The sequence below is a fragment of the Amblyomma mixtum genome, chromosome 7 (genome assembly GCF_055824585.1).
Source record: "Amblyomma mixtum isolate Tamu chromosome 7, ASM5582458v1, whole genome shotgun sequence".
Classification (NCBI taxonomy): Eukaryota; Metazoa; Arthropoda; class Arachnida; order Ixodida; family Ixodidae; genus Amblyomma; species Amblyomma mixtum.
The window spans coordinates 31,037,359-31,146,771 of NC_143018.1; the positions used below are offsets into that span (position 1 = coordinate 31,037,359).

The following is a 109,413-nucleotide window of genomic DNA, read 5'->3' on the forward strand; positions in this document are numbered from 1 at the left end:
CGTTGGGGTCGACACCGCTGCGACGCTAAATTGTGCCGTGTGGTGTGTACTAAAAGTAATCATGTATTTGCAGATTAGCGTGCCATATCTGGTGGCGGCCACGTTGCGGAGGATGTGCTCGTGCCAGGCGTTGTCGAAGGCGTTGTGCACAATAATGGCAATGTGTCTCGGGTATTGCACATGAATTCGCGCGTTTGCGAACAGTTTCTTTCAACTCCAGCAAGATGTCCTGCTCGAAAGGTTCGGCCAAAGCCATATTGGGTCGGGGCAAAGAACCCCGCAGTTTCGATGTGCGGTTGCAGGCCGTGGAGCAAAACGTTTCCAAGAAATTTACCCACGCAGCTCCTATTCGAGGTGGGCGTGAGGTTAATGAGTTTCGGTGCTTTGCCCATCTTTGGGGTTAAGTCGATTTGCGCGTGTTTCCAAGCAGCGGGAAGCGTAACTGCCCCCCAGACTTCGTTGAAAAGGACTGTCAGCTCTGCGAGCGGTATATCATCCAGGTTTGAAAGCATATCATGCAGGTTTGAAAGCATCTTCAAACCAATCTGTTCGGCTCCCGGCGCCGTGTCTCCCCGTAGGTGAGAAAGGGCCTGTCGAAATAGCACGGGCGTTATGTCCGCGTCTTCCGCGTTTGAAGCCCGGGGCCTCGGGCACGGTTTGCTAGGATCTAGAAAAACGGGAGCTGGTACGTATCGCTGTTTAAGGTTGGACGAGATTTTTGTACCCACAAGCGTCCGGATGTGAATAAGCTAGAGGATGTGTGTTTCCTTGTAAGTGCGTTTTACGGGCGGCGCGGTCCAGCAGGGTCCTGAGATGGTTCCAAATGCGCTTGGTCCCGAACGTTCCGCGCAAACAGTTCCACATGCTTGACGTGTTGGACTTGGTCAACTGCGCGGCTTAGTCAGTCGCTCTTAGAGACATTGCAGAAATGAGTAGGTGAAGTTTACGCTTCAAACCCTGGCGTTTCCAGCGCCGTTTCACGGCACGCCTCACTTCCCACATTTGCAAAAGGTGCCGATCAACCAGCAGCGCATACGAGGTGTTTTGCACGTGTGTCTTCATCTCGTGTACCTCATTACGGAGGTGTTCCGTTCTTGTATATGACTGCTACTCTAGCAACCTGCATTTTCGAATTGAAAGGAGCGGCTTCCATACTTCATAAGGCATATATGTGCTCTAAATGTTGGCAGTAACGTAGCTGACGTGCTTACCTGGACGTGTCTATATAATATCGGCATCATAAGAAGTACTGTTGTTTATGTTTCTAAACGTCGACAAAATTTCATTCCTGAAGACTGGTTATAGGAACAAGGACGACGGGCATCTATCAATTTCTGGGTGAGATGAATGGCCCGAGTAATTCTATGAGTAGGTATAAGCTCTTTAAATTCTTTTGCGAAACGATTTCCAGAATATTATATGCCACTGTTAATTATCTCGCTGGGGCTTCTAACCTGCGAGGCGCCAGAGTCGAGGGAAGGAAGCACACGCCATAGTTTATCAGGGCGATTCGATGAAGTTTTAAAGTAAGCTTCATAATATATCTCCTTCACCTCTCGCATGTCGGAATTCAGTTTATTCCTATAACCCTTGGAGCTCTGAAAAGCGAGAACATCTCTGGTGGAAATAAATAGCTTATCTAATTTGAGGTTTTCTTTAATATGCAAGCAAAATTCAAGCGATATCTACGGCTTGCTTTCGGTGTCTGATACCTTCTTTAGTTTGGAGCAAAGCGCATGTTATATATATGATTGAACTTGCCAGGAAATAACTGATAAGCGCTCTGAACCAACTTTCCCTACACATTTCTGTCCAGTCAACATCTACAACATTTGAAAGAAATATTTTTAGAAAATTTTCTGTTAAATATTAGAATATAACATACTCACGAAGGTGACGCTCTGGAACATACTGCTTGCCAAATAAACACCAATATGATCACTGATGTCGCAGCAAGCAACTCCTGAGTGAACGAGTGAAGGGTCAATGTTAGTAAAGAAGAGATTAGTGCAGTTTTGAGAGGCAGTGGTTACATGCGTTGCATTGCAAATCATATTTGTAACACAAAAACATCACAGTATAAAATAAAAACTGCACTGCTTATCCTTGCACATATCTATATTCAACTCCCCATCAGCGAATACATCATTGCAAAACTTTAAACAATTACATTGGTTCAAAAAATGAGCTCACATTACCAGACGGTGGCCTGTAAACAAGAGAATTAAAGCGTTTCCTGATGTAACTTAAAGAAGTTGAACACCATCCAGCATATAACACAGTTCAGTAAAAATTTCGCACGAATAACGTGCACCAGTATGCATGCATGCCACACCTCCACGAGAGGTTGTCCTATTTAAAGAAAATGCTGAAAACGAGGGCCATCCATAGTTACCGCTGTCAGTCTTCCGAAATCATAACTGCATCAAAGTTCTGACATTATTCGGTCCTGAGGGGTGCCATAAAGGCTCCGTTATACGGTCGAGAAGCAAAAACCTGCTGCTCGGTTACTTTTGATAAAGGGAGTACGTAAAGGAAGTAGCACCGGCGCGCCCGGCAGTAAGGTCAAACGTGGAGTTCGCGTGCCAGGCCATGACGTCAGAGTGTGCAGCAGCTGCGCGACTATGCACGAAGTCCACATGTGGTGTCTATGTGCCAGGCCGTGACGTCAGGCACTCAGAAGAGAGCAAAAAAAATTGACGGTGTGTTAGCTTTGGATAAACCAATAGAGAAGCAGTAGCTTCACGATGGTTTAATCTGGAAAATACCAAAGCAACGGTCAACAAACAGCATACCAAGACTACCAGGCTAAACCATCGTGAAGCTACAGCTTCTCACTGGGTTTAACCAACGATAAAGCACTGTTAATTTGAAGTTTGAAGTTTGAAGATTGAAGTTTATTTTACCACAAAGGAAAAATTGATACATGAGATGTGGAAGGAACTTTTATTCTACTAGCCCAATCTTTATTTTGCAGAAGTGAGGAGTTTCTTTGTTCTGGCAAGGTTTTCACCCCATTACACACGTTTGCCCTTCTCTCCCGAAGATCTCTCGCTTTGAAGCTATTGGTTTCTTTGAGCTTGTAAATAAGGCTTATATTATTTGCTTTTGCAGGAAGTCGGTAGCAGGCGACAGTGTCACTCTAATACCTGCGACATTATTTTGTATAGCCACTTCGTAAACTTGCGCTGCGGTAATCTCAAGCTGACTTCAAGAAACACCATGAATTTCTATCATCTGTTTCCGTCCTCAGAATTCCAGCTTGTCGAAATCAGGGTACGGCTGGGAGAGTTGTTCTTCGCAGCGCGTATTTTCTACCTGTGCCATTCTTTTCTGCAGGTGCACTATCTCTTTGTCTTCATTATCCAGACGTTTCATGATTTCATCAAAGTTGTTAGAGATTGTTGGGGTTGCGTAAAAAATATGGCACATATTCCCGAAGGGGGAGAGGGGGGTGTATTAAGGCGAAAGCCTTTAATGTCTCATCGTTGTAAGCAGCAGTTGTCGATAGAGAATGTCACGCTTTTCAGTTGGTCGAAACCGTCGTGACGTCACAGTGTGCCAGTTTCAAACGGGGCCAATTGTACTTTGGCTAGTAACCGTGCAACCAATTGAAGGGACCATATAGTGATGCTCCAAGCAAGTGGGACCGAGCTTAGTTAATTGCTTAATTACCCAATTAGCCTAATTAACTTCTCTACTCAGGCCATATAAATAAATAAAAGCTAGTAAGAAATTGGTTGAGCTCGGGAATCGAACCCCGGTCTTCGGAGTGCGAGACGAGCATGCTATCCACTCCGCCATGCCAGCTCGATGGTTTGGAATGAACAAAGGCACGTCTATAGCGAATACGGTGTCTTCGCTCACTCCCATCCTCCTCCCTTCCCTTCCGGCGAGGTTTAGGTGTCCACCGAGATATGAGAGAGAAATAAATTTCCTTTCCTCAAAAACCATTTTACCGACGAGCGAGGCGTAGAACCGAATGGGCGATGGCGTTCTATGGACTCCCTGGCAGCGTTGCAAGACGCTCTCGCGTTCCACTCTTAGAGGCGAAGCTTAACATCTTAACCACACATCAGTGACCACACTTTAGGTCAAAAAAGTTCACCCCCCCCCCCCCCTGAATTTTGGCGGGTGTCCACCGAGATATGTGAGACAGTTACTGCGTAATTTTCTTTCCTCAAATACAATTTTAATTTTCTTCATTACGGGCCATCTTCGTCTTTCTTCTTTCACTCCCACTTCCTCCGTTCCTCTACGGTGCGGTTCAGGTGTCCACCGAGATGACAGAGATTTACTGCGCCATTTCCTTTCCTCAAAAACCGTTGCGTTGAAACGGCAAGGCATCGCGCCGAACAGGTGGTGGCGTTAGGTGGACTCCCTGGCAGCGCTACAACACGCTGTCGCGTTCCACTCCTAAAGGCGAAGCTTAAGCTTAAGCTTAATTAGCAGTTAATTATTATTCAGGCATTAATCAGTAATTAACCAATAATTGGTGATTTGTCATCACTTAGTAATTAGTACTCAATTACATGTGACGCCACCAGTGCCACAGAAGCACTGAAAGTGGTGCGGAAAACACTTTCGCCTCTACGCACTTAGACAGTCAAAGTGCCCCCTGAATTTTTAGCCAGAGTTTGGTGCAGATCGAAACAGTAAAGAGCTCATCGTGGTTTATCTCAGTCGGATGATAAATATAAAGAGAAGAATCTGTTAAAAGAAAATCACGAATTTTGAAAGATCTTCAGGACATCGGAACGAAAATCGAGGAAACGAAGCGGTGCCGGTTGAATAACTAATGTTTAAAGCAATAATCAGAAATAAAATAATTTTAGAGAAAGGTAAAGGCATCCAGAAGTTAACACAAAAATATCCCTGTTGAAATAATGTAGTTGTGAGGAAGCTGACACACCAGCATACGGGCATGCCCTTTGACGATATCGGCGAAGGCAAGGAAGACGGGAAGAGTAAACGGCAGCCCTAATTGAGCGAGAGGATGTGGCAGAAACGTGGAGGCTAACAAAGAGGGTTCAGCATAAGTTAAGGATAATCCAGCGAGCCATGGAAAGAAAAATCATAGGTGTAACGTGAAGACATCGGAAGCGCGCAGATTGGGTGAGGATACAAACCCGATTTAACGACATCCTAGTCGAAATCAAGAGGAAGAAGTGGGTTTGGGCAGAGCATGTAATGCGAAGGCAAGATAACCTCTGGTCCTTAAGGGTAACGAAGTGGTTTCCAAGAGAGGGCAAGTGTAGGAGGTGGCGGAAGAAGGTTAGGTGGGCGGATTAGATTAAGAAATTTGCGGGAATACGGTGGCCGCAACTGCCGAAGGACAGGGTTAATTGGAGAGACATGGGAGAGGTCTTTGCCCTGCAGTGGGCGTAATCAGGTTGTCGATCATAATGATGATGAATTCAATGCCGCGCAAGCTGCCGGAAGTAGAGGATGAAATGGTCTACCATTTCAACGTCCCCGCATGGCGTATATGGATTCGAGGGCGTGGACCCAGAACGCCATAAATATAGATTAAGGCGAGGCATCCTACAGCGGAACAGCGTCATAGAAACCTCACATTGCCCTGATGCGCAAGAACGCGTGTTCCGTAGGAAATTTAAGCGTTCGAAACGCGCGTTATCAAGGATGGCCTCATGGCTCCGTTACTGGTGTATTTCGTAACATACATAACGGGTCGTGGTCAGCAGGTGAGGTTGGGAACGACATGGGCAACAGGTTGATTGATGGCTAATTTCGCTAAGAAAACGGCAATAGAATTAGAAGTGATGCCACAGTGCCCTGGGATCCACTAAAAATGCACCTCTTGCACATCAAGTTCCACAAAGTACACTAGGGATTGGCACAAGAGACCACTTCCCGAACTTTGTAACACGACCAAAACTGTGACACAGTCCGATAGAGTGACTACTTGAGAAACACTTCAGCGAACATTTTGAAGGGCCAAACTAACAGCGGGAAATTCAGAACCGATAATTGGTCGTATTCAGGGACCCGGATAGAAAAACACCAGTGTAGTGTGTGGGAATAAACACCTCCTGCTGCTTTCTCGCCTTCTTGACAGGCATCTGTGAAAATAACAGCATGGCTCGGATACTGGAGGAGATATTCCTCTAGGTGACCGTTCAGCACGGGGGCATATAAGTGCTTTGCATATAGCGGTAGCGTATGGTCGAAGCAAACAGCTACTGCAGCCTGCACTTTCCTAAAGCATTGCATGGACCTAAGCGAGACTGCAATTCTAGACAACAGGTGCTCTGTAAACTCATATTGAGGCAGTTTGTAGAGCGGCCAATGTTTATCTAGAAACAAAGCTGCGTTAGTAAAAAAAGTCGAATCAGTCACCCCAGGCAGAGGCTCAAGTCCCCGTATGAAGGTGCGCACTTTGAGAAGCCGGAAGCGAGAGTTCAAGTGCAGTAAGCGACCTTCCACAAAGCGGACACAATTTGCCAATGATTTGAAAAACCCAGGCAAAGCCTTAGGGTGCGAATCTCCAAAAGAACTAATGGCTTAATATTGAAGAACCGTAGCTTGCTGGGTCAGTTGGTGCATGATAAGAGGAAAACCAGCGAAAAGGACGCGTTCACAAGCACGAGAAGTACAGAAGACAACGCTGCGCAACCTATCCCGGACAACCGGCGAACAGAACACAACCGAACTCCGAAATTGGTCTCACGTAAGTCTTACAGAGAAATCAGTCTTTCTGTGCGCATACTGAATTAATTAATGCTGATTCGCGTCTAGGGACTGAGAACTCGCTCACCTTTCAGTACTTCTGATATGAGGTTGCCAGTCTAGATGAGGGTCGTATATTACACATAGCTACCTTAGGGACTCAACTTGCGGGATTTGGGCACAACGATACAGTGGCCACATACAGAGAGGTGGTGGTGGTGAAAACATTTATTTCGAATGAACTGGAGGTATGTTTGGATCAGCCCGTAAGGGACCGATCCTTACAAACACTAGGTGGAGGTCCCTAGTATGGGACCCCAGTGGCGGTTGCCGCCGCCCGGGCGCGCCCGACTAAGGCTTGTTGGGCCTGTAAGTCGTGGCAGCCGAGCAGGGTCGCCTCCCAGTCCTCCCGGGTTGGGTTGGGGATGGGGGGAATAGCGGGATTGGAGGGGCAGGCCCACACCATGTGATAGGTGTCAGAAGACACTGCACTACAGTGTGGGCAGCTGCCGCTAAAGGAGGGGTCAAAATGTTTTAGCGCTGCCGGGCACAGCAAAGTATTGGTGAGAAGGCGGAGAAGGAGCCGCTCATCCGCCTTCTTCAGGCCTTTACATGGGCTAGGGTAAAGGCGATGACAATTTTGATAATATGTTGTAATATCTTTGAATGTATAGACCGGATTAAACTCGGGTTCCTGATCGGATGGGGAGGAGAAAACAGCCCGGTGAGAGAGCGCGCGGGCGGCTGCGTCTGCTGCCTCGTTTCCTGCCAACCCCTGATGAGCAGGGGCCCATATGAGGTAACGGTGTGCGGGGTCCGTATCCCGTATGCAATTTTGATATATTCGATAGGCTAGGAAGGGAGTGCAGCCTTGTTCGACGTTCCGACAGGCCCCTCGCGAGTCGGTGATTATGTATTTTGAATTGGAATGTGAGGCCGCGAGAGCAATCGCGACCTCTTCTGCTTGTGTTGCACTGCGAGCTCTAAAAGTTAGGCCGTTAACTGTGTTGCTGTTGTGAACTACCGCGGCCGTGTACCATCCCCCATGGTGAGGGCCGGAGGCGTCCACGTAGTATACACCTGTTTTGTTGCCATAATATCGGGCTAGCGCTTCCGCTCGTGCCAGGCGCCGACCATTATGGTCTTCATGTGACATGTTTGCTGGAAGAGGCCGCACGTGGAGGGCACGTCTCCACAGTTCCGGGATGCGAAACCTGTCTTCCATTGGAGGGGTGTGTTGGATATGGAGTCGAGCAAGAAGGCGGCGACCCGACTCCGTTAGCGACAGGCGCGTGTACTGGTTTGTAAGGTGCGCCTCCCGGAGCTCCCGGAAAGTATTCACCACCCCAAGAGCCATAAGCCGGCTGTTTGAAGTAGTGATAGGGAGGTCAAGGGCACGTTTAACAATTTTGCGAAGGATGACCTCAAGGGCGTCCTCCTCTTGTTTCCGTAGGTGGAGATAAGGAGTCGAATAGAGAATTCGACTAGTTACGAAGGCGTTTGCCAGCCGCAAGGCATCCTTACTTCGTAACCCACCGCGTTTGTTGGAACAGAGAGGGGACGCTGTGGAAAAAAAGAGAAAGAAAGATTTGTTCATGTTGAGAATTATATGTAACTTAGCCAGGTAGGCCTGCAATAGCTGGTGAAGTGAATTAAAGTCTCCAGCAAAAGCAAAACAGGTTATGTGGTCCGCATACACACAACTTTCATGTCAGCTTCAATAGGAAACACGGAATCACGCAGGAAACATGGACAACAAGGGAGAATAGACAAAACAAGCGCAGACTTAAACAGAAATGTATTACCGAAAGTAAAGTGTATATATATATATATATATATATATATATATATATATATATATATATATATATATATATATATATATATATATATATATATATATATCTTCTATAGAAGGCGTGAACTAACGCGCAACTGTTGAACAAAAAAAAAGACAAAACCAACAAAAAACACTCTGCCCATAGAAACATAACACTGGACGCGACGTAAATCGCGCTATCAATCTAGATGGGCACCATTCAGGAAATCAAGTCCATTTACTGACAGCACTACAGAAATCCGTCTGACGCAAGTGTTTCCAGAATTATGCATCTGATAGGCATTCATTATTTCTCTAGTCAGTTCTGCAATTTCCCTAGCCAATTTCTCCAGCAATTATCTCACTCATCAGGTCGAGAACCCACAAGGAAACCCCATCTGAGGAGCACTGCTTGAAATGTAATAACGGGATCTGTAAGACGGCTGTTAACAATGCATTTAATAAGTGTTATTAAATAAGACAAGAGTGAAATCGCCTGAAAGTTATCGATTACGAAATCCCTCCTAGGGTGTTTGCGAAGTAAGATTATTTTCGCTATTTTTCATTCAGGTGGGAGCCAAGCTGTATAAAGCGACACATAAACAATATGCAATACATCACAGGTAAAGGCTTCCACAAGGAACTACCACATATCGATAGAGACACCATCGCATCTAGGAGCTGCAGGTTTGAGGCCAGTAGCTATGGAAAATGTTTCACAGGGTGCAACCGCAATGAAGTCTGCGCGTGGAGGGTGGAAGACGAATGGAACCACCAACCGCTCTTGCAAGCGCAAAGCAAGGCCTTGTGGTATCTGGTCGAATTGTTCTTTTGCACCCTGAGGTGCCAACCCCACTGACTCTAGCGGCGAATTATGGTTGTGTTGTATGAATCGGTACAAAGCTTTGCGGATATTAATCCTCCTTCCCTGTACCAATGGTCCTTTTAAAAGAAGCCGCGAGAAATTCATAATTTAACCAATTCCGTGGGCAGTCGTTATGAGAGAGGCTTTTCCAGGCAGATTTTCTATGTGGATGAGCTGTCTCACACCCATCATTACACCACAAGCAGGGCACTGCCAGGGAGGTCTGCCCGCTCATCGTCGTCTGCTTCGGAGCACATATCTGAAATACAGCGGGCTCCTGCCAGTCTGCCTTGGCCGCCAGGTGGAGGGAAGATGCAGAAGAAGTGAGCTCAACCGTTGCCAATCCCCCGCCGTGGGTATGTGCCATTCAGCCCGAGGACATCATCATCATCATCATCAACCGTTGCCAGTCTCCCTGTGGTTGGAATGCGTGGTGACTGAAACTTCTCAGCGACATCGGCGCCTCGTGGGTTGCCGCTAAGTACCAGGTGTGCTGCGCTATCTATTCATTTTGTGCTTTGTTTCTTGCCTTTTTGCTTTGCGGGGTGGCTGAAAGCATCTCTCCCCTGATGAGTTGCTACTTGACTGCTTCTTCCGTGGTGGAGTAAAAGGCATCACAGTTGCTTTCCTCCCCGAGGATGGGAGCTTCATCGCGCTAGATTACCACGTGGCAGTGCAGGCTGCTCTGAAATTCCCCACGCCGCAGTACAAGAGGAACACAAGACGACCGGAATTTCGGCAGTGGCGGAAATGTTTGCAGACCGCCTGACTAGGCATGTGTGGCAGGCTTACACACGTGCACCTCCTTCGCGAATTACCCGGTGAGCGCGTTTATATCTCCTCGTCTGGCGCGTTCAAAAGGGTGAGTCCGCGTCGTACATCCACAACTGAGGGCATCTCAGGCGCTAGAAAAACTTACTTCGAATCGTCATGCTCCGATATAGCCGCGTAGCGGTGAGAACCAAGATACCCACCGAGAATTAGATATTGCTACGTTGGCGGGGCCCACATTCCCATCTGAGGCCAAGATGTTGGCATTGATCTTTCGCGTTGATCAGTTCACACCTCGGCCCCTACAGTGCCGTACTTACTATGTGTTTAGCCATAGCGCCAATGCCTGTACATCAAGACCTGGATGCTGTGCGTGCGGAGAGGGCCACAAACCCGCAGGTTGTTCTTCCTATTAGGCGAAGTGGGCTGAAGATCTTCAAGTGGAGTATTTAATTACCAAGCGCAGGTGTTCAAGACGGGGGGCATTTGCAGCTGTAAAGAGTAGGGAACTGGCTATTCGAGTTTGCCAGCGCGGCATGAAACTGTTTTGCATTCCACCTTGCCGCAAGCGATGGTTGCGCTGGTGGAAAACAATGGCGAGTTCCATGAATCACCATCTATCCGCGTTCATCTCGCTGGGGATGGCGAATCAGACGTCCAATTCGTTGCACGCATCCACTGCTCTTCTGTGTGCCGCATTCACATCAGCTCTGGCTGCACCTCCCTAATCCGCTATCCACACGGCTACCAATCCATTATGTCAAGCGCAAACAGTGCCACTGCCTGCTCCTCCAAACAGGTCTCAAAATCACAGTGTGGCAGTAGTATCATGTGTTGAGTGCGTTAACTTGAATGCCGATATGCGAGCTCGAAAGCGCAGTGGATACCGATTAGGTGTTGCTCGTCTCTCTCTGATGAAGACAAAAAGAATCACCCCAACTCTATACCTAAAGGCAGTATTTCGGAAAAGGCTGTGTTCGCGCCGGCAAAATGGGGTCGCTGACAGTGCCAGAGCGGAACTGCCTGTCAAGGCTTTCCGAACAAAAAGATTTATTTTCCCATGAAGCACAAAGTGGGTTATGTTGTGAAGCGCCCCGTCTTGACTTTTTTTCCAACCTACGCATATATTAGAGGGGCCAGGTTATGTAGGTATCTGCTATTGAAAGAAATTTTCAGCCTCAGCGCTTGCCTCCTGTCTCGAATTCCCGCATCTTCTCGACCTGTGGTGCAGTAAAGATTGCACCACAGGTAGAGAAGACGCGTTCAGTCGGGATGCGGGATGCGGGAAGTGAAAGGGCACTTACTGGAACACCCGTTACGACAGCTTAGAGTAAATTTCTCCGCGAAGCATGTTCTCCCTCTTGGTGCTTCTATCCTTGGGACCAGCAAAAGGATATATCTCTGCGCCATACAAAGTTTCCTTTCCGACACGAAATGGGTGACATGCTTGAAGCTTTCTCAAATATCTCTTATGGCGACTTCTGTTCAAAAATTTATCAGTAACCATAACCTTTTAAACACTGCAAGTATTGCCCAATTACGATTCTCAGTCACCAATCTTACAGTTTTCGATTTCTCTTTATTGTAAATAACCAAACCTGCATTATAGCACTGCACGGGCCCCAACCTGAGGCCCAAGCCCGGCCCGGGCCCGAGACGTGAAGCCCGAGCCCGGCCCGGGCCCGAGACCTGAAGCGCGAGCCCGGCCCACGCCCGCTAAATTATCGCTCTAGCGAGCCCGGCCCGGCTCGTAAAGCCCAGCCCGGGCCCGGCTTGGCCTGGCCCGTTTCACAGTAACGCTTCAGGTATACTGCTCACTCTGAGCAAGCGGACTGCTACTAGACCGATAAGAAACTGGCCGACAGAGGTTCTGAAACCAGTTTGGCTTGAAGACAGTTGGTTTTTTAATTTAGAAGGAAGTCATTAAGAGTAGTGCTCGCCAGGCCCGTCTTTTGGACAGTGATCTCGTGTAGGTGCGCAAAAATAAACTCGGAAGTTCCAAGAGCCAAATAAGAAGGGCTGCATACGCGCGTACCAGAAGACTTTGCATTGCCCCATGATTTTAATCAGTTATGTTTTGCCGCTCGCAAAGTATAAACTTTAAAGCTGACTAGCAAGCAGTGGGATGACATTTTTTTTAGTGAACCCGATCTCAGAGGTTGAACTAGTAGCCGAACTGGTCGCCATTCCGCAGAAACAAAAAGCTAAAAGGCCTGAGTATTTCACGGTGTGTGTGTTTGAAGACTACATGGGTCCTAAACTAATATGTTCTTCCCGAATGCATTTCTAATAGTAGATAGGTATGTTTTTGGATGGCGAACAATCAATGGCAAATTAAGACCGGTTGAATTTTACTATTACTGGTGGAGCAGAACATAACGCGCTAACCACGCAATAACTTACAGGGCAAAACAGTTGTCTTCACAACCAGGCTGAAGAAGCGAGGAGGGATAGATGTGGTTATGAGATGAGATTTACAAACTCCCTCTAGGGTTTGCGGCTATTTTATTTACGAGACGTTCCGCTCAGGTGATCAAAAAGAAAACCAAACGTGCTTTAGTTTGTGAATTCTCTCACATGAGAAAAATATAGCTATAAAATAAAAGCTACGTTTTGAGGGTGTAAGGGCACAAGGGGAGTCAGGCTGTGAGAGACACCGAAGGTGAGGGAGCCGGATCATTTCAACCACCTGGATTTCTTCATCGGGCAATGATACCACAAAATACATGGCTGTCATGCTTGCCGCCTAAATAGAAATGTGGCCGCCGAGGCTAGGAGCAAACCCTGGTCCCCGGGTCAGTAATCGAGCGCCTTGACCTCAAAGCCACCGTGGCGTGGAAATAAGGAAATAAATTAGTCAATGAAGAAAGCATAGTTTTTTTTCTCAGCGCGTACTATAACCCATAGTTCATCTGCATCGCTGCTTAAAGGCCGCAGTTCTGTATTTCACTCTGCAATAGTGAATGAATAGTCGGACCCAAGCCCGGCTCGGGTCCGCAGCTTTAAGCCCAAGTCCGGCCCCAGCCCGCAACTTCAGACCCGAGCCCGGCCCAGGCCCAGCAAAACAAATCATATCCCGGCCTGGGCTTTCGGGCCAGACTGAGCCCGTGCAGTGCACTAACCTGCATTACCTTTTTTTAACATCTTCTGAGCGTCTTTCAGTCCCCGTTTGTGCTTCTCGCCAATCCACCGCCATGAGTATGCTCTATTATCCTCTTGAGGACCACAACAACAGAATCCGTGCTTTCACACCGATTTGAATCTAAGAAATATTTTCTGTTAGACAGTCTTTTATCTAAACGGCGGGAGCCTATAACTTAAAGTCTGTTCATCCGACGGCTTCTGTTGCGAAAGCAATTTGCCTTCTCTTCTGCAAAGTAAGGCACCGGTAAAGAAATTTTGTGGCCCAGTCACTCACACTTAGTTCGTACAGAAAGAGCAGTTCTACGAAGGTAATCCTCAGTGATCGATAAACGCGTGAAATGTGAGAGTGGAAAGAATACACACCGCCCGGGGCCTTCAGACTTTACTCAGTGAAGAGTTTCATTCTTAGCTTTGTTGCAAGTTTTGTCCAGGAAGCGGTGAGCAGCACCAGAGGAAAGGCAGCTTTAGCAAAGCAGACATTTGGGCTAGTTGGTGTGAATTCATGCTGGAAAAAACAGCGCAAACTTAGACAGAAAACACAGAAAGGAGGGGAGACACTACAAGCGCTGACTCGCAACTAAGGTTTATTAGAAAGAACAGAACACAATATATACAAAAAAACCACCCACGACTGCGTACGTCATAAACAGCTTCTGTTCTTGCTTACAGTGCACCAGTGGTGGTACCGAGCGCATAAAGGTCATCATTTTGCCCACTTGTCTAGAATAAAAGCTAAACTTCAGGACACTCTCTGTCTCTCTCCATTCTCAAATCATTGCTACACAGTTTCAATAGAAGAGCTGTGGTTGTTACGCCTTTAAATATATCCTTTTAATACTTCCCAGGTGCACTGAGGGCGACGTGAAAGTGGGCGGGATGTTCGTTTTTACGCACGTTCTGCTGCTTCTGTTAACCACAGCGGCGTCAGTCGACATCGACAACGCAGATGGAGGCTACAAGGAACTGTGGGTATCCATCAGCGACAATGTTCCTCCGGACGAGTCCATCATTGACAACATCAAGGTAAGCAGCTCTTGCTCCCCCTTTCCCCCCGCGGCACTTGGGAGCGTTTTTTCACGACACATTGTTTCTGGCATGGGTTTAAAAACCGATTAGAATAAGTGCCATGATAATCAAGGCACTTCCGGCATGTGTTTAAGCCTTTCGTTCTGAAGGATTTCCAGTGCCGGAAGTGCATAAAAATTGGACACGAGAGTAGTGTATGAAATTTCTCCATCATGTGCCCTTGCTGATCTCATCCACACAGCGCCTGTAAAGAGTCCTAAAGTTTGCCAGTTGCAGCGAGGCTTATGAAGTGGCCTCAAAAGATTGTCCTTGCCTGATAAAGGAACGGGAGATGAACGAATGAGACGAGACGGTTACACACACAGAGGTGCCGCCGCTAAGGTGCGACGACGTTGTCACCCTCGTCCGAGGTCTTTTAGGAGAGCTGTGGCTGTGGGGAAGGATGGTCCATGATTTCTGCAACTTGTCCTCGCCCTCAGCATACCAGTGTAAAAAACGGGACCCATATGACTGGCAATGCAAGGACGGTGGTCGTAGACGGGCCTTCGCCATCTGTGCTCAAGCTACACAGACCAGCAGTGACCAAACAGGAATTGCGCCCCCCCCCCCCCCCAAAATCCGGAGCCAATCGCTAAGAAGCACAAGGACAAACTCCTGCCCAAGCGCGGAAACGGGAAGTCACTTGGCTATCGCTCCCGAAATGGTGCACACCCTCTGTGATGGAACAGTGGGCCTCTTCAATTTACCCCGCTCCGGCAGCCCGCTGGCTGCAACAAAGTTCGCCTCTCACAGGAAATCGCATCATGGTCACATGGGCTGGCGGCCACCGGAACCAGCCAGCCGACAATCACGGCGCCAAGCAAGACGCAGATCACGGAGGGCACATGCTCTTCAGCCCCGTAGCTTTGCGTTCGGCTGTCTCTCATTGCTGCGCACGCGTACGGCAGAAATAGGCGGCTTGAAATCAAAAACAACGACCTGAAGTTATTAAGGGCGGCCGCAGACTGCAGGACAAGCAGCTAATCATGCTCGCACCAGTATACAACGGGGGCTGCAATGCCATCGTGTGCCTTCGGTGCACAGTGTGGTGTGTAAGCTTCGAGCAATACTCAAAAGCATGCGATGAGGAATCGAAATCTAACATGTTTGAGTCGACACCTCATCGGAGGGAAAACTGCCCGTGCGTTGCTAATCAAACAACCCGCCGTACTCTCGGATTATCGCGCGTTTGTTTACTACGCAGTATGTATGACTCGTAGACCGCAGACGATCGACCCTGCATGACTCTGCTGTGGTCGCTGCGATTTCTACGCTCGAGAACTGTTTCCTGTGAGCTGTAATCAGAAAAGAATTGGGATACGTTCCGTTCAACTGCAATCTAGCCCGCAGGCTTTTGCTGCGGGCAAGGAATGCGTGCATAATCTCGACAAAAGTGCATATCAGCTTGTTGAACTTCATCTACAACAAGCAGGTGTACTCTGCAAATCTGGCTGCGTATCGTATTGGTAATGCCACAACTTTACCGCAGTCAACTGGCACTGGAATGAAAGGCGCCACAATCAAGCCCTGCGTGTCGGCGCCTCACGTACGGCGTGTGCTTGCATAATCAGCGCTGGGAAATTCTTTTTATCTATTAAATTAGCCAAACGGAAGGAGATGCATGGCTAAGGTACCTCTCAGATGTTTTAAGCATATGTAGATCAAGCGAGGATCAAGCTGTACAACGATTGGCGTCGACAGAATCGGCGCTCGCCTCGATCGGCTGCCGTAAGTAACCGTGTGGACATATATATGCCCGCAGAGATGCGCCGAGTAGTGTGCTCGTGAATGCTTTTAATAAAAGACATGTTTCAGTGAAGCGTTTCCCAAAGCATATCCGCCTCTGCACTGCGCCGAACGCAGTGCAGACCATACCGCGCTCAAATAACACCTCGCAATATAACACCTCGCAAAACACGTTAAGCGCATGCCTCTATGCGTGCGTCTGAGCGCGTACTCGGTCCTGGAATCTGCGGCTTCTCTCGTGAAGGGCCTCAAACACCATCGCAATATCAGCCGGGCGCATGAAATTAAAAGGCGACATACTATTTGAATGAAATCTATGCGATCGTAATATGAAGCAAGCATTTGTGCTTGCGAGGTGGTCGATCGATGTACGATCGCGCATCCGCACGCGAAACATATCAATAAACAGCGATAACTACCCAAAAAGGTGCCATTGCAGGCGACACAGACGGTATGCGCCATGACCTTGTCGAAACTATTAAGCATCTGCATCCCGCAAAACATCGCATGAAGATCCGCCGTCCTTCTAGATTCCCGCTACGATGCCACCTCTCTGTAGTCCGCTAGTTGACCGAGCGCTGCCATTCAAAATCGTCCTGGCGAGTCTGGCTGCCGGCTGGCAGCCCGCGGGCAGCCAGAAGCGGATAATCGAGGCCCAGTCAAAGCTCAGCCAGTGTGCTAAGCCTTCTATTGGTCGGACACTAGCCGAGGTACCCGTGCAAGTTGTACACGAGCAAGTAATTGCAAAGGTGGAGACTCTTGTGAACGCCATCCGTGTGCTGCTTTCCAGCTTTGGCACACCAGCTGCACAAAATGCTTTCAAGTGCTTGATATGTTAGTCCAGTCCATGGCACCTCCAGCCTCATTGTTCCGAGGAGTACGGATACATCTCTCTGTCATCTACATTATCAACCGCAACGGCGAGCAGCCTTTCTGCACGGAGGAATATCTGCGCTGCGTGTTAAACGAAGAAGTACGGTCGATGTGCCCTGCTCAGGTCACAGCGCTCGGCAGCCATCATGGTTGGTGCGCAGGCTACAGCTGTGGCGGCCTCTGATTTTAAGCGCGCTTATCACTGCTTGATGTGCTTGCTACGGACTCTTTTCTCTAGTTCCTGTTATCCTTCTACGCCGCCCTCATGCCTTTCCCTCTTTGCAGGGTAGCCAACCGTAACACCCTTCTAGTTAATATCCCTGCCCTTCCTTTATCACTTCTCTCTCTCTCTCTGTCTTAGAGATGAGTTCTATCGCTAATCCCGTGTAGAATTTAAAGCGCGCTTTTTTATACACTAAGCGCTGCATAATTTAAATGATTTCTTTGGGCACGTTTCACTTGATTTTGGTATGCTGTTTTTAAGCGAAAAGCTTCACTACGCTAGTCAACACCGAGCTTCGCGTGAGCCGGCGTATGCCGGAGCACGAGTGACGTCACGCAAGGAGCAGGCTGCTGCGCATGTGGGCCGCCGCTTCTCCTCCTCGCCACCGTATGACCTCTCGCCGCAGCCGTGCGCACTTGAAAGGAGGGGTACATAAGGCGCGCTTGCCCATAGAACAGGGGCACGCTGCCGCGCGCTATGCGTCATCGTTTGAAGTTCGCCGCAAGCGCGTGTTTATCTCGGAGGCCTGCTTGCCAGAGAATAGCCCTGCGCATTCAATATGGAAGGAGAAGAGCGTGATAGTACCGATACAGAAGTTATCATAAAGCATAACCATAAGCTAAATCATAAGGATCACCGCAACTTTTCGCTTCGAGATATCCAGGTTTAACCTTAGATAAGTACACAGCCAACTTTTTGCAACCTGCCGCAATGCATTTCTTTTCTTTTTTAAAAATAATAATAATGCTATAGCATTGGGGGTCCCGTTCACGAGAACAGCAAGCGTCCGTTCATCTATATGATGCGAGCAGATGGGCGACCCTGTCAGCTTGTGCTCAGTCCACCTGTTTTCATCCTCCCGAAGACAATCTGCCCAGCATGTTGTCGCGCCACTCAAGAATATTGTTCTAAGTAATGTGCATTCTAAACCAGGCAACTAAGGAGCAACAAAAGCGACAGATGGATAAAAAAAGGAGCAAAATAAAGATAAGGAATATTTAGAGGTAAGGTGCATGCCACGCGACTATAAAGGGAAACACTCTAGGTGCGTGACCGATTAGCAACCACGTGCAGTTTCAGATTTAATATATTGCGACGCTATGAGAACATATTGTGAGCATGATTAAAATGCACAGGGGCTGTTCCGCTCCTCAACCGAGTTCCTCCACAAGGCCACCAGTGGGCGTGTGTACTTCAAACACGTCACCATCGAGGTTCCCAAGACATGGCAGAAGAGAAATGGCACCCGAGCACTTTCGTCGAGTGCCTTCTACAGGAGCGACGTGCGCGTCGACATGCCCACGGAGGAGAACGACGACAAGCCATTCACACATCAGGTGAAGCCGTGCGGCCATCCGGGAGACTTCATTCAGCTCACTCCCGGATTCCTGGCCACAATCAACAACTCCGCGGCCAAGAGATGGCTTAACCCAGGTATTTAAAGTAGTTTTCTACACAATATTTGCGCTTTTAGTTGTTTTACGACGATGGCCGTTGTTTCCGAGGAAGATGAGCGGAAGCGCATATGTTCGCGTAGCAACATACAGTTCTTGTGAAGAGGAGAAGCGTAAAGAAGGAAGGGTGAAAACGATGCTGCCACGGTGGTAGGGAGAAGGGGTGCAGAGACAAAGGAGTAAAAACAAAAAGTAAGAGCACTTTAAGCTGCTGTGGATGTGCCGAGGAGACATTAAGTTTAGGTGGGTAGGATGGCTGCACCAGGGCGCTTAAGAATAGGGGAACCCCTGCTTAAAGGGGATAGAGAAAGCGGAGTGCCAGTATGCGCGCATAGAACACAATCCCCCAGAGCACTAACTAACCCAGAGTCATTGTATTCCCTCTGTTGACAGGTGGCATGGTCGCCGGTGCGTTCCTCCTACCACGCTCATGTTTGTGTGCAGTCAGGAAAGGGTGGGAAGCCACAGTCGGGATGCAGCCGTTGTTCCGCCGAAATGAGTGTTACACTGTTACGAGGAATTCACTCGCAAACGCGCGGGAATTATTCGTCTGTGCTGTGCTGAGCATACAGTGTAGCAGAAACCAGAGAATCGAGACGGGCAGCAAAGTGACGAAAGGTTTATGGTGCATGTTTTAAGGGGATTCAACGTCCTAAAGCGACTCAGGCTGTAAGGGACGCCGTAGTGAAATGCTCCGAAAATTGGGACCACCAGTAGTTTTTTTATCCTGCGCTCACATCGCACAGTGTATGGGCCTCTAGAATATTGCCTCCATCGAAAATCGACCACCGCGGCCGGGATCGATCCCACCTCTTTCGGGTCAGCGGCCTAGCGCCATAACCGGTGAGCCACCGCGGTGGCTCAAAGTGACGAAAGGAAGAGTGAAGCAGCCGAGAGGATGAGATGGCGACGCGTCACTCAAACTGAGGCACATCGGAAAGTAGCTAGCTGTACAGCACAAGGGTCCTGCAGTGCGCGGAGCGACCCAAGGTAAAATATTTGCAATAATGCTAGTGCATGTGTGCTGTCAGTGTGGGCAGCACAGCCTTGCAACCATAAGATTTCTTCGTTGTTCCGTCGAAAATTCCGGCAAGGAAGCGAGAATTTTCTTCATGAGGCGAAAATTCGCGCTGGAGTGATAGATAGTTACAAAAATTGGCAGAGGCTTAGCTTGGTTAAGCCCAGTAGGTTGCGAAAGCAAACGAGGCCTTGGTCGAAACACTTTATATATACACCTCCACACGTAATCTTCTCTCAGAGAGAGGAAGGGAACGAGAGAGAGAGTGAGAGCAGCAGTGGCGTGGTTACCCTGGGACCGCGCCGACGAGCCGAGCTGGTCTCCTGTTTTCTCTCCGCTTGGTGTGACGTCACCACAGCGAGAGCCTCCGCGCGGCTGAGGCGCGCAGCAGGTGTGCGGCACGCCGTGGTTACCCTGGGACCCCGCCGACGAGCCAAGCTGGCGGCCCTTTTTTTCGCAGCTGCTATGACGTCACCACAGTGAGCGCCTCCTCGAGGCTGCGGCGCGCAGCAGATGCGCAGCGCATCTGCTGCGCCCTGGGACCGCGCCGATGAGCCGAGCTGGTATCCAGTTTTTCCTCCACTCGATGTGACGTCACTATGGGGGTCGCCTAAAGGTCAAACGTGGTTACCGCCGGGACCATGCTTACAGCTCAGAACCTAGCGTAGTATTGCTTTCGGAATAAAAATTAGTCTTTATATGGCGGCGTGCCTAACCAGAGCTGATAGCTGGCCGTGGTAATGGACGGCGCCACGGATGCCCGCGTAGGCAGCATGCCCATTACGTAATGACGGCAATTCTCGTGGGCATGCGCAGGGATGCCCGCCCGCTCACGGCGCTTGCCTCGTTCATCAAGTGCCATCAGATTTGCGAGAGCGCCTCTCGGCCTACACGGCAGAACTTCCTTTGCGCAGCCGCTGGCTTTTACCACCACGAGAACACGACGAAGCTACGTTGACACGTGAGCAATTCCTGTGGCAGAGCAGCACGTAGGCACCAGGCAGAGAGGGTGAACTGGAAGTTTCAGAAGTGTTAGCTTAGGTTCGGGTCTGTTTTCTCCTCCGTTCTGGTGCCATGTTCACAAAGCATTTTATGCTTAAAAGTATGATTAAGAAAGACACTCACACATTCGCAGCATACGTGTTCGTGCACGAGTGGGCCCACTTCAGGTACGGCGTGTTCGACGAGTACGGCAGCCGCAACGACAGCAGGCACCCCCTCACTTACTGCCACAGGGGAACGGTGAGCCAAACGGGAAATATTGCATGGGGTAAACAACGAAGGAAGGGGTTCACGGTTTCAGGCAGACAGTTGTAAAAAAAAAGCTGATTACAAACAGATATTTAGCGTAGCTAGAAAGACAACTATACATAGGAGGCGGCTCTGTCGTGAACCAAGGTTTGAAATATAATTACCAAGGCTCCGTGACCAACTTGGTCATTTACTTCCTGAAATGGGGCTAAAATTCAGAGCACCTAGCGGACAGGAGATCTCGAATTTTCTCCGTGGCGTCGCGTGGGATGCTAACAAAGGGCACAGATCCCGAGCATATGTCCGTGTTCTCTTTTGCGGAGGACCGAGCAAATCCCTAAAGATTGGATCTTGTTTTCTGTGTTTGATATGCGCCAGAGACTCCTTGAATAATACAAACCCAACGAGACATGCTTTCGTTAAAAATGATCGCGTTTAAAACAACTATAGTCAATTTGAGGCTCCACCTAAACGTTTTCTAGCGAAGGCTTAAACCTTGATAACATAAGCTGCATGTAACAGGTCGCGAAGCGACTCTCGGTTGCACGCTTTATGCGATTGTTGATGTGGGCCTGCCGATCTTTTCGGCAGTCATAACCGTAGTTCCGTGTTTTAGGTCGCGAGCCAGAGACAAATTTAAGCGGCATAAATAAAGCGCAAATATGGACGCAGACATGCTCGGTAATAAGGACATTAGAGCTCGGTAGTGTTTCTGCAACTTATACAAAAGCAGCAGTCCTTTATGAGCGGAAGAGCCCAGCGGGACGTCCAAGAGCTCCGGCACGTCATCGCTCGAGGCTGGCACGCAAGGAGCGAGTATTTGTGCGTCAACAGCGCCCCTGTATGACTTAGTTTGAGCGCTTCCAATATCTTTTAAGGCGAAAGCTTTTAATGTCTCATCGTTGTAAGCAGCAGTTATCGACAGAAATTTCACGCTTTTCAGTTGGTCCAAACGGTCATGACGTCACAGTGCGCGAATTTCAAACGGGGCCAATTGTAAGTAAGTGGTACTGAGCTTAGTTAATTGCTTAATTGCTCAATTATCCTAATTAACTTTTCTAGTCAGGCCATATAAATAAATAAAACCGAGTAAGAAATTGGTCGAGCTCGGGAATCGAACCCCGGAGTTGGATTCCCTCTTGATCTCGTAGAGGGAAATTTAGTTAATGATGATTGCTGTAGGATTCTTGACGTCTTGCAGATTCGTTTTGCTTAATCACATTGCAAGAGGACACTTCAGGAGAGGTTAACTTTTTATAACAATTAAAAGCACAAAGGAGGATACAAGCAAGGAGAAAACATATTTACACTTGACTGGCTCGCAGTTCTAGGTGACGAAACCAGCCCTCGGTCCTGCCGAAGCAGCGGGTTTTAAATCCCATGTCCCCGCCCTCGGTGGGAGAATAACCAATCAAGTACTATACAAACATCCACCCAATAACTTATTGGGGAAAGGAAAATACCACCAATCAGCAATTGGGGAAAGAATAACACAACCAATGAATGATTGGGGAAAGAAGGTAACTCATCGCGACACTGTACACATATGCACACTTTCCACCATCACGATTTCGGATAATTATGCTTTCCCGCTGCGAGCTTCGCGAACACTCGCTTTCCCAACGTCCGGTTGCCGCCAAGTTCGAGGAACGCCATTTCAACTCATCTGTTTCTCGTCGTCGCTCCTCATGCCTGCAGCTAGCGTGACAATATGTCAAAGCATGCCGCTGCAGACATGGTACAAAGAGCCACGCACTGTGGCGCGGGTCAGCCTCGCCGTACACACGTGCACACAGGATGCCGCCTAACGACTCAGTCCATGAGGGGAGTTTCAAGTCTCCTGTAATCCCCCGCCATTCGGCGCCTCCCTTCTCCCGCTGGGTTCACTGACCCCTTTCTGTGCGGTTGTGCGGAGGGCCCAAGAAAAGCACATAATGGGCATTCCACTACGCGACCTGATGCGGTAAACAAACTACAGCACCGCGAACTTCACTCCTCCCAACCAAGAATGTCACACGGACACTTGTTGTCAGTGGGACATTAAAGTTAAGCCACGGTGTCCAACAACAAAAGTACACACACACGCACGCACGCACGCACGCACACGCACGCCGGCTGTCCAGTCAGTCCACAAACAAGCGCACAGCGGATATTTCAACCTACACACACAAGGACGGAAACCAATCTGCACATTCCAGAATCCACCATGTCAGATCGGTGCCCAAAACTGGCAGAAATTACTTCTAGCCACCTACATCACGAAACAGCAAATGTTTCTCTAGAGCTTTGTCCAGAGGATTGGACAAAAATTCCGGATTATCTGGCAAAACACCGGTTCCAAAGGCTGCAGCCGCCGTCGGATCAATAGAGCTCACCTGCTCCCCGCGGGCTACGAAGATTGCTGCTGCCCTCGCGTCTGCATTCTCCCCTTCTTTGAGTTTCACAGTAGGGTCAGGCCTCTCATCGGCTACTTCGCATGCAGTTTTGCATCGAGATTCAAGTAGCGCTAGCTCTTCGTTCAACTGCCCACCGACGTTCGCTTCAAAGAAAATTGTGCCTTCGAGTTTTCTTTTCTCACTACTGCCTTTACCAGCTTGCTTACGAACTTCTGATAATGAAGCATGTTTCTCCATGTTGAAGCCTACAGGAATGGGCGCATTATCCCAATCCTGCAGTTCCCTATCAGCTTCGAAAACCATTGCAGCGAACAAACGCGCATTTCTTCCTTTCTCGGCATCAAATGCAGCCTCATCGCTCGTTGTTAGCTCACAATCTGCTGCAGAAACTTTTGCAGCTACCGAATTGGCCTCAAGCTCTACCGGCGTCTCAGGTTTGTCTCGAATTTTAAAATGTTCTTCAAAATCAGCTCTCTCATTTTCATCATGTAGCCGCTCTCTTTCTGTCTGCTCTAACAGCGAGTGCGTCTCAAGTGTTAACAACTTCGCTACACCATCAGCTACATCTGCTGTCACTGCGCAGAGTGTCAGCTCCGGCTGGCTAACCGATTCATCTTTGGCAGCCAGCTTACCTTCGCCTGCAAAGAGTGTTCCCGCTATTCGCGCCGGCTCTACCTCTTCGCCGATCGTTACAGCTGCCCCAGAGTTTGCGCCAACCTGTTCTGGCTCAATGCTGAACTCCTGTTCACCAACAAAACACTCATGTGCCTCCTGGGTCTCCTCTATTTCAGCTTGCTCCGACAAGCAGCGCTTCAAAGCCGTGACTAACGCCCCTATGCCCTCAGCCATCTCTGCTGGCCCGGCACACATGGTTGGGCCCTGCTGCCTAAATGCTGCAGCTCTCACACCTATAGCCATTGGCCCACAGGTCATTCTCAATACGGGAACATGCTGTTCTCGCTTCGATTTCGGACAGTCAATCATTAGATGCCCAAATTCCATGCAGTCAAAACATTGAACTGCTGCAAATAACATCCCTCTATCAGATTTCGTTCCCTGGTTGAATTTAGATTGCATCTGTGCAAGTTTTATCTTTTCTCGTTCAATTTCGAGTTTCAACTTGCCAATTTCAAGCAGCTGTTCTGCCTTCTGCTCAGTCTCCAAACATCGCATCATGCCCTCCCGATCGTACCGCACGGCAGCCATCTCCCTTTTCCGTGCTATCATCTATAGCACGAAAACACTACACCGACATGGTGAATTCGGAGGAAGCAGAAAGGTCTCCTACCTCGCAGGTTGCTTTCCTCTGCCACGGTAGTCACGTCGCCCTGAGTGACGACAGCGGGCTCCTTGATGCGGATGAGTTGAGTTGAGCCCCGGCTCTCACAGCAGCTCGCTGACTTGTCCTGCCTCGTTTGACTTGCTGGTCTCCTGGTTCTTCTCTTGAACCTCAACGGGGACGCCTGGTTCCTTCCGCAGCTCACGGACTAGGCACCTCCACGACACGTCGGTCGCCTGGCTCCTTCAGCTCCTCGCCGACTTGAGCCTCCTACGTCCCGTTGACAATGACCAGCAGTCTCATGAAGCTTTCAACGTCGCTCTATGACGCTGACGTTCCTCCTTTAGGACGTACCGCTCTGCAGCTTGTCCACCGACTTGATCCTCCGCCCCTCCGTCAGATACCTCGAGCAGGAAGACGTAGCAAATCCTGTCGGCTGCGCCAGTTGGATTCCCTCTTGATCTCGTAGAGGGAAATTTAGTTAATGATGATTGCTGTAGGATTCTTGACGTCTTGGAGATTCGTTTTGCTTAATCACATTGCAAGAGGACACTTCAGGAGAGGTTAACTTTTTATAACAATTAAAAGCACAAAGGAGGATACAAGCAAGGAGAAAACATATTTACACTTGACTGGCTCGCAGTTCTAGGTGACGAAACCAACCCTCGGTCCTGCCGAAGCAGCGGGTTTTAAATCCCATGTCCCCGCCCTCGGTGGGAGAATAACCAATCAAGTACTATACAAACATCCACCCAATAACTTATTGGGGAAAGGAAAATACCACCAATCAGCAATTGGGGAAAGAATAACACAACCAATGAATGATTGGGGAAAGAAGGTAACTCATCGCGACACTGTACACATATGCACACTTTCCACCATCACGATTTCGGATAATTATGCTTTCCCGCTGCGAGCTTCGCGAACACTCGCTTTCCCAACGTCCGGTTGCCGCCAAGTTCGAGGAACGCCATTTCAACTCATCTGTTTCTCGTCGTCGCTCCTCATGCCTGCAGCTAGCGTGACAATATGTCAAAGCATGCCGCTGCAGACATGGTACAAAGAGCCACGCACTGTGGCGCGGGTCAGCCTCGCCGTACACACGTGCACACAGGATGCCGCCTAACGACTCAGTCCATGAGGGGAGTTTGAAGTCTCCTGTAATCCCCCGCCATTCGGCGCCTCCCTTCTCCCGCTGGGTTCACTGACCCCTTTCTGTGCGGTTGTGCGGAGGGCCCAAGAAAAGCACATAATGGGCATTCCACTACGCGACCTGATGCGGTAAACAAACTACAGCACCGCGAACTTCACTCCCGGTCATCGGAGTGTGAGACGAGCATGCTATCCACTCCGCCCTGCCAGCTCGATGGTTTGGGAAGAACAAAGGTACGTCAAGTGAATACGGTGTCTTCGCTCACTACCATCCTCCTCCCTTCCCTTCCGGCAGGTTTAGGTGTCCACCGAGATATGAGAGACAGATACATTTCCTTTCCTCAAAAACCAATTTACCGACGAGCGATGCATAGAACCGAATGGGCGATGGCGTTCTATGGACTCCCTGGAAGCGTTGCAAGACGCTGTCGCGTTCCACTCTTAGAGGCGAAGCATAACATCTTAACCACGCATCAGTGACCGCACTTTAGGTAAAAAAAGTTCCGCCCTGAATTTTGACGGTTGTCCACAGAGATATGCCAGACAGTTACCGCGTAATTTCCTTTCCTGAAATGCAATTTTCATTTTCTTTATTACGGGCCGTCTTTCTCTTTTTGCTTTCACTCCCACTTCCTCCCTTCCTCTACGGTGCGGTTCGGGTGTCCACCGAGATGACAGAGAATTACTGCGCCCTTTCCTTTCCTCAAAAGCGTTCAAAGGGCAAGGCATCGCGCCGAACGGGTGGTGGCGTTCTGTGGACTCCCTGGCAGCGCTACAACACGCTGTCGCGTTCCACTCCTAAAGGCGAAGCTTAAGCGTCATTAATTAACAGTTAATTAGCATTCAGGCACAAATCAGTAATTAACCATTAGTTAGTGATTTGTCGTCACTTAGCAATTAGTACTCAATTACATGTGACGCCACCAGTGCCACAGAAGCAGTCAAAATGGTGCGGAAAATGCTTTCGCCTCTACGCACTCTAGACAGTCAAAGTGCCCCCTGATTTTTTAGCAGCACCGGGGAACCAAAAGTGCATTTGGCCAGTTTGCTGCTAGCTTTTATGAACAGGGGAACCATGGAAAAAAGCCTTGCGACATGAAGCAGCGCATATTTACGGTCACTTGGAATCTGTTCATTTCTTTTTCCCCAATCAGCATGGCTTTAGGAAAGGCTTTTCCTGTGAATCACAGTTATTCGAACTCACTATTGACCTTCATTCCAACATGAACAACAACTTACAGTCTGATTGAGCATTCCTCGACTTCGCAAAAGCATTTGATCGTGTAGCTCACTGTCGCCTAATATCTTAGCTTTCGGCGCTTAAAGTAGATGCTCTAACTTTTTTATGGCTCCGTAATTTTCTTTCGAATCGGCAACAGTTCACAGTCATTAATAATCACTTGTCTCCACATTCTGTTGATACGTCAGGTGTCTCACTAGGGAGCGTCCTTGGTCCGTTACTCTTCTTAATTTACATAAATGACCTGCCATGCAACATTTCATATCGCATACGAATATTTCCTGACGATTGTTTTGTATACCGTTCCATAAAGAGTACTGACGACCCCATTTCACTTCAAAATGACCTGGATTTAATTCATGATTGGTGTAGAACATGGCTAATGACCCTTAAAGTTTGCAAGTGTAAAATAATCTTGTTTTCTCGAAAATCAGCAAACTCTTACTTCCCTTACCACATTCATAACAGCATATTGGGTAGGTCTACTCAATACAAACACTTAGGTGTTCACTTCTCACCAAACCTTTCGTGGACTGCTCGCATAACCACCGTTGCTGTCAATGCTTCACGGTCAACAGCTTTCCTGCGCCGCAACTTACAAAGCACTACTGCTGATGTGCGTAAACAAGCCTATATATCTTTTGTTAGATCTCAGCTGGAGTATGCGTCTTGTGTTTTGTCTCCTCACCAGAAGTATTTAATTGATATGCTAGAGGCAATCCAAAATAGGGCTAGTTGATTTATTTCACGAAATTATAGTTTTCAATCAAGCGTTACCCGAATGAAGCTGGAACTTTCTCTGCTTCCATTAAGAACTCTTCGAGATATAGCCCTTTTATCTCTGTTTCACAAATTAATCCATGCCACTCGTTCACCTTTATCGTACCTGCAACGACCCTCTTATTCATCAACCAGATCGCACAATAACCTCATCTACACACGCATTTATAGCAGTGCTCATGCCTTTAACTTTTCTCCGCTACCACGTGCTATATGTCTATGGAATGATCTTCCAAACTCCACTGCATCGCAGCGCAACCACGGCACGTTTCTTAATCATCTGGTCAAACATTATATCGATAACACCTAGCACGTTTTCTTCTTTGACCGAGCCATGCTTTTTTTTTTGTAACACCCTGTTGATCAGCCAATTTGTCTTACTGTGTATTTGCTCATGTTCTTTTTCCCCCTTACTATTATGTGTTATTTATATTCTAATTTTTTTTTTATCCAATGTTTTTATGCATGTATTTTGTACAGTCGTGATAGTTTGTAATCAGCTTTTAGAACATAACAGTGTTTGTTTCTACACATTTTTGTTTTTTTTCTAGCTACTGTTGTGCATATTTATTGCTCCCCCTTACACAATGCCTCCCTGGAGGCCTGTAAGGTATCTGTAAATAAATAAATAAATAAATAAATAGCGCCTTGAAAAAGAACGTTCAAATCTTTCCTCTGGAATACAACTCTATTCTTTAGATATGAAAAATAGCATTTCTAATTCCTCCTGGCTTTAACTCCAGCAGAAGCACTTGGCGTGTTCAGGCTGGTGCAGATGATAATGGGGTTTGTAGAGAAGCTGGGTAACGCAAAGTTTGGTCCATGAGAACGACCAGAATACAGTTCACAAATGCTTTGTCGCGGCCACGAACAAGATCAGTCTTTTCTGGAAGACAATCACCCCAGTAAAAGTTATCTGGTTTAATTACCAAACAAAACACATCAGCTGTTAGGGATCCCTACTGAAAAAAATTTCAATGATGCAATAACCTCATAGAGGCTTCATCATAGAATATCATACAATCTGAATGATATATCATACAAGTTGTATGATATTCTATGACATCTCTATGATGACTGTATGATTTTATAGAAATGTATGACATTTGTATAATAATGTTCTATGATTTGTATGATAAGTCTATTATATTTGTATGATGAACTGTATGAGTTTATTGCATCATACAAATTTTTTTAGGAGGTATGATTAGCATTAAAGAGAGATAAACACATCTAAAAGTAAAACCAGTTTTGCTCTTTCTTTGGGCAGGGACCCCTTTTAACAAAATAAGTAACTGCTGAGCTGCACACTATTTGGCGATCGCTAAAAAGCAGAAATGGAAAAAAAGCAGAACAATTTTTTATTTGTGTTGCGTTGATGACCTATCAGATGCGCTCACCACTTCGTAAGTGTGCGGGCGAATTGTTTTCTCAGACACGGCTGAACGCCTGCTCGGGCAGAATCGTCTTCATCCCGACAACGACCGACGGAGAAAGGTGCTCGATCGACAAAAAGTGCCGCTTTCTCGACGACTGCGTGGTGACCATCGCCCAGCCCGAATATGACCCCGTAGAATCGTCCATCATGTTCATGCCCAACGTCGCCAATGTAAGAAGTGGTCGCTTACTGTGGAGGGGAAGTGCGGCATCACCCGCTCAGTTTGAAGGGGCCTAGAGTTTACAAAAGCTTGTCAGTTTCTGAAGCAGAACAAGCAAGGGGGCGGCGGCTAAGAGGCCTGCCAGGTGATCACGATATCAACATGTAAGGATAGCAGCGGGCGATAGGTCTGCCCTCTTTCTTGCACCTTGTCGTGATTGAACTGCAGTTTCTGCCAGAGAAGCTATATTTATGATAGTTGGCAGACATGTCGCCCTGAATTCATATATTATTGATTAAGCCCGTGGGGTCAAAATCCATCATCAGTCATAAAGTTCGCCTATTGTGTGGACTGAAGGGGCTTCACCGCTCTGCAGCATTCCCACTGGCAGCAATGAAGAGATTTCACCATAAAAAACAATTGCGCTGCAGATGAGGACAAAAAATATCGATGTCACCAGACGGGAACTGACGTAAGCCGAACGAAATGACTTCAACATTCGGTAAATGAACCTAGATCTGCTAATGCTATCTATCTGATTGCCAACGCCTAATGGGTTAGATGTCCTAGTTAATTTTTGTATCCATTGCGTGCCAGTGATAGAAAAACTGTTTCTATTTTTGAGGGAGTCAAACTTTCTCGACAGATTGTGACTTTGCTGCACGCACCTCCTTGCCTGATGCCATGGCTGCTCACCCCACATTCCTTTTCCTTCTTGCGCTTTTACATGCCGTTCTCTCTCTATCCGACAGTGCAGGTTAGCCAATGAGAGCACCCTCCTTCATAACCTCCCTACTTTCCTGCAACGCTTTCACCCTATCTCAGTGATTATCGCTCCCAGCTGTGAGATATGAGCTTTGCTTCCATTGCCTGAGACCTCGGGCTCATAACAGCTTTACCTCCGCGTCGTCGTCTTCTTTGAAACATCGCCCTGTACCCTGATGTGCATAGACCAACTTTCCCCCGTTACAGGTCAGCTATTTCTGTGACAGCATCGACGGGCCCCGCCCCCACTACCCGTTCGCCCCGAACAAGCAGAACTACCTCTGCAATCAGCGGTCCACTTGGGATGTCATCAGCAAACACAAGGACTTCAAGAAGTGAGTGGGGTGCCCCTAGCCGCTGCCGGTCAGAAGTAATATCACTGGGGCTTGTAACAGTAGTTAACCGCCAGATCAGCAGTAATTATATTCACGACCATTTTCAAGATTCCCTCAGTGATTCTGAAAAAGCCATGATGGGTATGCAGAAGCCTTGTTCACTTTTGTGCAGCTATTGCAGAAGCTGACGAGGCTAGTTTCACAACATAGAAACGTGGTCACATTTGCACAAACCTCAGTACTAATGGTCACGCAGCGTTTCCTTCGAGTGCTGTTAGACCCATGGAAAGAGAGAACTTATATATCATGAATATACATTTTTTTACAGCAAGAAACCTGATCCACTTATAAAACGTTTTCAAACACATGATGCAGAGCTATAAATTTCAACACGTTTCAGTTATCTTAAAGAATCAGTTATGCTTAAATCACAACAATAACTAAACGAGAAAAAAACTAGTTTCGACATAAAATCTTCCACTATACTACCGCATGCCTTCCTTAGAGACCGACTGTGCTGACTATGCCGGTTATTAGTTATATTATCTAAGAATGTTCTGCAGTTTCTAACTGTCTTCGACGCATAACTGGAATATTTTCTGTCAGTGGCACTGACTAATTTCCGGTTGAGAAATGCGCACATGCTGTGGTCTACAAAAAGAAACAACTGGGGCGAGAGACAAAGCAACCTGAAATCCTTGTAGGTAAAGTACCGTTATTTCTAAAGCACTGCGTGCGTCCTTCATGGTGATTCGGGAAAGAAAAAAGTGAGGGAAGACATATACGGACGCATGTCTGAAACAGCGCAAGATCACATCGTGTTGAGAATCGGCAAGTATGCTTATTCACGAAATGAAACTGCAGAATAAAAGTCTCAAGGGATGACAAGATTGTTATATTGCACTCCTAGTGTGTAACTAACTAGAACAATTAAAAGATATGAGCACTTACTTAAAGAACCCTGGAAGCGACTTACGCTAATAATTTTGTGCCTATACTAGAGGTTCTCGTCTGGAGATGTTTAGTGGAAGCCAACAACGTCCCGGCAAAATTTAACACTCTCATCTGGGACCTTAAAAGGCACGAAATTCTACTTAGGGCCCTTATCCAGATTTATGTTTAGTAAAACGAGCTTATAATGCCTGTTTTCTGCCACTCTGATATTTGTCTGGTTGAGAAAATGGATTTCATATTGATGAGAAATGTCCTCAAAATTTCCCCGCTATGACGTCTGCGTCGCAAAGAACTCAAGGAGCACCGTTTTGAGGTGATTTTGAAGTAAATAATTGAATCACGGTATAGCTTAGTCCAGTCGTACCCGGACCCATATGACGCTTGTGGACCAACCGCCGTTTTCTTGCGAATCTGGCCGGTGGTAGTAGAGCAGAAGTGCGTACTAGAGTATTAGAGTACTATAGTACTAGAGTAGTGGAGTAGTAGAGTACATGAGTAGTACAGTAGTAGAATAGTAGGGTAGTAGAGTAGTAGAGTACATGAGTAGTAGAGTAGTACGGTAGTAAGTAGAGTAGTAAAGTAGATTTGGGAAATATGTTTAGCCTGCTTGGTTCGTGGTTTTGCTTTGCAAGGTCGTCGGCTAGTCTGACGACGATATAAGATTCAGGTTAATCTCAGATGATTCAGGTTAAGCTGATCTGATCTGCTCTTACCGCAGAAGGATGTTGGCGAAGAAGGATGTGAAATGCACAGCGCGAGTGAGTGTTCCAGTTTAACACGAAGGGCGACCTTCGGCGGGTATAGCACAGTGCTCTCGCGCAGTTGCTGGCGGAGCTGTTCAGTTCGCGCCTACGCGGGGTCGAAACCCGGTCACGCCATAAATTTTTTGTTATTTCTGCATGGGCTGTTCTTACGCTAGGTTTGGCCAAGGTCGCCTTCAGGGTCAAGGTTCACACAAACTCGGTGTTCTCTTTTATTTCGCTAGAGAAGCCCGAAACTGTCCTTGACTTGTGGTGGGCACGCTGGTTGAAGGAACATGGCGAAGCAACACAAAAATGTTGCAGAAACCACAACGCCGGTTTTCTATGAAGCGTGAGAGCTTTCTTAATGACCCCATGACACAGGTCACTATGAAGGCGGTATAATTCGTGTGTCTATTGGCGCCGTTCGTGAACACACGTGAGGACCGACATAAACGACAGTATTCTGCACGCGCTGCATTTAACCGCGGACTCGTTTTGCATAAAGTGCTGCACCAAGCAAGCGTCTACCACGCAGTAGTGATTGTTCTGGCACACGCCGGCGCCTAACCTCATGCCTCTTTTCGAGCCCTTCTCCGTGTTATCGCTGGTTTCGCTGGCGCGCCATTATTGCGGGTCTTCCCGCTTCTGCTCTAAGCGCACTACTTACTCAGCCTTCGCTGCACTTGAGTGCTAGCAACTCTGTAAACCTGCTGGGGGCGCTGTTATTCGCATCGACCTGCTTCGCTAAGTATCGGCGGCACTTGGCGCCTGTGGGTCGATTTTTAAGGCGAAAGACTTTAATAGCTCAGTTTCCCGTCCGTTCGACGTTACATCCTGCGCCTGGGGTGACTCAGCGATGAGCATGGCTGCCAAAAGGCGACGTCATCAAACGGTGCGAGAGAGTTACTGCGTAATTTCCTTTCCTCAAATACAATTTTCCTTTCTTTGTTACAGCCGCTCTTTCTCTTTCTCCTTTCAATCGTACTCCCTCCCTCACTCTACGGTGTGGTTTAGGTGTCCACTGAGACGACAGAGAATTACTGCACCATTTCCTTTCCTCAAAACCGTTGCGTTCAAAGGGCAAGTCATCGTGCCGAACGGGTGTTGGTGTTCTGTGGAATCTCTGGCAGCGCTGCAGCACGCTATCTCCGTTCCACTCCTAAAAGCGAAGCTTAAGCGTCATTAATCAGCACTTAATTAGTATATTGTTATTATTCAGTAATTTTTCATTAGTTAGTAATTAGTCATTAATTATGTGTGATGTCATCCAGTGGTGACGTCACCAGTGCCACAGAGACAGTAAAAGTGATGCGGAAAACAAACGCTTTCACCTCTACACACTCTATACTGTCAACGTGTTCCCTGAATTTTGTTGAGAAAGCAACACTCCGATAGCGAAAGCGAGACGTCAGGTGGCCGCCGTAGCTACGTTGACCTTGTTTCAATTGGTCTGAATGGTCGTGACGTCACATTGCGCGAAAATCAAACAGGTCCAATTGTACTTTGGCTAGTAACCATGCAACCAATAAAGGGATCTTATAGGGATGCATCAGGTAAGTGGAAGTGAGTTTAGTTAATTGCTTAACTAACCAATTAGCCTAATTAACATTTCTAGTGAGTGCGCATAAATAAATAAATCCGAGAAGGAAATTGGTCGAGTGCGGGAATCGAACCAGGGTCTCTGGAGTGCGAGACGAGCATGCTAACCACTCCGCCGTGCCAGCTTTTCTTTTTCTTTTTTGCCTCGCTTTGACACATAACATTCAAGAAAGCAGACAGTCAACAAACCACACTAAACGCTATGTACAGTCTTTGCCAAAAGTAACCCGGCACAGGTGGTTTGTTTCTTAGCCGCGTACCTAAGCCCTCATGACAGCCCTTAAGCTCTGATTCTGTGCAAAGAAAGGTGAGACCTTGTCCTTACATTATGGCACCGTTCGGTCTTTGGGGCTGCTGCAAATGCTCCGTTATACGTTTGAGAAGCGAAAACCTGTTGCTCGGTTACTTTTGGCAAAGGGAGTACATACACACGGCACTGTCGTGGTCAGCCAGCACGAATCTGGCTTCGTCAGATTAAAATTCACGCTAATTGCACAGCGGCTCTAGTCTCGAGAGCCACTCCGGAGGCTCCGCAGCGGCTCTCTGGATGGCTAGAAACCCGTCCTTGCTTTCTCGAAAGCAAGTTCAGGCAGGTCTTGCGTCTTCGTCACAATGGTAGCCTGCCATTCTGGGGCGCCATATACAGTGGAGGCCATATACAAGGACCCATTCGGGCCAAGTGTTAATTCTTTCTTTCGGGTTCACTGCAATACAGCCCAAAAATATACCTCTTCCCAACAGTTTAAAAGCACGTGGTCAATTGTTTCCGGCTTTCTGCAAGTTAAACAGTGAGATACAGGGCAGAACAACCGCAATCTCAAAAGAAGATTGGCGCGGCATAATAAAGAAATAGAGGATTACGCGTTTAAACTGTGCCAACAAAATTGGAATAGCAAATGCAACGAAATGGAGAGGAGCATGAATCTCCCCCAGACGTGGAACATTCTTAGGCATCTCATAGACCCCAAAAAATCCAAGACCCAAGCAAAAGTTACAATGACCAAAGTTAGACACGCGTGTGGGGAATACGATGACGAAAGCTTCATACGTAAACTAGCTGAAACCTACATAGGAGATACAAATAAAAGCCGGCTTCCCGATTATGAAGGAGCCCCGAACGAGGCCCTGGACGCGCCCATTACGGTAGCCGAGGTAAGGGCTGAAATAGTCAGACTCAAAACCAGATCGGTTCCTGGTCCAGACGGGATTACGAACACAATGTTAAGGAACCTCGACGACAACTCCATAAAGGCCCTCACAGGTTACATGCAGGAGTGCTGGGAGAAGGGCGAGATTCCCCCGCAATGGAAAACGGCCACCGTGGTCCTAATACCTAAGCCTGGGAAGCAGCCGCAGATAGGGAACCTCCGACCTATATCCCTGACATCGTGCGTAGGAAAACTAATGGAGCATGTCGTCCAAACCAGAATATCGAATTACATGGAAAAGAATAGGAGGTGGCCAGATGAGATGTATGGATTCCGACCACATCTCAGCACACAAGATGTCATGCTGCGATTAAAACATGATATCATTGACTCCAGAACCAAGGATGCAAAGGTTATCCTAGGTCTCGATCTAAAAAAGGCATTTGATAACGTCAAACATGAGGCAATATTGAAAGGACTCAGCCACGCCGGAGTAGGCCACAAAACCTATCGCTACATAAGTGACTTCCTCACAGATAGAACTGCGAGCATAAGCTTCCAGGAGATTAAATCCGGGGAAATAAAGCTGGGAAGCAAGGGAACCCCTCAAGGGTCGGTGCTATCACCCATTCTCTTTAACATGGCCATGAGAGAACTCCCGGGCGAACTTGAGAAAATTGGCAACCCAAACTTAGAATATAGCCTGTATGCGGACGACATTAATCTATGGATCAACCGAGGAAGTGATGCAGAGATTAACCAAACCCTACAGGCAGCTGCCAATATTATTTCGATGTATGCAGAAGAAAGGGGCTTAGAATGTTCGCCCGAAAAATCTGAAATATTCATATATAACGATAAGGCTCTGAGGAACAAACCACCCTCGGAAATTCAGATTTCTGTAGGAGGAAAGGAGGTGCCCAAAGTGGACACAATCAGAATCCTAGGCCTTTATATGCAATCAAATGGAAAAAACATGACAACCATCAAAAAGCTTGAGAGCCACGTGATGCAGACCCTCAATCTCATCAAACGTGTCTCAAGCAAAAGAGGCGGTCTTAAAGAAAAAAACCTACTTAGGCTCATACAAGCTTTCATAATAAGTAGAGTCAGCTACGCTACGCCGTACCTAAATCTCAAAGCAGCAGAGAGGAACAAGATCGACGCTCTCATAAGGAAGTGCGTCAAGAAAGCTCTAGGCCTGCCCATGTGCACATCCTCGGAAAAACTCCTATCACTGGGCATACATAACACGCTTACAGAGCTTGCAGAAGCAGTCTATACATCACAGCTAGAGAGACTCAGCATAACACATGCCGGAAGAGCCACACTAGCCAAAGTCGGACTCAAAACAGATAGGGGAGCTAGACAGAGGGAGGATATCGACATGGAGATTAGGAGCAATCTCAGGATTCCCCCCTTACCCAAGAACATGCACCCAGAAATAAACAAGGAAAGAAGACAAAAACGGGCACAGGTGATAGACCGCATCTACGGTGACAAGCCTGACGAGGAGGTCGCCTACGTAGACGCAGCGGGTGATATACATAGTCAGTACACGACCGTCGCGGTAGTGAACGGAGCGGGTAGCCTCATTACGGCCGCAACCGTCTTAGGGACAAACACTGAGACGGCGGAGGAGGTCGCAATAGCACTAGCTTGCATCGGTTCCAAAGCTAAATACGTCATAAGCGACAGCAAAGCTGCAGTCCAAAATTTTAGTAGAGGGAGAGTCTCTCCCCTCGCTGCCAAAATTTTAAGACAAGCTACATTGAATAGAACAATCAATATAATCTGGACCCCCGCGCACGAATCTGTCCGTGGCAACGAGGCGGCCCACGAGGTGGCTCGAGATCTCTACCACCGAGCTGCACACGACGGTCCACCGCTCGTAGATCACGGGAGAGAAGGGCGACTAATTTCCTGTCAGGAAGTTACAGAATATTATAGACAACATCGCAGGCACTTTCCCCCGCCTAGCATAACACTCAACAATCAACAGGCTGTGGCGTGGAGGCGTCTACAAACAGATGTCTACCCACACCCAATTCTATGCAAACATTTAATTCCTGAAATAGAAGACGATAAATGCAAGAAGTGCGGAGCGAGAGGGTCCCTCGACCACATAATATGGGAGTGTAGCCAATCCCCAGGCAGGGCGAAGAACATTAATAGTAGAGACGCCTGGGAGACCTTGCTCCGGAGCTCGGACCCTGAGCTCCAGCTCACCGCCGTCCGACTGGCTGAAGAGGCCGCCGGGATACAAGATCCCGGCCAGCATCTGACGCGACTACCCCATGCGGCCGGATCTCTCCTGATCCTCCTCCCTCAACTGAGGGTATGGGACAGGGGAGGTCTGGGTGAGGTAGTCTCATTCTGTTGGACAATAAATGTTTTTCACTCACTCACTCCAGGGCGAAAAAAAATCCCTTTCCTTCTAAAAATTTTTTAACCGGTAAGGTGCCAGTGTGCAGCTTAAAAAAGAAGGTTTTTGTTCCTGGCGGCACCTGCCTTAATTTCAATTCTCTTTAAAACATCTCTGCTGGGCCTCCACTGTACAAGACCCTGTACAAGGGCACTGGTAAAACTATATCGCACAAAGCACGGTACAGCTTCTTCCGTTTCACATTCGACAGAAAATCATTTGAAAACCGCGCGGAAAGGAATCTCACACTCGCTACAATTTCCCGGTAAAAGCCGTTGATCCTAAAGTAATCCTCAGTAGTAGAGACTAAATACTCCGGCAGCATGCGCCGCAGCCCGACTTTGCATACGGTGCGCAAAAACGGGTCTGTTGTGTCCCGAAAAAACAAAAAACCATTGACCAGCTGCCGCAAACACAAATGGCCCAGTCCCAGGCCTCCGTCTTGTACCCTTCTGAATAAGCTGGTCCGGCTGCAGCGCACCCATTCAGACGACCAGATGAAGAAGGCGAAAATCCTGTGTAGCTTTTGAGCGTTAAACCTTAAACAGTGCAATACCTGCATTACGTACCAGAGCCTGCTGATAAAGGACAAGTTGCAAACAGTGACCCTGGCAAAAATAGATAAGGTTGTGCCTTTCCACTTATCCGCTCTCTCCCGTACCTCTTTGACCTGACCCTTCCAATACTGTTCAGCATAGAGCGGTAAGCATAGAGCGGAAGCCCCAAGTACTTATCTGGTGTTGTCGTCCAAGGCACAATGGCGAACCGTTCAGGCCTAGATGGCCACCTTCCATGCCAAAGCCCCACACACTTCGACCAATTAACCCCGCTGCCGGTAGCTTGGCTGAATTCGCATACACATTTAAGAGACTCTCTTATGCCTCCCTCGTCAACCGCAAACACAGCAATGTCATCTGCGTACGCCAAGAGCTTTACTTCGGCTGCTTATAAACTGAATCCATTGATACTCCCGTTTTTCAGTGTTTTCAAGAAAGGCTCTCGACATAAATACAAAATAACAGGGGTATGAGGGGAGAGCCCTGGCGCACCGAACGCTGCGTGCAAATGGCGGCTCCTAAACCCTTGTTAACAATCAATCTCGTCGTGCAGTTCATTTCATTTTATTACCTTAAAGACCCCTCGCGGGGTATTACATAAGGGGTGGGATTAGCAGAAAAGGTACAAGACAAATGCTATTTGTGTTCCGGTATGCCACGACCACGCCCTCACGGATAACCGAACCTGCATTAACGTGGCCTAATACAGCAAACAAAAGTTCATGCGCGAAGCAGTCAAATGACTTTTCTAGATCAATTTGCAGAACAGCCACCCGACCATCAGTCCCATCACAGCATTCTAAGGCACTCCGCGCTACGTGAACATTGGTAAAAATGGACCAGCCTTTAATACCGCAGGTCTGATGGGGACCAACTAAAGAATAAATGGCATTCTGCGACCTTCGCGTCAAAACCTTCATGAAAAGTTTCTACTCGAAGTTAGTGAGTGCTATTGGTCGGTATGCTGTAACCTGTCGTGATCTATCAATGTCTTCCGTTTTGGGAACCAGAACAGTATGGGACGACCCGTGTGACGGAGGCCGTGCTTTTACTTTAAAGGCTTCATTAAAGATTACGTTCAAGACCAGGGAAAGAACATGTTTGGATTCTTTACAGAAAGCCGCACTGAACCCGTCCGGTCCAGGCGACTTACCAGGGTTTAAACTGTCTATTGCTTGCTCCACTTCCCCTTGCGTTATTTCCCGCTCTAATCTGTCTTTTGTTTCGTCGTCAAGACGCGGTACGTGGGCTAGAAACACCTCCTTAAATTTGCTAACATCAACCGGATGCGATGCGAAGAGCGCCTGATAATGCTCGAAAAAGAGTGCTTTGATGTGATCGATGTCCGTTTGACACACTATTCTTTATTCTATTTCGTTCATGTGGTTTCTTTTGTCAGGAGCTTTTTCTAAACCAAGAGCTCGTTTCGTTGGCGCTTCCCCTGCAGCTGTGTCTTCTGCCCTCGCCCTCACCAGCGCTCCCCGATAACGTTTTTCTTCGATTAGCTCTAGCTTTTGTTTGGTTTTTCTTATGTCTTCTATCCATTTACCAGGCGCTCGGCAATCCTGTTTTAGCATCTTCTGAAGCAGTGCCTTTAGCTACGTTTCCTGTTGTTTCGCCTCATGATGTATACAGGTAGCTCTTTCTATTGCTTTTAAGTTTGGTTCAGTTTTATTGGCTTATTGGGGTTTAATGTCCCAAAGCAACTCGGGCTATGAGGGACACCGTAGTGAAGGGCTGCGGAAATTTCGACCAACTGGGGTTCTTTACGTGCACTGACATCGCACAGTACACGTTCCTCTAGAGTTTCGCCTCCATCGAAATTCGGCCGCCGCGCCCGTGATCGAACCCGCGTCTTTCGGGCCAGTAACCGAGCGCCCTAGCTACTGAGCCACCGCGGCTGGGCCTCTTAATTTTAAAGTTGCTTTAGTGAGCTCCCGCTGCTGCCATATCCTCATGTTTCTACTGGGTTCTATTTTTGATATTTCTTTTACAGTTCGGCTATAAAACTCGTCCAGAAGTAAATTGTCATTTAATTTCCACATTTCCCACGAAAAACTATTCCCCTTCTTAACGATCCCTATGCTGCATTGAACCAAACGATTGTCAGAAAATGATGCCGGCATAACTCTAAAACTATTGCATTTAGGTACGGTAGCCACAGATGCATAAATGCGATCTAGCCGTGCGTGACTTGAGCCCTGGAATCGTGTGTACTTTGCAGCGCGCGCTCCTTGAGGCACTCTGCCACATTCTCTAGGTTGCATTTCTCGATCATTCGCAACAACACTTCAGTGCTTTTATCTCGAAAACCGCGTACGCTTGTCTAATCGCACCCTCTAAGGACTCAGTTGTAATCGCCCATAACAATGAGCTTTCTGTCCGTGCGAAGCCGGTTTCGACATTTTCAGAAAACGTGGCTCGGCCATAAACCGCATTAGGCGCGTACAAGCAAACAATACTCCAGTCAGTGTTGCTCAGTGAAAAAGCGAGTGACACGTATCGACCCGACATGCACGAATGATGACCGCGTACCTCTAGCTCCGGCAACTTCTGAACAAAAAGAACACAACCAGCCCATGTGCCCACAGCATGGCTAACGACGGCAAAATACCTAGACGTGAAGCGTCGCACCATGCTGCCGGTCTCTTCTTCGCCGTCAAATTTAGTCTCCTGAACAGCCAGTACATCAATATCCTGCTCCGTCATAAGTCGGTACAGCTGCCTTTGTTTTCTTTTACCTGCAAAACCTCTAACGTTTAGGATGGCGACATTGAACTGCGATGCTGAAGCCATTTTTACATAGGAAGAAGAGACCGAAAGCACAGTGCTTACCTCCTGCCGTCTAGCATGTCGCTAGACGTTGCCGTCGCCGCCGGTGTCGTCCGGCGCGAGCACTTGCCCATGGTTAGGAGGCGCCTTGTCGCCGCCACGTTTGTCCTAGGGAACCTTTGGACGCGGCCGCAGACTGGTCCGTCGTGCTTGATACGCTTTTGCCGGTGGTTCCTCCACGCTGGTTTCTGCTGACTTGTCTCCGTTTGGCTTGGTCTCGGCCTGCGGACGCTTCACCGGGGTAGTGGCACCGGTAGTCATGCGGGCGTCGGCCTTATGGTCCTGGTCCTCGCTGGCCGGCTTTGATTCCACGAGCACGGGTACTGGCGGGCTGGCTCCATCTTTTGGCGCCGTCAAACATGGGTCACTGGTTGGCGACCCGCTCTCCTGTGCGACCGTCGTGCCAGCGTTGCTCCTCGCAACAGCTGGCTCAACCACCACCCCCTCGATTTTGCCCGCGTCGTCAGCACCGCTCGCTCCTTCCTCCGCTTCGACGACGTCCATGAGTTCTGCCGAGTCGCTCGCCGCTACGCATCCGGTATTTGACGCGTAGGTGCGAACGCACTCAACCTCCGAGTGTAAATAGCGTCGACACTTCGAGCACTTGGGCACCTTGCAATCGCGGCGAACGTGCCCCGTGCCTCCGCAACGTAGACACTGCATCGGCCGCCCGGGTACCACCACGAGAACCAACTCACCAGCGACTCTAACCTGGTGGGACAGGTCGTCCACCTCCATGCCTGGCTTCATCTTTAGTTGCACGGTCTCGTGGTGGACCCCTTCTCCTTCATACCGGCGACGCGCCAACGCTCCTGGCTGGCCTCGGTGACGTTGCAGAACGCCGCGAATGCCGTGCGCATGTCCTCGTGGGCGACGCCGTGTGGCATCCAGTGCAGGCGCAACATTACCTGGTGGTCTTCCGGGTCGAAGGCAATGGAGCGGCGTCCCTTTGCTTCGAGATCCTTCAATGCGGCCAGTCTCTTTGCGGCATCCGCGGTAGTGAACGTAACTTCCCGCACGTGGTTTATCTGGTATGCCCCCAACGCCACAACATTGGTGAGCGTACCAACGTTGGCGAGGGTGTCTCGGAAGTCCTCGACCCTGTAGGGCCTCACACACACGTTACTGTGCAGGAACACCGTGTTTAAAATGACAGGACCAGTGGGCAGGATAGGCAGAACAATCTCGTACTCCTTATCTTCGTCGCTGGTAAACCTGTTTCCGCTACTAGCAACGGCAGCTATCGCCGCTCCGTGGGAGCCCGTGATCCTGCAACCGTCCGCTATCGTGTCAGGAAGTAGAGTACTCCGCCATGCCAGCTCGATGTTTCGGAACGAACAAAGGCGCGTCTAGTGAATACCGTGTCTTCGATCACAATCATCTTCCTCCCTACCAGTTATGGCAAGGTTCAGTTGTCCACCGAGATATGCGAGATAGATTCATTTCCTTTCCTCAGAAACCAATTTACCGACGATCAAGGCGTAGAGCCGAACGGGCGGTGATGGTGGTGGTGAAAACTTTTTTTTTTGGTAGAATAGAGTTTGGGAGCCACAGAGTGGCCCCGCTACATGGTCAGCGCCCGTAGTCCGGGACACCGCATGATGAGGCCCCGTCTCGTGTCCATTTCACCAGAGCCCATTGGGACTCAAGCCAGGAGCAGTTGAGGAGGGTAGGCTCCCATGCCTCTCAGGAAGGGGTAGGAGAAGGGAGAGGTGTGGTTTTGAGCACATGCCCACACCATGTGGAAGATATCACAGCTCTCCCCACAGTGGGGGCATCGCCCATCCATGCTAGGATCGTAATGTTTGATGAATGCAGGACAGAGTAGAGTACCTTTTTGCAGGCACCTTAAAGTTCGCTCCTTCGTCTTAGTCAGCACCTTTGCAGGGGCCCGGAAACGGCGGTGGTTGTCGCTATGACGCTTTATTGTTTCCCTGAACCGCAGCAGCGGCTGGTTACTCCCCGAGCCGGAAGAGCTGGGATGAGGAGCCCGGTGAGTAAGCGCTCGGGCATCCGCGCCAGCGGCCTCATTACCTCGGAAGCCCTGGTGGCCAGAAGCCCAAATAATTCGTTTCGGTGTTGGATCAGTGGCAGTCCGTCTTAGAATACAAGACGCTAAGGGGGGGGGGGGGGGGGGGCTGTCGGGGTCTCCCCTGCCAAGTAAGGATTACATGATTTTCGGGAGTCGGTGATGCTCATTCTCGAATGGGCGTGAACGGCAGCAAGCACTATCGCTACTTCCTCGGCTAGCATTGAATTCGGGGCTCGAAAGGAGAGTCCCTCAACGCGAATTTCCTAGTGAACGACAGCGGCCGTGTAAAATCCCGTGGGCGATGGCCCTGCTACCTCTACATAGCAAACACCGGATGGCGGTGGTGAACACATTAAGAAGGGAAAGGAGGTAGGTAAGTTTGGATCAGCCCGTAAGGGACCGACCCTTACAAGTGGCGCTGGCCGCCGCACGGGCGCGCCCGACTAAGGCTTGTTGGGCCTCTAGGTCGTGGCAGCCAAGCAGGGTCGCCTCCCAGTCCTCGCGGGTTGGGGTGGGGATGGGGGAACATCCGGGTTGCAAGGGCAGGCCCACACCATGTGATAGGTGTCAGAAGATACCGCACTACAGTGCGCGCAGCTGCCGTTACAGGGGGGGTCAAAATGTTTTAGTGCTCCTGGGCAAAGTAATCTATTTTTGAGAAAGCGGAGAAGGAGCCGCTCATCCGCCTTTACATGGGCGACGGTAAAGACGAACACTGTCTTGAAAATAGGTTGTAACATCTTTGAAGGTAAAGATCGGATTATGATCGGGTTCCTCATCGTGTGGGGAGGAGAAAACAGCCCGGTTAGAGAGCTCGCAGGCGGCGGCGTCTGCTGCCTCGATTCCTGCCAACCCCTGATGAGCGGGGGCCCATATAAGGTAACACAGTGTGTGGGGTCCGTATCCGGTATGCAATTTTGGTAGATTCGATAGGATAGGAAGGGAGCTCAGCCTTGTTCCACGTTCCGACAGGCTCCTCGCGAGTCGGTGATTATGTATTTTGAATCGGAATGTGAGGCCGCGAGAGCAAACGCGACCTCTTCTACTTGCGTTGCACTGCGGGCCCTGAAGGTGAGGCCGTTAACTCTCTTGCTTTTGGGAACTACCGCGACCGTGTACCATGCCCCGTGGTGAGGGCCGGAGGCATCCACGTAGTACACACCTGTTTTGTTGCCCTAATGTCGGGCTAGGGCTTCCGCTCGTGCCAGGCGCCGACCATTATGGTCTGCATGTGATATGTTGGCTGGAAGAGGCCGCACGTGGAGGGCACGTCTCGACAGTTCTGGGATGCGAAACCTGTCTTCCATGGGAGGGGTGTGTTGGATATGGAATCGAGCAAGTAAGCGGCGACCCGACTCCATTAGCGACAAGCGCATGTACTGGCTTGTAAGGTGCGCCTCCCGGAAGTCCCGGAATGTATGCACCACCCCAAGGGCCATAAGCTGGCTGTTTGAAGTAGTGATGGGGAGGTCAAGGGCACGCTTAAATATTTTGCGAAGGATCACCTCGAGCGCATCCTCGCCTTGCTTTCGTAGGTGGAGATAAGGAGTCGAATAGAGAAGTCGACTGGTTACGAAGGCGTTTGCCAGACGCAAGGCATCTTTACTTCGTAACCCCCCGTGTTTGTTTGAAACCCGGCGGACCATGCGGCCCACCTGGACCCCACCTTTCGGAGTTTGGCCAGTGTAGTGTCTGGCCGTCTGTGTTTGTGGATGTAGAGTACGAGTACCCGTATCTCGTCAGTTTGCATATGGGACCACTCTCAAGGCAGAGATATTTTAGTCGTGCACATTTGGGAGGTGCGGAGGTGCACAAATACCATTTTTTGAGGGGAACATTGAAGACCGCAACGGCTGTTGTAGTGGTCTACTATCGTCGCCGCTGTTTGAAGGCTGGTTTCAAAGTCCCCGCTGCTGCCCTGCGTGGCCTATAGGGGTATGTCATCGGCGCACAGGGCGTTCTGTACGCCGGCGACACCACCCAGCTGGGTCGGGAGGTGCATCATAGCCAGATTGAAGGGCAGCGTGGAAACTACTGCCCCTTGTGGGGTTCCCGCGTGCCGAGTAGGTAAGGACCATGCTCTCTATCTTGGATGCGGATAAAGGGCTGACATCATAATTGGCATATTTATCGTAATGTGCTGAGGCCACAGTCGGTCTGGCTTAGGTTACTGAGCATGATCTCGTGTGTTACATTGTCAAATGCCCCTTTAAGATCTAAGGCGAGTACTACCCGATCATTATGGGGGCATTCGAGGGGGTCAAGGACTTCCCGATTGAGTTGCACGAGGACATCGTATGCGGACCTGTGTAGGCGGAATCCGAACATGGTGCTCGCAAAGACATGTTTGTGTTCAAGATATGCAGATAACCGATCCCGCATCATCGTCTCCATTAGTTTGCCCACACAAGAGGTGAGAGAGAAGGGGCGAGGATTATCTGTGTCACCTGGTTCGGTTGCTTTAGGAATAAAACTGGCCAGAGCCGTTTTCCACTCGATTGGAAGGGGGGGTGTCTCCGCGCCAAGTTGCATTGATGTAGTCGAGAAGGAACTGGTATGCCAAGTCGGGCAGGTTCCATTTCATTTTGGCGAGAGCCGCCCGCTGATCATGGAGATGGAAAGCTTAATCCAGCTCCATGTTCTCTTTACCTGCATAAGAGTACGCAGATCTACGGGGGTCTGGGGCTGTGCACAAATACCGGTCCCGAAGTTGCTGTGCCAGTTGAGTGAGCTGCCAGGGAAAGCGTGCATGGCTCGCTGCAAATGTTTTTGTGTTCCGGTTCTTGTTTGGGTTGGGTCGATTAGGCCTCGAAAGAGACGCTAAGTGTTGCGGCTGGACATTTGTCGCGCTGCCGTGTTGCATCTATCCATCCAGTTGGATTCGGCGAGTTGGGCGGCGTACTTTGCCCATTTCTGGGTAAGCTCCGCAACTAGAGCTTTAAGCTTTCTATTGTGTTTCTGGCGTCGCCAGCAGCGGACAAGGCTTCGACGGGCTTCCCACAGGTACAGATGGTAGTTATCCACGTCCGTGACCGCCTCTGAGAGCTGGATCTGAGTTTCGTGCGAGCAAAGGTGTGCCAGCCGCTGTTGGAACCATGCTGGGTAGCCTTGCTCGGAAATGGGTGTATTATCAGGTGAGTGAAAATTTTGCCTGAATTTCGTCCAATCTGGGATACGGACTTGTGTTCTGGGGCGCTTGAGGGGGCGTGTGCATAGTGTAATGTTAAGGATGCAGTGGTCGCTACCGAGGGTCTCCTCGGTGTTGAGCCAGTCTGCGTGTTGTATGTTGCGAGTGAAGGTTAAGTCCGGACACGTATCCAGTGTCACGGTGTTTCCTAGCCGTGTTGCGTGCATCGAGTCCGTGTGGAGGGTGAGGACCAATGTGGACGCAAGTTCCGCCAGCCTACGTCCGCGCGACTCCTCTTTGTGTTACACCCACAGCTGACTGGAGCGTTAAAGTCGCCCACAATCAGGAGGGGATCCCGACCCGCTACTCTTAGCGCGCGGCTAAATAGCTCCGGAAAAGTCGCTCGTTTGAGTTTGGGAGAGCAGTACACGTTGAGTATAAGCAACGGCGGGTCCATACGGTGGAGTGGTTGGATAGTCATCATTACATAGGAATACTCGAGCTGAAGGTCGAACTCCACTAAGTTGGCAGTGTAGGCTTTGTGAAGAAGAAGACAATACGACGGATCCTGTTGGAACGTCGTGTAATTTGAAAGTGTGGCACCCAGGCCTGGATCCTGGAGGGCAACCACGGCTGGTAGGTACTCGAAGTTTCAAGGTAGAGGCGGAAATTGGCCCGCTTAGCGCGATCTTTAAAGCCTCTACAGTTCTATTGTGTTATTCAAGTTGACATGGCCGAATATGGAGATGGCGGAACTCCTTTCATTAAGGTGTCTCGCCATGTTATAAACATTTTAGTGGAGAGGAGGAGGGATTGGCTGCCCCAGAGCGAGCTACTTGCGACATCAAGGGGGTGATGACGGAAGGAGCGGGGCAGCAGTCCTCACTGTCCGAATCAATAATCAGACGATTGAATTTTGAAGGACGGGATATGTCCTTAATGGGCCCCGTCCGACGGAGGAGGCTTGGCATTCCGAGATGTGTTTTGGGCAGGGTGTCGAACCACCATTTTTTCGGTTTCGGTTCGGGTTCGGGTTCACGCCTTTCGGGTTCAGTTCCGGGTTCGGCTCCAGAGGGCCATTCCGTTCCGGTTCGAACCGGTTCGGACTGTCCCGAACCGGTTCAAACGGGTTCAAACGGGTTCAGGACAAAAAAAAATTAGAACGCAGATGAGTTTCAGTCAACTTTGCTATGCATTTTCTTTTTTCTGGCACAACGGTATACAAAAAAATGCAAAGATTTGTTTACGAGAACATAAAACTATGCTAGTTTGTAAGGGTTCATGCTTAAGAAGCGCAGTAAACAGGTCAAAAGGAAGACTAGAGACGACGCAGACGCTGACTAACAACTGCTTATTACATTCTCGGAAAACTATATGAAGGCGCAGAACACAGTGAACAATCCAAAAAAAAACAGAAGAACAAAGATTAAAAATTAAAAAAAAAACATACTGCGCATGCACATCATAGTCGAGTTAGGACATCTGTTTCAACGAAATTCTAAGAGTACATTCTATAGTAGACGGCACTCCGCTATCTCCTTGACCTTACACTGTTGTCCAGAAAGCCTGTCTCCTTATCTACGAAATTGATGGATGGCGAACAAACACGCTCATCTGCTTCCTTCCTGATTCTAAAGGCCTCCAACATCCCCATAAAAATTCGATCAGGGTGAATAAGCAGGAGACCTGTCTTTCTAAGTGGGGAAGCAATAAGCATTTGTTCGAGCATCACAGTGTGGTGAAAAAAAGTCGCGATGTCGTACAACTTGGCTTTGCATTGCCGCGAGTGGAACGATTGCTCCCTCAGTAGATAAGACAAGTGTCCTGTTTAATAACCCTGTTTGCATATGTAGGGAGTTGGTCGAGGCCTATGTGATCAAGAAGGAAGCAGATGAGTGTGTTACTTCACCATCTATCAGTTTGGTAGATAATGAGTCAGGCTTTCTTAGTGAGGTCCAGGAGACAGAGGAGTGCCCACTACTATGAAAAATAGTCTTCGAATTTCGTTGAAAAAGAGTCATGACTCGACTGTGATGCGCATGCGCAGTATGGTTTATAAGTTTTAACCTTTGTTCTTCTGTTCTTGGGGTTGTTCCCTGAGTCCTGCGCCTTTATATACTTTTCCCAGAATAGAATAACCAGCTATTAGTCAGCGCTCGTGTCGTCTCCCGTCTTCCTTTTGTCGTGTTTACTGCGTTACTTAAGCATGAAAAATTGTTTACTGGAAAATTGCAGCGCAGCAGTAACAAGGACGAGACGAGAAGGACGCAAACACAAGCGCTGACTAACAACTGTGTTTTATTGCTCTGAGCCAGCCTATATAATATTTTCCAGTATGCAGAACCAACTAGCCAGTCACTATGTTTTAAGCAAAAATTGTTTAACGCGCGATGTTCTCACTTTACCCATTTTATTTATTGTCCGCAGCAAAAAGACGAATTTACGGCAAGAGCCGCAAAATGAAATGGACTCTAAATTAATGAAAATCGGCTATGTATACGTTATAATACACCTTATGAGGTGTAAGGCGAATAGCCGGTGGATTTTACATCTACCAGACCCTCCTGCTTGAGCAGTTTGAGAGATCCCGTCACGCGAGTAATAGGTCTCCCTTGAAGCTTGAGTCAGTTGGGACTTTACGCATTGTACTTACGGGGCCCCAAGATTGCCGCCGCATGCGCCCTCTACTTTCCCGCGCACTACTGCGAAACGAAACTGTCGTGTATCGGCACCTACATACAGACAGACACCTTTCCATCCCCCTGAAACCGACTTGCCAGTCCACCTCTCCTTTACTACATGGTAAGAAAATGTGCAAGAATCCCTCCACCACCCATCCGCCGCCCAGCAAGAGCCTCGTGGGAGCACCCGCTCTCCCTAACATCCAGAACTTACCGAGCATATTTTATTTAAATCACCTATACGATATCGCCTTTGTGACTCACGTTATATATCCCGAGCCCCTACAGCTCAGTATCTTCAAAAACACAGCTAATCATGGCTTAGAAATTATGACATTGACTTATTAAGATGACGTCAACATCCTTTCCCCTGATAAAAATATAATAAAAAAACACTCTCTTGGATGGGTTGAGAACGTTTCCTTTTCGCACCGACACAAATTGTCAACAGCCCCGCGGCGGTGGCTCAGTGGTTACGGCGCTCGGCTGCGGACGCGAAAGACGCGGATTCGATCCCGGCCGCGGCGGGCGAATTTCGATGAAGGCGAAATTCTAGAGGCTTGTGTACTTTGCGATGTCAGTGCACGTTAAAGAACCCCAGGTGGTCGAAATTTCCGCAGCCCTTCACAACGGCGTCTCTCATAACCTGAGTCGCTTTGGGACGTTAAAATCCAATAAACCAAACCAAACAAACTGGCAACATGTTTTTTTGAGACACTGAGCTGCAGCATTCTTGCAAGTGCAGCACTGTGCGAGGAAGAAGATATTACATTGAATGTTTGCGACTTTTATGGGGCGCTATGAAAGGCAACCTTTGCGTCAACCGAATTTTTTGCGCCCTTGATATAGTGAAAAGGAGTAGTTAATCTGGCATGAAGCATTTGTGCACCAATTTGTTTCAGGTATTTATTTTCAAAACTACAAACAACCCTGCAGCTATGCTTAATAGGCTACTAAGTGATCGCCTGTTTTCTCTGGACATGCTCGCGAGAAAACTTTGTTTCGATTCATTCGGTTTTCTCACGCTTCCCTTTCACTTACCTCTACGGCCTCTCCACAAGGCAGATGACAAATGTTGCGATCGGCCATTACTTCCTCTGCCCATATATCTACAGCCTTACCTAGACTTTCTTGATACTAGTGTATTAAAATGAAGTCAGCGGATGTACAGTGGAGCCCACTTTAATGGCCGCGGATATAACGAACGCTCGCTTATTACGAGCGGGTGTGGTGCTACCGTGAAAATATGCATAAGGGCGACGGAAATTCGTCGCAGATACAGCGAACAACTCTGGCCGCACCACTCGGTTATAGCGAACGAGGGGGCGCGGTGAACTACCCCGAGGTTGTAGAGGTCTATCTCCCGCTAAGCACGCAGATGAAATAGCGCCTCTCAACTTTCACGACATCGCCCCGGAAAGAACATGTGAACCCAGAAATGGAATTAAAAGGCGGCACTGCGGTGCACAGCGCTAACCGTAAAGTCCGCGTCCGGTAACACTGTAAATGGTAAAGTAAACACGGTAACGATATGCTATAACTCTCTATTGAAATAGTAAGTAACCGCCGGCCAAACCCGCGTCGATGGCCTACGAGGGCAATCATTGCCTACTCGTTCGCCGGCTCGGCAAAGCATCCCGAATGGAAGAAGCGCGGTGCACGTGAGACGGGGACATCGTCGAAAGCGAAGCAACTGACCATGGTCGTGGATCAACTAAAAGCAGTGATTTGATAATTCTGAAATCCTTGCTGGCCATGCCGGTCACGTAGTATACATAGCCTGCCCAGTCGTCTCCATCTTTTGCGCCGCTACCATGTGCAGGCATTGTCACACCGCGGACAGTGCAACGGATACATTCTGCGTCACAAGCGCTGTGCTAATTCGTCGCTGCATCTTCCCAGGAACGAGAGAAGAAGCTCGAAAACACGCGTGTCCAGATGCATGCAGATTTCTGGCAACGCTGCGTTGATCCATAGCCGAAAAGAGGTTTTCTCGGATAACTACGTCCCTGCGGACCACAAAAACGCAGAAGCGCCTGCTTTGACGGAGACGTTGATCACAAAGTGCGAGCTCTTCCTACTGCCAGGAATCTCATTTATGTGGCCGACCTGCCACCAGCTGCCATGCAAACTTCATCCATGATTAGTTATACCCCGTCCCTAAACTTGATAGTTGGCAGCAAGGTCTCGACGAGGATTAAATGACCACCCTAGATAGCCTGGAAGGAGCCGCGACAGGCTCTGCTTTGCACAAGCAGGCACGCATAACGCAGTTTCTTAAGAAATAGACGCCATTTTTAGTGGCCTTAGTGTTTTTGGCTGTTGTACGAAGAATCCACTCGCTACGAAGATCAGATATAACGAACGGAAGCCGCGTGACCGTCAGGTTCGTTATAAGTGGGCTCGAATGTAATTTCAATCAGCCACAAAAACCTTTTTCACACTTAAGACGTGGACCTGACATGTTAGAACGTACAGTCTTTGTCAAAATTTTAGAACCCAGGGGGTTCACTTCTAAGCTTAGTATTGGAACTCAAGGAGCATTCATGGAAGTCTTACCTATTGCAGGAGGCAGTACCAGAAATCTTCTCATGTCCAGGAAATTTGGAGCGCTAGAGATGCATTAAGAACGACACAGTGAGGCTCAAAAGAAAACCTCCTGGGCTCCAAACTTTTGACAAAGGCTGTACCTTCGTACCAAAGGGACGTTTGTGCCATGGTCAGTGCATTTCTCCCTGTGCGAGCAACGAGAGCCAATTTGAGCATTAAAATGATATTTTTGTCGTGAAGCTGTGGCCTTTTGGGACATGATTAAGCAGTCTCTTAAAAAACTTATTGACATCATACATTTCTTTATATCATTTATGTCTTCGATGAACAACTCCGGAATTCTGTGCGATCTCTTCGTGTTCATAGGGCCGTTTAGCGTGTGGAAAAACCGCATGATGGATGCACACGCAGAACCGCCGCGTTCAACGAGGTCGCTGTTCAGACAACAGTGCACTTTAACGCAGAAGGAACATGCTGCGCAAGTTCAACCTCCCGACTGGTTCCCCTTTCTTGGCGTGTGCACCGTCCGGAATTTTCATGTGCGTGCGGAGAAAGGGAGCTATGGTGGCGTGAGGCCTTATGCCGAGATCGCTGAATTCGACGCGGTCAAGTAAGGCATGAGGAGGGTCAGAGATGTTCCAGATATTCCATGCAACAACCATAAAGAAGCCTAGAAGATAGCCGACTAGCTTAAAGCATCGGTAAATAGAGTTTTCTGTTGCGCCGCCATTGGTACGAATCCTACTCGGAGTCAGAGGATATAGAGTATGCATACCCTGTTAGTTGTTCTTTTTACTGCGTTAGCGGTATAGCCTGCTATCCCAAAAATAACCGCGCTTTGTGTGTGTGTGTGTGTGTGTGTGTGTGTGTGTGTGTGTGCGTGCGTGCGTGCGTGCGTGCGTGTGTGTGTGTGTGTGTGTGTGTGTGTGTGTGTGTGTGTGTGTGTGCGCGTGCGCGTGCGTGCGCGTGCGTGCGCGTGCGTGTGTGTGTGCATGCGTGTGCGTGCGGGTGTGGGTGTGCGCGTGCGTGTGCGTGCGCATGCGCGTGCGCGTGTGTCTTAGAAGAAACACGCACACTTAGAATTCTTAGAAGCAGAACGTGGACGTGGAAATTAGAAGCAGAACGATTTCAGCGGATCTGCATAACGAAATCACTTCATCGCAGTTACATTTCACAGCAGTAGCATCTTTCTGGGCGTAATCACTGTCGCATGCCAGCGAGCTCATATATTTCCGCATTGCCCTTTTAAGTATTCGGTATTTAATTTTTTCTTTATTAGTACATCTCCACCGTTGCCAAGAAGCCGCCTTTCGTTGCTTATTTCCGTCGCGTGCAAACAAGAATATGCGGATTCTAAAAAAAAATAAAGAAGCTGTACCAATTTATACATCCTTCTTTTGGTAATACTAGTAGTAATATCTCGGGTTTAACGTGTCGAGTAGACATTGGGGCTATAGGATAGATGGTGTAGTGGAAGGCTCCAGATTAACGGGGACCAGCTGGGGATTTTCGGCGTGTGACAGAGCACGCTGGTTTTTGTATTTTTGGAATCAGCAGCCGAGCTCCAGAGCCATTGAGCCATTTTTTTTCTTCGTTGCGCTACATCGTGAGGGGTTTTATTTAGAACCTCCTGTCTGAGACAATAGACAGTTTTAGTATAGCGTTTGCGTTTTTTGCGTACGCAACACGCAAGATGTTTGCGTACGCTAAATTCAAAGCGCGAACAACACTTTTAGGTGAGCGTTTGCGGACCGTTCCGCAATAGCCACTAAGTAGACATACAACATCCAAGTTCAGCCCCGTTTGGGTAAGTACCTAGCGCCACCACACGTCGAAAAAAAAATTGAGGTCGTTTTGATACAAGTGCTAAAAATGGCCGTTGCCATGACGACAGTGTACACAACCTGTCGTTAGGCTTACGGGCTTGAAAACAGACTGCTATCTCAAAAGTACCGGCAAGTTATCGCACATAGCATTGCGTCCCAGTGAAACGACAGAAAGCGGAAGCGAATACCACCATTTATTGCCAGTTGAGCGCCGAATAACTCAATGACGAGGTATTTTAGAACCGAAGCGGGCAAACAGGGCGCCGCCATGTTGTCTCCGCAAGCCCCGCAAAGACGCTACGCTATTTCCAGAAAATTGCGTGCGTACGCTAAACGCTAAGCTTCTTTTAGCGTTCTGCGCATGCGCATTCTACATGCGCTATTTTATTGCGTACGCAAAGGTTTTGCGTACGCTATACTAAAACTGTCTAATGAGCGCCTACAAAAGTAAATGTTGCACTACCCACTGCGGTGGCTCAGTGGACAGGGCGCTCGGTTACTTATTCGGTGTACCCCTACTGCGCCTGTTTCACTTTTTTCTTACACTCCCACCTTCCTTCCTTCCTTACGGCGCGGTTCAGGTGTCTATCAAGAAGTGAGACAGTTACTGCGCCATTTCCTTTTCTCAAAAACGACCATCGCAACGTAGTTGGATTCTCGCGTTAATATTTCATCTATTTGTGGGAAATGACGCAAAGAAAAAGAAGGCATTCTCAATCGGTGCTTAAATGACGATAGACACCCAGTTTTATTGCGTGTTTCCTCATTTCAAATGACGCCATAGATATTAGAATATATGGACCACCGTGTGGTATTCGCCTACTGCCACTAAATAATTTAGAAAATAATTTCTTCTCCCATGCTATTCCGGTTTCATCAACCAAATGATGGTTGTGACCTGAGTTCAACATTAGGTCACGTGAGGCACGGGAAAACTAATAGAAATGCTGATACGTTGTTTTGACTCACTATAGCACTTAGATCAGCCGGCTTCTAGACCTATAGTTACAACCAACGATGTATCAGCAGTTATACTGCCGTTTTATTGCACCTCACGCGACCTAATTTCCTCTAAACGTCACAGCCATCGTTATGTTGGTGAAACCGAAACAGGGTCATGAAGAAATTCAAATACAAATTATTTATTATGTGTTGGTGAAATACCACGCCATGCTCCGTGTACAACAATGTCTAACGCATCGTTTGAAAGAAGAAAGCCCGCAAGCAAAAATTTGGTCTCTATAGTACTTTATTGAGTTAGAGTAGTCCTAAAATTTTGATTAATGATTTACACAAATATATAAAAGGGGAGGAGCAATAACTCAAGATTTCACATAAACCTGACGTACAAAGAATTGGCGGTAGTACATTACAGAAGCGTCAATTAGGCTTTTTCCCAGGCACCAGACTTCCTGTAAATTTGCTGTCGCATATACTGGGTACCATTTTCGCAGTTCCCAGGACAGACAGCTACGGGAGGGTAAATCTATGCGCTAGATCATATCATTTTGTCCGAAAACAAGAAGTATGCCGAGATGAAAAAAAGTCGGGCTGAACCGGGTCCCGAACCGGTTCGGAACGGTTCCTTTGAATCGTTCCGGTTCGGGTTCAGTTCCAAGATGGCGAAAAAATTATGGGTTCGGTTCGGTTCCGGTTCCGGGCGAAAATTCGGGTTCGGTTCCGGTTTAGGGTTCGGGTTCGGTTTCGGTTCGACACCCTGGTTTTGAGACCACCGCGCGTACTGCAGATTTGACCTTGATCAAGGTCTGGTCTATGGCGGTCTTGATTATAGATCGCAATTTAGAGGTTAAGCGCTCCTCGGGAGCTATGTTGTCTCTCAAGAGCCCCAGCCCGCGCTTTTCGTTTGTTTTCATGCATGTCGGTGTCCATGTTACGCGGGAGCGGGGAGAGTCAGAACATATGGCTCCACAGTCCTGGGATACGCTGCCTCCTCTAGAGTGCAATCGTGTTGGATGTGTAAGCGGTTTAGCAGGCGGCGTCCGGGGGCCGTCTCCATGTGCCGCGTGTATTGGTTTCCGAGGTGGGCCTCCCGCAGCTCCTGGTAGGAGTTTAGCACCCTCGATGCCTTGAGTTTGGCCTCAGATGCAGCCACCCAGAGATCCAGGGCTCACTTAGTTGCCTTGCGGATGATCGCGTCTATCCGCGCGTCCTCTTTCTTAGTAATGCGAAGGTACGGCACGGCGTAGAGGATCCGTATAGTCAGGAAGGCATCGACGAGCTGAAGCGCGTCCTTTCCCCGCATACCGCCCCGTTTGTTGGAAACGCGGCGGATCATGCGCACTACCTGTTCGTCTACGCTCTTGAGTATCGCAATAGTGGAGTCAGGTCCAAGTCTGCGGGGAATGAACCCCCTCCCCTCGGTAGTGCAGATCGTAATTTGGAAGTTTAACATCTTAACCACACATCAGTGACGCAAGCATGAACACCGCGCTTAAGGCTTTCCCCTCTCCACCCTTTAGGTAAAGAAAGTGCCACCTGAATTTTTTTTGTAAAGAAGCTCCTCTTCTGTGGTTTATGGTGGCCTGCGAGAGCACATCTCTTGTGACTCGATGTTTTATTCAACTTCGATATAGCGGCGCTGCCCAAAGGACTCTCGCTCGCCGAGCGAGCTTGTCAGTGATATTCACTTGACAGTGATAATCGAGGAAATTTTATAAAAAGGCTCCTGTGCAAAGTAGCAATCCAGTCAAGAGTTCAATGGCTATGACAAACTATATTTCTTAAAGTTGCCTGCCCTAATGTTGCGGCTATTATTATTACTTGGAATCGTCACAAATGATTCTACGCGCTACTGAGCACGCTGAGCAAGGAGAGAATGAATTGGAATTCTTTTCTTATTCCAGCCTCCCAAGGCCGGACATCTCCAAGCGAATCAAGGTGACCTTCGATGAAGCACAGCCGGACGACAACTTCACCGAGCCCGTTGCGCTGGCGCTGGACGTTTCAAAAAACATGAAGGTGACCACTGACTTTCGCAGTCATTTCCTTGTGTGTGATGAGTAGAGGCCGCATTTTTAGGCACTAGAAAGCACGTTTTAGGCGCCATAAATAGGCGGCTAAAATTGCATTTTAGGCACCTAACGGGGAAAAATAGGCACTATAAACTTTATCAAAAGCCCACACAGTTCCGAGCTTCAGCGCGCAATATCTGCCGTAAAAGAAAACAAAACACAGCAGGAAAGATTTGGTACCTTAAGCAAGGTGCGAACATTAGAAGCCGTTTTTCTTTTAAGGCTGTCGCGCAACTTTTCGTACAATACACATGCTTCAGCAGAGCAAAAGGGACGGTTACCAACCCTTTTAAAACACTAAGGTGTACCTCGAAACAAACAATTCGCTTGTCGTGTACAAAACTAGAAACAATGAACACCTTAACAGGAGACTGTATTTAGAAATTGATAGAAACACTGTCAATTCAAAGCATCTAACAAATGAGTTCAGTCTTCGCTCACACAAGAATTGAACTTACTTATTGCAGGCGTACACGATGCTTCAACATTATTAAATATGTTGTCATTTGTGTAAACAGTGTTTTATAGTTTGTGGCTGGACGTTTCTGGAGCCGGGCGGCTATCAAACGGTGCTTGCCATTAGAAGGGCCTGGAAACCATAAATACGACATGCTAGAAAATGGTACACACAGTGCGGCTTGATGCGGAATATGCCGAAAAGAATCATAGTTCTGCACGGGCCTACGTACATACACGAGGATACATGGTAAAATAAACATCATCCAATTAGAAATCACTGTTAAAGCTATATGGAAGCAGTAGCAGACAAGCGCTATCTCCAGGTTGATGGACTCAAATTTATGCCTCTGATGCCGGAAGAGTGGCCTGCATGCAAGCATTAAATAAACATTGTTTGAGTCATTTACTCTATAGTTTGAGTGCACGAATGCGTTTTCGTATGCATGCACGACTGCCAGCTGTCTACTGTGGCCTGCTCCAACAAGATTACCGCCAAATGCCATTTGATGAAGATGGCATGCGGCTGGGGCACAAGGAACTAAAATAAGGCAGGTTACCCAGGTGGAAATTTTAATCAGTTAAATTGTTTCCAGCAGGTTTATGGAACAATTTACAGTTCGTTTCAATTGGAACCAACTGGGAATTATTTGGACGAACCTACAACTTACTCCGTATACTTTCCGAAATGTAGTGCCATCTGGTCAACTACCACTTTAAAAGCGAAATTCATCAACAAGCTGCCACGATAAAATGCCAGAAATTATTAAAAAGGTTGCTTCTATATTTTCGGCTGACGTGGTTGGTAGTGTGTCCGCAGCCAGCGTAGGTGCAGTGTTCACCCCAGCCAACTGACGAGGTCATCTAATGTTGCCACGTGTGTGTTGTACTCAAAACCGAAATGGATTCGAAAGCAAAAAGAATCTGAAAGCAAAACCATAGCGTATTTCAGGCCCTTTTTCTGTAAAATAGGGCATTTTTAGGCACCAACGTCGGAAACAGGCATTTATAGGCACAGACACCCAAAATAGGCATTTATAGGCACTATAAAAACAGTATTAAACATATTGTCAACACGTAATTCGTGCTCATATGTAAAAATGGAGCGCCTACGAAGCGTTGAAAAAAATAGGCATTTGCCTAAAATCCGGTCTCTAGTGATGAGATACATGGCGCCCTGTAAGGATAATACACGCGCAAAGCCTGTTTGTGCGTGTGTGATACATGGCGCTCTGTAAGGATAATACACGCGCAAAGCCTATTTGTGCGTGTGTAAAAAACTCTCTAATTCAATTTCAATCCGGCTGCTGGGACAGGATGGCGATTATATGGAGGAGCTCTTGTACGCATCACTTAACGTCAGCTCGACTTGTGACATCATAGTCACAGCTCAGCTGCTCACACCGGCAGCTGAATTCCGCATGCTGGCCGACGTTTGGCAATGTCTTAAGCATATTCTGACAGACAGTGAGCAACGAAGAGCAGAGGGCGCCACCGCTGCTCCGTACTGTCAGTCTCCAGTGCGCATGCGCGGTCACCCTGCGCTATCGATGCGTGGGCCCTGGTACTGACGTCATGCGGTAGCAGTGGCAGCGCTCTCTATACTATAATTAGGATCATCTAGTTACTGTAGCAAAGCCGCTGTACGCCTCCAAGGGCCGTAGAGGTGTAGCCAGAACGGTCGTAGACTGACGCGCTGAAATTTATTAGTACTTTTGACGCCACGAACTAGACTAGACGAAGGGTGCATGACAACAACTGGAATATTTCCCCTTTTAAGAAGAAAGCCTTTAATGCCTCCTCATTGTTGACAGAAGGCTGACAGCAGACGCTTGTCTGACTTCACGTCACCAGTGAAGAGCGGTAACCCTAACGGCCAAGGGTTTGGGGTGCCTTCCCGCCGCGGAGACGCCGGTGCGCCCGCGGACGCGCGGCATAGCGTTCGCGCAACGCGGGTCTAACGACGCTCGCCAGTGAGTGTTTACGCTTCATTCATGACTACCACGAGCATGATGAATTCTCTGAGAGGCTACGACCCGACGGAGAAAGACTTCAGTCATGTACCAACATCCCAGCAGCAGCTGATGCCCCCGCAAGGTTGCCGATAGAAGACAACAGCCACGGCTGGAACATATGGTCCCGGCGCAACAACGACAGAGCGGCGCAAGCTGAATCCACACCTCCCAAGCAAGAGCCGGAGAAGAAAGAACGCCGAGAGCCTCCTGCACCGAGACTTCCGCGTCTACCGAGTCTTAGGAATTTTCCATACAACCTCATTATCCTACCTAAAACCACGGTGGATCAGCAATCTCTGCCTCCACGCTCCTACGATCTCGAATTAGGGATCCAAGCAGCCCTCAACACCCCTCTACAAGAAAAGCCAACGCCGCGCGTTGTTAGGGAGCAGAACATTATAATGGTGTGTACTCACTGCGAGGAAGACGCGTTCCGCCTCGTCAAGCTTAATTGTCTGCATCTCGACGGCAAGAGTATAATGGTCGCCGCCTACGTTGCCTTGCCAGAGGATGTTGTAATACATAATAATAATACATAATTGTAATACATACAGGGGTGTAATACATAATATAGAGCCTGAAGTGAGTGACGACTCTATCTTCCAAGACGTCTGCTCACCCAGCCATACAATCCTGGGAGCGCGCCGACTGCGCAAGACTACGCCGGCAGTCATCGTCTTCGCCAGGCAGAAGGTTCCCTTCACGGTCAACTACGGGTGGCCAGAGCGCCGCTGCTACATCTACCGGAAAACGAAGGCGGCTTGTATCAACTGTGGAACGCCAGGTCACCGAGCAGTCGTCTGCCCGAAACCAAAGGGGGCTGCTTGCCAAACCTGTGGAACGCTGAGTCCAGATGAGACGCACGTGTGCGCACCCGTTTGCGCGCTGTGCAAGGGCCCGCACAAGACTTATGCAAGAGACTGCAAGGAGAAATTCCAGGAACCGCTGAACGAGAACGCTAGTACCGCGTCATCAAACGCGGCATCAACAACGAAACTTGAAGATTTATAGAAGGCAGGAGCAGGCCGAGGCAGAAGAGGCAGCCTGCACAGCGACGGCGAGGAGCATCGTACATCAGATTCCCACTCTCCTTCCGCCTCTCGCGGCCGTTCGAGCTCAAGACGCCGGGCAACAGGCTCCAACCAGAACGCCAGTCACGTGGAGGCGGGTAAAGAACAAGGCAAGGAGAACCTCATCAAGACCACCGGGGCCCTGAAGAAGACTTCCTCGGGTCAGCTTTCAGATTCGAAGGTGAGCTTTGCAGAGTGGCCTCCACAGCCCTCGTCCTCCCCTCAGAGTAACACGTAGTTGGCAGCACTCAGAAAAGAGATAGAAAGTCTGAAAAAACAAGTCAGCGCTTTAACAATCCAAAACCAAGAGCTTAAGCGAGCAGCTACTAACGCAATAACGCCGGTAACTCAGCCGACTCCTCAAAATCAAAAACAGCAGGAAGTACCTAGCTCCCAGCCTGCTTTAGGCGAGGTCTACCAACAAATTATTCAAGAACTGAGGTGCTTCAAGGAGGAGTTTCAAGCTTTTCCAATTTACGTGAACGCCCAATTCCAAGACATTTGAGAGCAGATTGCAAACAACCGACGATACACGGAGACGGCAATTTCTGCACTTCGGAAGGAACACGGGTATAAAAAACATAAGTCCAAATTCGCTCGTACAATGCACGTGGACGAGCCATCCGATACGGATTCAACATGCCAGCCAAACCTAGAGTAAAGGTCTGGCAGTTGAACGGCCGGGAACACAGGAGAAAGCAGGCTGCTCTTAATCTCCATCTATCTCAGGAATCTTACCCACCGGCAGCTATCCTAATTCAAGAACTCCACCTAATACCTATTAAACTCCAAGATTATGTGACTTATCAGCACGACCTGTTAACTGCCACGTTAGTGCACAAATTATACACTGCCATATTGCACGACCCTTTCGAGCCGGATATTGCGCACTGCTATATAACTATTCTTCCTCTCCAAAGAGGAGCGGCAAGCACGCACGCATTGAATGTCTACAGCCTTCCTAAAGACAGGCACGCAAAATCGGGTTCCCTCATAAAGAAATTTCTAACCTTAGCGGGCCATGCCCCCTGCGTGATTGGGGGCGACCTCAACGCACCACACCCTTCATAGGGCTACCCGGCAGCAACACCAAAAGGCAGAAAACTGGACGACGTAGTGACGCAAGAAGGGTTATCGATTCCCACCGATCCCACTTGCCCTACGAGGCTGGGAAACAGTGTCAGTAGAGATACATGTCCTGATCTGACTTTCACCAAGAACATTCAAAGCACCATTTGGAAGAATGCCGAACGGCACCTGGGAAGCGATCACTTCATACTTTCTCTGGAGATAAGCACAAACGCATGCAAGCGCAAAATAGGTATCGCAAGAGTTACGAACTGGGACAGGTGGAGAAAGGCCCAGGCATCTACTGCAAACCCTGTTGCCGACCTAGAGGAATGGGTTAAAGATGAGGTGCACACTTTGAAAACCTTTACGAAAGAGGTCTGCACGACAGAAGATTGCCCAGCGGTCGATCCGCACCTTCTACATTTATGGGAGGCGAGGCACTCATTGACAAAGAGATGGCGCAGACAACGGCTTAACCGCAAACTCAGAAGAAAAATGGAGGAGATAAACGAAAAGGCAGAATCCTGTGCCATATCCATAACCAGACAGAACTGGAATTCGCTCTGTGATGATATTCAGGGGAAGCTAGGTGTGTGAAAGACTTGGAAGCTCCTACGTTTCCTAATCGACCCCAGCAGCAGCAAGTCGGCCACTAAAGAGAGGCTCACGAGGATCGTACACACCACCCCGGGTACGGACACAGAGTTGATGGAAAAGCTCAAGACCAGGTATCTGTGCACGGAACAAGTCGTGGAGCAGCCGGAGTATTCTGGGCTGCCGAATTCCAAGCTGGACATCGCACTCACGAAAGAAGAAATCAAAGCAGAAATCGCGGCCGTGAGACAAAATGCAGCTCCAGGTCCAGATCAAATAACAGCGAAGCTATTATTTAATCTCAGCGATGACACCATCACCTCGCTGGTGGAATGCTTCAACGAGCAGCATTGGGCTACAGGAACGTTACCAATATCCTGGAAGACAGCCGAGGTTCGGTTCATTCTGAAGCCGAACAAACCCCTTAAACTGGATAATCTAAGACCGATATCACTGACCTGGTGTTTGAAGAAGCTCATAGAGAGGGTCATCAACACGAGACTGAGGAGACACTTAGAAGATACAGCCTCCTACCTAACACTCAATTCGGCTTTCGCCCTCACCTACCGACACAGGACGCCCTCTTGTACTTGTACAAAGACCTCCTTGAGGCACCTCTCAAGTCGCAGACAAGGGCCATGCTGACACTTGACTTGAAAGCAGCGTTCGATAACGTTCTGCATAAAAATATCCTGCAAAGTCTCGCCGATACCAACTGTGGCGCAAGAACCTACAACTATATCAAAAACTTCTTATCAGCCAGGCAAGCCGCTATAAACTTCGGTGGAATAAAATCAGATCCCATCACTCAAGGCCGGAGAGGAACTACGCAAGGGGCGGTACTGTCACCCCTCTTGTTCAATTTGGTTATGAAAGATCTACCAGGCCTTCTTTCCTAAATCCCCGACATCAAACACACATTGTATGCGGATGATGTCACTGTCTGTTGCAACTCGGGGAGTGACGTCGAGATCGAGGAGCGTCTTCAAGCAGCAGCGGACACGGTGGACCGGTACGCCAGGGAGAGAGGCCTCCAGTGTGCGCCGGAAAAGTCCGACTTGCTAATCCTGAAGAACCAGAGGACACCCCTAGCGCAGAAAATCTCGCTGTATATAGAGAACCACCCAGTACAGAAACCCACGGAGATCAAGACCCTATGGCAGTATATCCCGCAGGGGCGACAGAACACCACCGCTATGAAGAAGCTTACAACATCCACCGAGCAAATCCTCCGGATGATACATCGTATCCGAAATAAACACTATGGCATGAAGGAAAGGGCGCAGCTGTAAGGCGCAGCTTTTCAATTTCTCAAGTTGGCGCAGTGCCACTGAGCTCACGTTAGAGCGAACTCGTTTAAACCTCATCGAACTCTCCAAACTCCGTTGAACCTGTAAAGTCTGAATCACGAACCACCTTTGCAGGCTGATGGTGCTCGAAACTGGTTTTGCCCCCGAAAGGACACAGCGGGGTTTGCGGAGCCTCTTCCAAGCGCACACCCCTGAAGAAGCCGGGCGCCGGGCCGGGGGTGGCTTGTACCCATTTTTACCGGTGGGTGTCCGGCGGTGGGTTTCGAACCAACCACCTCCCGCAGCCGAGGCGGACGATATCCGCTTAGTACAAGCTTTCATGATCTCGCGGATAATGTACGGGACGGCATTCCTTAACCTCTCCAGGTCGGATATTGAAAAGTTGGAGACACTCATCAGGAAAGCCTACAAGACGGCACTGGGAAGCACAATGGCTCTCACAACTCAATAGGCTCGCACTTGCAAAACCCGGCAGTGAACTGCTCGAGAAGATCCATGTTAATCAGCCCTATGCAGTTGACCAAAGGGAAGAGGTCCCACGCGATGTGAGAAGACGCATCAACGTGCACCCCATACCGCGGATTATGCATCCCTCATATATCATCGAGAGGACGAAAGCAAGAGGGGAAGCCCTGCAGAAGAAATGGGACAAGCAAACACCCTTTACGTGGACGCAGCAGGACCAAAGAATGGAGTCATGACTATTGTAGTCTGAACGCCTTCAGGGTCGATGGTGAACTGCGCCTCGGTGAAAACATCTAACCCCACTCACGCAGAGGAGGCAGCTATTGCATTAGCTGTAGCATCTAACCTCAACGCCATTGTGCTTACTGATTCCCTGAACGCCGGTCGCAACTTCAATTACGGATTAATTCACAGGTCAGGGTTGGCATTGCTGACTAAGCATCCACCCAGCCAAGCCTCAGTCATCTGGTTTCCCGGTCACCTGGAACTACCAGGAGGAAACGAAGTCGCTCACAGGCATGCCCGAGCTCTTCTATACCGGGCATCTTCCCCTGATGACCATGAAGGGTGTCGCGACCTGATAGGTTTAGCAGTGTATGCTGACTGGTGTATGCTTTTAGCAGTGTATGCTTTTCACTGGTGTTCACCGAAAAAACCGAAATTTGCACAGACTCCCAGGCCGCGTACCGCCACTACCTAAAGGGCGTGGCGACGCCGGCAACACAACGTATTCTTGCCACAGTCACCTCTCTCGACCGAACGGTTACTCTGTGGTGGGTCCCTGGGCATGCCTCGATCCCCGGTAATGAGCGCGTTCATGCGCTGGCCAGAGAACTCTCCTCCCGGACCCCGGATGATCAGGCACCCAACCCTGCGCAAGAATCCCCATCGGTCCTCTCTACATATCACCAAATCACCACATTTTACAAACTGACTGTTCACTCTCGCGGGCGCTAACTGACGACTGCATCGTGCGAGTTTTCAGATACGTAGACGACTTTTTAATACTCTTAAAAATGAATCCCAATGACAACCCACAAGAGGTCACTAATGAAGTTTTAACGTCTTTTAAATCCAAGGCTTCCAGTTTGAATCTTACCGTAGAATTGCCTGAGAACTCTTGCTTACAGTTCTTGGATTTGAGATTGTTTTTAGTGAACCGGACCACTTGTGTTGGATGTACATGCCTAGAACAAAAAAGGCCTTTTTACCCTACGACTACTGTCACTCTAAGCTTATGAAGAGAGAAATTGCTTCATCCTGCTTGAGGTCATCATTATTTATGTCCTGTTTTCACAAGGTTTCACTCAGATTTTCCGCTCAAGTCGCACGCCTTTGTTCTGCTGGGTTTCCATCGTCGCTTCTGCAGGCCGCTGCCGGGTCTGTGTTGCAAACCCTCCACCCAACTTCTAGTGCTCGAGAATCTGGCATTCGTGAGAGGCTGAAGTTTGAAGTACTGCTCTATGTACATAAGACCTCACTAGGCCTGAAGAGGGTGGAAAGAAAATTCCGTGTGGAAATCTTCTTTTCGGCGCCTTGTAAGCTGTCCTGTTTGTGCGCGCAAACTAACAATGAATCAAGAACAAAAGCAGGCTGTGGTGCAAACCACAAAATCAAGTTTGTGTCCTGTAGAATGGGAGTCGTGTATGAAATCCCGCTTAGTTGCGGCTCAGTTTACGTGGGACAAACGGGACGCTGCATTAATAAGCGCCTCCAAGAACATAAAAATTTGTTGGGCTCTCAAAGCGGCATGCATTTGCCAAAACACTGTCTTTCGTGTGACAAAAAATGCACGCCAGTCTTTGAGCGTACAAATATAATCGGAAGGGCCAAAGACCAGAAAGCAGTTTAGGTCATCGAAGCCTGGAAGATTGATAGATATGGGCCCGAAAAGTGTGTAAGCGAGGCTTCGGTCCATCTGCACAAGAAGGAACTGAAGTTCCTGAACTCGATTAGATAGAGATTGCTTGTAGCGCATGCGTAGGGTTGTCGATGGAAGGAAGATGTGTTTCAATAAACAATTGCAAGTCCGCCCTCGTCCTGTCTACTTCTTCCCTGTGTATCGTCCTTTGCGTGGTTTTTGTTCTAAGTTCATCGTAAAGTATTACTACGATCGTACATTATCTTATTCAGATGCATTAGTTTTGTCTGTTCATGTTAATCCCCCAAAAAATATGGTACAGTACATTGTATAAACACGAATTCTTTTTTTTTGTTTTCCCGCATCAAAATTACCTCTCACATAATTTTCTATATTTGTAAACGCTCTCGAAATCAAGAGTTTCATGGTAAAGGCCTCTACAGCCCTCACTCCTTAGGAGACGCCAGTTCCATGTTATTTAACATATGTCTGTTGCAGATATACACGTCTAAGACCTTTAACAAAATGGCCGGTTAGAAAGTAAGAGAGATCCAGGCTGCTGATAAAGATGAAGCCGAGCGTTTGAAAGTTCTTCGTTCTATCGATGGGCGCCGCGAACTAATTTGCGGTCGGCTTCTAACAGATGGTGTTCTCGTGTCCACCTGTACAGAATACACGCCAACCATCGCTGCACCTTCTTTTGCTTCCTCCTTTTTTCTTCATTAATGCGTGACGTCTACTTTCACTTCCAAGACTGACTGCATTGAGTTAATTCCTCCTGATGGTCTCTCCCCCCAATAGCTGGTGGATGCCGACGAAGAGTTCAAGAGTTCGCTTGAGAGGAGGTTCCAAGTGGACGCCGCTGTCGGAGACTCGACGGTGGTGTACGTGAAGCGAAAAAGCTCTGGCAACATACGAATCCACGCCAGCCTCATTGACCCCAGCGGAAAGCCGTGCCAACGTTGCCATGAAACGGCGAACAGAGACGAAGTAGCCATCGCCATACCGAGTCCGGCAATGGTAAGTGGCCCCTTAAATCTGTACGCTCTTGACCAGTTTGACATTTCGTAGAAGACTCCCTAAATTGGAGCAAGTTACCCATCAGTGCTGCGTATACGTGCCACATCGGTGCCACATCGGTATACGGTGGCCACATCGCGAGCTGAGATGCTGCCTAGCAACTGCCGCAGCTGGCAGCTGCGCTCGCCAGATGGCGCCCGCTGCGTCATCTGGCATGTCGTCAGAGTAGGAGCCGGTGAAATCGTGTGGCAACAGCAGAGGATGAGCCAGCGTTGCAACGTATATATAGAAGGGGCGGCTTGGTAGTATTCGTCGGTAGATATGAAGATTCGGCGAGACTGAAAGAAGCAAGCTTCTTCGTCGGTACGAAACCAAGAGCAAGAAGCGAGCCAGGAGACGGAGGATGAACGAGCCGCACGCCTCGAAAAGCGTCGTAAGTACGACCCGGCCAGGCGAGTGGGTTCAGATAAAGAACACCGGAGTCTGCGTCTCCCTTAAGGAAATAATCGCCGCCAATCCTTTGCCTATACCGTAGGAGTTCCCAACGGTGAATCGTGTGCCGTCCGGCCGGTAGAAAGCGGTCTGGCCGTTGAACCGGTGTACGTGTGACCAAGCAACTCTATCCGGGAAACCATTGAAGTAGTGCCAACCTGTATCCCCAAGCTTCGAATTGCCGAGGAACTGCGTGTCGTGGCAGGAGACATTAACAGGGCGCCGGACTCGATTAACGTTCCATTTAAAAATAAGCCCAACCTGGATCTGGCCAGTGACCCCAACATGCAGACTACACTTTTGGGAACCGCGATCGCCCTGGTTTACCAGAGACAAACATTGGCCTCAAAGTACTCTGTCGGAGCCATTGAGACGGCTGCTTGCTACTCTACCGACCAGCTTGCTACTTCACCGACCGTCTTTGTGGCAATTGACAAACGACAATCTGAAGAATTTGAAAACAAATGTGCTACACTTTACAAATGTCTAGTGTTTAATATAACCATGACTTAACGATAGGTAACAACAAAACCTAAACATTGAGACATATCAAGCTCAATGATAAAGATGTAACCTCTTTGATAGCCAAGCTAAACGATAAGATGAACCGTACCTCTCGCTACGCACACCCAGGCATAACTGAGCTGAGCTACGGTCATTTCTTTTTCTTTTGTTGTGTTGCTTTAATTTTTGAGAGTAAAATAAATATTTTATATACCAGATAAATCAGAAGAACCTAGAAGAAAGACAATCACATGTTGCCGGGTGGATTCGCTCCCCATTACCTCTGCATGTCGCGTACAGTGCTCTACCGACAAATCCAAATACTATGGGGTGACTATGGTCGAATACTGTGCTGTGTATAATGAACGTAAATGATTTTTTTTGCTGGGATGGCTTAGCTAATGAAAATTACCAGATGCAATAAGCATGATGAGAACGCCGGACATGGGTATGTTCGCTACTGGTGGGCGGGTGTGGGAGAATTTCAAGAAGATGGAGGGAAAATGGTAGCTTAGAATCTGCTCTTGCGGCATTTCGGGATATATGACTGAAGGTTGATTTGAAAAGGTAAATTAAAAAAAAACATTAAGACCCCCCCCCCCCCTACTGTTTCACGATGGGTGCTATAAATGCTGTATTGGCTGGGAATTGTGTGGCTGTAATCATTTTTGCGTCACATATTATCTATACGAATCCTCGTAGTTTTGTGAATGGTTTGAAGCTATGCTTACTATATAGTACGTTTATCCCAAGGTGGTGAAGAGTTTGGACGTGGTTTCTGCTGGTAAATGTGGTAATTGTCTAGTGTTGTGTGTGTTTTGAGCAGGGTGTTGAACCGGAACCGAACCCGAACCCGAAACCGGAACCGAACCCGAATTTTCGCCCGGAACCGGAACCGAACCGAACCCATAATTTTTTCGCCATCTTGGAACTGAACCCGAACCGGAACGATTCAAAGGAACCGCTCCGAACCGGTTCGGGAGCCGGTTCAGCCCCACTTTTTTTTTGCGTTTCGGCATACTTCTTGTTTCCGGACAAAATGAGATGATCTAGCGCATAGACTTAGTGCAACATTTACTTTTGTAGGCGCTCATTGCCTCAGACAGCAGGTTCTAAATAAAACCCCTCACGATGTAGGGCAACAAAGAAAAAAATGGCTGAATGGTTGTGAAGCTCTGCTGCTGATTTCAAAAATACAAAAACCAGTGTGCTCTGTCGCATGCCGCAAATCCTCAGCTGATCTCAGTTAATCTCGAGCCCTCCACTACACCGTATATCCTATAGCCTCAATGTCTACTCGACACGTTAAACCCGCGATATTACTACTAGTATTACCAAAGGAAGGATGTATACATTGGTGCAGGTTCTTTTTTTTTTAGAACAATCTTGTTTGCACGTGACGGAAATAAGGAACGAAAGGCGGGTTTTTGGCAATGGTGTAGATGATCTAATAAGCAAAAAATTAAATACCGGATAATCAAAAGGGTAATGAGGAAATATATGCGCTCGCTGGCATGCGATAGTGATTACGCCCAGAAAGATGCTACTGCGATTAAATGTAACGGCGATGAAGTGATTTCATTACGCCCATTCGCTGAAATCGTTCTGCTTCTGAGAAAAAATTGCTGCCAGTCGCCAGCGCGCGGCTCCATCCGCTGTTATCGCAGTGCTCGACCTTGAGTTCTCTGTCTGGAGACTCATATCTACTTCTTGCTGTCGTACTTCCGGTTCTTAGTGTCTGACATTACAGGCTTATGATTCTTGGCGTTTTTTTTCGCGTACAACGCTTGGGCGACTCAATACTTTGAGCCTTGACAACAATCTGCCTCGGCTATACCGCGTACAGGTGGGTGATGGGGGGGTGGGGAGATGGGTGAAAGTTTTTTAAGGTGCATTTTTACCAGTGAATGCCCGGATGTGCGCCCACCGGAGTGTGCATCAAGGATGGAGGCTGCACGCACGCACTCCCCCCCCCCCCCGCACACACACACATAGTGCGGTTATTTTTGGGAAAGCAAGATACACTATTAACGCAGTAAAAAGAACAACTATAAGAGTACTCATACTCTATCCTCTGACTCCGAGTGCGATTTGTACCCATGGCGGCGCAACAGAAAACTCTCTTTACAGATGCCTTAGGCTACTCGGCTGTCTTCGGGGCTTCTTTTTATGGTTGTTGCATGGAATATTTACAACCTCTCTGATCCTCCTCATGCGTTACTTGGCAGCGTCGAATTCAGCGATCTCGGCATAAGGCCTCATGCCACTATAACTCCCTTTCTCCGCCCGCACATGAAAATTCCAGACGGTGCACACGTCAAGAAAGGGGAACCAGTCAGGAGGTCGAACTTGCGCAGCGTATTCCTCCTGCGCTAAAGTGCACTGTTGTCTGAACAGGAACCTCGTTGAACGCGGCGGTTCTGCGTGTTCATCCATCATGCCTGTTTTCCACACGCTAAGCGGTCCTATCAACACGAAGAGTTCGCATGGAGTTCATTTCATTTCATTTCATTTATTTGTCCCTTAAAGGCCCGAAGGCATTACATAAGGAGTTCCGGAGTTTCTCATCGCAGATGTAAATGTTTTAAAGAAATGTATGATGTCAATGGGTTTTTTAAGAGACTGCTTAAGTATGTCCCAAAACAACACAGCATTGCGACAAAAATATCTTTTTATTTCTCAAATTATCTCTCGTTGCTCGCACAGGAAGAAATGCACTGACCACGGCACAAACTTCCCTTTGGCGCGAAGGTTCATCCTAACATTCAGGGTCCATGTATGAAGCTTAGAAAAGGTTTTTGTGACCGATTGAAACTACAGTCGAGCCGACTTATAACGAACCTGACGGTCACGCGGCTTCCGTTCGTTATATCTGATGTTCGTAGCAAGTGGATTCTTCGTACAACAGCCAAAAATACTAAGGCCGCTAAAAGTGTTGTTTATTATAAAACTGCGTTATGCGTGCCTACTAGTGCAAAGCAGAGCCTGTCGCTGCTCTTTCCAGGCTATCTAGGGCGGTCATTTAATCGTCGTCGAGACCTTGGTGCCAACTATCAAATTTAGGGACGGGTATAACTAATCATGGATGAAGTGTGCATAGCAACTGGTGGCAGGTCGGCCACATAAATGATTCCTGGCAGTAGGGAGAGCTCGCACTTGGTGTTCAACGTCTCCGTCAGAGCAGGCGCTTCTGCGATTTTGTGGTCCGCAGGAATGTAGTTATCCGAGGAAACATCTGGTCGGCTATGGATCAATGAAGCGTTGCCAGAAATCTGCATACGTGTGTTTCTAGCTTCTTCGGTCGTTCCTGGGCTGATGCAGCGACGAAGTAGCGCAGCGCTTGTGGCGCAGAATGCATCCGTTGCACTGTCCGCTGTATGACAATGCGTGCATATGGTAGCGGCGCAAAAGATGGAGACGACTGGGCAGGCTATGCATAACACGTGACCGCCATGGCCAGCAAGGATTTCAAAATTATCAAATCGCTGCTGTTAGTTGATCTTCGACCATGGTCAGTAGCTTCGCTCTCGACGATGCCCCCGTCTCACGCGCACCGCGCTTCTTCCATTCGGGATGCCTTGCCGAGCCGGCGAACGCGTAGGCAATGATTGCTCTCGTAGGCCATCGACGCGGTTTTCCTCGCGAGCATGTCCAGAAAAGACAGGCGAGCACTTAGCCGCCTATTAAGCATAGATGCCAGAAAGAGGCCGCTTGTAGTTTTGAAAATAAATGCCTGAAACAAGTTGGTGGACAAATCGCGCACGCCAGATTCACCACACTTTACCACTCTATCAAGGGCGCAAAAAATTTTGTTAACTCAAAGGTTCCCTTTGATAGCGCCCCAGGAAAAGTCGCATTTGCCAATTTGGTTTGTTTGTTTTGGTTTATTGGATTTTAACGTCCCAAAGCGGCTCAGGCGATGAGAGACGCCGTAGTGAAGGGCTGCGGAATTTTCGACCACGTGGGGTCCTTTAACGAGCACTGACATCGCACAGTACACAAGCCTCTAGAATTTCGCCTTCATCGAAATTCGTTCGCCGCGGCAAGGATCGAACCCACGTCTTTCGGGTCAGCAGCCGAGCGCCGTAACCACTGAGCCACCGCGTCGGGGCTGTTGACAATTCGTGTCCGTGCAAAAACGAAGCGTTCTCAACCCATCCAAGCGTGTATCTTTTATGATACTATTTTTATCAGAAGAGAGGAGGTTGACGTCATCATAATAAGACAATATCGTAATTTCTTACTGTACTGTAGTCAGAAGCCACGATTAGCTGTGTTTTTGAAGATACTGAGCTATAGGGGTCCGGGATACATAACGGGAGTCACAAAGGCGATGTCGAATACATTGTCGAATACAGGCGAATGTCGAATACATTGGCTTTCCTGTAAATGCACCCCTTTTTTCAAACGTACTAAAATAGTGTATAAACATAAGGACCAACGTACGCGGGAAATAGTTGAAGCTCTTTTAATTCGCCGGGGTCTTGACAATTGCGTCAGCAAGCCTTCCGTCACGCTAACACAAAAAGAAATTGACTATATCAGCAGTTAAGTACGCTAGTGTAGGTTGCGATTGTGTGCTTTTGTTTGCTGTGTTTCTTGGCAATCATCACTGATGCTGTATCTGTTGATTGTGCTCCCTTTTCGCCTATTTATTGCGTGCGAGCAATAAAGCATTTTAGTCGCAAGTTAGCGCTGTGTTTGTCCCTACCTTAGTCCTGTCTTTCGTGCGCTGTGCCTTCAGTTTTAACAATGTACCGACTAGCCCAAACAAATACCTTAGTCGAATAGGTGATTTAAATATAATATGTTTCGTAAGTTCTGGATGTTAGGGAGAACCTGTGCCCCCACGAGGCTCTCGTTGGGCGGCAGATGGGCGGTGGAGGGATTCTCGCACATTTTCTTACCATTTAGTAAAGGAGGGGGGACTGGCAAGTCGGTTTTGAGGCTACGGAAAGGTGTCCGTCTGTAGGTAGGTACCGATACATGGCAGTTTCGTTTCTCAGTGGTGCGCGGGAACGTAGAGGGCGCGTGCGGCGGCAGTCTTGGGGCCCCGTAAGTACACTGTGTACGAGAAAGTCCGAACTGATCCCAGCTTCAAGGGAGGCCTATTAATCGCGCGACGGGGTCTCCCGAACTGCTCAATCAGGAGGGTCTTGTAGATGCAAAATCCACCGGATTTTCGCCTTACACCCCATAAGGTGGATTACAGCGTACACATAGCTGATTTTCATTAATTTCGAGTTCATTTCATTTTGCGGCTCTTGCCGCAAATTCGTCTTTGCTGCGGACATTAAGTAAAATGGGTAAAGTGAGAACACCTCGCTTTAAACAATTTTTTCATGCTTAAGTCACGCAGTAAACACGACAAAAGGAAGACGGCAGATGACAGGAGCGCTGACTAATAGCTGGTTATTTTATTCTAGGAAAAGTATATAAAGGCGCTGGACTCAGGGAACAACCCCAAAAACAGAAGAACAAAGGTTAAAATTTAAAAACCATACTACGCATGCACATCACAGTCGAGTCATGACGTCTTTTTCAACGAAATTCGAAGACTACCTTCCATAGTAGACGGCACTCCCCTATCTCCTGGACCTCACACAACTGCCAAGAAAGCCTTACTCCTTGTCTGCCAAATTGATAGATGGTAAAGCAACACACTCATCTGCTTCCTTCCTGATCACATAGGCCTCGACCAACTCCCTACATATGCAAAAATGGTTATTAAACACGACACTTGTCTTATCTACTGGGGGAAGCAATCGTTGCACTCGCTGCAATGCTAAGCCAAGTTGTACGACACCGCTACTTTTTTCACCCATCAGTGATGTTCGAACAAATGCTCATTGCTTCCCCACTTAGAAAGACAAGTCTCCTGTTTATTCACTCAGATAGAATTTGTAGAGAGATGGTGGAGGCCTTTATGATCAGGAAGAAAGCAGATGGGCGTGCTGCTTCACCATCCATCAATTTGGTAGAGAAGGAGTCAGGCTTTCCTGGCAACTGCGTGAGGTCCAGGAGATAGCGGAGTGCTGTCTACTATGGAATATAGTCTTCATATTTCGTTGAAAAAGATGTCATGACTCGACTATGATGTGCATGCGCAGTACGGTTTTTTAGTTTTAATCTTTATTCTTCTGTTTTCAGGATTGTTCACTGTGTCCTGCGCCTTCATATACTTTTCCGAGAATGTAATAACCAGTTGTTAGTCAGCGTCTGTGTCGCCTCCACTCTTCCTTTTGTCCTGTTTACTGCGCTGCTTAAGCATGAACTCTTACCAACTATCACAGTTTTATGTTCTCGTAAACAAATCTGCATTTTTTATTTTGTATACCGATATGCCAGAAAAATGAAAACGCAAGCAGGGTTGACTGAAACTCATCTGCGTTCTATTTTTTTTGTCCTGAACCCGTTTGAACCCGTTTGAACCGGTTCGGAACTGTCCGAACCGGTTCGAACCGGAACGGAATGGCCCTTTGGAGCCAAACCCGGAACTGAACCCGAAAGGCGTGAACCCGAACCCGAACCGAACCCGAAAAAATGCCGGTTCGACACCCTGGTTTTGAGGCGGTTGGGGTTTGTGGGGTTTAACGTCCAAAATCGACTCAGGCTATGAGAGACGCCGCAGTAAAGGGCTCCGGATTTTCGACCACCTGCGGTTATTTAACGTGCACTGACATCGCACAGTGCACGAGCCTCTAGAATTTCGCCTCCATCGAAATTCGTCCGCCGCGGCCCCGATCGAACCCGCGTCTTTCGGTTCAGCAGCCGAGCACCACAACCACTGAGCCACCGCGGCCGCATGAGTGTGTGTGTTTTATCGCTTCTCGGCATTTTGGCTATGATCAAAGAATGTGTGTTTTGAAAAGGAGTGTATTTCTTTTTTATTGTGAATTACAGTGTTCGGTATTTGTGCTCACGGTCACTCATTAGACGGTTTCAGATATATGGCATTTAATTTAGGAATGGAAGTGAAGTAGCATGAAAGTGCAATTACCTTTGGTATTCGAATGAACTAGATAGCTAAGGATAGTACTTAAAGCAGTGCGCTCGGGAATTTTTATAGTTATTATAGTCTAAGTTGGCTACTGATTAAGGGGGCTTTATTAATGTTTAGGCTGTTTAACACGCACGCAAACAGGCACAAACAAACACGGTTATTGATTGTTAAGTATATACGGGGTGTTTGACTTAAAGGGAAGCTGAAGAGATTTTCGAATTCATTAAGATGCTCACGTATGGATGTGGGAACCTTAAAAATCATGCGGGTGAAATTTTTTTGCACATTAATCACTTAGGAGCGACGTAATCGCCGTTTAAAATTGCGCGGTAGCTCCGCCCCCCGCTGTCCGCCGAGCGCTGCTGATGACCCTGACGATGCGAGCCGAAACCGGAAACCGTGGGGTGGTGAAGTAAACATTGGTGTTCCGTCGCCACGCAGCCTCCGCGACCGTGCTTGTTTCTGCGTGCGTGCCATCGTAAGCTGCTTCGATCTGCCGTGTGTTACTGTATTTGTGCTTTTTTATGTTTGTGGTGACGTACAGAAACGTGGGCAGCATCGAGTGAAGCGGTGGACCATCATGCCGGCGTTCTGCACAGCCTTCGGCTGCACTAACACCAGCGGCCGCGACGATGTGGTCTTTCATTATTTCCCGCAAAATAAGAAGCTTTCCGCGAGGTGGGTCGCTGCTGTGAAGCGAAGGGATTTCAAGCCCTCAAAGACTACAGTGCTATGCTCTGACCACTTTCGTGATGAAGACTATAACCATAGCCTGTCGATAATGCGTTCATTGGGCCTGTCAACAAAGTCAGCTGGACTGAAACCCGGCGCAATACCGTCTGTCTTCGCGCACAGGAGCTCGTCACCGCCACCGAGGCCAGCTTTCGCGAAAAGGAGGAAGCTCGAGGTAAGAATTTGTGTATTAACTCTATGAAAATTTGACTGCGCGAACCGGTGTTCTGTGTAGTGTATGGCGCGTAATTTCGTGGATGCAAGACTTTCGGTAGTAGTGAGATGAACGGCGCTGGAATGAGAATGTCAGGACGGCAGCAAACTGCAGCTTACAAAATAAGTGCTTAGCTGTTATGCTTGCAGGCATGCATCATACATCTCGTACAGCATTACTCATATCAGAGCTCGGCCCTAAAATTTTTGGCTGAATAAAAATCGTTAAACTGCTATTAATACTGCAAGAGGTGGAGCGACGCGAAGTGCGCCTCACAACCGGAGACTGCGCGCCGCGCGTGAGCAGAGAACTTCGTTCGGTAAGCGAGCACGTGAAAAGACGTTATATGCAGACTCTTTACTCAATTATATTGGAGCTCACATAGTCTAGGATTCATGCGTAGCCCTCAGTGGCGAGAACATAGGGAGTAGTACGCGGCACATTTTTCTTCGTGGTCGGAGCGCCGAGAAAACTGTTTGCACATGTTTCTGGTATACGGGCGCGCGGTGTTTCGTTTTCAATTTGGTTTCGCCTGGGGCCTGGCTGATAGCAGCCTCGTCAGCGCCCAATGTGCGCAGTCATGGCGCTTGCAGTCCGGCCCCAAAGCGCACACTTTTTTTTTTTTGGCGATCTACGTCGGACGCGGCCGCTGGCGCTGTGTTAGCGCTTGAAGTTGCCTGTCAGGGTTTTTAAAGAGCTCTTTTTTGCTTGGCTATGGCATTTGCAGGAGGTGCTCAAAATCTGCAAATACACCATAATATGAAAATAAAAATTTAATTAAGGTATGCAGTTTAGTGAGCTAATGGAAGCCTTCTGCCTATTACTGGTGTCTGCCGTATCCCCCAATGTAGCCCCAGGTATAAAATTAATACAAGGTTAGTTACCCATTTTTTAAAATAAATTTTGGACCTTCTAAAGGAACATCTGGTATATAATAAATGATCTCACTTCGCACGGAGCTCGCCAATCAACAAAATGGTTTATGAAATAAACCAGCAGATTTTACTCATACTGAAGCACACTTTTGTTATGTTTGGAACAATAACATCATGTGGCTTATGCCTTTCAGTTTCTTGCCGAACTGCTGCAAGATCAACACTGCGCACCAGACGAGAGTGCAAATGAAGAGTGCATGGAAAATGACATCACACCTGGAGGCTGCACACCACCAGGCAGTCAAGAATCCACACCAAACGGCAATACAAATCAGGACTGTGCAACAAGTCGAATGCCACTGGCAGATGCTGCTGAGGACCCTGCTTCGAACTTTTCTAAAAGTGATGACAAGGCTGACAAGTCTGTTCTTTTCTCAGCTCATGCCTCATGGCAAACTTCTCGAATAAAAAGTTCTAATGCAGCCAATACCAGTAAAGTGTTCTGCCAGGAATACGTTTATAATAACACATGTAGTCGTAAAAAATTGCCGAGTGCAGCATGGCTTCATACATTAATAATAATATTATATAATTGTGCGCCGCGTGTGCTACAGCCAGCCTTGCGATTCGGCCTGCTTGGTTGCAGCACGAGGCCATCGAGTTAGTGAAAAAAATCACTGAGAACAGCGCGGTAAAGGCGGCCGCAAACGGATGGAGATATTCCTACAAGAGTTTGCAGTATGAAGCAACTCGCCTAAACAAGGATTTCAATTTGCTGCCAGATCCCATCTTGGCACGCAGAACGGAAGGCGCACGTTTGTCACCTCGACGAGTTCTGCCGCAAAGCGCCGCGAACTTCTGTCTTTTGCGTGTGTTATGAACCGAGCCGGCACGCAGCGACCATGAAGCGATGCCAGCATAAAATTTGCGTGCAAAAAGAGCCTGATAACTTCTTGCGCTTGTTAATGGTCTGTGTGGATTACAAGCAGATTTGCGGCAGCACCGACAAGCGGCAAGACAACAATGCCGACGATCGCATCCCGCTTACATTGCATTAGGAAAATTTCGTGGAGCAGTGCTATACTACATTTGCTCGCCTCAAAATTCATCCATTGTATCTCTGAATGAAGTTTGGCTAGAAAAGTATGCTTACCAATGGACATTTCCAACACGTGGAGATGCTGACACTTCGCTTTCGTTCAAGCCAAAAGCACCGCTTGCGCCAGCATCGTTGCTTCCTTGGAGCGGTTTGCTCTTTGCGATTGGTTCGTACATGTAGGGGATGACGCCAAGATCCTCCTGGTAATCTTCGATGTGTTCCATCGTGATATAAGCATCAAACCAACAACCGGAACACCGCGCGCCGCGCTTCATGTACTGCATCGGCGGCGACCGAGCCGGGCTCACCGAGCCAACGCCAGTGTTTACGTCACGAGGCGCCCAGCCAATCACAGGCGGCAACGAGGCGCGCGAGCTGGCCCGAGGCTGCTGCGGCACTTTTCGCCAAAATAAAATAGGTTTGCGCTTTCCTTTGCCTAATTTCGATGAGAAATTCGAATTCCGAGGGTAGAAAACTGTAAAGTGTATCTCTTCACTCAATTTTTTTGGGAAACCTTTCAGCATCCCTTTAAGACGACGCAAATTTAAAAAAAAAAATGGGTTTTAAGTTAGAGGAGCGTTTTTTTCGGCATGGCTTTGTCAGTCATGTAGTACAACAGAATACATCTAAAACGTGCTAGTGAGATGGGTAGGTGACTGATATTGATACAGCTCAGAAGTGGACGAAGAAGAAGTGCTTCGCCATCTCGCTGGTGACGAGGAAGAAGAAGTGGTTCGTCTTCTGTCATGTTGGGATCCGCGCGCTTAAAAAGGCGAGTCATGTCCTCGTAGTACATGCGTACACTCTCGTTGTGGCGCTGGTTGCGCGAGTGTAACGCAGCTTCTGCTCGCTCTCGACGGTCTGCATTCGGAAAAGTGGCTTTAAGATTGCGGCAGAAAGCTTCCCAGGACGTAAACGAAGCTTCATGGTTTTCGAACCATGTCCGAGCCGACTCTTCAAGTGCAAAATAGACATTGTGGAGCTTACGGTTGTCACTCCAGCCGTTGTAACGGGCAACCCGTTCGAATATCTCGAGCCAATCCTCGGCGTCCTCGAACACGTCGCCATGAAACGACGGGGGTGTTCGTGGCTGATGACAGAGGATGTGCGCCGGGAGCGTGGTCTCAGTTGCCATGGCAGCTGGTGCCTCCGAAGGCCGGCGTTGCGTCGCCCTGGTTGCAGCCGGAAGGAGTCCAAATTCAGGGGACGCTCCACGGAGGCGGCGGCCGCGGCGCTGGTGAACTGGGGTGAGATCCGTATTGGTCGGTAGCCTACGCGGGTCTGGAAGCGTACCCCGCACCTCCACCAGATTTGTCACGAATATTACACAGCACACAGAGACACAAGAACTGCTCCAGTCTGCCGAGCGGTCACCAGCAAGAAGACGAACCACTTCTTCTTCCTCGTCACCAGCGAGATGGCGAAGCACTTCTTCTTCGTCCACTTCTGAGCTGTGGCGCGCGTGATAAACAATCCGCATCTTGGTGCTTCCGCCCCGACTTGTACACGACAGTTACGTCGTACTCCTGCAAACGGAGGCTCCACCTCGCCAACCGCCCAGATGGATCTTTGAGGCTGGCCAGCCAGCATAACGAGTGGTGATCACTGACAACGCGAGCTGGTCCGATCCGTCGTCAGAGAGGAACTGCAGGCCTTCCGTACGCCGTCCGAGACGCCATCTTTCACGCCACTGAGCGAAGTGATCCGGGACGAGGTGCGCCTGGCAGCACAACAGCACCAGATTTCCGAGGTTCCTCGCCAGCCTGATGCAAGGCCCACGTATGCGTCCGTCCTGCGCCAGGCCCCTGGGTACGACGTCACTGCCGCGACTCCAGCAGTGCTCTCGTCGAGCTCCCCTCGTGGTGACGCTCCGCCAGCCTATCAGCGGCCGCGAAAGAGTGAAGTGTGGCGTGCCCCGGATCGTCGGCCCCTCTGCTATCACTGTGGCGAGGCGGGTCACCTCTACAGGGCGTGCCCATACCGCCGCGTGGGCCTGCGTGGTTTCGCACCGGACGACCCGTGCCCTCAGAACGGGGAACGACCGCAGGAGATAGCATTCCATCTGTCGTCGCGCCAGAACCGCATCACGTCAGGCCACCAGGATGCTCGATCACCGTCGCCGCGACGCTACCGTTCTCCAAGCCCCCGTCAAGCCGCAGGCTACTCCGGACGCCGTTCTCCCAGTCCACGCCGGGAAAACTGATTCCAGCGGCCTCTGGAGGCAAGGCCGCTGATGCCGGGACTTGTGAAGATCCTCCTGCGCCACTACCACGCGACGATGTTTCTCCGGGAGCGAGTAGCGACAGCATCCGACGCGCTACCTCCGATTTGTGCGTCAAAATTGACGGAATCGACGTGACCGCTTTGCTGGATACTGGTGCCGACTATTCTGTCATGTGCCTGGCCCTTGCCGTACAACTGAAGAAAGTATTGACGGGGTGGTCGGGGCCTAGCATTCGCACTGCTGGGGGTCACCTGATTATCCCTGCCGGCAGGTGCACAGCCCGTGTCGATATCCGTGGTTTTGTGTACGTCGGCGAGTTTGTAGTCCTCCGTGAGTGTTCGAGGGACTTGATCCTCGGTCTTGACTTTCTCCACACGAACGGTGCTGTCATTGACCTCCACGAATCACGGGTCACGTTCTCGACGAAACGGGCCGTGGCACGCACTGACACAGACGATTCACGGTTCACTGCTCTGCGACTTGTTGACGACGACGTAATGGTGCCACCCCGGTCCAGTGTGCTAGTTCTCGTGAGGAATGATTTATTCCACGACTACGAAGGTGTCGCTGATAGCCACGTACCCCTGCTGCTCGAGAAAGGAGTAGCCATCGCTCGCGGGCTCTTCCAACTACAAGACGGTTGTGCTAGTGTGCTCCTTACAAATTTTGCCAACGAGTTGCAGCACCTCGCCAAGGGCACGGCTGTCGCCTTCCTGCATGACTTCGCTGTGGTGCCTCAAGTGTGCGCCCTGGAGACAAGCCCTGAAGACCAGGCCCCACCATGCCCTGTCCTTCCGTCCGTCAGAATCAATCCCGATTTGGCGCCTGAGCAGAAGGCTCTTCTCTCGGCGCTTCTAACCGACTTCGCGGGTTGTTTTGCCACAAGCTCCAGGGTCGGTCGTACGCCTGTCCCAAAGCATCGCATTATCACCGACGAGACTACACCATCCGTATGCCAGCGCCCATACCGCGTTTCTTCGACGGAACGCGAAGCCATTAAAAGGCAAGTGGACGAAATGCTCGCCGACGATGTCATTCAACCGTCGACAAGTCCATGGGCGTCACCGGTAGTCCTCGTGAAAAAGAAAGACAACACCCTGAGATTTTGTGTCGATTACCGCAAACTGAACAACGTGACGAAAAAGGACGTTTACCCGCTCCCCAGGATTGATGATGCACTCGACAGACTACGTGATGCCAGGTTCTTTTCCTCCTTGGATCTCAAAAGCGGCTACTGGCAGATAGAGGTGGACGAGCGAGACCGCCAGAAAACTGCTTTTGTGACGCCTGATGGTCTATACGAATTTAAGGTGCTCCCGTTTGGACTATGCTCAGCGCCGGCCACTTTCCAACGCATGATGGACACTGTCTTGTCTGGGCTCAAGTGGCAGACGTGCCTCGTATACCTGGACGATGTCGTCATTTTCTCGCCCACCTTCGAGCAACACTTGGAGCGGCTGCGCACAGTGCTCCGGGCGCTCCAATGTGCGCAACTTACGATCAAGCCCGAGAAATGCTATTTCGGTTTTGAGGAGCTTCGTTTCCTCGGCCATGTTGTCAGCGCGCGCGGTGTTCTCCCAGATCCCGACAAGACCGCTGCTGTCTCCAGTTTCCCGCGTCCCACTGACAAAAAGACCCTTCGCCGTTTTTTGGGACTGTGCTCTTACTATCGACGATTCGTCCAAGATTTTTCCAAAATAGCTGAACCCTTAACAGCACTTCTTCTTCGTCCACTTCTGAGCTGTATCAATATTCAATAGACAACCTTAAAATTAATTCTGTTAGACTCCTTAATTTTTTAAAGCGGTGTATCCCACCGTAAGTAATATCCATATTACTTTTAAGAAATAAGAAAACGCAGCTACCCTTGGCTCGGCGGCACATCAAATTTTGGCTCTTTCCACCAGTTACGTCAACTGCAGAGGTCGCTTTGCCTGCAAACCTCTCATAACCGCATCTTTTTGATCCGATGCAGCCGAAATTTGTTGGGCCACAGCGCCAATGGTAACCGCTTTTTCGGAAATCAAAAAAATTGTATGGATATTACTTGGGGTGGGCTACGCGCCTCTCAAAATTAATAAGCCTAACAATAATATTTAAAGAAATAATTACTCAACATTATTTTACCAGCCTTCTAGTTAGTAATACGGGAGTAATTACTCATTGACATCCACACGAGCGCAGCCTTACGGCTACAAAGGAAAGCTATACAGCTTTCTCAGAAACTTCGTAGTTAAAGAAAAATTCGTCCTGGTCCGGGGTTCGAACCCGGGACCACCGCTTCACCGGAGCAGTCGCTCTACCAATTGAGCTAACCGGGACGGCAAGCTTATGGTAGGGCGAGGGCGAATTGATCAATAACTCGAAGTGGGAACAGTGTTAGTAATTACTCATTGACTCATTGACTCATTGTCAATGAGTAATTACTCCCGTATTACAAATCTACTCCACCTTGGGGGATTCCCCTAAACATTTGACCAACGCCTTCTAGTTAGTACGTCATAGCTGTATACTAATCTTCTATACGCTGGCAACGCTCCGGCGAACAAATCGCTTTTTAAGCTCAAAAAGCCTTATTTTCAAAATTGTGTTAAGTCTGAGGTGAATCATTTTGTACATCCTGCGACGTCCTCATGTTTGAGCCACCAGCCGTATGCAGCTGGGTGCTCTCTCTCCCTCCCTCTTCATTTCAGGTTTCTGTCTCCTGATATCACTGAGGCACTTTCTTTCGGTCCATCTGTTGGCTCTCGCTGCGACCTCTTTCCTAATTTTTACCTTGTTCTTTTCCTCTCGATATCATCCACACCTCCTAGCTTCCACCCGTGAATTCCTGTCCCTGTCCAAGCCTGCTTGGCCTACTCTGCGTTCACTGCCCACGCAAGTGCAGGCCGCATCCACGTGACTCGCGCGGGAATTTCCGCCATAGCAGTTTTCGATTACAGTGTCCGCCATTTTGTCTCCCATTTCTACGCCTAGAATTCTTTGAATGGTGTTCACACGTGACGATAATGTCGAGTTTTTTTCGTCAACTCTGTCGAGATGTGCACTTCATATCCAACGCCTGCACATAAACTTCGCGTTGAAAAGGTATCCGGATGAAATGTCCGACGTGAAAGCGCCCTCTAAAAAAAATCTCCCCAGCATTAAAAAGCATTACAAAGCAACCAGCATCACAAATCCTTACACTTTTTTTTCGCCTACAAGGTTGGAACCTGGACACTGCACGTGACGAGTCCCTCCCCGGCCCCAGTGAAGGTCAACGTCGGGGTCGAGACCGTACCAAGAAACAACGACGACGAGCAGTTACGAGTCCACTGCGAGATGAGCAAACAACACGTGGACAAGTTCAACGAAGCGGTCGTCTATGTCAAGGTCACCAAGGGCAGGAAGCCGGTTATAGACGCCGTGGTCGTCGCCACAGTAAAGCGCCCGAACAACGATCCGCACCCGATAAAGATCCGCCTTCATGACGACGGAATAAGTAAGAGCTATTGCTAGGTATGATAAGAAACATTCAACCCTACTCCACAGTGTAACACTAACAGTAGCTAAACAGGTGGGCTTCCCTCATACAACAAAGGATGCGCTCGAACGTTGTCCAGCGTCTTTTTGTCTTCCTTGTTTGTGTTGAGCCACAAAAGAAAGTAGAAGGGATTACCAAACACCTGAACCTTCCCTATATCAGGTCTTGAAGGGGATATCATGCTACGGAGAGATCAAAAAGCGCGATAAAGAGAGAATCCGAAACTATCAAATTTTTTTTATATGTCCATAGTTTTCGGTAAATATCTAATAATTCATTCCGGAAAGCCGGGGGCACGTGATGCGGGTCATTTCTCGTAACCAGACACTGAATATCGTGATGCTTCAGAAATGCGCTGTGACGTCTGTTACGTTGGTGTTTCCTGTGTTCCGGTCTCCTAGCCTTTCTTCCTCTCTTTCTTTCCTTCTTTCTCTTTCTCTTTCTCATTTTCTTGCTCTCTCTCTCTCTTTATTTCTTTCAGACTCTCGCTTTCTTTCCATCCTTCTTGCTTCCACTCTCTCGCTTTAATTGCATCCTTCTTCCTTTCACTCTCTCGCTTTCGGTCATCATGTGTCTTTCCTTATTTTTTCCCAGTCCCCGACACTCACCAATATGATGGAGTCTACAGCGGTTACTTCTGCCAGTTCATAGGCAAAGGACGATACACAGTCAAGGCAGAGGTCACAAACCAGAATACGACTCGTGTGCCGTACCCGTCGAGGGACTCGGGTATCAAAATAAGAGTCATTGATCCTACGACTGGTGAGTTTCCATGTACTCGGCAAATTAACCCGCTCAGACACTCGCATAGCCTCCACTCGTACTAATGAGTCAACTCCTGTCCTAGGTGTAATAACGTGGGCTGCCCCCCAGGAACAGGAAATGTGCCAATATTCGAGCACAATGCAACTCTGTGCGAACGCCGACATTGCTGACTCTCGAATGCAGAGGTGCTATGGAAATTTACACACAAAAGCTGGCGAATGTAACGTTGCTTTTCTTTCGTATATATCGAATCTCAACGAAAGGTTGGTGATTTAATAGCAGTAGAGTGTCGCTGCTTGAGCTAAGCACGAATGGCGAGGACGATCTGAATAGAATAGATATGGAATAAGTTGGTCTCGTTATCAAGGTCATGCCTTTACCATTAGGCCATGCTGTGGCGAGGTTCGGGGTTGCGGCTAAGCAGAACCACGGTCCAGACGACGCCCGTTCCCACCACCAGGACAGGAGTGCCGCTGAGCGAAGGAGTTCGAAGGGGGCGAAAGAAGACTGAATTTATTTACATTTTTACAAGGGTCCGGATCAGAAATTTGGTCCTCGACCGCATTCGAGACCGAATTTTACAGCGTGCTTCTTCCCTAACTTCCCTAGGTTGATCACGCCGTCGTCAGGGTGGGAGTGGCCAGAAACTTTCACTCGCGCTCCAAACGCGCACCCCCAACACTTGTGGACACGCCCCTTCAGGTGTTGAGCCTGGGAGAGGAGAATGCCTTCGAGATAAAGGAGACTGCGGAATGCAGCGTTCTCGGACCCGCCGAAGGTTTTCCCGGGCTGCCGCGAACTGTCCGTCAGGAGAAATCCGTCGCGAAAACGGGGCAATGCCGGGTCGGGAAAAGGCTTCCGGAAGTAGTCCTTTGTCCTTCGGGACGTTCACGTTTGTTGCGGAAGTCCCCTGCCAGCCCGCCGCGGTGCTCGGTGCGCAGAAGAGCCACGGAAACGGGGTGCCTTGACTTCCGCCATGGTTACTGCGAATTGTGAGAACTAACGTCCACCTGCTTGACGCCTCCTCGCACGTGAGCCGACCCCGGAGAATTGGCCGCTTTTGTGTTCAGTTGTTATTTTGGGTACTGCACGGAGACGCAAAAAAGAGCCTTGCCCTCGCCTCACGGTCAATCCGCCAGGCCCTGAGGCAAACGTCGTCGAGTGGACAGGGGTTTCACGGAACCATAAAGGAGAAACATGGGTACTGGCTGCTTCCTGCTCACGCCGTTCTTAACAGCCTGGAGAATAACGGAGGTCTCCAGCGGCGACCTTTGTCGAAGCTTGTTTCGCTTACTTTACCTTCTAAATGATTTCGATAAATAGGAATCAGTTCAAATTACAGCGCTTGATTTCCCGTAACACTTAGAATAGTGCAGCCTGTCTGTCGCATATACTATATGTTGCCTGTCGCATTTCACAGCCGTAGTAGGTGTGTCCGCTCGTGTGCGCGGCTGTAGGGGGCGTGTGTGTCTCTAAGACGCGCTCATGCATATGTAAAAGCTAGTTGGAATAATACCGCCGCTATTGTCATTTCGCCAACTGCCAGCTGGGCGTGTAATTAATGTTACTGTTCAGATTTTCGTTCATCTTTGATTTTAAAGGGACAACTTTAGAAACACGCAATTTGAGTTCGATTTCTTCATATGGTTGGACTCAACGCGGAGGCTACGAGGTTTTTGCGTTCGGCTACTTATCCCAAGATGGCCAAATGGGGACTCGGCCGCGAGGCAGCATTTGGATCGAGGCAGAATTCCAAATAACCTGTATACTCTGCGGTGTGAGGGCACGTCAGAAACCCCACGTGGTATAAAATATTAGCTTATGAGCCTCTACGGCTTCGCCCATATAAACCATGTGTCGCACTGGGGCGTAAAACCCCGCATAACTCCAACGATTATTTCGTTAGACTCCTGCCTACTTGCCTGCGCATCTGAAGCATCCCTCGCATGGTAATATGCCCCAGCTTGTGCATGAGAATTTCAGCTCATTTGTTCTCATGTGAAAATTGGCTTGGCCAAAATAATTGCTCCAGCCATTTTATGTAGAATAAAAAGGTGCCGATATCTCACACTGCGCTAATGCGCGCCGGTTTTGTCTCCTGACATGGGTTCTCAATCCTGGAACGCTCCTCTAATAGCCGATAACACCAGCTATTGAGCGGACTGTATGCACTGCCAAGTAGGCCGAGTGGTGCGCGCTATTGGGGACTGTGGCGAATGGATATTCCGGTTGGAATCGAATGCACAGAGAATGTAGTGTCTCCGAGGACTCGAAAGTCGGTGTAACCGCCTCGCAGTGGTTGGTTCTAAAACATAAATAAAGATAAAAAAATAGATGGCAAGACACTATATAGACTCGTATTCGAATACGGATAGGGGTTGTGTGCCACCACCGTTATGCAATACCAACGAGGTAAATACCCGATCTGGTACAGCTTCCATAGCATTCATGAACGCTCATTAACTTGCGTTTCCAGAAACTCACCCTACATGAAGTTGGAGATTACCATCTACCGCAAATCACAATTCTCATGTATCTTGGTAAGAATGTATCCTCACAAACGATACATGCTTAGCATTAAAGGTCCACAAGGTCATTGTAATATCTAATGATTTGGGCAGTGTCACCTTCCTTTACGCGAACAGGCACCTTGCCACTAGAGCACCAAACAAACCTGATGCTTTAAAGCGGTAGCTTAACTTCTAGAGGTCCCGGGATGAGACTGCCGTGCGTTGCCGATGACCTTCAAGGCTGATCCGAAGCCAAACCTTCAGTTTATATGTTTGTAGAACAGATGGATGGCCAGTGGTCATACCAATGGTCAAGCAATTCGACATGTCAAGGCCAAGTGAAGGTCAAGCCGGGGCAGTCGCTGTCATTTCAAGGTCAAGTCAAGGTCGACCCAGGAACGTCAAGCTCAACCAAAATTAGATCCCCTGACCGACCATTGGCTTACAGAACAGCCTTAACGCGACGCTTACTTGATACGGCGTGACTTCACGCCAGCTTGAACTGAGTACATCACGGTAGCAGCAGCGGCGTGCCTAGGAATAAGTCCGTGCACACGTGCTAGGCCGTCACGTCATGGCCTCCTAAAGCGAATACATAACGGAAGGAGCAGAGGCGCGCCAGGCACGAAGCGCACACGTGGTGAGCACGTGCTAGGCCGTACGATCACGTGTTCAGGAGAGCATTAAAAATTAACTTTGCTTAGGTTTGGTTAAGGATTGAGAAGCTGATTTAGCGAGGAAAATACCTAAGAAACGCTCAACGAACAGCATAACAACACTTAACAAGGCTAAACCAACGTGACGCTACCGTTTCTCACTCTGCTTAAACAAAGCTAGAGCACCGCTAATTTTTTTTTTCCAAGCTCAATCTTTAGTTTGCAGAAGCAAGAATTTCGTTCTTCTGGCAAGGTTTTCACACAAGTACAGACGTTTGCCCTTCTCTGCCAAAGAACTCTTGTTTTGATTGGTATGGCTTGGTTTTTGGGCTTTATAACGTCCCAAAGTGACTCAGGCTATGTGACACGGCGTAGTGAAGGGCTCCGGAAATATCGACCAACTGGGGTTGATTAGTGTGCACTGGAATCGCACAGTACATGGGCTTCTAGTATTTCGCATCCAACGAAATTCAATCGCCATGGCCGGGATCGAACCCGAATCATTCGGGTGAGCAGCCGAGCACCATAACCACTGAGCTACCGCGGCGAAGCTATTGGTTTCTTCCAGCTTTTCGCTGAAAGCGCTGATGTTGATCGCTTTTGCAAGAAGCCGGTCGCAGGGCTCAATGTCGCCCTCACTAATATCTCCGACATTAATTTTTCTAGTCGCTTCGTTCACTTTGGCTAGGAAATCCTCAAGATAACTTTCAGAAACACCATGAATTTTTATGTTCTTTTTTCCTGCGTCTAAATTCCAGCTTCTCCAAATCAAGGTTGGGCTGAGAGGGTTGTTCTTCGCAGCGCGTATTTTCTACCCGTGCCGTTCTTTTCCGCAGGTGCATGATTTCTTTGTCTTCATTATCCACACATTTCATGATTTCAGTTCTCAGGCTTTGTCTGAACAAACTGACCTCAAAGAAAGCAGAGGCGATAACAGAACCAGGAGGCTCGGCCGTGGGGGGCATATTTCTGCAGCGAGATGATTCTGTTTTGCGCGTTGGATGGTGGAATGCTGTGCGAGAACGAGAACTCAATGGTTTGCCCTACTGACGAATTGCATAACAGCCTTCTTCATCATATGGGTAGCCACATTCTTTACATATGATTAGGCCCTGAGGAGTGTCAATGGTTCGGTTGCAGGCAACGAAAACTTCTTGATTCGTACACATGTCATACATTTCGTGTGCATTTCGTACACAAACCATTATACGACTGGTTTGGCAGGAGCAGTGGCGATACACGGGAACTAAAACAACAAAAAAGAATGCACCAACCCGGAAAAGGAGCGAAAGAACGTGTAAGCCGTGTAAGGGTGCATACATCACTCGCCACTGCCACCGAAAAACATGATTTTTGTAATCGAGCAACTTCTCTGCGGGCCTGTAATTTCGAACGAAAACGTAGTGCAATATGGCATTTCTGTGGTAGCGGTGCTCTTGCAGGTGTCTTTGAGAGCAGCATTAGAATTGTTTAGCATAGCGTTTATCGAAGTCGCATACCTCGACCACGCAACGTCATTGTGCATGCGCGGATTGTCCGAAGAGGGCAGGTGCGCATGGTGCTGGCCTGCACCTATAGCTTTTCGGAGCCATCTGCGTGAGCGCGTTACCACCGGTGGTAGCGGTGCGAGGTAGAAGTGGTACTACACGCAATGCTGACGTTTTTTTGCGATAACATGTCGTATAAAGGACTCCGGTCCGGCAGCCTGATTTTCACTCCATATAGTTACAACACTTTTCAGAGTGTACCTCTTAAGCGCCCGTTCTTGGGGAACGCCGCCGAAGGTGCAACCGAGCTCAAGGGGAGCGAGGGGCGGTATAGCGCGCTTCCCCTCCGACCAGCCATAGAGCTTCTTACTATAACTTAGAGGTAAAGGTCTCGCGCGTCTATAAGCGTTTGCATGGAGATCCCTCAAGTCCACTTCGGCAACCATTGGCGCTCAAAGCATCAAGGGCCGATTAGCTGCCGACTTTAATACCACTACTTCTGGCCAAAAAGCAATGCAAAAATAAACGCTGTTGGATAATCTATAATGCCCTCACATTCAATATCCTTTGTTTAAATTGCAATAAACGAGCAGTAATGCATGTAAATGCAAAGTCTGCCATGGTATTAAATGGCTAGCTATCCTACTGGCTAAATATTGAACACTACAAGAACGAATATGTCGTGCTTAACAAGCGCACTTAAAAAAAAAACAAATATGTTTAAAAAATGTTGCTGCTTAAACACTTTAAGATATTTTTTAACGGCATTTCGAAAAAGAGAAACCTTTCATTGTTGTTGTGGGCTGTTGCGCCTTCGCTACTATGGCATCTGCAGAGTACGTTCGCGCAAAAGTCGTCTGCGCGCGGGGCTCGCCTTTTTTCGGGAACATGAAGTGGCACTACTAAGACATTTCATTACGGAAATGCTGTTCGTGTGTGCGCAGACGACTTTCGCGCGAACGCAGTGTGCAAAACCCATACTTGTGAAAACGCGACGACACACGACGCCAATAAAAGGTGTTACTTTTCTGAAATGCCATTACCTAGAGGGAAAGCTGGCGGCGCTGCACTTCAGCCACCATGGACGATCAAAGCATCATGGGGCGGTGAGCTACTTGTTGCGGCACAGTCGTAATTTTTCGGGAACATGAAGTGGCACTACTAAAACGCTTCATTCCGAAAATGCTGTTCGTGCGTGCGCAGACGACTTTCGCGCGAACGCAGTGTGCAAAACTCATAGTAGTGAAAACGCGACGACACACGACGCCAATAAAAGGTTTTTCTTTTCTGAAATGCCATTAAAAACCCCTTACAGTGTTTAAGCAACCAAGTTTTTTTTAAACATATCTACTTTTAAAAGTGTGCCTGTTAATTACGAAATATTAGTATTTGTAGAGTTCATTACTGGGCCAATAGGAGAGCTAGCCGTCCCTTATTTTGGGCGAACTTTGCACTTAAATGCTTTTCTGCTCGTTTGTTGCAATTTACAGACGTGATATTGAATGTTAGGACATTCTTGATTATCGAAAAGCGCTTAATTTTGCATTATTTTTTGGCCAAAAGTTGAAGTTCTGCAGTCGGTAGATCACCGCCTCATGATGCTTTGAGCGCCCATGGTGGCTTAAGTGGTCTCGACGGGTCTCCGTGGAAACTCCCGTAGACAGGCTGCCAGCTTTCCCTCTTGGTAATTGTAATGGTGTCTTCGACTGGTCGTTTCAGATCGCTCTAGAGCGCTCTGAGATGCAGCCGCACGTTCGGCTGGTCGAAGTCAAGCGCTCTGACTACATTCGGCTGGTTCTTTCAGAGCGCCCGCCTCCAGCTCAGAGCGCTCTCAGGCGCTCCGAGAAAAAAGTCGGAGCGGCCCCGAGGTGTGTTCACGTGACAGAGCCACTTCCGCCGTTTCGCGGAGACGGATGCGAAGCCAGGGTAGCCAGGGCACACCACGACCGGTCTGGTGAGGCCTAACGCGTCGGTTCTTACGCATCTGTAGAAGCAAGTTTAGGCAGCGATACAGGTTTAGCGGCGACGGCGGCGTGGGCGGTGGAGACTGTGATTGCTGTCGTTCACACCAGCGGCAGCGGTGGCGCCGCTGCGATGCGGCGCTTCCGGAAGTTACGTCCTTTTTCTGCTTCCTGCGCTCTCGCTCTGACAACTTGCTGACCATTCGGCTTGACCCGTCTCGCTATGCGCTCGGAGCTAGAGCGGCTCTCACTTTGCCAAATCCGAACCGGATCGTGGGAGTGACCAGTCGAAGACACCATAAGAAACTCTATGCATTTGACGGATCTTCTCGCTCTTCTCTCACACGGAGAACTGCGTTTTAAAACAACTTAGTACTGCCACTCCGCGTTCCCAAAAAAGTCTAACTGTCCCGCACCAAGTAGCTCACCGGCCCATGATGCTTTGATCGCCCATGGTGGCTGAAGTCCTGCGGCGCCAGCTTTCCCTCTAGGTGATAGCCAGACACTCTATGAGGCCAGCCATGCCGAGCGAAGGAAACTGCCGCCGCTCGCTCACAGATAGCGCCAAAGTTCTGCGCATCCGTCGTCCATGGCTACTACACGTGTGGAGATAGGGTGGTTGAGGGAGATGTTGGGAGGGTTTCTGCGGCGGTGCGCAGAGGAGTGCCTTTAGCGGCGTGCGCACCCACGCTCTGCCACGTGGCCCTGGCACCGCACTCCTCTCCGTTGACCGGTGGTGCTGGGAAATGTGCTGCACGCGCAAGACTGTCCGCTTCAGCCACCACTCACAGCTTTAGGTTCCTAGTTTATGGTTCATGGGAGTATAAGGTCCGAAAGCGCCGCAGGCTATGAGGGACGCCGTAGTGAAGGGCTCCCGATATTTCGACCAGCTGGGGTACTTTAACGCGCCTTGATATGTAAACCTTCTCCTTATGAATCTGTCATTGTTGGAGCAGGTTGAACAGATCCTCATCCACTTATCTGACCGCAAAGTCACCTCGATATATCGGAAACCAAAACACCTAAAGAGCTGAAACTCAAATTTAGCTGTTAGGACTATATATATTTTTTTTCTGAGCTTTCAAACTACGCTGGTGTCCTGATTTCTTGTCCCCGTTCTCCTTATGCACCTTGGCCGGCTGTGAACCACGCAGATGAATACAACGAAAGCGACTTCCGGAGCGAGTGGCCGTTGGAGTGGTTCACGATTGTCAACGACACCGATACCGACGACACCACCGGCCCAGACGGTGAGACAGTGGAAGATTTCCAGAGGGTGGTGTCTGGAGTTTCCTTCGATGTCACGAAAGATATTGTGGAAGCGCAAGTGCCTCCTGGACCCATCGATGACCTGGCCGTGGAAAACGAGCGGCCGGGAAAGAGCAACACTCTCCTGGTGAAGGTAACTTGGACGTGGCCAGGAGCTCATCTGGTGTTTGGAAAGGGTAAGCACTTTAAGAAGACACGTGTACTGTGGAGCTCACAGGCACTTAATTCACTCATTGTGCGCCGTATTCCTGGATAGAAAACTGGGCAACTTCGCATCGAATCATACGACAGTCTCATCGAAGGCATGACAGCAGATCAGGGAGGGAGGGGAGCATTTTAAAGATTTTTTTTGCTATTCTGACACTGTTCACGCTATGTTGCCGTATACATTCATGAATACTCCACAAAAATCGGGTTTGTTCTCACACGTATTCCATGGTTTTGAACTTTGATATCCACCGCAAAGCACGTTCTCTAAATACCATTGTAACCTTTCAGATAAATAAAACGCTCCAGTTTACTTCACTGAGGCGAAAATATACACCGCCTTGTGCGCAGTATATGTATCCGCAATATCCACAGTACTATTATTCTATAGTGCTGTGGAGAAATTTAGGAACATTTTGAAGAAAGTATTAGAATGGGCGGTTGTATATCGGGCTCGTCAGATAAGCGTCTCATATCCCCATACTCACTTTAAATCGGATATTACAGTGAATAGGAATAGTTCGTCCATGAGGACAAGTGCAGATTATGCTAGCCAGTAGGCACACCAAAGTTGCGCAATGTCTGCAGTGACGGGATACCAGAACTGGCTTGTGATGTACTTGCGCCTTGTGTTTTCAGCAGTATAACGAGGGTAGCAACTGGCCCCGACAGCTGCACAGTATTACTGTAGGTGTTTATTAATGCGAACGAACTACTTGCCTATGTTCGCCGGGTCGTCTCACTAAAGCGTGTCATCGAAACGTGCCGGCAGTAGTTGCGCGGAACTCTGAAGAGATAAAGTCAAACGAGTGGTTGTAATCTAAATAGGATGATATGAGGATGCTGCGCAAAAAAAAATCATTTTTCGAAATCGCATCAGTAATTATTTGGAGCCAAAAAGCCCAACAAGTGCACAGAGCTTGAACAGTGTGGCACGAATTTTGAAAACACCAGAAGTGTGGGAACAGGTGACCGGACCTGTGGGCGGATCCAACGCCTAGCGCCAAAAGCTAGGAAAATCGCGGTCTTAACGAGTTAATTTATGAATTAAGGACCGAAATGAAACAAGTAACACTGAGGGGAATTAAGGCGAATTAAGAATGAATTAGGGTGAATTAAGGGGAATTAGGGGTGAAAAAGTTATGAATTCATTACTGTCTTGCAATTATGGCAATTAATGTGTGGTGGTGGTGAATTATTGGTGTGGTTACTATGGCAACCCATGGTGTCCCGTCATGTCGTCATAATAAGCTTCGCTGTGACGTCACTGGGGCTGCAGAGGAGAGCGCCCGCCGTAGCTTCTCCTTGTCACTGTGACGTCAGAGGCGTAGAGCGATGGCGGAACAAAAAATCAACTTGAAATGAATATAGCGGCCCTGCCGCTTCGGCAGGGCGCTCCTACGCCATTCATTCTCTCGCCGTTGGCGCGCGCGCGTGGCGTTTTTGTGTGCGGCGTGACACGATCATCAATTGCGCGTGGAGTGCCGAGCAGACGTCAGTGCTTTTGCATTACTCCAATGGGGGTTACCGCAGCGATCCCGAACGTTTTATTATTTGTGCTTAATTTCGCCGACCGTTTCTGTACGAAGCCTATCTTCCGTAAAAAGCACAATGGATATACAGGGATAACGGAAAGGTGCCCGGGAATTTTAATTTTTATTGTATATACGTGTTGCAAAGTCAGTAAATTGAATTGGAATGAACCTTTAGACTATGAGAGAAATGGTGTGAGAAAGAGCTAGCACAGCGGAGAGAATTATAAGACAGTGGAATTGAGGATCATTTCGTGCGTCTGGGATGGAGTTGTTTCAACATGCGACAGTTCTATGCGTCACTTGTCCACTTCACAAAGGTGACGAGGCTAATCTTTCGATATTCGGCACGTTATCAAGCGCAGTAGTTCATCTACGTAAGTATGTAATGGACATTAGGCTAACTATTTGGGAAAAGTTAGTTCACATTTTAGCCCGTCACGACTAATTGATGTCAGAGGGCAGCTAGACGCTCGTGGAATCCTGACGAAGAATGAGTCCTTTTAAAGTTACGTCGTGAAATATAAACAGCCAGAACGGTCACATGACATCTGTGAAAACATGGCGAGGGAAACGAAAGCAAAGCGCTTATCTCAGTCTGTGGCATATATTATGATGACGTCACACTGAATATTGTCCTGCTTCGCCTTCAACGACATTACTTTTTCGCAGCTTCCACCGTGGATATTCGAGTAGGAAAACTATACGATGACCTAAAATATTACTTCGAGAACCAGGCCAAGATCACGGAAGCCGACGTCGTGGAAGGCAACCTGGATGCGTTGCCGTCTGGTGACCGGCATTTCGTCACTTTGTCACTTCCCAGCACCTTCTCCTCGCCTGAGCAAGATGGCGCCTGGACGTGGGAGGGTCATCTGGCAGCCCGAGTGGTTAACAGTGATGGGCTGAAGTCCGAAATTTCGAACGTTGTTTTGGTGACTTACTACCCTCGGGCTGCTAACCCAACAGTGGCTACCACCGCGGAAGCCCCATCGACTAAGGCCACGACGACGCAAAGCACGACGACAAGGGCCCCGGACAAAACGGTCATGACAACGCAAGCTATGGATTCACCAAAAGAATCCAGTGAGGAGTCGCCTTTCATTGCGTCGCCCTTATTCTGGGTACCACTTTCCTGCATAGCAGCGCTGGTCGTGATCGTCATCGTGGTCGTGGTATCGATTATGCTGAACCGCAAGGAGGACGAGGAGACAAACCGCATGGAGGGACAGGGGACAAGCTCTACTTCACAAAACTAAAGAAAAATAAAAAACACGGTTCTTCCACAGTTGGAGGGCTCCTAAATGTCCAGGAGCCTTCTGGCCTCCACCTCACGCGTCGCCTTATTGAGTAGTATGCGCTTGTTCATCACCTCTGGAGCAAGCAGAGCTACTACCAGGAAGAGCGAGATGGGTTCAGGACGCGCCCCACGGCCGCTGGCTTCGGGCACGCCCACGGAATGTTAGAGGTCGGCCGCAGGGGCCTCAAAGGTGGAAGAGTTAGTCACTTGTATCAAACCCTGCATAGCCGCTTTCACCCGTCTGCGAAAGGGCTAACCAAAAGTGAGAAGCATTGGCTCCGTCGCGTGTATACCAACACGGTACGGTGTCCGGCGCTGCTGCAAATATTTTAATCCGGCTTTTAATTGGGAGTGCCCGCCTTGAGGATGTGCGTGCTCGGACGTGCATCACTTGGTGTGGACGTGACACTTTAACTCTGCTTACCCGCCTTACCCGTCACCTGCCTGAAAGAGCTGGTAGGCTTCCCTGCTTGGGTGCTCTACATTAGAGAGCCAAAGGGTCCTCCTTGCTAGGGCCCCAGCTGCCGCGGAAGCCTTAGGGGTCCCTGACTAGGGACTAGAGATAAATGTTATCCATCACCACCAGCACTGAGGTGGGTATCAGGCTGGGTGCATGCGGCTCACTGTTACCGGCGAAACATGGGAGTTGGCCCGGCGCTGCCTCGAGACTGCGCTCTTACGTGTGCAGAGGGAGTGGTGTGGCTGTCGATTGGGGCGCCTACTCTCGCGCTAGCAGGTAGATTTAGAACAGGTGGCTCGAAGCTTCGGGGTTTGGATTTGTTTTTCGAGGGAAGGAAATGACGGAGTAACTGTCTCACTTATATCTGTGTACACCCGAGCTGCACCGTAACGGAACGGATAAGGGAGGCAATGAATGAAGACAGGAAGAAAGGGGCGCCGTAGTTGAGGTTTCCGGATTAATTTCGGTCACGTGTGGATCTTTAATGTGGACTGACATCACACAGCGCATAGGCGCTTTTGGCATTTCGTCTTGATCGAAACGCTGCCGCGCGGTCGGGTTCGAACCCGGGTAATCAGACCCCTTAGCCGAGCGCCCTATCCACTGGTTCACCGCGGCATGTCAACTAGTTTCCTGCACAAAGGTGTCACAAAAAATGAGCATTCGGTTCACGCGCCGTTTCCTAATTTTTTGCGGAGTAATTCTATAGCGCAGCTCCTTGGCGCCCGTTCCTGCGTTTCGCGGCGTCGCCGTTGTCCCGCGTTACCAGCCCCGCAGCCGAGGCAGCGCACTGTGCGCGCGCTCCTGGCGCTATCCCCGCAGGCCTAAACAGAAACGCATACTAGGCGCCGTTTGCCACTGCGTGTACCCCCCCCCCCTCTTTGCCTTCGCTCCTCCGTGGCGGCGACCGCGAGATAGCGCGCGGTGTTCTCCGCTTGCCGAGGCGGTGCGTGCATCCCAAGCCTAGCATCGTCAGCGGCATCAGTCAGTCGCTGCTCTGTCTTCACCGCGAAACGTTCCTATGCGCCCACGCGCTGCTTCCCGCGACCTCCCCTTCGCTCCTCCTCCAATTCGACCACTGCGCGGCGGCAATCGGAGCGCCGGATCTCGATATCTGCCCCGCCCGAGCCGGAAAGCAGAGCCGCAACCATTCGCCGCAGTGAACCGCCTGCCTATATAAATAGTTTATTCTCTGTAAGATTTTCCTCAACCAATGAGACCAATGACCGAGCCAACCGGTGGAAGGCCTTCGTGGCAACCTCGCAAAACACTTGCATAGACCTCGTCTTTGAGAACCAGGCATTGGTGCAGCAAGTCGAGCATATATCCATCTCTTTTTCCGACCAGAAGGCTTCCTTTACGACAATCAAGAACTGTTAGTGAAGTATTTCTTGAAGAAGAAATATGCGTGAATATTAACAAGTTATCTGTAATTGTATATACATGTCTTGCTTTGCCTCAATGTATCGAAAAGCTGGAACAGCTGATGAACAGTGCAAAAATTTCGCATTTGGGAGTAACGTAATCGTCGGAATTTTTTTATTTGCGCGGACGTCAAAAAAAGTGAACAAAATTACATTTGTGATCTTTACCGTTGCGTATAACGCCCGTGACGGCGCTACACGTGGCATACAGTAAAAAAATGTCTAAAGTGGCCGCTGTTTTCACCGATTGTTTCGGTTATTTTGTGGTAATTTTGTACTGCAGAAAAGTAACCGTATCTATGGAACAAGAACACCGGAATGGGATTTCTCGTGCGTACCCGTGAACGAGCACATGACCGAACATACCCCCGTAGCGAGTTCCAGACGTGTCAGTCATGGAGTGTTGCGGAGCGATTGAGTATTCTAGCACCCGTGCGGGCTTCCATCGGAGTTTGCCACCGAAAGAGCGTCTGCATGCGCTTTGTGAATCGGTGATAGGTGTGTAGGGCTGCATGGTCGATTTTTAAGGCTATAGGACGACGCATTCTTTTTACCCTGGGTCCCGAGTGCACTGGAACGAAACGGTAGCGTGTGCCGTCAGTCAGAAGAGGCCGAACCAATGGCGGCAATCCTATTATCGATAGAGAGGGGAAAAATATTAATTTATATGACCCATATGTCCGGATCCGTGATCTTGTGGGAGCGGGAGTTAAGGTTCCTCCCCCAAGATGGTGAGCAGGTGCTGCTGGAGCTTGCGCCAAATAAGAGGATGTTTTGTCCAGGTGGGCTACCCAGGCCTCCCACGTGGGTATGTAACGAGGCTGTCCGCCACGTGTTGGCTCCTTGGCAGTTCCAGCACGTGTGGACAAGTGTGGTTATGGAGCCACACACTTGATGGTCGGGTGTATCGGGGTCCCGTTGCATGTTCTGTAATGTGAAGTCACTGGTTAGTCAGGGCTTTTGGGCTGGTCTCGGTAGAACGCCGTAGTCGGTGCACGCAACATCCTGCTGATTCCCATAAGGCGAGTGAGGTGTTGGGCGGGGCTCGTCTACTGCTCAGGTGCAGATCCGGATTCATGTTGCGTGGCAAGGGCAGGAGTAGCAGTTGTCCAATTGTAAGATTGGGAATGGGTCTCGTTGCAACGTCCGGAGTCTCCACGGGACGTGGTATTCGAGCTGTCGTAGGAGTCTGGGGCGGTCAGGTGGGGCGAACAGACGCTTGTGATGCTTCGACCGATGGGCCTCTACAAGTTCTTGTGGTCTGTGAGTTGGATGACATTTCCAGTGGAGGCGAACCAGGGCATGCGCAAGGCGGGCCTCACTGGCCTCCGTAGGATCATGTTCGCCTCTTCTGACTACTTTAGTGGCAGGTTGTTTTAGGGAAGGAGGTATGCGAGGCGGCCGACAACAAATGCGTCCACCATGAGCAGCGTGTCCCGCTCCCTAAGTCCGCAACTGCGATATGCCACACGCTGATGAGGGTGGTAAAACGTTGGGGTCGACACCGCTGCGACGCTAAATTGTGCCGTGTGGTGTGTACTAAAAGTAATCATGTATTTGCAGATTAACGTGCCATATCTGGTGGCGGCCACTCTGCGGAGGATGTGCTCGTGCCAGGCGTTGTCGAAGGCGTTGTGCACATTTAGTGGCAATGTGTCTCGGGTATTGCACATGAATTCGCGTGTTTGCGAACAGTTTCTTTCAACTGCAGCAAGATGTCCTGCTCGAAAGGTTCGGCCAAAGCCATATTGGGTCGGGGCAAAGAACCCCGCAGTTTCGATGTGCGTTTGCAGGCCATGGAGCAAAACGTTTCCAAGAAATTTACCCACGCAGCTCCTATTCGAGGTGGGCGTGAGGTTAATGAGTTTCGGTGCTTTGCCCATCTTTGGGATTAAGTCGATTTGCGCGTGTTTCCAAGCAGCGGGAAGCGTAACTGCCCCCCAGTCTTCATTGAAAAGGAGTGTCAGCTCTGCGAGTGGTATATCATCGAGGTTTGAAAGCATATCATGCAGGTTTGAAAGCATCTTCAAACCAATCTGTTCGGCCCCCGGCGCCGTGTCTCCCCGTAGGTGAGAAAGGGCCTGTCGAAATAGCACGGGCGTTATGTCCGCGTCTTCCGCGTTTGAAGCCCGGGGCCTTCGGCACGGTTTGCTAGGATCTAGAAAAACGGGAGCTGGCACGTATCGCTGTTTAAGGTTGGACGAGATTTTTGTACCCACAAGCGTCCGGATGTGAATAAGAGGATGTCTGTTTCCTTGTAAGTGCGTTTTACGGGCGGTGGGGTCCAGCAGGGTCCTGAGATGGTTCCAAATGCGCTTGGTCCCGAACGTTCCGCGCAAACAGTTCCATATGCTTGACGTGTTGGACTTGGTCAACTGCGCGGCTTAGTCAGTCGCTCTTAGAGACATTGCAGAAATGAGTAGGTGAAGTTTACGCTTCAAACCCTGGCGTTTCCAGCGCTGTTTCACGGCGCGCCTCACTTCCCACATTTGGAAAAGGTGCCGATCAACCAGCAGCGCATACGAGGTGTTTTGCACGTGTCTTCGTCTCGTGTACCTCCTTACGGAGGTGTTCCTTTCTTGTATATGACTGCTACTCTAGCAACCTGCATTTTCGAAGTGAAAGCGGCGGCTTCCACACTTATATGCTCTAATGGTTGGCAGTGATGTAGCTGACGTGCTTAACTGGACGTATCTATATAATATCGGCATCCCACGAAGTACTGTTCTTCAGGTTTCTAAACGTCGACAAAATTTTATGCCTGAAGACTGGTTATAGGAGCAAGGACGAAGGGCATCTATCGATTTCTGGGTGAGACGAATCGCCTGAGTACTTTGAAGAGTAGGTATAAGCTCTTAAAATTCTTTTGCCAAACGATTTCCAGAATATTATATGCCACTGTTAGTTATCTCGCTGGGGCTTCTAACCGGCGAGACGCCAGAGTTGAGTGAACGAAGCACACGCCACAATTTATAAGGGCGATTCGATGAAGTTTTAAAGTAAGCTTCGTAATATCTCTGCTTCGCTTCTCGCATGTCGGAATTCAGTTTATTCCTATAACCCTCGGAGCTCTGAAAAGCGAGAACATCTCTGGTGCAAATAAATAGCTTATCTAATTTTCAAACGGAAGTAAAATTCAAGCGATATCTACGGCTTTCTTTTGGTGTCTGATACCCTCTTTACTTTGGAGCAAAACGCATGTTATATCTATGAATGAACTTGCTAGGAAATGACTCATAAGCGCTCTCCACACATCTTTCTCTGCACATTTCTGACCAGTCAAGATCTATAGAATATTTGAAAGAAATCTTTCTAGAAAACCTTTTGTTACATATTAGAATATAACATACTCACGAAGGTGACGCTCTGGAACATACTGCTTGCCAAATAAACACCAATATGATCACTGATGTCGCAGCAAGCAACTCCTGACTGAATGAGTGCAGGGTCAATGTTAGTTAAGAAGAGATTAGTGCAGTTTTGAGGGGCAGTGGTTACATGCGTTGCATTGCAAATCATATTTGTAACACAAAAAGATCACAGTATAAAATAAAAACTGCACTGCTTATCCTTGCGCATATCTATATTCAACTCGCCATAAGCGATTACATCATTGCAAAACTTAAAAAAATTACATTGCTTCAAAAAATGAGCTGACATTACCAGACGGTGGCTTCTAAACAAAAGACATTAAAGCGTTTCGTGATGTAACTTGATGTTCAACCCCATCCAGCATATAACACAATTCTGTGCAAATTTCGCACGAAAAATGTGCACCAATATGCATGCATGCCAGACCTCCACGAGAGGTTGTCCGATTTAAAGAAAATGTTGAAAACGAGGGCCATCCATAGTTATCGCTGCCAGTCTTCCGAAATCATAACTGCATCAAAGAAAACCAAGGCTGCTCGACAAGCGAGAGAATTAATTGCGTTGATTCCTGAGTGATCTAATATTTAGATGAAAATGCTTCAGTACTGACGGGCTTTCTATTTTAAAGCGCACAGTTTTACGAATTTCGCATGGGAGAGGGTATGTGTTCGGAGCCATCACACTGTTGTGTCTTTTCGTGCAGTGGTCACAAACTATACATGCTTACCATTACAAGTCCACAACGTCACATTGATATGGAATGATTTGAGCCGTGTTACCTTACCTTCGGCGAACAGGCACCTTGCGACTAGACCGCCCAACCAACAGGGTATTTTTGAAGCGGTAGCTTCACTACAAGAAGACTCGGGATGAGATCGCTCAGAGTTGCCGATGACTTCAACGCTCAGCCAGGGTCAAACCATCAGTTTATATGTTTGGAGAACCGGTGGATGGTCAGTAGAAAGACCAATCGTCAAGCAATTCGACAGGTCAAGGGTCAAGGTCATTTGAAAGTCAAGTCAAGGTTTAGCCGGGCACGCCAAGGTCATTACAGGTCAAGTCAAGGTGAACCAAAAATTTTGTCACGTGATCGCCTTTGGGCTCGCCGAAGAGCCTAAACGCGGCGCTTACGGGATGGGAAGCGACATCAGGCCATCTTTAACCGAGTACATGACGGTAAGAGCGCCGGCGCGCCTAGGAATAAGTCAACATGCGGTGTTTACGCGCCAGGCCGTGCCGTCACGGCCTCCTGAGCAGAGTACCCCCTTTGTCACAAGTAACCGGGCACAGGTGCTTTGTTTCTTAACCGCGTTGCGAAGCACTTATTTCAGCCCTTAAGCTATGAGTCTGTACAGAGTAAGGTGAGCCCTTGGCCTCAAGTTCTGACACTCCTCGGTCCTGAGGGGTGCCTTAAAAGCTCCGTTATACGGTCGAGAAGCAAATACCTCCTGCTCGGTTACTTTTGACAGAGGGGGTACATAAAGGAAATAGCCCCGGCGCGCCCAGCAGTAAGTGCAAACGTGGTGTTCGCGTGCCAGGCCATGACGTCAGAGTGTGCAGCAGCTGCGCGACTATGCACGAAGTCCACATGTGGTGTGTATGTGCCAGGCCTTGACGTCAGGCACTCAGAAGAGAGCAAAAAAAAATTGACGGTGTGTTAGCTTTGGATCAACCAATAGAGAAGCAGTAGCTTCACGATGGTTTAGCCTGGAAAATACCAAAGCAACGCTCAACAAATACCATACCAAGACTTTACCAGGCTAAACCATCGGGAAGCTACAGCTTCTTACTGGGTTTAGCTAACGCTAAAGCACTGTTAATTTGAAGTTTGAAGTTTGAAGATTGAAGTTTATTTTACCACAAAGGAAAAATTGATACATGAGATGTGGAAGGAACTTTTACTCTACTAGCCCAATCTTTATTTTGGAGAAGTAAGGATTTTGTTGTTCTGGCAAGGTTTTCACACCTTTACACACGTTTCCCTTCTCTACCGAAGATCTCTTGCTTTGAAGCTATTGGTTTCTTTGAGCTTGTAAATAACGGCTTATATATTTGCTTTTGCAAGAAGTCGGTAGCAGGCGACAGTGTCGCTCTAATACCTGTGACATTATTCTGTTTAGCCGCATCGTAAACTTGCGCTGGGGGAATCTCAAGCTGACTTCAAGAAACACCATGAATTTCTATCATCTTTTTTCCCTCCTCAGAATTCCAGCTTGTCCAAATCAGGGTACGGCTGGGAGAGTTGTTCTTCGCAGCGCGTATTTTCTACCTGTGCCATTCTTTTCTGCAGGTGCACGATCTCTTTGTCTTCATTATCCGGACGTTTCATTATTTCATCAAAGTTGTTAGAGATTGTTGTTGTTGCGTAAAAAATATGGCACATATTCCCGAAGGGGGAGAGGGGGGTGTATTAGCTAGAGTTTGGTGCAGATCGAAACAGTAAAGAGCTCATCCTGGTTTATCTCAATCGGATGATAAATATAAACAGAAGAATCTGTTAAAACAAAATCACGAATTTTGAAAGATCTTCAGGACATCGGAACGAAAATCGAGGAAACGAATCGGTGGCGGTTGGATAACTAATGTTTAAAGCAATAATCAGAAATAAAATAAATTTTAGAGAAAGGTAAAGCTATCCAGAAGTTAACACAAAAATCTCCCGGTTGAAATAATGTAGTGAAGAAGCTGACACACCAGCATACGGGCATGCCCTTTGACGGTATCGGCGAAGGCGAGGAGGACGGGAAGAGTAAACAGCAGCCATAATTGAGCGAGAGAATGTAGTCGAAAAGTGGAGGCTAACAAAGAGGGTTCAGCTTAAGTTAAGGATAATCCAGCGAGCCATGGAAAGAAAAATCATAGGTGTAACGTGAAGACACCGGAAGCGCGCAGAGTAGGTGAGGATACAAACCCGATTTAACGACATCCTAATCGAAATCAAGAGGAAGAAGTGGGTTTGGGCAGAGCATGTAATGCGAAGGCAAGATAACCGCTGGTCCTTAAGGGTAAGGAAGTGGTTTCCAAGAGAGGGCAAGCGTAGGAGGTGCCGGAAGAAGGTTAGATGGGCGGATTAGATTAAGAAATTTGCGGGAATACTGTGGCCCCGACTGCCGAAGGACAGGGCTAATTGGAGAGACATGGAGAGGTATTTGCCCTGCAGTGGGCGTAATCAGGTTGTTGATCATAATGATGATGAATTCAACGCCGCGCAAGCTACCGGCAGTAGAGGATGAAATGGTGTACCATTTCAACATCCCCGCATGACGTATATAGATTCGAGGGCGTGGACCCAGAACGCCATAAATATAGATTAAGGCGAGGCATCCTACAGCGGAACAGCGTCATAGAAACCTCACATTGCCCTGGTGCGCAAGAACGCGTGTTTCATAGGAAATTTAAGCGTTCGAAACGCGCTTTATCAAGAATGGCCTCACGGCCCCGGTACTGGTGTATTTTTTAACATACATAACGGGTCGTGGTCAGCAGGTGAGGTTCGGAAGGACATGGGCAACAGGTTGATTGATGGCTGATTTCGCTAAGAAATCGGCAATAGAATTTGAAGTGATGCCACAGAGCCCTGGGATCCAGTTAAAACGCACCTCTTGCACATCAAGTGGCACAAAGTACACTAGGGATTGGCACAAGAGACCACTTCCGGAACTTTGGAGCACGACCAAAACTGAGAGACAGTCCGATAGAGTGACTGCTTGAGAAATACTTCAGCGAGCATTTTGAAGGGCCAAACCAACAGCGAGAAATTCTGCACCGATAATTGGTCGTAATCAGGGACCGGGATAGAAAAACACCAATCTAGGGTGTGGGGATAAACACCTCCTGCTGCTTTCTCGCCTTCTTGACAGGCATCTGCGAAAATAACAGCATGGTTCGAATACTGGAACAGATATTTCTCCAGGTGACCGGTTAGCACGGGGGCAGATAAGTGTTTTGCATATAGCGGTAGCATTGCATGGACCTAAGCGACACTGCAATTCTAGACAACAGATGCTCTGTAAACTCAAATTGAGGCAGTTTGAAGAGCGGCCAATGTTTATCTAGAAACAAAGCTGCGTTAGTAAACAAAAGTTGGAGGAGCCACTTCAGGCAGATCCTCAAGTCCCCGTAAGAAGGTGCGCACTGTGAGAAGCTGGGAGCGAGATTTCAAGTGCATTAAGCGAGCTTCCAGAAAGCGGACACAATTTTGCACTGTTTTGGAAAACCCAGGCAAAACCGTAGAGCGCGCTTCTCCAAACGAACTAGTTGTTTAATATTGAAGAACCGTAGCTTGTTTGGTCAGTTGGTGCATGATGAGTGGAAAACCAGCAGAAAGGACGCGTTCACAAGCAGGAGAGAAGTACAGAAGACAACGCTGCACAACCTATCTCGGACAACCGGCGAACAGTACACAATCGAACTCCGAAATTGGTCTTACGTAAGTCTTACAGAGAAATCAGTCTTTCTGTGCGCATACTGAATTAATTAATGTCGATTTGCGTCTACGGACCGAGAGCTCGCTCACCTTTCAGTACTTCTGATATAAGGTCGCCAGTCTAGGTGAGGGTCGTATATTACACATAGGTACTTTAGGGACTCAATTTGCGGGATTTGGGCACAACGACAGAGTAGCCACATATAGAGAGGGGACGCTGTGGAAAAAAAGAGAAAGAAAGATTTGTTCATGTTCAGAATTATATGTAACTTAGCCAGGTAGGCCTGCAATAGCTGGTGAAGTGAATTCTCCAGCAAAAGCAAAACAGGTTATGTGGTCCGCATACACACAACTTTCATGTCAGCTTCAATAGGAAACACGGAATCACGCAGGAAACATGGATAACAGGGGAGAATAGACAAAACAACCGCCGACTTCAACAGAAATGTATTACCGAAAGTGAAGTGTAAATATATAGCTTCCAAAAAACAACCATAAGCGGAACCGGCATAGAAGGCGTGAACTAACGCGCAAGTGTTGAACAAAATAAAAAGACAAAACCGACATAAAACACTCTGCCCAGAGAATCATACTCCTGGACGCGTCCCAAAATCGCGCAATCAATCTAGATGGGCACCCTTCAGGAAATAAAGTCTATTCACTGACAGCACTACAGAAATCCGTCTGACGCAAGTGTTTCCAGAATTATGCATGTGATAGGCATCCATTATTTCTCTAGTCAGTTCTGCAATTTCCCTAGCCCGTATCTCCAGCAATTATCTCACTCATCAGGTCGAGAACCCACAAGGAAACCCTATCTGAGGAGCACTGCTTGAAATGTAATAACGGGTTCTGTAAGACGGCTGTTAACAATGCATTTAATAAGTGTTACTAAATTAGACAAGAGTGAAATCGCCCGAATGTTATTGATTACGAAACCCTTCATAGGATGTTTGAGAAGTAAGATTATTTTCGCTATTTTTTCATTCAGGTGGGAGCCAAGCTGTCTAAAGCGACACATAAACAATATGCAATTCAGCACAGGTGAAGTCTTCCGCAAGGAACTACCACATCTCGATAGAGACAGCATCGCATCTAGGAGCTGCAGGTTTGAGGCCAGTAACTATGGAAAATAATTCACAGGGTGCAACCGCAATGAAGTCTGCGTGTGGAGGGTGGAGGACTAATAGAATCACCTACCGCTCTTGAGAGCGCAAAGCAAGGCCTTGTGGCATCTGGTCGAGTTGTTTTTTTTTTGCATCCTGTGGTGCTAACCCCACTGACTCTAACACGAGAGGGCGGCGAATTATGGTTGTGTTCCATGAATCGGTACAAAGCTTTGCTGTTATTTGGGCTTGATAGATGACTTTTGAAATTCGCATTGTAATCCTCCTTCCCTTTACCAATGGTCCTTTTAAAAGAAGCCGCGAGAAATTCATAATTTAACCAATTCCATGGGCAGTCGTTATGAGAGAGGCTTTTCCGGGCAGATTTCCTATGTCAACGAGCTTTCTCACACCCATCATTACACCACAAGCAGGGCACTGCCAGGGAGGTCTGCCCGCTCATCGTCGTCTTCTTGGTAGCACATATCCGAAATAGAGCGCACTCCTGCCAGTCTGCCTTTGCCGCCAGGTGGAGGGAAGATGCAGAAGAAGTGAGCTCAACCTTCCCCAGTCTCCCTGTGGTTGGAATGCGTGGTGACTGAAACTTCTCAGCGACATCGGCGCCTCGTGGGTTGCGTCTAAGTACCAGGTGTGCTGGGCTATCTTTTGATTTTGTGCTCTGTTTCTTGCGTTCTTGTTTTAAGGGGTGGCTGAAAGCGTGAACATGGGCGGATGTCCACAAGTTCGGCTGGCCAGGGGAGGTCCTCCTGGTCGGCCTGTCTCTCCCCTGATGAGTTTCTACTTGACTGCTTCTTCCGTGGTGGAGTAAAAGGCATCACAGTTGCTTTCGTCCCCGAGGATGGGAGCTTCATCGCGCTAGATTACCACGTGGCGGTTCAGGCTCCTCTGAAATTCCCCACCCCGCAGTACATGAACACAAGACGACCGGAATTTCGGCAGTGGCGGGAATGTTTGCAGACCGCCTGACCAAGCATGTGTGGCAGGCTTACACACGTGCACATCCTTCACGAATTACCCGGTGAGCGCGTTTATATCTCCTCGTCTGGCGCGTTCAAAAGGTTGAGTCCGCGTCGTACATCCACAACTGAGGGCATCTCAGGCGCTAGAGTGAGTGAAAAACATTTATAGCTCCAAAAATCAGATTTTAGCGGTGGGCCGATGTCTTCATGTCTTCGGCCTCTTCACAAGGTCGGCGCCCCTATTCCAGGGCACCGCTGAGTCTTGCTGCTTCGCAGGCGTGCTGCACCAGTGCCCTTTGGGCCGTGAGCTCCATGCTGGTCAGCAGGCCCTCCCATTGTTCCGCATTCGGGTCATTTAGCTTGTGAAATGCTCTGTTCCGTTCGCATTCCCATGTGCTGTGATATAGCGTGGGGGTTGCTCCGCACCACGGACATGTGTCCCTGTATTGTGTAGGGAACATCTTATGTAGTATGTATAAATTGTGGAAAGTCCCTGCTTGCAGTCTCCGCCAGCAGACCGCCTCGTGCTGTGTTAATGATGTGTGGGGTGGTGGGTATTTGAATCTCCGCCCTCTGTAGTAGTTCAATATTTCTGCATACGTTGGTTCCACCGTCATGGGGTCCTCCAGGGTTTCTGACTGCCCTGCTCGGCTCGTGATCTCGCGAACTAGGCTGTCTACCCTCGAGTTACCCTCTATCCCGGTGTGTGCCGGTATCCAGAAAATCCTGTGTCTTAAGGTCTTATTTGGAAGCTTTGCTTCGAGGAGGATGCTCAGCGCTTCCTTGCTTATTTTGCCCTGTATGTAGTTCCTGCATGCTGCTTTGGAGTCTGTTAGGATTATCAAAGACTTGTTCCTACGGTAACCTTCGGCCGCCGCTAGAGCTACGGCAGCTTCCTCCCCCTCTGTTACCGTACAGTTTCTTAATGTCGCGCTGCTAATTGGTTCCCCCATGTGGTCTACCACTGCTGCCGCGACTCGGAACTTTCTGGTCCTGTGGTCCCATGGATAGAGAGCCGCGTCTGTGTATACTGTGTTTTCCATTGTGGCTAGGTTCCGCTTCACATAATCTGCCCGGGCCTGCCTTCTAGCGGCATGGAGGTTGGGATCCATGTTTCTCGGCAGAGGGCTGATGTCCAGTGTCTGGCGGACCTCGTCTGGAATGCTAGCTGTTCTATCTACGATCCTTTCTACATTGTGCCCTAATCTCTTTAGGAGCTTGCGGCCGGTGGCTGTCTGCTGGAGCCTGGCTATTTGCGCACTTAGCTGGGCTTCCGTTAGTTCTTCGAATGTGTTGTTTAGGCCCATTTGTAGCAGCTTTTCATTTGATGTGTTTCTTGGCAGGTGGAGTCCCGTCTTGTACGCCATTCTTAGCAGCGCCTCTGTCTGTTCTTTGTCTTTCTTGGTCATGCGGTGGTATGGCAACGAGTACGTGACTCTGCTGACTATCAGGCTTCTGACGAGCTTGATCGTGTCGCTTTCTTTCATCCCGCTTCTGTTCTGTGATACCCTCTTTATCATGCGGCTTATTTGTTCTGTTGACTTCTTGAGTAGGCTAATTGTGTAGGTACATATCCTGCTTCCTTGGATCCACATGCCCAGGATGCGTATCATATCCCTTTCTGGTATATTTTGGCCTTGTAACTTTACTGTCAGTTCCTCCTTGGTAGGGTTGGACCCTACCCTAAGAAGTTCCGACTTTTCCGTGTAGCAGGCTAGGCCCCTTTCCCTCACGTACTCTTCTACACACGTTGCTGCTTCTTGCAGTCTCTCTTGCTTTTGTCCTAGCGAGCCTCGATTCACCCAGACCGCAATGTCGTCGGCGTACATCGCGTGCTGGATGCCATCGATCTTGCTGAGTCTTCTGGTCAGTCCGATCATTGCAATGTTAAAAAGCACTGGTGAGATTACGGATCCTTGCGGCGTGCCCTTACGTGGGGTGGTAAAGGTGTCGCTTCGCAGGTCTCCCAATCCCACTGTCGCTTTGCGTTCTGACAGGAAGGATCGTACGTAGTCGTGAATTCTTCTTCCGCAGTTGGCGTTGTTTAGGCCTTCCAGAATGGCCTCGTGGCTAACATTGTCGAAGGCCCCTTTGATGTCCAGGGCCATGATAATGTTTTCGCCAGTTCTAGGTGCCGTGTCTATGATTTCTTCCTTGATCTGCAGCGGACGTCTTGCGTCGACAGGTTCGCCCGGAAGCCGAACATGCTGTGCGGGTACTGTTCTTCGTCTTCCAGGTATTGTTGAATTCGCCTGGTGACGATTCTCTCGTACAATTTGCCAAGGCACGACGTGAGGGAAATGGGTCACAGGTTCTCAATCTGAAGCTTCTTGCCGGGTTTGGGTGTCATAACCACGACAGCGTGCTTCCACTCCTTCGGCACCACTCCCTCTGCCCACAGCGTGTTGAGGTACGCCGTGAGCTGGTCGATCGCCTCGTCGCTGAGGTTGCGGATCAAGGCGTTCTTGATCTTGTCTGCGCCTGCTGCTGTGTTTCTTGTTGTCGCGCTTATCGCCGCCTGGACTTCCTTTCTTGTGATCGGCCTGTCCATTGCGGGATTGTCTGCTCCTTGGTACTCCCCGTTGTAGCCCTGGGGGTTGTTCTTGCCGTAGCATTTGATGCGGACCGCTTCTAGCAGTGCTTCGTCCGATCCTTCGTACTGGTAGGCCAATTGCTGAATTGCCTTGCCACTTTCTGCTTTTGTCTTGGTTGGGTCCATGAGGGCCTTGAGTATGCACCACGTCTTGGCCGTGCTGAGCGTGCCGTTCAGTGAGCTGCTGAACTGCTGCCATCCCTGCCTGGCCAGTTGCGTCGCATACTCCTCTGCCTTCATCGTGATTTCCGCAATCTTCTTTTTGAGTTTTTTGTTTAGCTTTTGTTTTTTCCAGCGTTTGGTGAGCCCGCGTCTTGCCTCCCATAGCCCAAGTAGCCGCCTGTCCACCTCCGGTGCTTGTTCTGTTCTATCTATTTCCTTTGTATACAGTTCTTGTATTTGTTTCAGCTGTTGACTCCACTCCTCTATGGAAGTGATTTCCCATTTTAGCCGTTCGCTGTGCTTGCGGAAGGCGTCCCAGTTGGTAAGGTGGGCCGTTCCGATCTTCTTTACGTTGTCTGCTTCGATTGCCGTTCTTAGAATGTAGTGGTCACTGCCAAGGTCTTCCAGCAGATTTTCCCACTCGGCCTGCTTTGCTCCCTTAATAAAGGTGAGGTCAGGGCAAGTATCTGGACTCACACTGTTACCTCGCCTAGTTGGTTGGTTTTCATCCGTTAGGAGGTCGCAGTCTATGTTTTCCGCCGCTACGCATATCTGCTGCCCCTTTTTCTCAGTTTTTTGGTATCCCCAGCTCGAGCTCCTTGCGTTAAAGTCACCCGCGATTATTAAGGTGTTCGTCTTGGCTAGCTTATTCGCCTCCGAAAAAAGCTTGCTAAAATCGCCATCCCTTTGTCTGGGGGGGCTGTA

General features: G+C 48.7%; 1 protein-coding gene and 1 long non-coding RNA gene across 2 annotated transcripts; both read left to right on the top strand.

The window, feature by feature from the left end:
- Positions 1-14,146: 14,146 nt before the first annotated feature.
- On the top strand, positions 14,147-94,144 carry LOC149335545 (calcium-activated chloride channel regulator 3A-1-like). Its single transcript, XM_089553964.1, has 11 exons — positions 14,147-14,312; positions 18,333-18,630; positions 20,804-20,910; positions 29,202-29,375; positions 30,337-30,464; positions 55,803-55,917; positions 65,614-65,832; positions 82,180-82,456; positions 83,093-83,260; positions 91,032-91,322; positions 93,558-94,144. The coding sequence occupies exons 1-11, from the start codon at positions 14,166-14,168 to the stop codon at positions 94,142-94,144; spliced, it is 2,511 nt and encodes an 836-aa protein (XP_089410090.1). The 5' UTR covers positions 14,147-14,165.
- LOC149335546 (uncharacterized) lies at positions 74,182-76,139 on the top strand. Its single transcript, XR_016284069.1, has 2 exons — positions 74,182-74,738; positions 75,847-76,139. It is a non-coding gene; the product is annotated as an uncharacterized LOC149335546 (long non-coding RNA).
- Positions 94,145-109,413: the final 15,269 nt, after the last annotated feature.

Bases quoted from the DNA above. Each gene is read 5' to 3' on its own strand.
- LOC149335545 (XM_089553964.1), top strand. From the start codon at position 14,166: ATGTTCGTTTTTACGCACGTTCTGCTGCTTCTGTTAACCACAGCGGCG. The intron at 14,313-18,332 runs GTAAGCAGCTCT...TAAAATGCACAG, and splicing joins CCATCATTGACAACATCAAG to GGGCTGTTCCGCTCCTCAAC. The intron at 91,323-93,557 runs GTAAGCACTTTA...ACTTTTTCGCAG, and splicing joins TCATCTGGTGTTTGGAAAGG to CTTCCACCGTGGATATTCGA.